The sequence below is a fragment of the Panicum virgatum genome, chromosome 5K (genome assembly GCF_016808335.1).
Source record: "Panicum virgatum strain AP13 chromosome 5K, P.virgatum_v5, whole genome shotgun sequence".
In the NCBI taxonomy this organism is placed as follows: Eukaryota; Viridiplantae; Streptophyta; class Magnoliopsida; order Poales; family Poaceae; genus Panicum; species Panicum virgatum.
The window spans coordinates 51,177,963-51,293,137 of NC_053140.1; the positions used below are offsets into that span (position 1 = coordinate 51,177,963).

Below are 115,175 nucleotides of genomic sequence, written 5' to 3' on the forward strand. Positions count from 1 at the left end.
AGGTGCGGGCCCAGATCGAGCGGCGTGTTCAGCTGCTGCCCACCTGCACTACTGCCGCGCGCACAGGCGGCGCCGGCTATATAAGGCCGTCGTCTACAAGTTTTCTTCTGCGCCGAGACGTGGCTGCTGCAGGCGCACGAGAGGTGATCGAGCATTCGAGCCGACATCGCGCGCGGTAAGCAGCACCGTATCGTACCCTTTCTCGCCATGGGCGGCGGCAGCAAGCACATCGTGCTCGTCCACGGCGCGTGCCTCGGCGGCTGGTCCTGGTTCAAGGTGGCCACCCGGCTCCGCGCCGCGGGGCACCGCGTGGACGCGCCGGACCTGGCGGCGTCGGGCGTGGACCCGCGGCCGCTCCGCGAGGTGCCCACGTTCCGGGACTACGCGGCGCCGCTGCTGGACCTCCTCGCGGCGCTCCCCGCCGGGGACCGCGTCGTGCTCGTCGGACACAGCCTCGGCGGCGTGAGCGTCGCCCTGGCCGCCGAGCTGTTCCCGGACAAGGTCGCCGCCGCCGTCTTCCTCTGCGCCTTCATGCCCGACTGCGCCGCGCCGCCGTCGCACGTGCTCGAGAAGGTGAGGCCACGGTCCGCGACCAGCTGCCGAGCTAGTGCTCCGATCATATCATTCGCCTTAGATTCTCCTCGTGTCCTGTCGTCGCCGTGCGTGTCCTTGTCATCTTATTTTCCTCGAAATCGTACGAGATGTCTCCCTCTCTGGACTAACCATGTAACCACCGTGTGTTTCCCCCGCTTCACCTTTGTGGTAATTGCTGTGACGGATGGATGAACGAAGTTCGTGGAGGGGAAGTGGCTGGACTGGATGGACACGGAGATGAAGCCGCAGGACGCGGAGGGCAAGCTCCCCACGTCCATGCTGTTCGGGCCCCGGATCCTGCGAGAGAAGTTCTTCCAGCTCTGCTCGCCCGAGGTACGCGCACGCGCCTGTACTACTGTCTGTGCATGAATCTGATCTGCTTTTCCTTCGCGCGAGCCAAGTCGCGAGGGGAGGAGCTTTCACTGATCAGTAGCTATCGCGCATCAGAGCGTTAGCGATGTCCACTAGCCACCCAGTCGCATCAGCGTTGTCCTCGCGTGAAAAGGACGGCTAGCGCTATCGTTTGCAAGCAGCCAAACACAATTAATCATGGATGGACAAAAGTTTGACTACCTAAGATTTAGTCAACTAAAGTTTAGCTAGTCAACTTTTTCTTTTTCTCAACAATACATAGCCAGATCTTGTCCCCGGATGTCCCACACCCATGGACAATCTTGTGTCTAGATACTTGATGGTAACATAAAAGTTATTTGATCCAAGAGGCATGCATGTTTGGCCATGGTCACGACCCAAGCAGCAGCATGTTGACGTGCCTGTCATCTGATCGGCAGGACATGACCCTGGCGTCGTCCCTGCTGCGGGTGAGCTCGCTGTTCCTGGAGGACCTGGCCGCCCAGCAGCCGTTCACCGAGGGCGGCTACGGCTCGGTGCGCAGGGTGTACGTGGTGTGCTCGGAGGACTACGCCATCGTGGAGGGGTTCCAGCGCTGGATGGTGGAGAACAACCCGGTGGAGGAGGTGAGGGAGATCGCCGCCGACCACCTGGTCATGCTCTCCAGGCCCGAGGAGCTGGCGCGGTGCCTCGCCGACATCGCCGACAAGTACGCGTGATAGAATAGAATGATGCCACGTAGCAGCTGCATGCATGCTGAGGAAGATCGATGCTCGAACCGCCGCGGCGTGGATGCATGGTGTTCTGCTGCTGCGTTCAGTTTTCTTTTCTTTCTTTTATTTATTATTTTTAATAAAAAAGAAGCTTTCGGTGGCTCGAGGCTGTTGTTGTGTTCGAAATGGAAGTTTTCTCATGATATACTCTTCACGGTGCGGTGTGCAATTGATCAGTTGGGAGTGTTCAGCGAGGCCGCTATCCAATACTTGTCGTTGCTTTCGCACAAGAGATTTGGTGCGCCCTGGGCCTCTCGTTCTGAGTCTGCAGCCACTGCTCAGAAGGATTGCCCTTGGGGCGCCGTGTAGCTAGCGTCCGCGCGCGACCCTATCTGTGCCGCGACTGTGCTGGCCCTGCAGTGTGCCCTGGCGTGCGAGTCCAACTGCCTGATCACGACCTTGCAAGTGGAGGCGATGGATCCTGAATTCGTGATGCTGTGATGTGATGCATGGCCCCCCTCGAACTCCCAATGATCGAGCGCACGGCTTGGACCGCACACCCACTGAGTTGTGTCCGGACACAGGTGTCAAGACTCAAGAGCGCGGGAACCGTACGTGGCGCAGGCTGCTGTCTGATGTGCGATGGAAAGCAAACGGAGGAGCAGCACAGCTTGTCTCTGAATCGACCCCGCCCGGCGGAGCCGTTGAGAGTGACAGGCATTGTTTGTGTGCGAGTGGCGGCGAGGCGGTCGATGGGTCGTACCGTCGCAGTCTAAAATCTGGGATTTCGGAATAGATGCAGTTTTTTTTTAGGGAAAGATGCAGGTGTCCTTGCTTCCGCCGAGTCGATAGAGCAACATCGAAACCAAGCCCACAGCACGCTAAAACAAGTTGGGCTGGCGTGCCCGAGTTTGGTCCGCGTGCGCCCAGAAAACCTATCCATCTTCCGCAAGAGTTTTTCCAACTTACCTTCCAGTGTTTGAGATTCGTGCAAATAATTATAGCCCTTAGATCCAACCAAACCCTAGCTTCCTCTCTCTTCCTCACTCCCTCTCTCTTTCCCCAGATCCTCCCGCGCGCAGCCGGCACCCGCGCCCTGCCACTGCTCGCCCCCGCGCGCCCCCGCCGGCCCCGCGCGCCGCTCGCCCACGAGCCCCGCGTGCCGCTCGCCCCAGCCAGCCACGCGCGCTGCTGCGGGCCGCCCACCCCGGCCGGCCCCGCGCAGCCGCCGGCACCGGAGAAGAAGATGGAAGAAAAAAAATTTGTTCAACATTTTAAAAATTGATTCAACATTTTTTAAGATGCTAGTTGGTTCAATATTTTTGAGATGCTGGTTCAACATTAGTTTAATATTTTTGAGATGTTGGTTCAACATTTTTTTCAGTAAAATTTTAAATGGGCCATCAGCTGGGCCATAATGGGCTTTATAGATAAGTTGGTTATCCATCTTGCAGAAGACATATAGGAGCCCCCGTGCGCCACCCCACAAGGTCATAAATAATTAAATATACACGCAGGCAGGGTTGCAAGTCTAGGGTTTCTCAAGAGGCCAAGATCAAGAAAGAACCGAGATCGTCGAGCGCCGCCGCAGCCATCAGACTCTGACGCCGCCGCAGCACCCCGCGCCGGCGAGCGACCCCCCACCCAGGCGAGGCGACATGATGATGATCTAGTGCGCCTGTTTTTTTTTTGACGGTCACCGGGGGGAGAGCATCCCCGTCTGAATATATTGATAGGCTTTTTGCAAGCCAAAAAAAGCCAGTACATCAGTTACATTTTTAGAGATAGCAGTTTTAAACTAGGGAAAGATAGCTTTTTCTGCTAGGGGTGTTACATTGAAGAAAACGTAGAGCACCAAACATCCGCTACAACCCGATCCACCACAGGCCACCGTTGGCACCACAACCGCGCGTCCTCTTTGCATACAGACCAGAACCGCGAGATGGAAGGCGGCACACCATTGAAAACGAAGTTGTTCAGTTGCTTCCATAGCTGCCAGCACACCAGGAGGATGTAGACAGAAGAATGTTTGTTTGGCAGCGTTGCCGGACAAGGAACAGTCCATAGCCAAGCCACACTGCACCCTTCCGTGTTCACCCCAAGTGCAGACCAGATGTCAGCAACGGCGGGGCAGGTGAAGATGAGATGGTCGCAGGTTTCATCCACTTGGTTGCATAGCTCAAAGCGTGCGTCGTCAGCGATGTTCTTCAGGAAGAGGTTCGTTTTGCACTACACTCTTTCTTGAACAAGGAGCCAAGCGAAGAATTGAACCCGCGTTGGCGCGCGATTTTGCCAGACAAAGGTGGAGAAGGCACACAGAGGGGCACCTGTCGTCTTCATCAGCATCTTGTAGATGGGGCCGGCGCGCATCACGTTCTCTGGCCCGACGAGCGGCGAGGATTGTCGGTCGTCATCCTCCGAGAGCAGAATGTCTTCAAGGAGCGGGGAGAGTTTGGCAAGCTCCTCCCGTGCGGCGGCTGTCAGGCGCGGCATGAGGTGTGCCCGGACGCCGTCACGCAGCACACGTGCCACCGAAACTTCCGTGCTAACGGCATGGCTGTGGAGTAGGGGGAACACCTCCTTCAGCTGCCCACAATTCAACCACCAATCTTCCCAGAAACAGGTAGAGGTCCCGTCCCCGACCGCGCAAGTAGTGACCGCACGGTACAGGAGCATCAGCTCCGCCAGATCCCTCCAGTGCGGGCCGACGACTTCACCAGCCATTGTTGCCAAGTCGACGCGCTCCCGCACCCACCGAGCCCACGCGGAGTCGCCGGGGTTGTGCAGCCGGTGCAGGAGTTTGAGCAGCAGACACTTGTTCTCCGCTGCAATGTCCTTGATCCCCATGCCGCCTTGCTCCTTTTCTTGGCACACTTTCTCCCAGGCGACAAGGCACTGCGCACCATGCACTTGCTCATCACCTGACCAGAAGAAAGCGCGCCGATGACGATCCAGGGCATCCAGTGTCCCTTGCGGCAATTGCATCACGGACATTGCGCAGATCAACTGGCTGTCCAGCACGGTGTTCACCAGCACCGCCCTGCCCATGGGGTTCAGCAAAGCCGCCTGCCACCCCCTAAGATATCTGTCTATTTTGCTGATCAAGGGGGCGAAGGCCGTCAAGCGCAGCTTGGCGTCTGACAGAGGAAGGCCAAGGTAGGTTTGAGGGAAGCTCCCAACCTAGCAGCCGAGAATCCCTTGCAAGGCGCCCACAGTCGCCGTCGCGGTGTGCATAGGGACCATGGTGCTTTTGTCATAGTTGATTTTGAGCCCGGTGGCGGCGGAGAATTGGTCGAGAACAGCTTTGAGGTTTTCACATCCTGCAACTCAGCCCGGACAAGTATCAATGTGTCGTCCGCGTACTGCAAGACGGGTGTAAGGATCACCGGGGTGTCCGACCCTAGAGGGGGAGGGGGTGAATAGGGTCGCTAATCGCTTTTTGTCCTAGGGCTCAAACTTCTTGCATAAGATAAACCTAACACGTCCTACACATGCTAGTTATGACTAAGGTTTATCTATGTTACTCTCTACTTACCCCTAAAAACTTGCAACCTATAGCCAATCCTAATCAAACTAACTAGGAAAGTAAAGGCATGCAAGATAGAGTAAATGCGGAAGCGTAATACGATAAGTAAAGAGATAAGTGCAAGAGGGATGCAAACTCCCGAGTAGACACGGTCATGTAACGTGGTTCAGCACAAACGCCTACGTCCACGGGACACCGAGGCTCTTCCGATCACGTCTTGCACTACGCCACCAAGGCGATGACGGCAAGCAAAGGCAAGTGCCCACAAGACACTAAGTCTCGTGCACCGCCACCGTCTCTCTCGGTCACCCGGCCGAAATCCACTACGGAGCTTCTCCACCAAGGAGGGGGCCTCCTCTTCCCCCGCACAAAGTGTCGTTGCCACTCCACACTAAGACAGAGGGTCACACGACGGATCACAAGTTGCTTGCCGCAACAAGGCTTCTCTCAAGGGAGCTCTCGCAAGAACTAATCCCTATTACAAGCACTAAGCACTCTCACAAGTGTGCTTAAGCCTATATGATGTATAATGAAGCTCTAGGATGGTTGGAGATGATCTTTTACTCTTGTATGCTTGTATGGTCTCCAGCACTATCAAATGAGCCGTGGGGTGGCATATATATAGCCCACATACCCCCAAACTAGCCGTTGGAAAAAGGCTGACAAAAAGTGATATCACTGGTTAAACCGATGCACCTGTTTTTGTCATCACCGGTTTAACCGGTGAGTGCATTTTCCAACTATCCGTTATACTTCAACGGCTACCTCAATCGACCGACATAATCAACCGATGCAGCGTCGGTTTAACCGGTGAGTGTAGTTGCTGAAAAACTAACTCTCTGGACAACTGCACCGACGTTCACCAATATCTAATCGTTGGTTTAACCGGTGTATAGAATTTCCTCTGTCTTCATCTGTTAATGCACCGACGTATGCAATTTCTTTAGCGTCAGTTAATCCGGTGTAAAACCCTAGCCCGCAGACCTTCTCTGTGATTGCACCGGTGAGTTCATTTTGCCCTACGTCGGTTTAACCGATGATAGCAAAATGCCTCAATCCTTGTCCCTTGGACCGAAGAGCTTGAACCTAAAAGCCTGAGAATAGTCATCTTAACAATCACATTAGTCCAAGTGTTGTGTGTGTCATCAATCGCCAAAATATCATATTGAAATATGGCATGAGGCCATTTTCGCTACAACGGGGCACTGCAAGTCTGGTGCTGCAGGGTGGCGTATACTGGCATGCAGCTTGATCATCTGCTGGAGAACGTCGGCCACCAGGAGGAACAGATAGGGGGACAGAGGGCCCCCCTGGCGGAGCCCCCGTTTGCAGCCGAACCACGGCCCTGGAGCCCCATTGACAAGGACGGCGAGCTTGGTGGTGGTGAGGATGTTGGCGACCCACTGGCACCATTTTGTGGGAAACCATGCGCGAGCATGGCCGCCGCCAAGCTGCCCCAATCCACGTAATCGAAAGCCTTTGCGAAATCCAGCTTCAACAGCAGGGTCGACAGCTTCCGCTGATTGCGGCACTGGACCAGTTCCATGGCGTAGATGAAGTTCTCAGAGATGGAACGACCATGGATGAAGCCTGTCTGATCCATATCAATCAGCTTGGGAATCCCCTGTTGGAGCCTCATCGTGAGCATTTTGGATGCAATCTTCAGAGAGCAATTCTGCAGGCAGATCGCCCGGTAATCACCGGGGCTGCGGGCCGCACCGTGCTTTGGTAGCATGACGATGTATGAGCGGTTCAGCCGTTCCAGGTCCGCCGTGCCCTGGTGGAATTCCGCGGCAAAATTCATCACGGCGCACGCGACCGCCGGCCACGCCGTAGTGTAGAACCCCGGCCCGAAGCCATCAGGCCCAGGCGAGCTGTTGCAGTTCATGGCCCGGACCGCAGCTTTTGCTTCCGCCTCTGTGAAGGGGGCGATCAGGTTTTCCTGGTCCACCGGCATCGCCCCCGCGTACAGCGCCTCCACGTCGAGGGTGTCTGTGGGAACCGCACTGCCCAGCAGGGCGCGCAGGTGCGAGGTGAGCGCGCTGGTCTTGGCGTCATGAGACGAGAGAAGGACGCCGTCGATCTCCAGAGCCCTGATCTGGTTATGTTGCATGCACTGGCTGGCGTGCGCGTGGAAGAAGCCGGTGTTCGCATCCCCTTCTCGGATCGCGCAGTGTTTACCACGCCGTTTCCAGTACGCCGCCCGTTCACGTAGGGAGATCGCCAAGCGATCCCTGCATGCCTGCCGCAACACGGTCTCTCCTGCAGATAGAACATGAGCCTCCTCGAGCACGTCAAACAGATAAATCACAAACTTGCGATTGAGGTGGAGGGATGGTGGTGCACGCTTACTCCGCGCCCAAGCCTTCGACGCGCCACGGACCGCTTTGAGAGACCCCACCAGCATAGCAGCGGCATCACGACCGTTCGCTGCCTGCCAGGCAGGAAGAATGGTGGGGAGGAAATCACGGCGTTTGAGCCACCCATTCTCAAAATGGAAGACATTTGGTTTTGGGATAGAGGTGGAGAGGGACAAGAGAATTGGGGTGTGATCTGAGGTGGGTTTTGGGAGAGAGGTGAGTGATGAGTTGGGGAAGGCGGCGGCCATGGGGGTGTCGAGGAGAACTCTGTCCAACCGAGCCAGAGTGGGGGTGGATTGGTGATTCGACCAAGTAAAGAGTCGATCAAGCAGAGGCAAATCAATCAGGCCTAAAGAGTGGATGGAATCGTTGAAAGCGTCATCGAGGTGTTGGTGAACATTGCCATTGCTATTCTCATCTGCTCCTCGGGTGAGGTTGAAATCACCTGCCAGCGCCCAGCAGGCAGGGACGTGGCTGGCAACTTCGGCCAGATCCTCCAAAAACCCAAGCGAATCCCGGTGGTCAGCCGGAGCATACACGTTAGTGAGAGCAAACTCCTAGTTAGAAGTTGTAGTGGTGAAGAAAGTAGTAAGTGTGCTCTGCCGTTTGATGAACGAGGTCATGCTGAGTTTTCTAGGGTTCCACGCAGTTAGCAAGCCACCACGGGCTCCATTTGCGTCAACACAAGAGAAATATGAGAGCTGGGGGGAAGGAAGGAGCGAGCTTTTGTGGGGTCAGTGTGCCTCAGTTTCGTTTCCTGGATACAAGCAACATTAAGGCGCGCCGAGACAAGAGTGTCCCGGATGGTTTTGCACTTATCAGAGTTTCCAAGACCTCGAACATTCCAAGAGACGATCAAGAGGGGAACCGTGTTAGCATTCATTGAAATGTGGGAGTCACCTGGTTACAGACCGGAGCGACGACCGCACAGTCGACGCTCGCAACTCCCCCGGGGGGCCAACAACACACGGCATTGACTACAACCAGGCACACACTAGATCGACGCTGCTGGTGTGAAGCACCAACAACACCACGTGACTAGGTGGAAATGAAACTAAAACAGGGACGGAAGCGGGCAACACACGGCTGCCGGCTTGGGACATGGTACGTACTACTGCTAACAGAAGGCGGCAAAGCAGTCAGTGCGCGATCGCCATGGCGTTCAGACATTGCGGCGGCCGAGCACCTGATCTAGAGCACGAGTGGTGGCATCTCCGATCGCCATCGCCCGGTCCAGCGCTCGAGCAGTGTCAGCGCCGTGGCCAATGGTGGCAGAGAGCTTGGCGAGGTCTTCACCTCTGATGGGCTTCTTTGTCTTCTGCAGGAGCTTCTTCGTTGTTACATGGAGCTGGACAGTTTTGGAGCAGAGCGATAGGCTGTTCTTCAAGGCCTTCAACTGAGTCGCTTTGTCCGCGGTGCTGACGAATTTTCCATCGTCTTTGGCAGCGATCCTCTCGTGTTCCTCATCCCAGCACCGCCGATCGCAACGTGATGGCACACGCGCTGCATGGGAGGAGGGGCAGCGGCGAGACACACGGCATGGGCAGCGGCGACGGGACTCGCGGAGCCGGCGGCGGCGGCGAGACGGCGCGCGGCAGCGCGTCGGCGGGATGCCAAGTCAGGAGGAGGACCGGCGTGACGGAGCAAGTGCGAGGCCCCGGCGCCGGGTCCTGCAGATGAATGAGGATCGGAAGCACCGGCATGCATGGCAGTGGGTAGGCGTTGAGGAAGCCGTGGCACAGGATCGCGGCGCCCAGGAACGCGCCAGGGTGCGGCAGTTGCTGCTGGTGAGGAGGAGCGGGCGGCGCTGGGCCAAAAATCGGCGGGGTCCACCAAGAAGGTGTGGCGGAGCCTGGCCGAAAGCATGCGGCAGTGGTGGTGGAGGCCCAAAGAATGGGATCCAGTCACCCGCCGCGTTGAACTGCTCGGCAAGCGGCCAGAAACGCGTGGGATCCATGCACAGAATGATGCCGCGCCCGCTGCGCGTGTGGACGCCAATGCGGTTGGGGACGTGGGGGTGGCAGAGCGCGACGACGAGTCGCAAGCACGAGTGGTCATCCCCGGGGATGCACTGGGGATCAACCTCCATCACATCCCCCATGCAGGCGAAGATCTTGTGTACTTTCGGTTCGGTCCAGTGCTCCTCGGGGAAGTTCCACACGACGACGTGCGCGAGCCAAGCCAACTCGCGTACGAAGCGATCATTGGTGTCCTCCACCCGCTGCAGCTTGGCGACGTCCCCGCAGTGGTGCACCGGCTGCACCGCCATGGCTGACTCCCTCTCAGACGCGGAGTCGAACTCCATGAGGGCGACCCCACGGGGAGAGGGGCGGAGCCGAAAGCGGAGGGCGGGCGCAGCACTGAGGAAAGCGGCGCGGATGCAAGGAGCAGGGATCGCCGCCGCAGTCGTCAGCTCAAGCTCCACGAAGGCGAAGCGTGCGGCACGGTCCCAGTCGCCCTCGTCGACCCAGATCTGCAGATAGTCGGAGCCGTCTGCTGCCAAATCGTCGGTCTCCAACGACATCTCCTCCTCATTGTCCTCCGGGGTCGGCGGCGCCTCGGGCTCCTCCTCGCCCTCAGGGTGCAGGTGAGGCGGCGTAGGCGGTGGCCCGCGAGCCGACACAGGGGAAAGCGGGGACCGCGCGCCGTGGCCACGAACGTTGGCGCGAGCCGCAGTGGGCGGGGAAGCGCGCACCGACCACGCGGATGTCCCGCGCATGGGGAATGCCGCGGCGCGGGCGCACATCGGCGACGGGCTCCTAGAATAGGTCGCCAAGGAAGAAGGGACCTTCGTCGTCTGAGGCCGCCACAGCCACCGTGACCTGGGTTCCGACCGCAGGCCCGGCGCTCGACGAGGGGATTATGTTGAGCGGATCGAAGGTGGAGGTGAAAGGCGGTAGGTTGAGAGGGGTGGGCGGGGGCGTAGGTGTGGCGGAGGGAGGCGGGGAGGAGCGGGGAGAGAAAGGCACGGCGGTGACGGCGGCGCGCGAGGCGGGGGGTGGAACGGTGGGGCGGCGGCGCAGGTGGTAGGGGATTTTAGACCTGGGCATGGGTCACCCGACCCGAACAACCCGACCCAACCCGCCCGAAAAAAAACCCGACCCGACCCGACCCGAGCTACGTGGCGGGTGGGCGCGGGCCGTATTTTTTGACCCGCAACAATCAACGGGCCGGGCACGGGCCGTGATTTTTGACCCAAAACCCGACCCAACCCGAAAAACCCGACCCAAAAGCCAAAAAACCCGACCCAACCCGAAAAAAAAACCCGACCCGACACGCCCGCGCAGGGTGCACGGGCCAACCCGACCCGACCCGGTGATAGGTACGGGTCGGGCGCGGGCCATCCTATGCGACCCATGACCCGACCTTGACCCGACCTTGACCAGACCCGACCCGAACCCGACCCGACCCGACGTTTGCCCGACCCATGACCCGACCTTGACCCGACCCGAACCCGACCCGACCCGACGTTTGCCCAGGTCTAGGGGATTTGCTCACGAGAAAGCACCATGGTGCAGGCGTTGCTCCGGTGACCAGTGCCGCGGCAGGTGCGGCAGCGGATGGGCTCATGACAGTCTCTGACCTGGTGATCGCGGGAGAGGCACCGAAAGCAGGCGTCTGGGTGAGGGTGGGATGGGCGGCAGGCGGCGACGGGTGGGTGGAGCTGTCTGTGAAGGAGTTAGGCTGACCACAGCGGAGGGAGCAAGAGTAAATTTGCTCCCTCCTCGTTTCCCACGCCCTCTCTGTCTACAGTGCCAAACAGTGCATCTACAGTGTCAAACAGTGTATTTGCTCCTTCATTTGCTCGTTCCACTGTGGACGGTACGAGCGTGGCGCGTTGGTCGAAGCGGAGGTGAAGGGTGATGGGACCGGGCAAGGAGGGGGTGCCGCGTTGTCGCTCGAGGCGGCCTGCTGTGGAGTAGGGAGCAGGCCGGGCGCGCGGGGCACAGTGAATGCCGGATCCGGGTTGATTTCGTTGCCGGGCGGCCCCTGACAAATCCACGTGAAAACTCCTGTAGCCGCACCTCGGGACATGCCCATTGCTCCCGCGGCGCCTCGGGCGGCGTTGCAGGCAGGGGACGGTTCGGCGCAGTGAGTGGGGGACCGTTGGGGTGCAGTAAATGCTTCTTCTTCGTTGAGAACCGCCGCCATTGCCAAAGCTTGAGCTTCGGAACTGTGCAGGGTGAACCAGAGACGATCGAACGCAAGGCAGCCGCGAACAACAGCGAAGTTAGTAACATTATGGTTAGCAACCCTAACGCGGAACACCGACCGACCAACCTGACGCGCACGTAGGAGGTTTGGAGGACCCATAAGCAGATAGGACAGCATCGACGAGATGTAGAAGGAGTTGAAACGGGTGGCGTGGAAAGGTGGTGTGATCCAGAGGGAGGTGGCGGCGCCGGCGCTAGGTGCGCCAGAGCCGGGTGGCTCCGTCTCGCGAGAGGCGAGAGGAGACTCCATCGATCTCCCTCCACCCTAGTGCGCCTGTTCCTGCCGATTCGCCTCCGCTGCGACGCCTGCGGCTTCCGTCACGACATGGCCACCCCTTTCGCCGCGCACAAGGAGGACCTCACCGCGGGCGAGAGGTACATCGGCGCTCCCAAGGTCTTCCGCTTCTACTTCAAGTGCCTGCGCTGCCGTGCCCAGATCATATACAAGACCGGCCCTGAGGAGAACCACTACACGGTCAAGGCCGGCGCCACCCGCGAGTTAAACTAGTCTCTCTCTCTCTCTTCTTTTTAACTTTAAAAAATCCAATCTTTTCTCTATATAATCCTTGGAATGTTGTCTTTGTTCAAAGAGCAAGTAGCAGTACAGTAGTGTGTCGTTTATCTTTAGCTTTCGTGTGTACATACAGTGCATGATATGCACCACCGAAACCAAGCCCATATATAACACGATGCAAAGCTTTTTTTTTCTTTTGCAACTGCCGCCTTTTACTCTTTGAGCCTCGACGGCGGTCGGCGAAAGCGGAGGCGGGTCCTGGCGTGCGGCCACGAGGGACGACGTCGGATCGCCTTGCCGTCGCCGAAAGCGGCTTCCGTTCATCGTCGTGCGGTGGCCGTGGGCAATGTTTCTGCCACGTGCATGTGCCCGACGAGATTCTTTAATCTCTACCACCTGAATTAGGTGGCGTTTTACTACTTGCCCATGCATGAAGCTGGCTAGGTTCCAGCTACTAATGGCCTGAGAGGAAATCGGTGGCAGCGGTTTGGATTTTACATTTTCCTACTTCAATTCGGTGAAAAACAGTTGATCTAGCAATCAATCTGGTTTGATTTTGTTTCACAATAGAAACAGCTTGATTTGGTTTGTGACGCTAATAGTGCCGAGCGGTTACTGCGCGTCCTCTTGCTTGCTTAACTAGTTATGCTCATCGTCTTAGCTATTAATAGCATGTAACTAAAAGTACCACTAATAGTACGCTTCTGCACTACTTACGAGTCTCCATCTTTCTCTCTACTTTTGATTGCGTGTTTAATAAAAATAGTTTGATGCAAATTTAGTCTGGATCTCATACCACTATCAGCTTCAGGGCTTCAGGCCTGGAACGGCACCTGCGTGCTACACCCTGTTGTGATCCTGTAAGGAGCCGTCACCCGTGGATTCCTTGCTTGCAGTGCATTTCGAAGGCGGTTAGTAGGGATCGATCGGTAGCATCCTTGAGCAGCCATCGTGCAAAAAACATCGATAACCAACGGTGGGGATAGCTAAAGTTTGGTACGATCCTATGAGGTGTGCAGCTATGGGAATGATTGGAGAAGCAGACCGTCCAGAGGATGAACCGAGGAGCAGAAACGCACTAGTTACCTTTCTCACAAACTCTTCTTTAGTACTCTTTGGGCAAAGAATATTGTTCCTTCTCTTTGTTCGTTCCTTGCCTTTTGAATTCCCTTCCATTGGAAACCTGATCGATGAAGCCGCTCTGCCTTTCCACCTCCCTGCGTTCATGTGGCTCCACGCACCCGCACACGCGATCTGAGCGTCCGATCTACGCCAATGCAACAGAGCAAAAGCTCTCCAGCTGCTCCTTCACTCGACTATACAAAAAGGATTACCCCATACTTAATTACCACGCCACATCAACGGCAACGCCGCGGCCGCGCGCCTACAAATACCGTCGCGAGGTTCCCGTGCCCTCTCGCAGTCGCCGTGAGCATCCGCAGCGCGAGCGCAGCCAGCATCGGCGCCGCGCCTGTGGTAGCAATGGACGGGCAGCCAGCAGGCGGCGGCGGCGGAGCGGGGGGCGACTGCGACGCGGTGGCGAGGGCATTCGTGGACTACTACTACCGCACGTTCGACGCCGACCGCGGCGCGCTCGCGGCGCTCTACGCCCCCCACACCTCCGTGCTCTCCTTCGAGGGCCACGCCGTCGCGGGCGCCGAGGAGATCGGCCGGAAGCTGGCGCAGCTGCCCTTCGGCCAGTGCCGGCACTCCGTCTCCACCGTCGACTGCCAGCCCTCGCCGTCGTTCCCGGGCAGCATCCTCGTCTTCGTCAGCGGCCACCTCCAGCTCGCCGGCGAGGACCACCAGCTCAGGTTCAGCCAGGTACGGCACCTATTGTTAGCTCAGGTTCAGCTCGTCTTCTATATCTCGGCGCGCGGCATCCATTGTCAGCAGTCGACAGTCTCTTCCTACCCTGGCGAACTGTCTTTAAATTTTGAGCTCGATCGACGATGTTGGAAGTTTTGAATGATGCAGTTGGATCATCTTGGGGTTCGCAGATGTTCCAGCTGGTGCCTAACGAGCAGGGGAGCTTCTTCGTGCAGAACGACATATTCCGGCTCAACTACGGGTGACGCGCGCGGTCGCGTGCGCTTGCCGAAAGGAAGGTTGCTATCGTGCCGCATGGACACCGGGCGCGTGATCCTCTGCTTTTATTTTTCTTCTTTCGTCCTCTCGTATCCTTGCACGTGATCCCCCCCCCCCCCCTCCCAAACTTCGTTTCCTTCAGGGAAAAAAAATGTAACGTCCTAAATAAAATCTAGCCATGCATATACGTACACGCTGTCGAATTCGATCATGAGCCGCCACAAATGCTCGTGCTCCAAGCGAATTTTGTCGCGTCAAAGCCGTGAAGTCTATTCATCGCAGGTGCGACTAGAAGTCATACTATCACACATGATTATATTTAGATAATATTTTTTCTAAAATATTTTTATTTGTTCCAGAACAATTTCTATCTCTAAATATTTCTTGAAACATTTTTATTTGTTCTAAAACTTATTTTTTGAAACATTTTATTTTGTTCCGAAACGATTTTTATTTTTTATATCTCTAACCGATGTGTGCGATAGTATAACTTCTACTCGCACGTACGATGAATAGACGCCCCCGTCAAAGCTCACCCTGTCTGTTATCCTGGTACTAGTAGGGTGTGCGTGCCGCACGTGTTTTAGAAAACCAAATAAAATGATTATGTCACAAAAAAATATGTATTCGTAGCCACATATACCATTAGCTTGTGGATATAATATTTAGTATATTGTTCGTTACAAATTTACCCAAAATGGAAATTTTGAGATATACAGATTATATGGACATGACCATAAATACATGTCCCATTAACGACATCGCAAGAATTATATAAGAGGGTAAAGGTAAGAATAAAATATTTGCATTGGTCATATCTTAATTGTAGCACATCTTTTTTTTATATACAGAAAATCCACGTATGAATGCCACATCTAACATATTATAAAAATTTAATGATGCAGAATCTTCACACCATATCGCCAGAATTTAATTTCCAGCTCATATCACATTTATGATGGACTCCAGTGTCACTGCATACAATTAAAGTTTCATTAAGTAAAAAAAACCAATCAGACTAGCCTTTTAAAATTATAATATATTAGTGATAACTGCAAAAGACCAAACAAAAGATCAAAGACACCATTACGGCAAGGTGCTATACACCATATAATTATATAGGGTGTTATCGATAAGTATGCCATGACACAACGTGAATCATCCAAATTACAGATATACACATGGACTAAATTGCAATAGCTTCGGCTTCTCCAACGATGGTGGCCAGCGTCACTATTAGCTCGAAATCACCCGCGATGCAGGGCAAGATAGGGTCAATGGAGTAGGGCAATGGAGAGAGGTGGTCGTTAGGGTTCCATTTTACTGCGTACTCCCCAGAATCAGCGATGCCAAGAATGAATCGAGATAATCGAACCTTAGTTTTGCTGCTCTTCTTGTTCTTTTGCAGTTCCAAGCACCTCTCATTAATCCGGTTTGCACCGCCAAGCTTCAGAAAATCTACAGGCGAACACATCACGAACCAACTCACTCAATGTATCAAAGAACTTCCCACCGAAATGTAATAGCAGCAGAAGCAGGAGGCACTTTCTTTTATAGTAGAGATCAAGTTGAACTGATCCTTCTAATTTTGTTCCTTACTATTCCATGACACGACAACAAATCACTGCAAAGGTAACTGAGAGTTTTGAGTGAACATATCAGAAACAGACCTCGAAAGCCTGCTTAAGGTACTCGAGCTCCTTGTCTATAGTACTGATAGCCTGGGTGTAGGCCTGTGTCGGGGAAGACTGGCTCGTAGTATGGATCTGTGCACACAATAAATATAAGAGATAAAGCTGGATAAACCTTGGCTGAAGAAAAGAATTAGAAAAAAATGAATTTGCATCATACCCTAACAATAATCACTTCACATAGACCAGCAGAAATGGCTACTGACATAAGCAAGTTCTGTAGCATTTCCTAAAATATGTGACTCGTTGTTTCTATTGTAAAACATTCAGAACATTGCAGTTTATTATGCCAAATGAATCACTTTACATATAGCAGCAGAAATGACTACTGGCACAAGCATGTGTTGTCGCATTGCCTGAAACATGCATCTCACTGCTTTCTTCTGGTCCTTTCAAAATGTAGAAAACAAACATAGCTCACCTATTAAGCTTGGTGGTTGCTGTGACCTCCCATTCTCATGGACAAGTGCTTTCTTCTGGTCCTTTCAAAATTCTTCACAAAGAAAGTGGTTTTCTAAGGAGGATGGGATGTTTATTTATTTTCAATTACTTAGTTTACAACCCCAATTGTTTTCTCATTATGCTTTTGGAAACAATATGATGGCAGATTGCAGAATTGCAGGGCATGAACCATCTCCATATAGCACATGAAATCCTGATTTTCGAGCGACTGATAGGAGAGAACAAATAAGCATAGTTACAAACATCAATTCTTATACCAAGAAGCTTTTGTTATATCCAACCTTTACACAGCATGATTTTGATAATGCCGCAGATTAAATTTTCTAAGGACCTCCACAACCATGAAAAATGTTTTCTTAATGAATAAAAAACCCATAGCAACATTATTGCAACGTAAGACGGCATAGCACAACAAATGTCTCGGAACTCTCTGGCTCTGTAACTAACTGCCACAAGGGTAAGTAATTCAGTTTTTGTTGTATACTAAACTGAATGATTTATTTGCACCATAGCAACATAGGGTGATTCATAAGAATTGTGTTATCTGCACATCATTCAGGCTAAGAAATCTGAAGGTTTTCTACCGAACAAGATGAGCACTATAATGCATGCTGTACCTATAGACATTTTATAACAATATAATCTTAAAACATTCTAATGCATTCTAATTTCTTAATTGAGTTGGTATGAAAATACATTCCAGGCTTCAAGCATATTATAAGGACATTTTAATGCATTCTAAGCAGTTACAGAACAATACTTTTGATCTCTTATGCTTAAATAAAGTTGACCCAGTGTATAAGAATACTAAATCTGTATTCTCTGCCTAAAGCATAATCAAATCGGTAAACATTCAGCTTGGCATTACTCAGATTCATGAACAAGGGAAGGAAACATCTTGAAAGAGTAGGTGTTACCCAGCTGGCTTGAAGTGGCAAGAACAAAGGAGATCATTTTGACGGTATCCTGCAGCAGCATGCAACAGCCGATTATTGGTGATAGATACAAAGGGACATGTGATCGATTGTCTTACTGCATAATAGAGAGACATATTGGTGTGACTTTGGTAGCAAATATGACAGCCAAAATGAAAAGGGCTCCTGAATTTACCTTCCAGCCAATTTTAGTGGAACTTCTAGCGCAGCTTACAGACCAATGGAAAAAATTCTTATCAAAATAACAATTTTACACTTATATGATATGGATGCAATTTATGAGGACAAAAATTAGCTTTGCCCAGATAACGAAATACATTAATCCCAGCCTGTCCTTTCTGGATGTGATCCTTACTTGCATGTATCATTCACATTGCAAAACTCTTTGAGGCAATCATTTAAACTGAAATCAAGCAACTTCTATAGCACAACATTTATGGAAAGCAGCTCTGTACATATAAGCAGCCAATATTTCTTCAGAAATGATTATTGGACTCAAGTTCACTATATTATCGTAGAGAGTGGAATAAAGAAACCAAAAATATGTAGAATAGCTGCTTACCTGTTACCTCAATAGTAATCACTACAATGCCATTGTATGATCTCAGTAAAAAAAAAGAAAGGATGAATCAATATGATTATTTAGTTTAGCAAGTAGCAAAAGTGCACTTCATTTTAGAAGTAGTTGCAGAGTTGAACATGTATTCATATATAGCTGGGCTAAAAGATAGTTACCAAAACTTCTATATTATAATAATTTGGAACATCGCTTTCATTGTCAGAGGATTGTTCTGCTTGAGCTGGTGTTGGCACTGTTGCAATATTGACTATCACAACAATGACCTTAGCCAAGCGTGTCTTTATTGTTAAAACATCAATTTAGCAAGAGGCCCACGTGTGGCACAGCACATGTTTGCACAAAATTCAAGGAATAAGAATTTTTTAATTGCTAACTCAAGAGCAAATATATATTCATGTCAGAACAAACATATTGGAAACAACAATAGACCAGCAGAAACTTTGAATATGAGCACCTTTGAATGGGTCAACCAGATAACATCTGAAGGTGAAGGATCGTGTCACTGCCCTTCGATGCGGCGGGAGTGGCTTCTCCGAGGACGGCGACACCATTCAAGCTGGGCATAAACGCCATCTGTTAAAAAGCTCCAAGAATATAATCAGAAGATTGCAAGTTTTTTCAATTAGTTTCTAAAAGATAATAAATCATTAAAAATCATAACATTTAGAATTTCACGCATAAGATAATGCATATTCATTAATGTGTTCAGGGACACGGAGAAACAAAATGAACAAGTACTACCAGGTAAGAAACAGTAGGAGCAAGATTAAATGACAATAAGTTGGATACATATCTTGAGAGGCTAAAATTTGAGCTGGAGGCAATGCAAGGGAGGGGAATAATGAGCATATGCATTTTTTTTCCTTTGCAAATGAAAACATATTCTTATGGATTTGATGTGTATAATAAAATTGAGCTATAACTTAAATTCTAGTACGGGAATTTGAAGAGAAACCACGGTCTGTAGATCCCAGTGCACAGAAACTCTATCCAACTATTTATTATTTTCCTTTGATTAACATTTCAATCTGGAAACTATGCAGTAATGGTTGATAAAGGGAAGGTACTCAGGTTTACAATCTGGGAGCCTTCATAGATACATAGAATTTTAAAAATGATATAGCAATGCTAAACATACACGAAAGATGCCAGAGAACCTACAAGCTGAGTTGTTATTTACCTTGTGCTTCTTAGAATCCAAAAATGGAAAATAATGAGGCGAAGAGGTATCCATGACGCAACAAAAAGATGAAATGCCACAACAGCTACTTGGCCACAAACTTCCACGCTGATTCCTTAAATTTATTGATTTTCTTTCTACTATCATCTAACTTGAATCTACCCAACCAGGAATTTTTTTTATGACAGCAATGTACAATATGTCTAACTTTTCTGAACACTATTAGGTTGGCCCGTGCTAACGCTATGAGTTAATAACATAAATATATTTAAGTGCAGCATCACATAATTGTACTTAGAAAGAATGCATACAGGGCTGTGATAAGATCAAGTTTCGGTCATCACCTCAAACTGACTTGGCTGACTGAGCTTCTGCACACCATCGCTTTAGAAGTATGGTCCATGGCAATACAATATTCGAACCGCCAAACGTATAGCAGATTGTATGGCCTGGTTTTCCCCTGCACATGATCAAAAGAATTAGGGCATATTGTAAGAAACAATATAGGCATTCCTTCTTCCATGAATAAGTGTCCCGAAAGATATAGAAGTACAAAATTCTACTTTAAGTAGGCTTTGAAGTAGAGGGTTTATAGCTGAATGTGTCCAAATTTACAACGTTTATATGGAGTCAACACTGAACAAATGGAACAACTGGATAGAGTACCAATCGAACAACTGGATTCCATACTTTGCATCATAACATTAGGAAGCAGACTCAAAATATTTTTACCTTTGGTTTGATGTTGTCCATGCTAGGAGATATTGGGAAGCAACAAGTTCTGCAAAATAAAGGATAATTAGGAAGATATTCAAATAAGAAAATCATCTGCTTAGCAACAGTATTCATGTTAGGAACTGAAGTCATGGTTAATCCCAACAAAGAAACAGGTCACTGTCAACATGGCAAAATTTTGAATTCATGCAGGGAAGCAACAAAATTAATATCTTACAGTTTTGTGGACAACAAGTATATAAATGATGCTAGTATCAATCTTTTATTTTATTTTTTCATTCATCAGGTAGTGGTAACAACTAAAATTTGTAGCCAACGGTAGCGAGTAATATCTTGTATCCTAAATTCATTGACAAAACTAACCTACGGTTTCATGAAAGACTAAAATGATGTCAGCCACTGTAGTCCTTTACCTATCAGATTTCAGTGCCCCTTGCCATTCATTCTAAATAATTTAATCCAATTGCTCCAAAAAACAAAAACAAAAAGATATACCACATCAGAACAAAACAAAACTATCATCATGGGTGATTAGCTAATATGATTATTGCAGAATCAATTGATCGGCAATAGCAGACTGAGATTTAGTAAATAAAATGTGTTAAATAGAAAATAATGGAAATAGTTTCTCTCCGATCTGCTTCTCTACACGTTAACTCACTCTAGCGACTTGCGGCAGTTAACCAAAACAGAAAGAGATAAATGGGGAAATAGTTTGTTAACCCTGTGAGTGAATCCATGTTCAGTAGTGCAATCAAAATTACTTCAAAAGGATGAGATAAAAACTTAAACAGACAGAATTATCGGCCAACACAATGATCTAACAATGCAAATTCTTTATGCATAGCATTTCCAATGTATACTTTGACAGGTATTCAGAGATAACCTCTATTATCAAGCTGTTTTCGTAGGCAATGCCACAATGCCTCCTCCATAATAGATCTCCCTTCCTACAAAAAAAATCTCTATTGTTGTCAAATTTAACATGAGGCAAACCAGGAAAAGGCCATCTATCGGATTACTTGTAAGCTATAATATTGTACTATATATGCATGCTACAGGTGCCCATTCTCGTATAGAGATTATATATATTCTTAAACATCATGACATTAATAGATCTTAAATTAAAGAGTAATACACTATATTCTTCAGTAATCACTAACCACTGTGACTAATCACTAACAAGAAGCCACTACTCACTAATCAGCAGCAAGTAAACATGTAAAATCATTATCAGGCGAGAAGAGAACTTACATTGGAGGACTCCTCAGTTGTTGGCGTCATTGCACGGGAGGACGAACTTGAAGTCGCCTCGTCGCTGCCCTGCAGCGCCTCACCGTGGCATGCTCGCCGCCCTTCCGTCGTCGCCTGCCCGCGCCTCCCAACCTTCCGGCCGCTGAACTGTGCCTGCGCCCTGCGACTCGCGCCGCCGCCGCCGACTGCCCGATGCCGGCTGCTGCCTTGCGCCCTTGCGTCCCCAGATCCGCCCCCGTGGCACTCGTCGCTTGCTCCACGCCGTCGTGCCGTCGCCCTGTAGATCGAATGACGATGAGGAAAGGGAACGCGGTGTGCTCCCTTTGCTCCCCGCTGGATCCCGAGGCGACGGCGGCGGCGGCGAGGTGCAGCTCCTTCCTCCAGGTATCCGCTGACCTCGCCTCGGACCCCGCAGCGGGTGAGGAGAAGGCCTCAGGGCCTCGCCTGTCGGCGCCTCTCGCGGATCCGCTGCGGGCGCCGGTCCTGGGCCTGGGCGTGCGTGCGTGACGAGGGAGCCGCCGGACATGCGTGTGCCTGGGAGGAGGAGGCTGGAGGGGGCAGCCACCGCCACCAAGGGGCGCCGCCGGCTAAACCCTAGCCCCAATCTCTCGTCCCTTCTCGTTTCTTCCCCCAACAGTTGCGACAGGCGAAAGCAAGGCGACCCGTGCTCCCGCCGGCGAGGTCGCCGTTCCCCTCCGCATCCGGCGGCCTTTGGGCTCTCGGATGTGTGCGGGAACGGTGGCTCTCCGTGCGGTGGTGTAGATTAGGTACTAGGTTTTCTAGGATTTGGTTTCCGGGCGTCGGCGGCGAGGTGGAGGCGGCGGCGACGCCATATCGGAATAAGTCCTCTCGAGTTCTTCCTCCCTCCGATGATGCTTCTCTCCGGTGCTATCGGCGAGCTTGTGGAGGTGGTGCTCCCTGTGTGGAGCTCGTGTACAGGAGGTGCTCGTCGACGGCTTGTCGGCCCGAAAGGGAGGTGAGTTCGTCGGCCTTTTGTTTGGTGATTAGAGTGGCAGCTTTGGGCCTTGCAGTTGTCGGGAAAGTGGAGCAGATCCAGTCTCCCTGCGGCGTGTCCAGTCCTCGCCATCGGATCTGCCTCCAGGATCGCCGGAGCTCAGGGTGTGTCCCCGGCCGATGGATCTGCGGCGCTGCCTTCTGCTCGTCCTCGTTGACGATCTTCTACTGCGGCTCTTCTGAAAGCTTTGAAGCGATGGAGCTCTGGTTCTTCTGCGGTTCGTGGGTCCTGTTCTGGATGGCCGTCGCCGTCGGACGGCGGTGCATTCTGGCATGCAAAGGTTCTAGGGTTCCAGTTGTATTTCTTCTTTTTTCCAAGGGCCTTTGTGCTAATAGTCTGGTGGTAGAGCTGTCCTCTGATTTCTACCGGTTTGTACTTGTATGTGTGCTGGTCTTTGTACGGTATTTTCATGGTTAATACAGGTATGTTTGCTCAAAAAAAACATTTTAGTCTTACACTTGGGCCTCAAAGTGGGATTTAAGAGGTGGATATGGGGACTAATCTTGGTGAGGAATATTTCAATTGTTATGAATTTTTATAGTATAGATATAGTACAGATTGGAAACTGGAAAGTGTTTTTTTTTGCGATACGTGGAAATTGTGAAATGGTCATGACTCATGAGTTACCGTACCATTTTGGCCTTGCCCACTGCCGGCCCAGACGACAGCAAATGTCACCATGTTTGGTTTGGAAAGAATTATAGCGCTAGTGAATAGTAATAAACTTTGACCACTAATTATGATGTCAAACAAAGTCAGTTTACAAAACCAACTTCAGAACCCCGCGCTAGTGACCCTGAAGAATCTAATGAAGTCTTTGACTGCGTGATTAGAGGATGGTTACTGTAGCATCACTGTAGCTGATTATCGATTAATTATCGTCATTAGATTCGTCGTGAAAAATTACACCAATTTCTAAAAAAAATTTATAAATTGACTTTATTTAGTACTTCATGTGAGACTCTTTTTTCGGAACGTGTGCTTGCTAGTTTTCTAGCTACCCAAACAAGGCCCTAGTCGCGCCCCGTCATCTCCCCTCCGCCGCTGGTTTCCATTCATCCCCAGAAGGCCAAAACCCTAACCACTCCCGCATCGAAAATTCGAAAAAATTGGGATCCGGCTCTCCCCCGCTCCCATCCCCCGTCGCCGCCGATTGTTTTCAATTCCCCCCCAAAGGCCCAAACCCTGTCTTAGAATCGCCCACCCACCCAAAGATCTCAGGTCAGAGTAGAGCAGATCAAAACACGCAGCAGCTCGGCTGGATGGGCTCGAGCACCCTCGACCTCGACCAGCTGCCGCACCGTTGGGGTGACGAGGATGACGAACAAGAATTCAGTGTCGATGTGGCCGCGGGGCAAGAAACTGTTATGGAGACGATGCGCTCTTGGGCTAAACGCGGGGAAGCTGCCAAGAAGTGCGGCGTCAACCCGATACCGCCGCCGATGGGGATACTCGACCACCCAGGTACGGTGTGCTTGCGTTGCGTGTGCTCCTCCTCCATTGGAATTGGAGTTTGCTCAGTCCACCACTAGTGATGCGATCCTGGTGCAATTAAAATGTTCTTTTACTTCTAATTTCGTTTTTCTTCTTTTGTTTCGTTGCCTAGGGGAATTAGTTGCCGTATTTCATTTTCATCAATAAATCATCACTTCATCCGTCTCTTGCTGTCTCGTGTAGATCTTTTCGAGAGAGCATGGGGATGGGACAAAATATATCCGTGGGATCTGGTACATCCTTTGGCCCAATACAAGAGATACCTCCAGGATTATTACAAGCACAACCAAAGTGAAGCCGATACTACCGCCGGTCTAAATGGAGATGATCGTGAGAATGACCTGGCAGCTCTAGCCCACTCGGTAGCTTCCTGCCTGCCGCGCCTTACAATCATCATGTTTAGTTTCTACATTCCTAGCTTCATCTTCTAATTACTTCATATGCACACGACAACTTGCCAAACGGTGTTTTCAAGTGTACAAAGATGGAGGGCCATCTTCTGTTTCTGTTGGACCTCTACTGAAAGCATTACTACTGATGATAAGATGGAGATCAGGGTGACAAGTGAAAAGATCTCCAAGCGCGCTCGTGAAATGGCTAACGTTCTGGAATCTGATCAATTTCCTGCTGCCGCTGTTTCCTTGAAGGTGTGTCTCCCCTCCCTGCCTCTAGCATACTAAGCAAGCTCCTTAATTTGGAGATGTGTTCACCAATGATGTGTTTAAATTGACTCTCTTGTGTCATTTGGAAATCATGGTAATTTCAAGTGTATCACCAAAGAGGCTGAGCTGACTTGTCAGTTGCTGCTTGTCGGCCTGCTCCATGCACCTTCTCCATCGCTACGAGCAATGACATCAGGTTGTGTGCCTTAAGCTTTATGACCTACGGAGAGCATGAATATGTTCCTGCTGCTGCTGCTGCCATGATGGTAAGTGCCTTGAGTCTACCAAAACAAACTGTGACCTACTTAATCTTCAGCATTAATACTTTGATGCTTATGAACGTCTTTGTGTTGCTTGGAATATAACTTTTAGGGCAACATGAAAGAGGCTGAGTTGATGCGTGAGTCGCTGAGGAAACCCGCGCAGGGGTATGACACTAATGAGAACATGTTGAGGACCTCGTTTATCCGGGATCGTATCTTGTCAGTTATGTTGGAAATGTGTGATGTGAGAGAGCCTACTGGGTATGACCTAGTAACATATTATTCCGCACTGATATTTCTGATTATCACTATATCAAATACAAGTATTCCATATCAAGTTTGTTTTCATTGCCACAACAAATAGTGATGTGTTTTTGTGCTGGGGCAGCATTCCTGCGAATTTGAATTGCGATGGATCTGATGGCATCACCTTTGCAGAGAATGAGATAAATGAAAATAAGGTATGCTGAAGATTGGGCGGCTAGCTCAAATAAGTTGGCACCTTATGCTCTGCTTGTGGAACTACATAATAATATGCATTGTGTCGGGTGGAGGAGACACAGCCGGGTGGCAGAATGCGCCCGCCTAAGCCCTGAGGGAGAATGAACTCGGGGTAGCTAGGATTAGTCCGATCTAGATGCAAGAACACGATGAACACAGAAGGTTTAGAGTGGTTCGGGCCGCCGGAGCGTAATATCTTACATCCACTGTGTGTTGTATTGCCTGTGCTCACAAGAGATTGCTCAAGAGTGGTTCTAGCTGGTGAGCTGAGAATGTGAAGGAGAGAGTCTGAGTCCACTCCCTTCGTCCTGAGACTAGCGTGTGCTCCCTTTTCATAGTCAAAGGGAGGCACGTACATAGCCGTTGGGACCCCGACAGGTGAGCCCAACGTGGATGTATTTAAATAACATAACGCCTAGAGCTATTATGGTTCTACGCCTGGGGAAGATCTTATTCCGGGATTTCGCTGCCTCTTCCGCATGGATGTACTGATCGGCGTAGACCCTCCGACCGGCGTGGTCTTGCCCTGTCATGTTGGTGCGGCGCTTGCAGCTAGCCGGGTAGGCTGCGCCACGCATGCTGTTCATGCCGCGTAGCTTGCGTCGTAGGCGGCATGATGGAAAGGGTCGTGCCGTCGCATCCATTTAATGCGGCAGACTAACATGCACCGCGCACGCGGCGCCTGCGGCTGCACTGTGCACCTTGGTAATACGCGACTAATAGTGGGGTCTGGCAAAGGCTGCCCCGTGCTCTGCGGTGACAGAGCACGCCTCAGCCTCCCGCATTAAATGCGGGTGGGTGAGGGAGCTTCCATCGGAAGGCTTGCGTCCACGCGCGCGTCTGTGGGACACGTGTCGGGCATGCTCCCAGCGGAAGGCTAGCGCCCGCGCCCACGTCTGTGGGACACGTGGCGGCTCCAGACCCCTCCCGAGCGGAGTGCTGAGCCGAGGGCTTGCGGGGGTCCGGATGGACACGTGGAAGTCCCGGACCCGGTTGGGGGTCCGGATGGGCACGTGGAGGTCCCGCACCCGACTGTGGGGGTCCGAATCCACGGCTGAAGGCCATGAGCATCTCCACCTTTGGGACACATGGCGTCACCGGATCTATCCCCGCGCGGTGGAGTGGGTCCGAGGCCGTTGGCTCGGTGAGACGGAGTCAGCCCACAAGGGTCTGGCTACTCAAGTCCTTGGGGTGTAGTTACGGATAACTATATGTGTATTAGTCTTGTCACCGTAGGAGTGGGTACCCCAGTTGCGGGGTACCGACACATTGAATTAGGATGAATCCAACGGCAAGAACTCCGAGAAGGAAGTAGCAAGAAACAGCATGGGAGAAAGGAATGGGATAGATGAAAATAAGGTTAGTCCGCGCTGAATACTGGTTGGCTAGCTCAAATAAATTGGTACCTTTATGTTCTGCTCGTGGAACTCCCGACTAATATGCAATGAATTATGATGAATCCAATGACTAGGGCCCAAGGGGGAACTAACAAGAAACAGCTTGGAGAAAAGGAACAAGGTAAAGCTAGATACCATGGCAGAGACTTCAAAGAAAATTTGTTTGTTCTTTTGCAGTAGACATTTCAAAGGAAATTGCACCGCTAGGCTAAATTTGTTAACTCTTATGTTTGGAATTCCTCACTAAACTAAATTTATTTTAGTTGGTGGATATGTTGAAAAATTCAGCTGAGTTCCTTGGATGAAAAAGCAAGCAAGAAAGCAGAAGTGGACCAGGCTCATCTTTGCAAACAAACATGTGTTTTATAAAATTCAGCCAAGTCCCTTCGATGGAAAAGCAGGCAATAAGGCAGAAGTGGAGCACATAAAAGAGGTTCAAGTTTACTCACAAGTTTTAGAGTGATGGGGACTAAAGTTTAGTCAGGAGAACCAAACATGGCCTTACCTTAGGTGCTAGGTTTGGTAGCAAAGATGGACATAGAGATTGCACTGAGTACCCCAAATTGGATTCGATGTCGACGTGCACTCCAGATTCCCCGTCACTGTACTAGCACCTGTTCGACGCAGACAGAATACAACCTATCGCTGGAAACTAGCGGCCAGATGCCCAGATCGACCAAATCCGGAGCCGAAAACAACCAGCACGAAAAACCCGTAGGAAAAAAAAAACACTTTTCCTGGCGCTGACGGTGACTTGCTGACCGTGCTGCGTGCAGCGGTGGCGGGCGACGAGATCATCCTGCGGGACCTGCGAAGCACCACGCCGTCGCCCACCGCTGCCGCGTCGAAGGACACCCTCTACGCGCACGCGCTCCGCCACCTCTTCCGCGAGTGCCTCGCGTCTCGGCCTCGGGCACCGTCGACTCCGTCTCCGGCAACGCCGCCGCCGTGCTCCGGGGCTGCGCGGCGGCCGCGCTGCGGGGCCAGAAGAACGCCGTCACGGCGCGGGGCCGCGAGGACCCCAACCAGAGCACGGGCACGTCCGTCCACCGGTGCCGCCTCGTGCCGGTCATGGCCGGCCGGGAGGTCCCGACGTTCCTGGGCCGGGCCGTGGAAGGCCTACTCGCGGACGGTGTACGGTCCGGCCTGGACGCGCACGTGGACCCCAAATGTAATTTTAGCAGGGCTTGTTATACTACTGGACATGTCTGGCTGGATGCCAACGCCAAAATTGTCGGTGAGAAATTTAAGGAAAAATTACTTTCTTCCTCCCTTAATTTTGGACCGAATCCGCTTTTCCTTCATAGATCATAAAACCGTTTATTTAGACTCCTCGAACTTCCGAAACCGTTCGTGTGACCTCATTGAGCGGTTTCAGGGTGACGTGGCAGTGTTTTTTTTCTTTTATATTTATTTTGATTAAATCTTTGAAAAATCATAGTAAATCACAAAAAATCATAAAATAGAAAATCCAATTTTGTTAGACTCCGCATGAGCAGATCTACGCAGTGAACATATTATATGGTATACTTTAGTATAAATTTTTTTTGCTGTAGTTTTATATATATACTTTTTCTGTAATTAATTTATAGATACAGTTTCCGTTGTCTAATTATTATAAAATTTTTATGGTGGGTTAATCATTATATGCCGGAGCTGTAGTAAAAATGTTATAATTATGGAATCATGTATGATTGAGATATAGATTTATCTATATAAACTTAGATAAATCTATATCTCAGTCATACATGATCCTATAATTATAAAATTTTTACTACAGCTCCACCATATAATGATTAGCCCACCATAAAAATTTCACCATAATTAGACAACGGAAACTGTATCTATAAATTAATTATAGAAAAGTATATATATAAATACAACAAAAAAATTATACTAAAGTATACTATATAATACATTCACTGCATAGATCTACTCATGTGAAGTCCAACAAAATTAGATTTTCTATTTTATGTTTTTTTATAATTTAATATGATTTTTTAAAGATTCAATCAAAATAAATATAAAAGAAAAAAAGAAAACCGCTGCCGCGTCACCTGAAACCGCTCAAAGGAGGTCGCACGAACGGTTTCGGAAGTTCGATAGTCTAATAACCGATTTTGTGGTCTAGGGAAGAAAAACGAATTCGGTCTCAAGTTCAGGGAGGCGGAAAAGACCTTTTCCGAAATTTAAGGTCTACCCAGGCCGGCCCAGCCCAATAACACCGACCCCGTTTCGACTCGTTGGCTGAGTTCACTAGGCTGAACTTGTTTTCAAGTTTAAACAGATCAACTGGTCAAAAAAAAAACCTTATCTGTGGTGTGCCTGTGAAATTTGGTATTCTGGGCGGTCTGTCATTTTTGCTGTGTTCGTGGCATTTTTTGCTGTACCGAGAGCCTGGTTTTGTCTGCTCTGGACTTTGACTGTCGGGCTCGGCTCTTCGACGCCACTCGTCCAGAGTCTATCACAATTCGGAGTTTTTGACCCAGTCACAAGTGATGAACCACCGTTCAACTCATACAAGGAAAGACAATGACCGCCTCCTAACCTCAACTCGTTTCTTGGAGAAAGCAAAAAACAGAGAAATGATGGCATCTATAAAAGGAAAAACAATGGCCGCCCTCCTAACCTCAACTCGTTTCTCAGAGGGGGGAAAAAACAGAGAAATGGTGGCATCTTTCAGTCATACTGTTTTGGAGAACTCGGTAGTTACATTCGCTAGTTTCCTGCTGGCATACATGATACTTGTGTGTAGAAGATAGGCTGTGCAAAAAAAAACTAGAATCGCCAAACTTGCACTTTCAAGCAAGATGGACAACACAGCCTTGATCCTGATCTACACAAATGATCAGATAAGCAAGATTACACCAACTGCAGACTAGCAATCTCCGAATTCAGGCAGTCTTTTGTATGCACGGGGAATGACCAATTATCAATCTCTAAAAGATCAGAACCTCTAGTAACCAGAACTGAATTCAGTGCAATGGGCGGAACAGGTCCTCATATGAAGCTCTGACTTCAGCATCATCCCACTCCAGCCCATCCCACCATTCCCTTGAGCATTGTATCACATTGAGCCCTCCGGCAGAAAGTTTCAGCTTCTTCAGATTCGGGCACTCGACAATCTTCAAGCTCTGTAGCGATGGGAAGTGCAGTGTACACGTATTGCTGCTCAGCCTCCTGAACTTTGCCAAGCCATGGAGATACAGCTCTTGGAGGTTGGGGAAGGGTGTGATAACTCTAAACGCTCCCGAAGCTTGTTCTCCGCCACTTGCTGCTGCATCTTGTTCTTCACTGACAGTAATCAGCTCTTCCAGCCCATGGCAATACCAGATGAACAGTGATGATAGATTCTGTAGGCACCCGCCTTTGTAGATGATCTTTACCTTATGGAGTCCCTGAAGGATGATATCATGCAGGGTTGGAAGGATGGGCTGCTCTTCATCTACAAGTTCAGCCCGGGCTTGCAAGATGGCACGGGGGAGTGCATTGCTGCCAACAGTTTCTTTGCTGCCATCAATTATTACTTCCGCTAAGTTGCTGCAGCTTGCAATCCACACTCTCTTCAGATTAGTCATGTTCTTCCAGAGGTGGCTTGTAGGAAGCTCTATCTTCGTCATGCTCGAACAAGTCTTTATCAGTATATTTCTTGTTGAACCAGCAAGGCGATATGACCGAGACAACCGCTCCAAGGCCTCAGGCGATTGTATTGTGATGTCTAGCGCCTTGAGCCTGCGCAGGCTCTCGAGCTCCTGAAATTCAACACCATTTCCAGTTGCACCAACCTTCCAATCTCCATAGCTGAGATCCATGTACAAGACTTGCAACATTGTGAGGCTGCATATAACACCACCTGGGATCATCTCTAGTGGCATATGTGAGAGAAGCAAGAACCGCAGAGTTGCTAGTGATCCTAGCTCCCTTGGCAGGGACCTGATGTTTGTGTTATACAAATCCAGGTACTGCAACTGAACCAACGAACTGATCCCTGAAGGTAATTCACTGATAGAAGTATGGGACAAATCTAAAACTCTGAGAGATGGCATGAACTGGAAGAAGCCATCACATATCTTGTCCAACCCAGGGTTGCCTTGTAGCATCAAAGTCTTCAGTAAAGGGCATTCAGGCTTCTCATACAGCTCAAGAATGTTGTTTCGCATGAAAGAAATCCGCTCAGCGTCGCTCCACTTCTCTGCGCCTGGTGCCTCCTTCAGCCCAACTCCGGCGCGGACAAGCCATTTGGTCTCCTTCTCGCCAAAATCCGATGCTATCCATAGAGCCATAGCACGGACCATTGGATGCATTTTGATATAATCCTCATCTTCACCTTTCTCCAGCAAAGAGGCAATCTTTAGATCACCGAGAAGGTCATGCCCCTTGTTGTATATTTCATCCATCTCAGTGTACAAATCATCTATGAAACCTTCACCAATGCAGTAGCCTATGATCCAATCCTTGGAAATGGAGAACTCCTCTGGGAACAGTGAGCAATATAGTAGGCAGAGCCTTAGTTTGTCGCTGGGCAAGTTATCATAACTCTTCTTGAGAGGCTCAAGAACATCAAGCTCCATGCCAAGAAGCTGCCATGGGGCAATCTTAAGCACAGTAATGGCGTGCTTCCACTCTTTTGCGGTGCGCTTGCTGGCCATTGCCCGACCAACAGTGATAAGCGCAAGGGGCAGCCCGCCACACTTTGTGGCCAGCGCCTGCGCTTGGTGCCGGATCTCCGGGCTAGAACTCATCAGGTGGTCGCCAACCTTCTCGCGGAAAAGCTCCCACGCGGGTTCCCAGGGCAGACACTCCATCTTGAGCTTGCGGCGAACGTCCATGCGATCGCACACATCCTCGATCCTCGTTGTCAAGACGATCTTGCTCTTGGAGCTGTGCTTGGGCACCGGGATGCCGAGCATCCGGAAATTGAGTGGCTCCCAGACATCATCCAGCAGCAGCACGAAATTCATCTTGCTGAGCACCCTGTAGAGCACCCCGGCGCGCTCCTTGGGCGTCCGGTTCTCCCACGACACGCCGAGCCGGTCGCCGATGATCCTCTGGATGTCATCAAGATTGTAGTCCTTGCCGACCTCGATGTAGATGGCAACATTGATGTCAGGGGAGTTGATGAGGAAGTCGTTGTTGAACTTGTTGAGCAGCGCGGTCTTCCCGACCCCGGCAATGCCGTAGATGCCGACGATGCCCACGTCGCCGCCCCGGACGCAGGTGTCGAGCTCCTGGAGGAGCGCGTCCCTGCCTAGGACGGGCGCGCTGGGCATCTCCTCGAAGCGGAGCTGCACGAGCTCGTCCGCGACCTTCTGGAATTCGCCCTTGTCCTTGAGGTCGACGGCCTCTGCGCGCGCCTCGTCGGCCATCTTGCTGAGGAGGTAGGTGGCCTTGAGGCCGGGGGCCTGTTCCGGCGGGAGCTCGAGGCGCTCCTGGAAGTCGAGGACGATGGCCTCGACCCGGCCGTCGAGGATGGAAACGCGCTCGAGCCACCACGTGACCTGGCTGGTGGCCTCCATGCCCTGGCGCTCGGCGGCGTCGACCATGCGCTGGACGTCGTCGCGCTTGCTCTTGAGCTCGCTCATCTCGTGGACCATCGAGTCGAGGTAGTCGCCGGAGGACATGACGTAGCCGACGGTCCGCGCGAAGTAGTCCTTGAGCGGCCGGAACACCGTGTCGATGATGGACGCCACGAACTCCATCTCCGCGAGCCCAAAGCCCCAATCTTTTCCAAGAAAGCACTAATCCTTGGTTCCCGTCGGTGCCGGGAACTCAAAATTGGCAGGGACCGAAGGATCTTGGCGCTGGCCGGGGAGGAAGCGAAGCCGAGCAAGGCCTAATCCCCGGAGGTGGAGCGGATGCGCATAGGATCTGCGCGCCGGAGGAATCCACCGAGATGCAATTGGTGGGTGGCATCAACTGGGGATTCTTTGGAACTCGAAGGTACTGCCGAATCGAATCGGTTGGAAATTTTTGGGGGAGGGCACGGGAAATGGACAAATTGGTAGGTCTCTGAGCTCAGAGATCAGAGCGGTGGGCAAGTGGTGGGTGTCGGTGGTGGTGGCACTCTTAGCAGCGAAGAAACGCAGGGAGGGAAGAAGCCGAGAAAACCCATGGCCTGCAGCGAGGAAGATGGCTGCGCTGAGCAGCTGACACAAGCGGAGACTGACTCGCGCGGTGTGCGGCGGTATGCGGGGAAGGTGGGAGAGATGACTTGACTTGGGCACGGTTCAGGGGCGGGGGCAGGAGCACGATGGCAAGATCCCGATGGCGCCCCGGCGTTTTGTTTTTTGTTTTTTTTTTTTTGCGAGGAGCCCCGGCGAGTTGTTTTATTTGAGGCTTTGGGTGTGTTTAGTTTATTTTGTAAAATTTTGTAAAGATGTAAACATGGTATTTGAAGTATTAAATGAAGTCTATTTGCAAAATTTTTTGCATAGATGGGTTGTAAATCGCGAGACGAATCTAATGATGCTAATTAATCCATGTTTAATTAATAATTAGCGGATGGTTACTGTAGCATCACTGTTGCAAATCATGGATTAAGTAGGCTCATTAGAATCGTCTCGCGATTTACAACTCATCCATGCAAAAAGTTTTATAAATAGACTTCATTTAGTACTTCAAATTAGTAAGATACCGTTTCACTTTAATGCGTTTGTGTTTACACGTAAAAAACTAAACAGGGCCTTGTTTGCCACGGGTGGAAGAGAATAAAAAGTATTCACGCCGGACTGGCAAACGGGATACGATCTGATCTAGGAGCATGAATGAGCAACCGAGCATGTTTGCGAGGTGTAAAAACAGTAAAAAAATTGTGCTACTTGCCGATGTGTGCGGACTTTTCGATCCAAGAAACGAGGTCCAGGAAATAATGTCCTGTCCGCCCATTGACAGGTGGGGCCAGCTCTGTGTTTGGACTCGGGTTGCAGATGCAGATGAAGTGGTTGGTTGCTGGAGCTTGAACTGGTGGATCCATCTGCTCTGCTGAAAACTTGAAGATCCACACCTGCTGAAATGAGCCAGGCAGCCTGCATCCCTTGTCCAACTTGCTAGAGCTCTTGTGACGCCGAAAGGCCTGAAGAAACTGTAAATCCAAATGTTGCTGGCAGGCAGTGCTACGCAGCATGCACCTGCCGAAAAATAACTATCAGGAAAATCTGAATCAAAAACAAAATCGTGGGTACACTATTCAAACAAATTCTTGCTTAAGGGCAGCTTAAAACTTCAAGCGCCAAGGTATCATTCTACAGGGGACTAGGAGTTGAAAAAGACAAACCGAATCAGGCATTGGATGCCCCCCCCCCCCCCCAATTTCGCCGCACCCTTCCCCCAACATTCCAACAAAGCAGACCTGGCTAAAAATCTTCTCAGGCTCAGGCATGTATGCACTGTCAGAAAAACTAGCATTTGTACCAGACGGGAACCCCCTATTAGTACCGATTTTCCACCCGATACCGCCCCATCGGTACTAAACGCGCCTGTGTTTAGTACCGGCCGGGCTGACCGGTACTAAAAGCATAGTTTAGTACCGTAAACTGCCTGCCACGTTCCAGCTCCCGGCGCGTCAGCTTAGTACTATTTTTGGTTTGTTTTTTTATTTTTCTCCTCTTTTCATTTTAGTTTTAGTTAATTAGTATTCGTATTTCGTAGCCATTTGCGTATTTGCATCCGTATCTAGCATTCATATATATTGTTTGCGCAAAACAAAAGCAATTATATATACATATTATATTGATATACACTTCATTAATTACAAGTATTTATAATAGTAATTTGGAGTACAAAAATATTTACAAGTATCCATGATTATTAGTTTTTTCCGACAAGTATCCAAAAAGAAGAAGAATACTAGTCGTCGTCGTCATTGTTGTCGCCCCCGCGGTTGTTTCTATCAAGTCGACCCACCTTATCCTTTGATCCGAATAAAATTCTCCTTTTCGATTTATGATCTCATCTAGCAGGAATTCACAGAGTGATTCTTGAATTGTCCTGATTTTTTCCAGTTCGATGAGGTCCTCCTTCATACACCAAATCTGTTAAGTGCAAACACCAAAATTTTCTATTAGTACCTCCATGAAATTAAATGAAAGAAATTGTTATATATTAATGTAACACGTACATCGAATTGTTGTTGTGTCATCCTCTTGGTGGAGGAGCAAAAATCCTGTATGTGCTCACATACATAGTAACCACATAGGTTGGTTTCTTTTCTTCTGTCTGAAACATTATATATAGATGTGGGTTATGAAATATTCATGATGTTTAGTGAAATCACAGTAGATGCGCGATATGTATCCATACCGGAAAGTCAATTTTAATATAAAGATCAGAAGGCGGTGTCGCGACCCCTATGTGATTACGGATAAACCGAGCCCATGCGCTTTGAAGGATGTCTATGAGAGATTGATAGTCTTTTTTTGTTCTCCGCAAGGAGTCGAACACCACAACTCGGGACCGATCGATCTCGATAGAGAGCAAGATCCAGTGGAAGCTGTTGAAATTGAAGTGATGAAAAAAAGTTAAAGGACTCACTTAAATTTGTACGATAAATTGAAGTGATGTAAAAAGTTAAAGGACCCACTCGAAGTGGTACGGCAATAGAATGAATGTGCAAGCGTGCTGCCTATCCATGGCCGTGAATATAATATTCTTGGTGCGATTTGGCCATTTGCATACCGACTCTTCATGGATCAATGAAGCCGATGTTGTAGATCTCTTTTTTTCGGCATTCTTGTACCTTCATCCTACATGATTAGAAATACGAGGACGAGATGAGAAACCACACACTTAGTATAGCTAGAGAGTATAGAAATGAGAGAGAAAATACTTACATGTAGAATGTATTGAGAATGTATTTGTCTAGAGCATCTTAATGGTATAGATCCCACAGATTTTCAAGTTCAATCCATACATCGTCCATCCCCCCGATGGAAATGGCTATCTTTAATGCAAGCAGTGAACATAACATTTTCCTCTGAAGAATATTTCATGTACCAGTTATGCAACTCACACATTCTCGTTGGTAGCATGTCAATCAACTCTGGCCACATAAGAGGTTGTCCCAGTACAAATGATTTTCTGCCTGCTCCTTCATGAACAGGGACATTTTCTTTCCCTTCTAGCTGAGCTTTTGTGATCCCGGTTTCAGCCACAAACTGTGCAAGTCCTTCATCCTCTTTTGAAAGGACCTTAAGATCGGGTACACTTTGTTTTGGTTGTTTGCCGAGCTGGGGGATTTGGTTGTACTTCCGATTACTCTTCTTCTCTCATGATTTTGTAATTGAGCGGTCGTAATCCGACATCAGTGGAGGCTTTGGTTAACACATCAGTGGAGACATTAGAATTAAAATGAAAACATAAATTGTAAACCATAATTATTTCTAAAAAATTGAAAAAAAAATCTCTATAAATTATCCACATTGAAACTATCCAATACACCTTCTCCAAATTCAAGTAATGAGTTCTATGCATCTCAAATCCATCCATAAATCATAGAAAACGTGCTCATTTTATATATTTCTAAAAATCACAAATATCTCAAACTACTGAGCATGAAACAAATAATAAATATCATCAAACAAGAGAGAAAGAAGTTGCAAACTTTTAGTACACTTGGATGAGTGAATTCTCCACAAAACTTGAGAAAATGGGGCAGCACCTCCTCTCTAACTCGCAATGGGAAGAAAGCCTGAGCTCAGTCAAATAGTTGGCTCGGGCTCGGGGAGGAAGAAGACGAGCTGATTTATAGTGGGCAAATTCGGCTCCATTTAGTACCGGCTGGTGGCTCCAGCCGGTACTGAGTGACCACCTAGCCGTTGCGCCCGGCTGTCGGTGGCGCTCTTTAGTGCCGGCTGGTGGCTCCAACCGGTACTAAATGGCTCCAGGGAGTACTGTAGTTTTGGCCCGGTACTAAATATGCACGTTAGTATCGAGCCAAAGTGTGCTCGGTACTCGTCTTCGCGAACGAATGAACAGTGACGAATGAACAGCTTTCTAACAGTGCGGTTTCCCATTTACAGTTACAGTGGCACTCTCCTTTCGTAAGCGACGCGCACCGGTGATGCAGATAGCATCTCCGGGAACCTCACTCCAGAATTCAGATGTAGAGCGTGGTCGTCCACTCGTCCTGCACTGCGATACCGCAACCGCAACAACAACCGCCGCCGCCGCCGCCGCCGCCGCCAACCGCTACCCAGCCGGCGCGGGTTGGCTTCTGCCGCCGCCGGTCACCGCAGCTCCCGCATGGATAAGACGAGGCCCGAGGAGCAAAGGACTAACGCGAGGCCCAAGGAGCAAGGACTACACGATCCAAGTTGGCTGGGCTGACCAAACCTAACGTGCAATCCAATAGGGGCTGTAAATTGTAGGCCCATCAATGTGGAGGCCTGCTGAAACATCTATTTATTAAGTCTCACCCTCACTCTCACAACAGCTTCCATCGGCGGCCTAGCCCAGGACGAATGAACCAAAATCCTTTGAATTTATCCAGAGCCCGTTTGGCAGGGCTTTATTTTATTTTGTTTGGCATAGCAAGGAGCCGAGGAGAAATTAAAATGGAAGTCGGTGAAGCTTCTCTTTTAGCTCCATCGGTTCCGGCTTCTTATGCTACTGTAGCAAGGATCGGTTTGGGAGGAACCCCACCAAACATGATCTTATGTAGATGGTACAACTATACCTTTTTTGCTAGCCTGTGATCTGAATTTTTATAATTTAGTTTTGTGAGTCTTTTTTTTTTCTCCTTTTAAGTTTCACTGCCATCCATGTTAGATGTTACCTATATCATCCACAACAGCAATGATACCGGGTTGATTCATTTTGTTGTCTAGCATCAACCACTGCTTAGTCGGCGGCATTGGGCTATACATTTCCTCATGATAGAGAAGAGGAATGTACAACTACATTTCATTTAAGCTGTTATTCAGGTTCTTACAATTTAGTTTTAACCATATATATAAATGATATTTAATACACGTGTTTTGCCCCTTTTAAGCTTCAATATCATCTCTTGTCGCTAGATCATTCATGGTAAGATCAATACCGAATGGGTTCATTTTTGTCGCCTGGCATCACATATTCGATCACCACACTCCATTTAATTGGAGACATAGGCGCATACGTACTCAGTACGCCTTAGTCCCCCTCGTTTGCCAATCATTCATCCTCATCTCCTCCCAGTGGCAAAGCTGAGCAAATTAGTGAAGGTGCATTTGTCTCGTGAGTGCATAAATTTAGCACGTGGGATGTATATATGGTGAAAAATTGATCTAAATCGCTGATTTTCTATCTCAGACGGGACTGGCAATGCCGGATTCAAGCACCTTCGCGAGTAAAAGCCAACTCAGACGTGCAATTCTATACTGCGATTAGAGCTCCAGAGAAACAAATTACACGCTGGTATTTCCAGCAGCACAAGCAATTTTGCCAGATCCATTTCAACCACCAGTACCAGCAGCAGCAGTAGCAGTAGCGCGCGAGCAAATCCAAAGCGGGACGGGGAGAAGGATAATTACGATCTCGTGTTATTTGGCCCCCCCCCCCCCCAGGTACTATGTGCCTCCGGCCCTGTTGACCCCTCCCTCCTAGACCTTATATACCAAATGTGTATCCCTGGCTTGGCTTCATTGTTCCCCTCTACTTTGTACCCATCAATTAAAATCATTAAACGCTAAATTTTCTTGTTGTTGGTGAGTGGAACACTCCGTCAAATCGCCACCGTGGCAGCAAACCTAACTGTTATTTTGGCACTGTTTGTTGGGGCCGACAGTAGTCAAATTCAGAGGAATTTGAAAGCTCTGTTCGAAATCCACGCGAAAACCTTTGTGGATTGAATCAGCAACGATCACCACGGTCCACGGATGCAATGTCAAGTGCGTACGTGCTAAGCCTAGGCATGATGATTCGAATCCAAATTCCTACGGTTTGAACTCTGAACCAAGCCTCCTTTTCACACAATATGTTTGCGTTGAAGACGCACCCGACTGATACTATATTCATACGAACTGAGTGTGAGTAGCACCCAAGGTATGCATATTCCTCGTCATTATACGAAAGCAAAGCATAGCTTCGTTCGAAACTAAAAGCTCTCACGCAAGCAAGAACATCGAACAGAGCCGTGCAGGATGATGGCACACGTAGGATCACAAAGCACAAAAGCGCGGGGGAAAATATGCCTCTTCGCAGCGTTCACGTCCCCTGGCTTTTACGGAAAGAACCGTGCCGCGACCCGCTCTCGACCCGACGCGTTTAAAACCGCGCCAACCCCGGAACACCCTGATCGATCGATCCAGCCATCCATCCCCAACAGGCAGGCACACAAGAGCATTTTTTTTTTGTTTGGTTTTTGTCGCAGCACGCACCCAACAGGCAGGCCACCCGGCGGGTTGATCGATCGATGGTGATGCGGTGCGCGCTCCTGGCGTGCCTGGTGGCGGCGTGGGCCGCGTCGCCCACCGCGTCCGCGTTCGTGTTCAAGGCAGGCGGCACGGGCGAGTGGCGCGTGCCCGCCGCCGGCGCCAACGCCACCAACGCGTACAACGCCTGGGCGCAGCGCAACCGCTTCCGCGTCGGTGACGCCATCGGTGAGTCAGCCTCAGCTGAACCTCAACCCTGCCTGCCTGCGGCTGCGGCTGCTGCCGCCGGTTTTTCTCCTCCAGCAGACCACCGCATTGAATGAGTGGGTGTCCATCCAGTTCAGAGCCGGATACGCTAGAATTCCATTGCCGTGGATCCCGTTTGCACGAATTTTGTTTGGTTTCGCACGCGGCCACTTGTCCTTTTGTTTGATTTCGCACGCGGCCACCTGTCTCTCCCCCGGTCCACCAATTGTCGTCGGAGGGCGGACGCAGGCGGCCTGCGGGGCTGTTACCTTCGCTGCAAAGGATTCTCAAGTCTGACTTCTTCTAGTACTAGGACGCGCAGGCCTCCTGGCCGAGCCGCATGCATGCGTTTCCAAACGGTGCAGGCCCCTAGAGATGCCCAGATTCCTGTAACGTTCCATCTCTAAAGACTCTATCCCTAATCCTAACGCTCCATCTCTCCACCTCCCAACCGCACCGCTGACTAAACTGGAAGAGACAAAAATGCAAAGATGGGGTGATGACGCTCCTGCCTATCTCTAATGCGAGGCATCCAACGCGTTTCACCGCGGCCCTGCCGTCCTACTGGCGTGACGCGATCGTCGTGCGTAAACATGGGGGCCGTGCTAATCGCGGCGCTAATGGCGGCGCGGTAACTGAGTAATGACACGGTTTCACCGCGCGGTAGAAAGTAAAACACCCGCTGTCAAAAGCTGGCATTAGTTTTTTTCCCTGGTTTTTAAGGTTTTTTTCCTAGTCTTAATTTGATTATTACCGTGGCATGACGTTTTGACTGCATGCATGCATGCATGGATGCATGGACGCAGCTTTCAGCTACACGGCCGGCAACGACTCGGTGCTCCTCGTCGACAAGAGGTCCTACGACGCCTGCGACACGGGCGCGCCCATCGACACCTTCTCCGACGGCAGCACCGTGTTCACCTTAACCCGCTCCGGCCCCTACTACTTCATCAGCGGCAGCAGGGACAGCTGCAACCGCGGCGAGAAGCTCATCGTCGTCGTCATGGCCGACCGATCGGCCGTCGGCAACGCCACCGAGCCGGGCGCGGGGCTGGCGCCATCGATGTCGCCCAACGGCCCCTACTCGACCTACTCCCCGCCGCCGCCCTTCGGCATCAACATCTCGCCGGCGGCGTACCCGCCGCCACCGAGTGCCGCGCCGCCCAAGGTGGCGGGACTTGCAGACACTGCCGCGCTTGCCATTGGAGCGCTATTCTACGCGCTTGTTTGATGTGTGTGTTTTGTTTAAAATGGTCGTATGCGCGCGCAGTGGACGGAGAGGAGGTCTCATCATATGGCGGCTGCTTCACTAGCTTGCCCACATTCTACATGCCGATTGAGTCGAGTGAACCTGCATGCTTTTCATGTTTAAAAGGTTGTCAAATGTTGATGTAATGTAATGTATGTATTATTGTTGATTAATTCAATGCTGTTGGATTGTTATTTTATTCCAAGTTCATGTTTGCAAGGAGTTTGATATATATTGATAGTGTCAGCGCATAAAAATCCGTACAATATATATGATCTAGTAAAGGAAATATGAAAATCAATGAGTTTGGCATATGCAAAGCATTTGCGCGTTTATGGAAAAAAAATACAAATATAGCCCACATTGAACATATTAGACAAGTCGCCTTTTTGTGTCCTTGTAACGGCAAGCCCAATATCCACCAGATTTGAGAAAGGCCGCAACACTTTCTTTAATGGCCGCCAACACTTCCACGGTGCAACTGGTTGGCTGAACACACCAAAGAAGCGGTTCGCTGAGCTAGCCCAGATTCGAGTCACGACACAGGCTTTTTAAGATCAAAATCAGGGGACGTCTCTCCCCCCGGTCGAGTCTTTCTTTAGTGACCGCCGTAGTCCAACTACTATAATGGTCCTTGAAAAGAACGGCCCAAATACGACAATGCCCATACGTCATTAAACAAAAACATGAAAGATCGTTGTGCTTTCTGCGACAGCCTAGTCCAGACTGCTCAAAATCATATACCTTTCAAGGGCCCAACAAAACAACCAATAATCATATCGCAGCGGCCCAACATGTGTATAGGTTAGATTATTGACGCAATATTTCATAGGAGGTTTCTTACTCTATGTCAACTTGGTAACTAGTAAGAACTAGTATGGATGCGTAAGAGTTTTTTTTTTGTTAGTTGGTGAAACTTTATGCAAGTTTCTTAGTTGCAATGGAGTTTTTTTATTTTATTCAGCTCCATGACTCTAACATTAGAACTGCAAGAAACTACATGTAAACAGCATACATAAATCTTATGCACTTTCCTGAACAACCATATTTTCCTAGCTAATCCTATTTAATCATTTGTATAATTTCTTTCCAAGGAAGTCTATGGTTGGCCTTGACCTACCTGAACATTAGCCTTGGATATAGTCGTGTGTAATTATCCAATATTACCAATGGATCTACTAAAATTTAATTATGCTGATTTTGATTGGGTTCTAGAAATTCTGGACTCACTAGAAAAACATTCTATGTTGCCTATTGTAATCACTAAGATATGTGGAATCATTTGTGAAGAAATATAAAATATTTTCTATTTTCCTGACATTAAGTGAGTATGAGATCTTGTATTTCTACTGATATCTTGTGATATCAAACGTATTTTCCTTGATTTTATTTGTTTATTCTATTCTTTACTTTTCCTTTCCAACTCCACACTACTAACTTTTCATCTTGCCATGCATTCAATGTTCAATGGCCTAGAAGACAACTAGTATGAGATAAATACAGCACACCTACAACTCAACTCAAGATGTCACCACCTAATACAAGTTTTCCTATTTTGCTCACACCTTTGTAATCTACCTCTGTAAATTTGTCTTTGATGATGCATGGGTAAATGAAGCTGGAATTAATTACCCCTTTTACTATATCTTTATGCATGGCTGCATATAAAATTATGACAATAATAAGCATAAGAACAAAAGAAAGGAGATATCTTTCACCTACTTACCTTGTTTCTCTCTCATATAGTGAGCGTTACTTTCTTATTATTATATTATTTTGCACAATCAACCAAATTATTTGCTGACATAACGTCATGCCAGTGTGCAGACCATATACACAGTAACAATTTACACTAAGGATGGTGCCTATAAATAGAGAGGAGGGCAAGGGAAAGGCGACGAGAGTGTTAGGAAAGGCTAACTCAAGCAAACACTGGAACAAGTTGTAGGTTGTGTATTTGAACAACTTGTAGATGGGAATAGATGAACTTTCAGGAGGCCACCCATGTTTCATGGGGTCTACTAGTGGTATCGACGATTCATCTTTGATGGGGCCGCCTAGTAGTATTTCTCTTGGGTTTTCATCAAAAATGGTATTTTCTTACTCCATTCCTAGTATATTTTTTTTGTTGGACTTCCTTGCTTGTAGTTGAGAAGGATTTTTTTGACATCTTTTGCCCCCCTGGAATAAAGATTTTGACAAGATATGGAAATATAATACCACATTTTTTTGTGCTACAATAAGTTTGTTCGATATCACCTTCTCAAAAGATATTGTAGCATATCTCTTGGATTTTCCTTAGTTTGATGCTTTTATTCCCTTTGATTCCTTTTTAAACTTTGTTCATCTTGTTTTGCGGAAGTTCGTTCATTACTAGATCGTTGTTTTATTTTTCAAGAATGATAAAGTTAATTAATTCTCCTAAAGTAATTTTTCAATAAGCTATTCTTCACTCATGGTCCTGAATCAATCTTTACTTTTGATATAAGGTTGAGCGCTAAGTCTGCAGTTCTTTTATTGCTTTCCTAAAATTTTGATGGCATACTTGCAGTCAATATATATTCCCATGTTAGCGAACTTGCACAAGCAATTATTTTATCAAATAAATAAATCATCTCTATTTTATATATTAAATTTAATAAATTCCATGACCCTTAAATTGTTTCTAAAGTTGATAGATGTATATGTGGGGCATGCTTATTTTTAGTTGATATTTCAAGAAGGTCCTGCGTGCAGATATATAATTGTTGAGGAATGCTTGTGTGGTAGCTTCAATGAATACTTATGGAGCCTTAACTATGAAAAAATGAGAAAATTTTAAAAAAGAATAGGATAAATGCCATTAAATGCATCATGGATGTGTCTGAGATTTATTTTCATTCCTACTCCTTTTCCTGTTCTACATTGAGCCATATATAGTATCTGAAGTTTTGCAAACATAGTAGTTTTTTTTTTTTGAAGTGAACGGCAAGAGATTTGCCGTAATTTTTATTAGAAGAAAAAAATAAAGCGATACAAACACACTTCAAACCCCAACACAACTGAAGCCTTTTTCAACCTACAGCCGACTGCAGCAAACATAGTAATTATCAGCATGTAAATATCAAAATCAGTAGTGGTGGCCTACTGACATGGCAGTTCTGTTCTATCCAAATTGGTATTGTCTCGGTTTAGATGTATCTGTAACACAAATAGTAATGTTGAAAGTTCAAGTATATAAATAACCTTTGAGGTGTGTTGTATGTTATCTTAATCCGTTGTTGCTACTATGTTTTAAGTTAGCCTTTTGGATTATAAAATTTTGGAACTGACGAATTTAACACTAAAAGAATAGTTGCTTTACCAGAATGAAATATCTGAAAAGAACTCAAGCAGTTGCTTTGAAGAACCACATGGAAACAATGGTCATGGAGAGATCCCCGGTGATGGTGCCTCTAGAATCAATGAGGATAACTTGAGCATCTTGGTCAGCAACAATAATGGTAGTGGAAGGAGCCTCGGCGATGGTCAGGATGGTCCAGAGCCAAAGAAAAGATCCCTACACAGGCTCAACAGCCGGCAGGCAGAAATACTAGAGGGGTATGGTTCCTAACGAATATACAACATTGACTCGAATTTATTAGTGCATCAATGAATTTATTTCCTTTTTTATCCACTGATGAAGCCAGGATGCCGTGTACTGTGTACAATAGGACGTTATTTTGATGAATAATCTACTAGACATTTCTTTAAAACAAACCAATTAATTAATTCAAGTATATCTGTTGTTAGAACTTTAGAAGTTAACTCAACTCATTCAGATTAAAACAGCCAGAGTAATAACTACTTTGTTGAAAGTGCGAGTCAACCTAGTGGCCATATCCTCGATTTATTTCAAAGAATTAAACAAATATTTTCCTTTCTACAAGTTGCCTTTTTCTTGTAAATTTTATCATCTGTCTTGTCTTTATTTTTGTTGAACTAGCAGTTTCTTTAGCGTCTGCGCACACCCTGATGAAAATCAAAGGATGCAGCTAGCTGCGATGACTGGGCTTGGGTCGCTTCAGGTGAAGTTCTGGTTCCAGAACAAGAGAACCCATGTAAAGGTCTGTTCTACACCTTTGCAATTTTGGATACGGCTGTATGTATGTTTCCTTGAAATTCTAGCATCTGACGTAACACCTCGAGTTTCCCGACATATTTGCATATTCATACTTGAGCTATTTCACACTTGGAATCTCTAACCATTATCCATTTTCATGCACAAATAGCATTTAAGTGGCAAAGAAGAGAACTACAGGTTGAAAGTGGAGAATGAAATGCTGAGGGAAGAAAACTACATGTTCAAGCAGGCACAGAACAATCCTCTCTGTCCCAGGTGCACTAATGATCCAGGGTTCCTTCAGATCCTCAAAGAACTGGAAGAGGTGAAAGCATACAATCGGATGCTGCAGCAACAGTTGCAGGGACAGCATGTAACTCGTTGTCTCAAGTGACTCTTTGTTTCCACTCTTCATTAACCAACACTGCAGCTGTCAGTTTGCAGTTTCGCATCATATACAGATTGTATTCCTTCTCATCAGTTACACCTCAAGCAGTTGCGAGTTCCGCTGATGTTGCATCGTTTCTTTGGCAGATGCGTATCGACAATGAAGCCCGTCTGACCATGTGTTCGCCCCTATTCCATCCTGAGTCCTCGTCCGCAAATGCCTTTGGAATGCAAGATGAATTTCAAGCGCTTACTGAAGTAGCCATGAGCGCGGCGCATGAGCTTTTCATTCTGAGCGACTCCAGCAGCCCTCTGTGGCTGGCTGTACCTGGTGGTTCATTCCAAGTACTCAACAGGATGGCCTACGCCCAAACATTTCCTGGGCAGATGAGTGTAGGTGCCATGGGGTTGGTGGCAGAAGCTACCCGTGCCAGCGCTGTGGTCATGCTGGACCCTAAAAGCATTGTGGAATTTCTAATGGATAGTGTGAGTGGGACGTCGATACTGATAGAAGCTAATCAATACCGTTGTCGATTCGAAATCTAGCTGAACTCAGTTTTGAAATGGCTGCAGGGGAGCTTTGGAGCCTTCTTCCCTGGACTCGTGTCCGGAGCAGCGACCAGCACCAAGGTTTACAACTGGCCTCAGAACAGCGAGGCAGGCTACGATGGGGCTATGCAGCTGGTATGAGTTGTTTCTTCTTTCTGAATTTACATGTGAAAATACAGTGCACTGGCAAATAGTAAGAAGTGCCCTATTTATTAGCTAGTAGCTGTTTACTCACAGACTGTCTTGCTCTTGTGCATTGACAACGACAGCTGACTGTGGAGCTGGTGTTCCCATCCCCCCTGGTGCCGGCTAGGAAATGCACCTTCCTGCGCTGCTGCAAGAGGCTGGAGCTGGGAGCCATGGCTGTCGTCGACGTGTCCTTGGACGACGGTGCCAGTTGTCAGAAGATGCCATCAGGAATACTGATTCAGCCCATAAGGCAGAACAGCTGCAAGGTATGACTTAATTACAGCTAGGGAAATGCTTGAATTAATTAAACTTTACCCCATTATGCATGGATGACATCGTACCACAACCATGTTTGATCTGTTTCCAAAACTTGTTTGCAGGTCACCGCCATCGAGCACGTTCGAGTAGATGGCAGTGGCACCCATGAGCTCTTCCAGGCATGCCTGAGCGGCCTCCTCTTCGGCGCCAGGCGCTGGGTGACGAGCATGGCTCGACAGTCCGCGCGGCTCAGGGACGTGTTCCATGTCACCAACTGTACCCTGGACGGTAATCCACGGCATCTTCCCACCACCAACTTGAATCAGAGAATGAAGCAGAAACTTACCTCCTTGCGTTGTACCTTTTCTAAAAAAAAAACTCTTTGCGTTGTGGATTTCAGTCACTTCAAGGGGGAGGAAGGCCATCATGAAGCTGGCGGATAGTCTGCTGGCCAACTACACCGGCAGCATCGCCGGCCTCCCCGCGGACGCCTGGAGCGTCCAGTGCGGCGAGGGCACGGAGGAAGACGTCAGGATCGCCTACAGAAGGAACGACGACGGCAGCAACACCGCGATCGTGTGCACGAGCGCGACGTTCCTGCTGCCGCTGCCCATGAGGAGGGTGTTCGACCTGCTCAAGAACAACTTGCTGCGTGTCAAGGTATGCCAACGAACGCAATCTCTCCGGCCGGCCACATGGCAACAGCAGCATGGCCTCTGCCTGATGAACTTGAGTACCGTGTGGCTTACCGATGGGTGATTGTGATTGCAGTGGGATGTCCTGGTGCATGGAGGCTGCGTGAAGGAGGTAGTTCGTGTGGCCAATGGCGTCGGAAGTGAAGATGCTGTCTCCATCCTGCATGTCAAGGTACCAGAACATCACCACCAAGCACTGATACTGGCTCCTGCAGTTTCATTACTTCAGACTTTGTGGCGATTTTCATATCTCACTCGAATACTTTGCAATTGGTCAGCATGGAAGCGGGGCAAACAAGGAAATCATGCTGATCCTCCAGAACAGCTGCTATGATCCGTCTGGATCATTCATGGTCTACTCCTCTCTTGACAAACATGTGATGGACATGATCACGAGCCCAGGCGGCGAAGAGGCGATGAGCAACATTGCGCTCTTCCCTGCCGGCTTCTCCCTTGTTCCCCTCGCCGACCCGGCGAATGCTGGCTCTCCCATTGGAGAGGCTGGGGGAACTGTGATGACTGCAGGGTTCCAGATTCTGATGAAGCTGGCCCGTGGGACTGGCCTGTGCCCTCGGTCAGTGTCGTCGGCGATCCAGATCATGACAGAAAACATTGCAACTATCAAAGACACGCTGCTGAACAGCCACCCTGTTTTCTACAAGATTAGGCAGCCTCCCAACTAGACTGTAGCAAGGTACTCCTCCTCTTCATTGATGATTATTATCATGTCAAATTTGAGTAATGGCGGAGCCAGCCTCTTCCATAGGGGGGATACTGAATTTGCAGTCACCTCTTGCTGTTTTCTGCAGGGAGAAGAGGGGGGGGGGGGGGGGGTCCAAGCTTGTGGAGGCTGCTATTTAAAACAAGAAATTTGGAAGGGCGTCCATCAGCTTCGATCGCCTGCATTTCTCCCGGCAATGCCGTTTACTATATATAATAAATTCCGTCTTCGTTCCGCCTACTATGATGTGGAACTGGCGATCTGCTCTTGTATCAAGAGCCTGTAATAATGTTGGTGGAACCAAACTTGTGCTATGTGGACCAGTCATGTATGCTATGTTAACCTTAAGCTACTCTTTGATTTGGTATATGCATACTATGTTGGAACCTTTAGTTACTTTTGATTTGGTAATGTGAGATAAGTTGCTGCTCACATGTATCCTAGAAGACTATAATGGCGACCGACCAATCTCTAGCTGTTGGTTTATATGCGGGAGGTCGATAACAGAAGAGTAGTGTTGGAATCTTTAAACTAGTAATACCAAAATGCATGGAGCTGGAGTGCTGGACCATTATAGTGGAAGAATTTATGAAGCAGCCATTTATGAATAGTGAAATAGATCAAATGCATAAAACATCAGGACATCTCATTTGTTTGCCACCAACCTTAAAAGATGCACTCTGTACGAATTATTTCAAGAGAAACTCGTTACTTAATCTATTTCTGTAATACATGGTCTGGAGTCAGAATCGGACCCCATGGAAAACTAGTACATAGACAGGCCAGTAAACCTATTCCTATAAATAATACCATAGAGAACACAAGCGCACCAACTTATCCAACCTTGTTAGAAAATTATCACAGTCAACAGCTGCTTGACCATCTCTAAGGATCCATAGTGCTTGCTACAGCTTTCTGAAGACGACAAATTCAGCCATAACGCATGCTAGGTTGATAAATCGAGCTTGGGGTGTTATGTATTGAGACCAGCCCAATTTTTGAAAGCTACCAGGGCTTCCATTTTCCTGAAGTTCCGCTTTCTTAGCTTTGCCACTTTCAGTTTCTTGTGGGTTTCCATGAATGCTTGCTTGTACCTCCATTTATCTATAAATATTTTAAGCTCTCGTGCTTTGTCAATCACCTGCATTGCCATATCAAAGAACCCTCCTTTCACCAAAGCATACAGAAAGGCATCAATCAACTCGTGGTTCAATTCAGTCCCCTTCCTCCTCACTTCTGTCCATAAAATGAGCACATTAAAGTACTTCTCAGCTGAGACATACCCATTGATAAGTGAAAGGTATGTCTGATTATTTGGTTCAAATCTAAGGAATACCATCCTTCGGTATGTCCTTCTGGCATCCTCTAACCTCCCGACCTTGCAGAAAGCATGTATTATCGAGTTCCAATCATGTGTAGCAATCTCTATTCTCGGGTCATCAACCACTGAGTCCAAGAATGAAGCCATGAGGCCAGGCCGGTTGTTCTCTGTCAAGCCTGTCATTATAGTGAGATAACTTGACCTAAGTTCTGGTAGTCTTGCCTCCCTCATGTCCTTGAAAAGAGCAAATGCAGATTGGAAATCATGGGCTGTCATGGAGGCATCGATAAGAGCATCATAACTACCAGCATCAAGTTGAAGCCCTGCTGCACTAATCTCTGCCACAAGCTGTGCAGCCTCTGCAGTCTTCTGTTCCTTGCAATATGCTTTCAAGATCGAGGAGTACACACCGAGCCCTACAGAAGCTCCTTGAGCAGTCATTTCATCGAGTATGCTGTGGGCTTTGTTCAATAGGCCAAGTTCAACACAAGCGTTGACAATCCCAAACCCAACAGAATCCTCAACTGACATAGGTTGTTGAGTGAGCTCAATCTCCTGTGCTTGGATGATCAACTGAGCTAGTTCTCTAATCCTCGCATGATCAACAAAGCCCTGAGCAACCTCACTATAGGTTTCCCCATCAAATCCATTGCCATCCCCAACTCTACGCTCCTTCACTGCACGGAGGATGAGTGACGAAACCAACTCGAAGTTGCTTGATTTTAGGTACCCACTGACCAGATTCTTGAAAAATCCCTTCTTGCTGAATCCCAGAGCATCAAGCAATGTATCTAGCTCATCAACCCGGCCGGAAACACCTCTCCAAGCACACAAGAAGGCAAGTGACCCAAAGCTCTCTACGTTTGGCGAGACCCCAACGGCCGACATAGTCTCCAGCACCCTCTCAGCATCAGCCACCAAACCAAGCCTGCGGCAGCAACCAGCGAGGACAGCATTGCAGGCAGCGAGATCAGGGCGCATCGCCGCCGCCTCAGCAGGAGCCTTCTCCTCCACCACAAGCTTGCAGGCTTCGTCGAACACCTTCAGGAACGCCGCAAAGGCGCCCGCGTCGTCGCGGGTAACCTCGATCAGAGGGTGCCCCCAGACGGAGAACGCCGGGAGGCGGCGCCCGCAGCGTAGCATCGCGCGCGCGAGCGCCAGCGCCGGCGCGGCGGAGCCCGCCGCGGCAAGCGCGGAGAAGAGCGTCCCGAGGGCGGGCTCCGGGACGGGCGCCGCGTGCGGGTTCTTCTCCAGCAGGAAGACGGCCGCGGCGAAGGCGCGCTTGAGGCCAAGCCGCTGGTGCGCGGCCGCCGCGCCGGCGAGGTGGGAGACGAGCGCGGCGGCGGCTCGGGGCGAGGGCGGGCTGGAGGACGCGGCCAGGGACTTGAACGCGATCCACGCGTCGTCCGAGCGGTCCTCGGCGACGGCGGCGAGGAGGTCGGACTCGAGCGCGGCGGCGTCCGCGACGGGGAGCGTCTTTCTGGGGGCGGTGTCATGGGCCGGGGGTGGGGGCGGCGGTGGCGGTTGAGGCCTCGGACGCGGCGTGAAAACGGAGGGCTGGAGGAAGGAGTAGACGGTGGGGATCTCGTGGGGCTCGGAGGAGGAGGAGGCCCGCGCGGCGAGGGGCAGAGGTAGCCGGCGCCGGAGGCGGAGTAGAGCGCGCATTTGGCGGGGGTGCTTTTGCCGTCGAGGTGTTCGACCGTTTGCCTAGGAAGCGAGGGAAGAACCGAGGAACGGGATCACAGGACGAGGAGAACCCCTGAAGGCCTGTCGCCGTCCGATTTGCATTCAGGCGGCCTGGATCGAGACGGAGGGGATGCCCTGGTCTACGAGACTACGAGGCTGGAAACAGCGCGCGTGATGGCTGCTGAGCTGAGGATGCAATGCAATGGCGGCGGCGCTGCAGTGGCAAGAAGGAACGGGCTTCGTGGAAATTCATTCAAAATTGCACATTCCCCTCGCCGGAATCGGCACGGCGGTTCGAATTCGAACAAAGCAAGCTCCAGACAGATCAAGCTGATCACATTTGCTACTTGCTAGCATAGTTCTTTCCACTTGGTTCATCTTCATCTGTTCATCTTCAACAGAAGAGGGAACACTGGATGACTGGACCGTCGCTATTCGAACACAGGCACTCTTCCCCTTTGCAGATAATGCTATAAACTATACAAATCAACAAATGTAAACTCTCTAATAAAATGAAATCATGTTTGCATTCAAGATTTGTACAAGGAATAATTATATCAAAAACAAACAGGAACCCGACAAGACCGTCAATGCAGCACTTAAGCACGAGTACATGAAGCCGCACAACTCGACAAACTGCTCATCAACACATAGTAACAAGACTGTCATGCAATGCAGTTTTTCATCCCTGTGACATGCAGTAACAGCTCGAGTGCTTCGGCGATATAAGCAGATGGACAAGTGCACCAGTAGACAAGGCAGATATAAAACCTCTCGACATAATATAGTTTGCTCTCAGAAGGATACAATAAATAGCACCAGCCCCATCACACAAATCAGCTATGACAACATATTATGTGATCAAAACTGCAACGATACATGTTGCGACAATACCCATTTAACTCAATACCTTTCCGCCAACCTAGCAGATACAGCCCTAAGCTTAGAATACACTTTGCCAGCAGGAGAACCCAAGATGAGGCTGCAAAGTGAATCCCGAGCAACCTTGATGTTAACAAAGGATCCAAGTATATGGATCTTTGTATCAGCAATAACGATTCGGGTCCTGGTGGAGTTCTCGATGGCGTATTTGGTCTTGCCCCCTTTCCCTGATAGGCGGCCGATAGCGCGCGACAGGTGCTCACCTCGAAGGGTTTTCACATCCTTGATCTCAAAGGAATCCACATAAAGGTCATCAAGACGCAGCAGGGCGACAGCATCGGCAATGTCAAATCCAAGCATAAAAGCATGCACAAAGTCCGCACATTTCTGAAGGTTGCTCACATCTGGTGTGTCTTTCCTTGTTTTGAGCTCCACCCTTCTTGCCTGGAACAGGAAACGATCTAATGAGATTGCCAGATGTGAACTTAAGTATTCCATATATGGAAGAAAGAAAAACAATCGAATCATGCACAAAGTGGAAATAGGCACAGATCAACCACGATGCCCAAGTCCCAATTTAGTTACTATAAACAGTTTCACAAGCTTTAGAAACATTATTATAGCAGCACAGAAAAGCAGAACAAACCTTCAGCCAATTGCAACTCAGTTCACAGAACCCGTGCACTGTTCTTGTGATTTGGAATCGTTCAGTTCACAGATAGAAGCATTGGTAAACCAATTATCATGTTAAACTATTACTTATAACAAGGCCACAATTCTGAACTGAACTAAAGTCCTAAAGCAAACCAGAACCAGGTGAAGGAATTAATATTAATTCATTATATTCCGAATTGCTTGCTTCAATAACCAAACCACCGAGCTCTTGCACAAATGATTAGCTGCTCGCCAAGCCAATATCGTCTAAAATTCCTGGCACTTCATAGGCAAAATTCTACTTTCAAACATGCTGGCAATCATGATGCGTAGGAACCTATAGCATGTATAGCTAACTCAGGATTTAAGCGAGGCTTTTGTGCTCAAATATAAAACGAAGTGAGGAAAGATTGAGGCCGGGTGACCCCTCACCTTGATGTTCATGCGGATGTCGACCTTCATGTGCTCATAGACGGGTGTGTAGATCTCCATCCAGCAGCGCTTGAGCGGCGCGAAGCGGTGCTGCGGCACTGGCACCTTCCGGAACTGGGGCTTCCCGCCGCTCATCTCGCTCGGCATCAGAGCATCGAACCGCGGCTTCTCCACGGCGGCCGGCCCCGTGGCGTGGTCCACCGCCATCTCAGCGGAAGAACCACCCGCCGCGGTGGCGGCCGCTGCCCTTTCGACCTCCATACTTTCGCTGTGGCGGCGGAGGTGGGAGGGAGGGAAGGGGGCAAGGGGCAGAGGTCTCGAGGGGGCTAGGGTTTGGGTGTCGGGGAGGAAGAGCCCAAAGAGGAGAAAAGAGAGGTTTATAACCCACGGGCTATTGGGCCGGATGAAAACTAGTACCTGCAAGCCCAACAGTGCAGGAACGGCACTTGGATCGTCGTTCCTGATTTGGGAGACGGATTGAGTGCCGTTGCTGACAGCCCAACAGTGCTGGAAATGGCGCGCCAATGCCCCCTTCTCCGATTTTTTTATTTTAATCTTTTTTAATTTAATATTTTAATAATAACCCGTGTAGATCTAAATTTTCAAAAACTAGCCCTTTTGGTCGCGCCAATCCCCGTGGCGCGACTCACTGAAGGGTCACGCCACATACTTCGGCGCGACCGAGCTGCCACGCTGGCACACGTGTGCCAGGAGGCTGAGTCGCGCCACATGCTTTGGCGCGACTGAGTCGCGCCATACGCCGTGGCGCGACTTAGCCTAATACAGACCCACCCGGCCAGCCTTCTCTTCCTCCTACTCTCATTTTTTTTTCATTCGCTCCCCACTCGACCCGACCTCCATGGCGCCGCCCCTCTCTCCCCCCTCTAGATCCACTTCATCCTCCACCCGATTCGAAGAGAAACCGATCCTTAAAGATAACTCCTCCATTCTAACCGATTAATTTTTTCCATTTCACCGATCTCCATCACTGCCTCCAGATCCCGAGGCGTCCCATCAATGGCCGTCGCTGCACGCCCGGCGCCACCCGTCCCTGGCCGCGGCCGCCTAGGACCCGTCGCCGTCCCTGAACGCGGCCGCGCCGGTGCTTCTCGTCCCCAACAATGGCCGCGCAGCACCTGAACTAAATCTAAAGATACATGGCCCACATGGCCCAAACTGAACTAAACTAACGTGTCCATATCGGACTCTATCTCTAACTCAAACTGAACTAAATCTAAAGATACATGGGCCAAACGCTCACGCAGGAGCCGATTCGTAAGCCTCCTTTAATTTCTTCATTAAGCCCGATTCACTCGCGGCCCATTAATTAACCTATTAATTTATGGCGATAACATACTCGCCCACTCGTTAGCAGTCCATTTTCATATAAATATCCGTGTCAATTGACAAATGGCATTCTCAAATTCTCAATGGCAAAGCATGTAATCGAAAATTCAGACATGAGTGCATATACAAACAGATAAACAAATGAGAGCGGGAAGGATCCATCAATCACAAGGCTAGCTCTCACACTGCCTGACAAAACCCCAACCGGAACCGCAGCAAACTTGCCCTACAGTTCCCAATCCATGTATCCATCAGGACACCACGGCCGGCCAAACCCGACTCGGAAGCCACGTCAGGTACCACCGCACAGTTCACCGCACAGTTCCCAGCCCCTGCCACCAATGCCACGGTAATGCAACAGGAGAGCAATTGCGAGGCAGCACCGTACAGATGGGGACTTTAATCGACATCCGCTCAAGAGAATGGCCCGCGCACATCCTCGATTCGGACCCGCCGTCTCAGAGACTAACCAACTCAAATCCTAAAAAATCCGCGAAATGGAAAAAAAACTAATTAGTTAGAATGGAGGAGTTATCTTCGAGGATCAGTTTTCTTTCGTTTTCCCTTCGAATCGGGTGGAGGGTGGAGTGGATCTAGAGGAGGAGAGGGAGGGGCGGCGCCATGGAGGTCGGGTCGAGTGGGGAGTGGAGGAAAAAAGAATGGGAGAAAAAGGAAGAGAAGGTTGGCTGGGTGGATCTGTATTAGGCTGAGTCGCGCCACGCCGCATGGCGCGACTCAGTCGCGCCAACGCATGTGGTGCGACTCAGTCTTGCCACGTCAGGCTCGCTGGCACGCGTGTGCCAGGGTGGCAGCTCGGTCGCGCCGAAACATGTGGCCTGATCCTTCAGGGAGTCGCGCCACGGGACTTGGCGCCACTAAAATGGCTAGTTTTTAGAAATTTAGATCCGGATAGGTTATTATTAAAATATTAGATTAAAAAAGATTAAAATAAAAAAAAATCCCCTTTCTCCCCCCACGTCGCGCTGCCCTTGGCGTCGGGCGCTCTCCTGCACCGCGCCCTGGCTGACGCTGCCCCTGCATCTGTTGCTCGCCTGCTCCAACCTCTCTGGCGGCCTCCACTCCAAGCAGCTGCTGCACGGCCTCCCTGCGGTAGACCACGGCGCCGTTGCTGACCACGGTGACCAGATGAAACGGAAGGGAACAGAGTTAGTAATTGGTGAAGAAGGGATCGATTTGGGTGAAATCATTTGCCAATGTGAGGCCAAGGGCGTGTGGATTTGGTACCCGGAAGGCGGCCTTGGGATCTTGGTGACGCCTTCCTGACATCGCTCACCACCACTTCTTGTTTAGAATTTTTTTTATCGTTCCGAACTAAAATGGAACACGTCGGCAATGGAAAAGAGGCAACAGATGAAAGTGTGTGTTCTGTTGTATCAATGGTGGAGAGAAAGAAACAGTGCGAGTGAATTTGAAAGGGGGTGGAGCTCGATCGAATTGGGACTCATCGTTCAGTCACTTAATGATGAATTCCTGAAGGAGTCGCAGAGTCACACTAACATCAATCGTGAGAGGGTCCAGAAATGGGCTCGGCCACTAGAAGGTGTCATGAAAATCAATGTTGATGGAGCTTTCAAAACTGAAACGGGGCAGGGAGGCTGCGGTGCAGTCATGAGGAATGAAGAAGGAGAGGTGGTGAAAGCAGGTGCCGGAAACATCTCGCATACGATGGACGCCTTCCATGCTGAGATGATAGCAGCTCGGGAGGGTATTCGTTTGGCCGCAGAAGCTGGGATGGGGCATGTGATCCTGGAAACAGACGCGATGCTGGTCAAGTTCGCTTTGCAGAATGACAGTTTTAGATTATCACCACTGGGAGGCTGTTATATTGTGATCCAAATTCTGATGGGAGAGTGTTGGAATTTGGGCTTGGCCCATTAAGGCCCATGTGGTGCAAACTTTTAATCCCACATTGCTAGTAGAAGTTGAGGAGACCACGTGACTCTCCTATATATCTAACCCATAGGCTTCACCGGAGAATATCAATCCTATTATTCCTCTTGTAAGCCGCCGCTAGGCGTTGTACACAAACACCCGATATAGTGAAGTTCTTGCTGGCTGGCGCCCGTGGTTTTTACCCTTTGCATTGGAGAGGTTTTCCACGTTAAATCTTCGTGTCTTTCTGCGGTTTGATCTTTCTATTTTTCATCGTTTTGTTCGCCGTCGCTTCTAACAAGTGGTACCAGAGCCGTGGTTTCAAGTTTGGGTTTCGTGATGGCGTCGATGAAGTATGATCTACCGATGTTGGACTACAAGACAAGGTTCTCGCTGTGGCAAGTCAAGATGAGAGCTATTCTGGCGCAAACCAATGATCTTGATGAGGCGCTGGAAAAATTCGGGAAGAAAAAGAAGGATGAGTGGACCGATGAGGAGAAGCGCAAGGACCGTAAGGCTCTTTCTCTTATTCAGCTTCATCTATCTAATGATATTCTACAAGAAGTGCTGCAGGAAAAGACTGCTGCAGAATTGTGGCTAAAACTGGAATCGATCTGCATGTCGAAGGATCTTACCAGTAAATTGCATATGAAGTTGAAGCTGTACACGCTTAAGATGCAGGAGGGTGATTCGGTGATGGGTCACCTATCTGTCTTCAAGGAGATCGTTGCTGACCTAGGGTCGATGGAGGTTAAGTATGAAGATGAGGACTTAGGTCTTCTTTTATTATGCTCTTTGCCAAGTTCTTATGCAAGTTTCCGTGACACCATACTATTAAGCCGTGATGAACTAACCCTTGCGGAAGTTTGTGAGGCACTCCAGTCTAAGGAGAAGATGAAAGGCATGGTGCAGACAGATGGCTCGTCCTCTAGGGGCGACGCTTTGCATGTCAGAGGCAGATCAGAGCAAAGATCCTCAAGTGATAACAACGATCGTGGCAAGAGCAATGACGGTAGAGGCCGCTCCCAGTCCAAAGGTCCCAAGAAGAAATTCTGTAAGTATTGCAAGAAGAAATCTCATATGATTGAGGATTGCTGGAAATTGCAGAATAAGGAGAAGAAGAAAAATAAATCTGATGGTAAGGCTAGTGTTGCTTCTGCTGGTGAAAACTCTGAGTCAGATTGTTTGGTTGTCTTTGCTGGTTGTGTTGCTGGCCATGATGAGTGGATTCTTGATTCTGCATGTTCTTTTCATATCTGCACTAATAGAGATTGGTTCAGTTCCTATGAGTCTTTGCAGAACTGTAATTTTGTGCGCATGGGAGATGATAACCCGTGTGAGATTATTGGCATTGGCTCTGTTCAGATCAAGACCCATGATGGCATGATTCGCATACTGAAGAATGTAAGGCACATACCAGGGATGAAAAGAAATCTGATCTCGTTGAGCACACTTGATAAAGAAGGACTCAAATACACCGGTTCAGGTGGAGTTGTGAAGGTATCTAAAGGTTCTCTTGTATGTTTGCTGGGTGATCTCAATCCTTCAAATTTATATGTTCTCAGAGGTTGTACTTTGCATGGTTCTGTTTCTGCTGCTAATGTTGCTAATGCTGAACCTAGTAAGACTGACCTTTGGCATATGCGTCTTGGACACATGAGTGAACTCGGTATGGCAGAATTGATGAAGAGAAACCTGCTGGATGGCTGCATTCTGAGTGGCAAGAAGTTCTGTGAGCATTGTGTATTTGGTAAGCATAAGAGGGTCAAATTCAATACCTCTGTTCATACCACAAAAGGTACACTTGATTATGTTCATGCTGATTTGTGGGGACCTTCACGTAAGCCTTCATATGGTGGTGCTCGTTATATGCTTACCATTATTGATGATTACTCTAGAAGAGTCTGGCCTTATTTTCTAAAAAGCAAAGATGATACTTTTGCTGTTTTTATAGAATGGAAAGTTATAATAGAAAGGCAAACTGAGAAGAAGGTCAAGGTGCTTCGAACTGATAATGGTGGAGAGTTCTGTTCGGATGCTTTTGATGATTATTGCAGAAAAGAAGGCATTGTTAGGCATCACACCATACCATACACTCCTCAGCAGAATGGTGTGGCCGAGCTTATGAACAGGACTATCATCTCGAAGGCTCGTTGCATGCTGTCCAATGCCCATATGAACAAGCGTTTTTGGGCTGAGGCTGCTAATACAGCATGTTATTTGATCAACAGATCGCCTTCTATTCCACTCAATAAGAAGACTCCTATTGAGGTATGGTCTGGTACACCTGCAGATTATTCACACTTGAGAGTTTTTGGCTGCACTGCTTATGCTCATGTTGATAATGGAAAATTAGAGCCTAGAGCTATTAAATGTCTGTTTCTTGGTTATGGTTCGGGAGTCAAAGGATATAAATTGTGGAATCCTGAAACTAGAAAGACTTTTATGAGCAGAAGTGTTGTTTTCAATGAATCTGTGATGTTTACTGACAGTTTGTCCACAGATGATGCTTTAGTTGAGAAATTGCAGTCACAAGTTAGTGTGCAGGTGGAGCTTATGGATGACCAGGAAAATGAAGTTGTTGGTAATGATGTTTCAGATAGTGTTCCTGATACTGTTCAGCACTCACCTCCAGTTTCACAGTCTGATTTGCAGCATGAGGAGGATGTATATTTACCTATTGCTCTTCGCAGATCAAAGAGGAGTTGTGGACCTCCAAACCGTTTAATTGAGGAGTGTAATCTGACTTATTATGCTTTGAGTTGTGCTGAACAGGTGGAGGATGCTAGTGAGCCAGCAACATATTCTGAAGCCATTGATTCAGTTGATAAGGAGAAGTGGATCTCAGCTATGCATGAGGAGATGCAGTCTCTTGAGAAGAATGGCACATGGGAGATTGTAAGCTTGCCTGAGAAAAAAAAGACTGTTCGCTGCAAATGGGTCTTCAAGAGAAAGGAGGGTTTCTCTTCTAGTGAGCCTCCAAGATTTAAGGCAAGGTTAGTTGCAAAAGGTTTCAGTCAGATTCCTGGTGTTGACTATAATGATGTGTTCTCTCCAGTTGTGAAGCATAGCTCAATTCGAACTTTCTTTAGTATTGTTGCTATGCATGATCTTGAGCTTGAGCAGTTAGATGTGAAGACTGCATTTTTACATGGAGAGCTTGAGGAGGAAATTTACATGGATCAGCCAGAAGGATTCATAGTGCCAAGCAAAGAGAATTATGTTTGCAAATTAAAGAAATCCTTGTATGGTTTGAAACAGTCTCCTCGTCAGTGGTATAAGAGGTTTGATTCATTTATGTTGTTACATGGTTTTAAAAGATCTGAATATGATAGCTGTGTTTACATTAAGATTATTGAGGAATCACCTATATACTTGCTGTTATATGTTGATGACATGCTTATTGCTGCCAAGAGCAGAAAAGAAATCACTACAGTAAAGAAATTGTTGAGTAGTGAATTTGATATGAAGGATCTTGGTGTTGCTAAGAAAATTCTAGGTATGGAGATTACTAGAGACAGAAAATCTGGTTTATTATTTCTTAGTCAGCATAATTACATTAACAAGGTTCTTCAGCGTTTCAATATGCATGATTCAAAGCCAGTTAGTACTCCTATTGCACCTCACTTTAAATTGTCAGCTGCTCAGTGCCCTAGTTCTGAGGAGGATGTTGAATACATGTCAAAAGTCCCATATTCTAGTGCTGTTGGTTCTTTGATGTATGCCATGGTTTGCTCTCGCCCAGATTTATCATATGCTATGAGTTTGGTTAGCAGATACATGTCTAATCCTGGTAAAGAACACTGGAAGGCAGTTCAGTGGATTTTCAGGTACCTCAGAGGAACAGCAGATTCTTGTTTGAAGTTTGGGAGAACTGATCAGGGACTCATTGGTTATGTGGATTCAGATTATGCTGCTGATTTGGATAGGCGCAGGTCACTCACAGGTTATGTGTTCACTGTTAGCAGTTGTGCTGTGAGTTGGAAGGCTACTTTGCAGCCTGTTGTTGCTATGTCTACCACAGAAGCAGAATATATGGCTATTGCTGAAGCGTGCAAGGAGGCAGTTTGGCTGAAAGGTTTGTTTACTGAGCTGTGTGGAGTTGGTTCTTGCATTGATCTATTCTGTGACAGTCAAAGTGCTATTTGCCTCACTAAAGATCAGATGTTTCATGAAAGGACAAAGCATATTGATGTCAAGTACCATTATGTTCGTGATGTTATTTCACAAGGTAAATTGAAGGTATGCAAGATCAGTACTCATGATAATCCAGCTGATATGATGACTAAACCAGTTCCTGTAGCTAAGTTTGAGCTTTGCTCAAGCTTAGTTGGTTTGACAGTTTAGCCCAAGAGGCTATTTGGCGCCAGAAGTTCTGTTCTTTGTTGTGTTTAAGTGATGATTTTGATATGCTACAAGAAGTAATTTGTCTCAAGGTGGAGTATGTTATATTGTGATCCAAATTCTGATGGGAGAGTGTTGGAATTTGGGCTTGGCCCATTAAGGCCCATGTGGTGCAAACTTTTAATCCCACATTGCTAGTAGAAGTTGAGGAGACCACGTGACTCTCCTATATATCTAACCCATAGGCTTCACCGGAGAATATCAATCCTATTATTCCTCTTGTAAGCCGCCGCTAGGCGTTGTACACAAACACCCGATATAGTGAAGTTCTTGCTGGCTGGCGCCCGTGGTTTTTACCCTTCGCATTGGAGAGGTTTTCCACGTTAAATCTTCGTGTCTTTCTGCGGTTTGATCTTTCTATTTTTCATCGTTTTGTTCGCCGTCGCTTCTAACAGAGGCCTCATATGGGAGATCAAGATGATGGCAGCGTCCAGTTTTTAGCTCCATTTCCTTTAATCACTGTTATCGGTCTTTAATAATGTTGTGCATGCTTTAGCCGCGATTGGTTGTAATAGCTCCGCTTTAGCTACCTTTAGTTGGGACATTGTACCGCATGGAGTAGAGGAACTGGTGGCCGGCGATCTTGCCGTGTCCTTGGTTTAATGGAATCAAACTATTCCACTTCAAAAAAAAAAATCATTCCATAGAGGTTTACCCCCTCGTTCCAGGTCTCTAGAAATCAGTGAACCACGTTCCTCGTCCCTGTTGTTTCGGGAACTTGGTGACTAAGGACATGAGCCGAACAATACTGCTCAAAGAATTTTTTTTTCTTCTCTTTTTTATAAGAGCTCAAAGAGTTCAGAACTTTTAATATTTCGTACTAGATCGCGGTAGAACTTTTTCAAAGTGCAGGTAGCTAAACATCTAATAACTGGCAATTGTTACATATGAAGTCAAAACCAAATGGTTCAAAATCACTCCTATGGAAAAAGATCATCAATCCATCCAATGGTTTACATGCATGATTGTAAGTTGTGCAGAAATGTTTGACCTTGAAGTATTTTCCTAAATATTGACCATATTAACAGATCGCCTAATTAGAACCCCACAACAAATCCATCTAAGATGCATATTGTTGAGGTTCAAAACATGGTCATTAAGCCATAAGAGCAACTCCAGCAGGGCCTCTATTTGGATGACTAAACTCATATTTTAGTCATTTTGCTCAAATTTTCGTCTCCAGCAGAGTCTCTATTTGGGTGACTAAAACGAGGGGGTGACTAAATTTTCTCTCTCACCCCCTCAATTTGGTCACCCTCTACTTAGGCTACCAAAAGTAAGACTCACCATTTTTTAGTCTATTTATTCGGTGCTGCTGGAGTAGAGACTACATTTTGAGTGACTAAACTTAGAAAGTGGGTGACTAAAATAAGTTTTAGTCACTCCACTGAAGTTGCTCTAAAAACACCTCTAGATCAACAAACCACCAACTAGCACGATGGCACTATAGAACGAAAGGGGACTTAACTAGTCTAACCAAACATGCTAATAGGTCAGAGGGATCCGAGCAATAATTTGCTAAGAAATGGTTGAGAGTTGAGGCACTTCCTCACCCGCTAGAGACAGTCAACTTTCTGAGCGAAGAAAGATTGATCATGTCCGGGCACATCAAATCCCAGACGTCCACACTGCTTATTATAGTAACCTCTCCGGTTGCAAATCTAGCTTTTGAGGAGAGGTGCAGGTGAATACGCCAAGATAGATACTGTAGATCGTGCAGATGTGTGTTCGCGCGTTAACATTATTAATCTGACAACCTTCAGAGTTCAGTTCGCCTGAATTAATGCCTATTCATGTACACTATTAGCACTGATGGATATCCATTAATTATTGTCCAAATGGGATGGGGCTCTAAGAACGATGTGATGCCTGACTCCTCGCCATGTTTGTTTATATATATGAGAGAGAACTATGCGACGTACATATTTGTGCAGCCCGTGTAAACCGCCAGGACCGTCCGTACCAACCCAACCCAACAATTAATTAGTCCGGCAGCAACCCGTTGAAAGCCAACCCAGTCCGGACCAGCCACGCATCTACCGGCTTGGGTTACCAACCTGTAACCGTCTGTTTGGTTGAGGAGCGGGGCGAGCCAAATCGGAGCGGACCCGTCCCCGCGGTTGTTTGGATGGAAGAGTAGAGGGTTGGGTTGGCTCCAGAGAGGAATATTCTCTCTACATGCGGGTTCAGCCCGTCCCTCAGAAAACGACGGACGGAGCGAACCCACTCCAGTCCCTGCCTCTTCCGTCTGCTCCATCAGCACCCGCCGCCCGCCGCCTCCTGCCGCGCCGCCCGCCGCCGACTCGCCTCCGACCCGCCCGTCCTCGTCCTCGTCGCCCGCCGACTCGCCTCCGAATAGTGCTGCTCGCCCTGGGCAGGCGCCGCTGCAGGGCCCGCTAGCACACCAGGAGCCCATGCCTCCTGAGTCTGCGTAGCCTGAGCAGGGGCCAAGCACCGCCGGCGTGGCAAGCCTGAGCGCTCCAAGTGCAGCACGCCGCCAAGCCAAACACCCTGGCCCCTGCAAAAACAAAACCCAAAGGATTTGTTGCTAGTATCCTCATGAACATCCTTGGTGTGATCCCCTATCAAATCCCTCATGGATTTGCCCCGAATTCGAAGTTTTCTCCAAATCGTGTTCCCGAAAGGGGCGTTCAGTTTTTTCTCTAGATTCGCAGCGAATACTCAATCCTTTTGCAACCTTTTTCTTGGATCTACAAGTTCTTTTGGTTGTGCATCTATGGACGAAATTCAGTTTGGATTCGTTGAGTATTGCGATTTTAATTTGCGTTTGAAGTCTGGCCTCCTCGTTTCTTCCGCTCGTGTTCTTCTCTGTTCGTGCATCCAGTGGAGGAGCGCAAGGAGCCTCACGCGGCCTTGCCCAGCGCGCAGCAGCTCTCTCGGCGGCGTGTAGTGTGCTGTGCTTGTGCCCGCAGCGCGAGGCACAGGGGCAGGGCAGCCGGCGGCGGCGACGGCGGCGGCCTGCAGTGCGAGGCGGCGGCGACGGCGGCGGCCTGCAGTGCGAGGCGGCGCCTGCGGCAGGCGCTTGCACAGCCAGCAGCTCACGCGCGTGGAGAGAGAGGAGACTGACATGTGGGGCCACTAAAGCCCACTAACGGAGTTAGTGTTGCCATCCAACCCGTATTCTAATTCCCTCAACCAAACATGTGATGGGTTGACTCCATCCTCAAAATCAAATCTACAACCAAACAATGGATGGGTTGGCTCCGTTCTCAAAATGAGGGTTGGAGCCAACCCAACCCACTGATCCCGCAACCAAACACACGGTAAGAAACCGGCCAAGCCGGACCATGAACAGGGCGACCTGATATCACAGTTCTCACAACCAAGCAATCACAAAGGTGAGCAATTCAAGAAAAAAAGTATAAATTGATGAAGATATCACTCCCATAGTCCCATGGATACAAACAACACTCAAGTTGATGTACAAGGTCCAATTACTCGCGCACGCGCTCGACTATTGAATTTACAGGTGAGCTCGTTCCTAAGTAATTATTCTTGTGACTTTGAGAATAGTTTGCTACCTAATGATTTAATTGTACTTAGGAACAAAGAAGATGACCAGCAAGTGCGTGGAGAAGGCCTTGGAGGCGTGGAGGACCAGCGAGGACGTCCACAACAAGATGGAGGCCCAAACCGATTCGACTTCGTTTCAGTTTCGGACTCCAGGAATAGCCTGCACTAAAACGGACGCCCAGGTCGCATACGGAGTCGGATTTGGACGTTCTTTATATGGTTGGAAAGATAATTTCAATATGCTTCCAATGGCACCGGTTTCAGGCCCAAATTCATTCGGAGTCATCAGGAATCGTCCGAGAAATTTGACGTCTAGTTTCTGTCCTGGCGCTGCGACGCCGTCTTTCGGTCTTTGGGCCTTGTATCGTGTTGGAACCGATTAGAGGCGCGTCCAGGGGGTCTTGCACGACCCTAGGGAGTTTATTAGCAGCCGCCACGCCCTTGTTAGGGTTTGAGTTTTGCTTAGATTATTCTGTCAAGAATAGTTTCGCCCCCGTGTCGGTTTGTGAGACCCCAACTCGAGTGCTTAATCATTCATTTGTAATTTTCCATATTGTGTTCTTTCTTGTTCTTTCTTGTGTCTTCGATTCGCAGACAAGGATTAACCTTTGTGGCGAGGTCAATCGTGCAACGGATGGTTGATAACCAGAGGAGAAGTGGTGTTGCGATTGCGGGGTTCGAATCGTGTTGATTAGAAGCCGGATCGTTTGTGTGACATCTCCGCCAAATCGATAGTTATCCCCACCTGACGGAAGATCGGGACCCCCTATCCCCATCACAAATCATCAAGGTAATAGAAGCGATGTCAGGAACATGGCAATTCTCAACACGAGACACTGTAAATAGTCATGTCATGTACATAGATAAGCTGCTTAGAGATCCAGCAGTCACCAAAACCTAATAGATTGCTTGATGTCGTAACATCAAGTTACATAACTTTGAGGTGGATCTAAGATGCCACATGTTATGTACTACACAGGGACAAATAACAGCAGGCAACAAAAAAAATGCACCCCACTGAACTCTGGACATAATCATCTTCCAGTCATTGCTGTCTACTGGCTACACCATCCTCCATCATGTCATTGTCATTGCCGCCTTCATTGTTGTCAACACCATCTTCTAGGCTTCCATGATTCCCATTTAAATTCTCGTTGACACCATCGCCCTCAAGACCATTGTCATTGCCATGTTCATTGTTGTCCACAACACCATCCTCCAAATCATCATCGCGATCGCCAATCTTCAACTCCTCGCCGTCTTCATCCTTTGACTCATCATCATCATCATCATCTGACTCACATTCGTCTTCATCCTCCCACTCGTCATCTTCATCCTCCAATTCATCATCTTTGTCATCTTCAATCTCCTCCTCGTCGTCATTATTATCAGAGTCACTCCTTGCATCACTACTATCAACCACCCATTCTGGATTTTGCTCCAACAACTTCTCGAAGATGGCAAATTCCTTCTCCTGTTGATGTCTCGAACTTATTATATCTCCTACAACCTTTTCTACCATATCTTCATAGAATGTAACATTTATTTTCTCCATGCTGACCCCATTCGCTACCATTGCATTCACCATAATATGAATTTCCCCATCATCCTTGGAACATCGTATTATGACCGTTTCAAGGAGTGGGCATTGCAAGGCCATTCCATTGATTGGCATAGCATCTATTCTTGCTCCATTTGCTTCTTTGGGAAGCTAAAAAGGGTATAGGGAATAAAAAAACACATTGCTTTCTAGTAATTCTTCTCCGAGAAAAGAAGGTATTTGGTTCTGTAAGCAGCATACCTGTCTTTGCACTAAGGTAAGTTTTTTAAGTCTTGGTGACAGCTGGATGAAGCGAAGTACAATGTTGAAGTTATCAGTCAAACACCAATCTCCAATTTCAAGAGTTTCAAGATTCTCAAATACCGAGCATGTGGGCAGCTGTTTTTCCAACATAACCTTGTATTTCCAGATGATGGGTTAGCCATAACTATGTAACCAAACCAAAACCTTGACACTGCTAAGCGACATGCCAGTACCAAACAAATGACATGACAAACAGAACTGCTACAACCCATACATCAAATGTCCAATATATTGTCACAGAATCTTACCAATAGTAAGTTTTTTGTACATCAAACATAATTAGATTGTAAGATACATAAAGCTGCAAATCGAAACTTCAATAGTTAACTACCTAAGCAAATTTACCTATTCTTTGGTAGGGAGTAAATCACAGGATAGAGATACCACAGATATACTACAAAATTACAGCAAGCAAGAATACAATACGATCTATTAACTTATGATTTTTAGAATAATAAAAAACCATATATCCACATGTCATGTGCAAAGATTAGTGGTACTATATTAATGTAGCATGTGAACAGTCCACATGCCAGGATCTGTAGCACATGGCTATAAGCGGGATAAGCCTCCTCCTACTTACCATGTTGTTAGCTTATATCTAGTTTCCAAGGCATTCTTAGCACAAAGATGGGTTAGGTAATTAGTTAGTTTAAATATATGGTTTGAGATATTCTAGATGGATTCACTAGGCAAGTAAGAAGAATACCGATCATGTCTATGTCTCCTCTTCCCCTGGCCTTTGTAGCGCGGCTGGCAGTTTATTAGCATTGTTATGACACTAACGTTCAAGCCTGCCAAACCTGAGACCATATGACATCACATGTTTTAAAATCTACATTTTTTAATTCCAATCAGTTACATGACTTTATTTAAAAAAATATGACCAAAATGACCATTGTCAAAACATCAGCGAGGAAAGGGGGGCATCCCATTTAAGTAGACAACAACATTGAACCCATATCCACCATATAAGATTTTTCATGTTCATTTTTTAATGCATAAAGTACCCATATCGAACTGAACATTTTTGTACACATGTTTTAGACTCTGGTTGTCCTATTAATGGTTGATTCACTTTACTTATAACAAAAAAAATAGCACTAAAAAATTTGAAGTGGTGTTATTATGGTGGACATGGTACAAGTGTAAAAGACAAATCGACAATATACATTAGGGAATACCAAAAATTAACGAATAACAAAATTAAATCGGCTCAATAGTATTATATGTTACTTCATAAAACAATATTCAATACTAGTAGAATATAGAAGTATTTGAACATTACAAAATTTCACTAATATTAGTTTTCACATTCATAGTTCAGTTGAGAAGAAATACTAGTGACAAAATACAACCATTACACTATCTTAATATCCAACGATCAGATGTTGTCCTACATAACTTGTGAAGAACCTTGTAAAGGGAAAACTAACAAGCGGTGATTTCAAATACACCTTGAAGAATTAAAGAAATGACTCTGCAATCTGAAAGTGATACCACACAAGATTTAATGCATTTCGAATGATCATTGTGTACTAAATCAAGCAGAGATATGACAGAAATTCTTTTTTTTCTTGTGGATATGTATGTATATACTAGTGCCGGTAACCCTTACTTCAGACAACCATCATAGATGAAATAAATCAACAACCAATCTCTACGAACTTTCGCGTATTTAATTAAGAAATCCACATAAAAGAATATCACCTCATTTGATATATATAAAATTCAAGTAATCTGATTCTTATTTTCTAACTATGTTATTTCTTTCCCATTTCCCCTTCTGTCAAAGCTAAGTGCTAATAACTTTTTAGTAGAACTAACTGCCTTTAATTTGGTTTGGTGAAAGATGATAGTGTTCCTTCTCATAATGAATAGTAGTAACAACAATTATCAAATACAAGATATGCACAGAAAAAATATACACACTGTGTAAATAGCATTGATTCCAAATAATTTTGATTCAGAGTAATGATAGTAACAGGGGGAAAAAAGACATGTTGTCTTTTAAGAAGCATACCTTTACGTCGGAACCTTGGAAATTCAATAATGTAAGTGTCTTGACACACAATAGAATTACAGTAAAATGTAGGCCCACAAGTATCTATGTGTGCACTCTCTAAAGATGGACGCTCTCTCCAACAAATATCTTCCAATGCACAACCTAAGTACTCAAAGTGAATGAGATGAGGGGCAGCAATAGTGAACCTATCATCTCCATCTATGAAACCATCAAGCATTAGGCTTTTTAGGACTTTTGAATCTATAAGCTTAAAATATCTTTCACAGTTTATAAAATTCAAGTCTTCTAGGCCAGGGCTGCAAGCAATAATTTGGTCAAGAGATAGCTGAGACACTTCCACATCAGAGAGAGTCAACTTTTTAAGTGAAGAAAGGTTGATTTTGTGTGGCAGCACGAATCCCACATGTCCATGAGAAGCTTCTCCAAATTGCAAATTCAGCTCTTGAAGAAAGGGAGAGATGAAAACACAACGAGGCAGAAAATCCTGATGGTACGCCTCCAGGATCACATCAAGCACTTTAACATTATGCTTCGCTGCATAACCAACCCACATCCTCACATCATTGCAGTCTAGAGGGCTTTGACCATACCAATGCAGCTGGAATGTATGAAGGTCCACTCTTGCTTGGAGTAGAAACAGGTTGTTAACAAAACGAGCAAACTTCTCGGCCTTCCAATGCTGAAATTCCCTGCGTGTGAGACATATGAACTGCAAAGCCTCACACACTTGCCTTCACCTCATGGACAGCCTGCGCATCCGCACAACAGTTCTGATCCTCACGAGGGATAGGATGTTCTGCAGAATCTCAGTAGGCAACACGCTGATCAAATCAATCCCACTGCCCACACCTTGATCATCAGTTGAGTCCATAACAAACCCTACCTTGGATTCTCACACAAGAAACCTGCTAGTGCAAGCATTCCACAATAAATAGTTGAGGCGGCAATCCCCAGAGAAAAAAAAACATTTTCTTTCGATCACAAAACTTGCCGCTACAGTTAAGGAATTCGCTGGGATGTCGATGTTCAGTTAAATCCCAGCAATTATTTTGATAAAAAAATAAATCTCAGCATTTTCTGATAAAAAAATAAACTGCACCCACCCAATCCTAATCGAACAATGCATGGGTTGATTGGATTGCACTAGTAGGGTAAAACCGCCGCACACGCGAAATCCGCGACTAACTGAATCTAAATGCAGAAAAGGAGGATTTGGCCATTTAGGTTTGATTGGGAACAAAACCAAACCTTCCTAGGAACACAGGAATGAGGAATCCATCCGAACAAGCAAGGATTACTAACCAGCACGTGAAGGAACCAACCCAATGGGTCTCCACCCCGATGGGCGATGGGACTGGGGGAGGAGCGCCGGCAGCGAGTCGGCGTGCCGGCGCGTGGAGGCGGAGAAGAAGAGAGGAAAGGTACTAGCGGCTATGCATTGGAATTTGATAGGCCGCACGTGGGCTTTTGTAGATAATAAAGAGGCCGTCGGTATCGAGCGACTGGACTGGGCTGGATAACATATGCACCGGCCAATATGTTGTGGTGTTATGGCCCAGCAGCCAAAACAACAGCAATTCCTATTTGCACGGAGGTACCTGGCTCTCAGCACATCGCAGATTATGCACAGTCCATTTACCTTTTCATCATAGACGGTCTCTTTTATTACGCATGTGGAATGAAAAATCATTCCACGGGTACGTCTTGAATCACTAGCACTGCCTAAACGCATCTATAAACTGTTAGCATCAGCGGCATACAACAAGAACCATTTTTGTAATAGTGGAAATAATTCATGCTCAAAAAATATACTGCGTCTCGCAAAATCTCTATATTCGAATTCTGGACCAAACCGCGGACGCCGATAGGGCCACATAGCCCGTTAATCCGATAGTCGTCGGATCCAGCCAAAACACAATATAGACCGTCTGATCGGGTTCGGAGCGGGTGTCACACCCGTTAAGCCGTGGTCGCGAATCCTCTCGAACCCGCTCGCGGCCCGCACTTCCCTCCTCCCAGCGCGGGCGTCGTCGCCGCGGCGGGCGCTGCGTTCCCAGCCATCTCGGCACGACCGCGCTGGTGACGACCCAGCGGCTCCTGGCGACCTCGATGTAGACGGTAGACAGGGTGCAGCGCGGCGATCCCGGCCGCGCGCGGGTGGGGGGCGGGCCCAGCGGCCACTGCGACCCCGGCGCGGCCAGCGGTGCGGGCGTGCTCGACATCCACAGCTTTCCCCAACTGCGTTGCAGAGCTACCTTGTTGTCGGCCAGACCTCTGCAACTCGCTCGCCAACCTTCGGCCTTCAGCCAGCGTGAAGCCCGTGGGTGTTGAGGAGCATCAGATGGCGTCAATCTGTATATGAGTACATACACCGGGCACCGCGAGTGGATGTGCATGACTACCTCAATCACGCTAATGTCTGTTGCGTCACTACCCCCAAATGCTTGAACCGACAGGTACAAACAGTGCGCTTAAAATCTTCAACCCTTCATCTCCATAGACAATTTGTTTCTCCTTCAATTTGTTGCAAGAAAATTGCAGATATCCTTTTTCCTCTGAATTCCACTATCCAACACATTGCAGTTCAGATGCAGGCATGCAGCTGTTGTATTCAGCTTATAAAACAAAATTTGCCTTCCTTTGAATGTTGAGACCGAAATCTCCTATGCTATAGTATAGTACAATAAAATTTCTTATTGTACTGATGGTTTAAGTTATACAAATATTCATAATGACAAATTGTTCCAAACTGCGTTGAGTAAGATAAAAGCGAGTTCTCATTGTGACATTAAAGAATGTATATTTTGAAGCCAGCTCCTTTAAAATAATTTTAACTTTTAATTTCCATATATTGCTTTAGGAATTAAATTGATTTTAGCTTCATTGCTTCTAACTTTGATATACTACAAACACATTGACGTTTGAACTATAACAGCAGATATGTGCTTACTCTTGTAAGCATATCTTCATTCCAAAACTTATAACTAGATAGTGCTTATTTTAAATCACAAATCCAAAGTACATATACACACTTAGTCCTCGACTGCTTCATGGTAACAAATAAATATATAATGCTTGAACATTCAAAAATACAACCAGTCAGTTTAACTCTTAAGCTATTTTGGCTTTTATTTGGATACATTGCGATCAGGGTCATACTAGGTATTCATTTCTAAACCCTAATTTGCAGATTAAATTAACATATTGTCAACAAACCTATCCATTTTCCATTACAAACGGGTAAAATAGCAATGATGCCACCTTACCTTGTTACCATGAAAAATCAAACCCATGTTATTTACCATTGCGTTTAATAGCCAGTGATTATCCAACAATATTAGATTGACATGCTGATACCTCAGAACTTGAGGTTTCTGCTCTTCAGGCCTTTTTGATGTTTGGTACAGTTCTAGGTGCTGATATTTCTTGCCTCATGAGAGAGCTTACAAAATCATTTTTATGCTCCAATAAATAAGATATGCATCCACGCCTGACAAGAGAAATAGCAACTATATTTTTTCACATCCAAAAATTAAACACCCAGATTCATTTTGCAATTTGTGTCTACACTCTGCAGTGATAACTAAGCCAATAGAAGATTGTAGCTAATTAAATAACCAGTACACAATATGCTTGTTTCATGTAAAGCTGGCCAGACACTGACCCAACTCAAGTAGGGCACGCGGCAAAGCCGCGCCAACTAATACTAGATAGCTACTACTTCAAGCCTGAGCAGACCTCGATCGAACACACCGGAGCTTATTATAAAAAAAAACAATCCCCGAGATCGAATAATTCAGCTTACGATCACATTATCGATCGATCGGCTGTGCAAAGCTAAGGAATAATAATCAATCGTCCAGTTGGTCTGCATGTTTCTGAGCGTACTCCATGCAGCATCCGCAGCTGCTCAGGTCGGCCTGTGGCAGCCGCAGGTTTCTGATGGTGCGGTGGCACCTCTCCCGCAGCCTGTACCCGATGGCGTAGCTGTTGTAGCAGCCGCCGGCGTCGAGCAGCTCCAGGCGCGGGCAGTGGTCGAGGAACGCGCGCATCACCTCGCCCGACGCGTCGAAGTAGCCGCGCGACACGACGAGCCGCTCCAGCAGCGGGAGCTTCTTGATCACTCCCTCGACGAATCCGCTATGGGGCATGTACATCCACGACGTGACATGGATGCTCCTCAGGTCGGGCGACCTGCGACCACCCCATCGAGATCGAGTTAGTTGCTGATGCGATGGTAGGAGTACTGAACTTGTTTGATCATCCAGCTAGCTAGCGCCGTACGTACCTGGCGGCGAGGTAGGCGAGGAAGTCGCCGTCCGCGGGGCCGCGGAAGGATTGGCACTGGCCGGCGCTTCGGTCCACGGCAGCGCGCTCCATCGCAGTCGGACGTCGGACGATCTTGTCGTCGTCGGACGACGAGAGGTCAATGTCCCTCCACAGCTCGGGCTCGGCGACGGCCAGACGCCGCCACGACGCGCACACGAGCCCCGCGCCACGGAGGATGTCGGCGTGAGGGAGCCGGCTGAAGATGCCCATCAGGACGTCGCGGGGCAGCGCCGAGAAGTCCCTCCAACTCTCCCTATCCGGCGGCGAAGACGTCGCCGGCGTGGCCGGATCAGATAGGGTTTCCCGTTTCGTCATCCTTCGTTTCCACGGCGGCTACAGTACAGGGTTCTGGCTGGGGTCGAAGGAAGGCAATTTATGGTATGGAGGAGGATCCGGCTTACCTCTGATCGGGCCGACCTGTCCGTGGGCCGAATGTCGGCCTATTCTTCTTGGGTTGGGCCTCTAGTTCACGATTTTTCTGTAGAAAAACAGAAGTGCATACAAATCCGTCGGATCGCAGATACACGATGGCATGAACGGAAGTGAGCAATGCGCCGGAATGCTCGACAGCTCGAGTCACCGCAGTCCATTGCGGTTCATTTGGAAAAGAATGGACGAACCGACGACGAAGCCAAATATCAAATGTTCGGTTCCGGCACGGGTCAACCACTTCAAATGTGGTGCAGCTCACAAGCTTTCATATGCGCTACAGGAATTTCTACAGGAATCACAGCTCACAACCAAGCAGTGCAAATCACAGAGCACAGCACAGCAATAGAGACGAGCCAAGGTATGCCAACAAGATGCATCCATGCTCAAAGTGAAAACTCCAAATGGTCATCATATCGTGCAGATAGATTTTTGCCCACCATACATGACAGACTACTACTAACCTGGAAGTCACCTACATTAGGTTCCACCAGTAGACTACATTAAGACTACCCAACAAAGCTTAGCCCCAAAACATACTGCTGGATTATAAACCAGAAGGGAGGGTAGGGTTCATGCAGTATCCTATCCAACCTGACACCATTAGCTACCATAGTGTTCGCCATCTTATCAATTCCATCATCATCTCAAGGATGAAGTGGTCAAGCTGACTAGCTGAGCTCTAGAAACAGCAGCACACCCTGCTAGGCTCTAGAAATAATCATCAGGATCGTATTCATAATCAAGGGAAAATTCCCTGGAAGGCCCTGGAACAAATCAGGCTCCCTTCTATGGCCCTGAAGAGTTGAAACTTCCCTCTTTGACCCGATTTTTATGTTGCATCCCTTGTATGGCCTTCCCGTGACCTCCGTGGCTCCTCCGCTAGGCGGCACGCCAACGCCGTGCTTCCAGCGCGGCCACAGGCTCTCGGTGCCCAACTGACAGGTGGGGCCCGCCCCTTCCCCAACCTCCCGCCTGGGGAGCCCCGGCCCCGTGCCGCACGCCGGCCCCGGCGAGCTCCCTCCCGCTTGGCTCGCGCGCGCCCGCGCCAGAGGTTGGGTCGCCGCCGCCGCCGCCCCGGGCTCCACCGCCACCACCACCGTTGGGAAGCCGAGGCTCTGCTCCACCGTGGCTGCCGCGGACGCCGAAGGAAGGAGCTCGCGCCGGGTTGAGGAAGACGAGGAGGCGGACGGCGGCCCACGTGAGCTCTGCCGCCGGAGCCGGCGAGGAGGCGCGCCGGAGGGAGCAGGCCGCTCAAGCAAAGCCGAGCAGCCCGGCCCCCGCCGTGCAGGCCGCCCCGGCGCCGCCGCGAAGGCCCGCCCCGCCCCGGGCCGAGCAGTCCCCCCCGCAGGCGGACGCCGTGGAGGGAGGAGCACCACTGAGGGGAGGCGGCCCCGCCGTCGGAGGAGGGAGAGCATGGGCGGAGGGCGCCGCCGCGAGATCCACCGGTGAGGCGCCGACGCCGGGGTGCAGGGGCAAGCGGCGGTGCTCGAGCTCGAGCCGGTCCTCCGGTGGAGTGCAGAGGGACAAATCCCTCGCGCGTGCCGGAGCGCCGGGGAGGGAGGCCACCCGCGCTGGATCCGAGCACCGCCATGGCCGCGCAGGCTGGATCCGGGGCCCGCCCCGCGCATCTTCCACCGCCGGCAAGGGAGAGGGAGGGGGAGGGAGCAGGAGCGCCGGCCGTGTGGGGAAGAAGAGGGGAGAGAGATAGGGGAGGGGAGCTGGCGGTACCCGCTCTGCCCTGCCGAGCTGCCGCCGGCAAGGCTCCCCTGTGCGTCCACCGTGGCCGGCCCGCGCGTCGTCGTGTGCCGGGGCCGCTCGGCCCGCTCGCCACCGCCGTGGCCGCTCCGGCCGCCCGTCGTGGCCCCTCCGCCGTGGCCGCCCAGGCGGGAGGTTGGGGAAGGGGCGGGCCCCACCTGTCAGTTGGGCGCCGAGAGCCTGTGGCCGCGCTGGAAGCACGGCGTTGGCGTGCCGCCTAACGGAGGAGCCACGGAGGTCACGGGAAGGCCATACAAGGGATGCAACATAAAAATCGGGTCAAAGAGGGAAGTTTCAACTCTTCAGGGCCATAGAAGGGAGCCTGATTTGTTCCAGGGCCTTCCAGGGAATTTTCCCCATAATCAAAGGTTTCCTCCATCTCTTCGCCGTCGTTATCACTGTCACTTATTGCATGACTATCGTCAACCCAATCTTGTTCCTTCTTCAATTTCTTCTCTAAGACGCTTCGTCCCGTCTTCCCTTCCTGTCTCTTACGCTTCCTCTCAGCTACGTTCTTTAGGATGTCTTCATAGAAAGTGACATGTATCTTCTCCAAGCTGATGCCAGTCGCTACCAAAGCATCCACCGTCCTCTGAATTTCACCATCATCCTTGGAACATTGTATTACTACTGTTTCAGGGAGTGGGCACTGGACGGTCATTCCAGCTATTGATATTGGTTCTGTTTCTGCACCTTCCCTTGCTCTATTAAGCTGCAGACAGTGCAAGAAATAAATGTAAAAAAAAAGATTAACTTATTGACCTTTTTCTTCCAAAAAAAGGCAATAACTTGGAATGCAGCATACCTTTCTATGCTTTAAAGTAAGTTTTTCTAGTCTCGGTGAAAGCTGGAGGAAGCGAAGTACAATATACAAGTCATCAGTTAAGCACCATTCACCAATTGCAAGAGATACAAGACTCTCAAATACAGAGCATGTGGGCAGTTCCTTTTCCAGCATAACCTTGCATTTCAAGAGGGTGGGGTCAATCATAACTTGGATGCAGCCAAAACCAGGATATTGCCAAGTATACTAGCAAAATAGTAAGTTGAGGAACATAACAGCCACACGTGACATGTCAAATGATGCCACTACACATCATATCATGGAACCTAACAATTATTTTGCACTTTTAGTCTTTTACCACATTTAACTATTCAGGGAGTGCATTCAGGAATATTTACAAATGTGAATAGAAAAATATTAACAAAGTTCCAGTGGTGGTTTTTTTTTCTAGACCAATATTCAGTATCAAGACTCTTCAAAGTTAACAGACCACCTTTGAAAGCGGGGGAAAAAACTTAGCAGAAAGAAATGCTGTGCTCGCTGGTATTAGTTTTCTCGCATTCAAATTCATATGAGCCACAAAACTAGGTGAAAAGATCCCATTACATATATCTTAATACTGCCAGGCTAAACACAAACCTGCATAACTTTTGACAAACATTATTTAAAGGATAATGATAATTCCTGATTTTGAATTCACCTTAAAGCCAGGGTAAAATACACAGCTGCACTTTGGAAAGGAAAACAGGCCAATACTTAATGCATCAATTTTCAGGCATAGAGTTGTTGTTTTTGTGGACATCTAATATGCTTGTGTTTGAAAACTTATTACCAGAACATATCAACGAAAAAGTAACTTGCAGACATCTTCATGGTTTCCGAGGCAGTGAAATAGTTGATCCAGAAAAAAGGTAGACGATTAATCGAAATTACACTCATCCTTGTTTGTTGCTATGAATGTGACTAGTTTTGGCTACTGTGTTCTAAGTAGAATAGTAGTTTACTTTCCCTTTTGTAGAAGCAAAAGTGATTCTTTTAAGTACAAATGCCAAAGTAGTTCACTTCTTTTTGCCCATGTTTTCAGTTGAATATAAGCAACACCAACCATCAATACAAGAAATATGGAAAAACTTTACATGGCAAGAATTAGGCTAAAAAAAGTCCATCAAACTGTCATTCAGAATATTAATGGCAATGATAAAACAGATGTGCTTGTCTTTAGTCGACAACACCTTTATACCGGAACCAAATAATGCAAGAGTCTTGGCATTCAGAAAGATCCCAGTAAAATTAGATTGACCATCACAAGTGCTCCTAGAAAGAGAAGCAAATATGTGTGCACTCTCTAGAGATGGCCGCTCTCGCCAAGAAATTTCTTCCAGGGGCAAGCCTGTGCACTTGAAGTGAATAAGACAAGGGGCAGCAATTGGGAGTCCTTTGTCTCGACCTAGGAAACCATCAACAGTTAGCCTTTTTAACACTTTTGAGGCTACAAGGTCAAGATGCTGTGCGCAGTTTATCAAATGCAAGTCCTCTAGGCCAGGGCTCCGAGCAATAATTTGCTCAAGAGATAATGTGTCCACCTCCACATCACAGAGAGATAACTTTTTGAGGGACGGAAGCCTGATGATGTCAGGTAGCACAAGTCCTTCATGTTCATAATCTTTATAAGGAGCCTTTCCCATCTTCAGATTTAAGTCCTCGAGCGAGCGGCAGGTGAAAATGCAACGAGGTAAAACAGTCTTATCATACATATGCACGTTGACATCTAGCACTTTAACATTATTCTTCACAGCATAGCCAATCCACGTCCTCACATCATTGCAGTTTACCACATGGTGGCTATCAAAATGCAGCTGGAAAATATGCAAGTCTACTCGAGAACGAAGGAGCAACAGGTTGTTAACAAAACGAACAAACTTCTCATATTTCCAGTGTTCATATTCTCTGTAGTTGAGACGTATCGATTCACCTGACTTCATAGCAGATCCAGATTGGATTCTTTACCACACAAACCTGCAAGAAGGATTCCATGATTAATACAAGAAGTAATGATTCACAGGAGGGAAATGCAACTGCCCCAAGGCTAAAAATTGTCGTCGTTCGAACTGAAAGTTGGATCTATCTCATATTTGTCATTGTAAATCCTAGCCACCGAATTGGGGGGTTCTAGTTCAGAGCAGTTCCCCGCGCTACCCAGCACCCCAATGACAGATCAGAACTGCTTTGCACAGCACAAATATCGCGCCATTCTGGAACACCCTAGCAGGTACTAAATATCATGTCAGGCAGACGGACACTAAGAAATTCCTAGCCAGCTTATCACCACATAACAAATTTCAATCTACGAAATGGTAGGCATACCGATAATTTGGTTGGCCACATTAAAAAAATTACCTCACAAAGAGAAGATAGTCAGGATTCAAGCCTGCTCATAAAGCAATACGGGACTCAAGAGACTCGATGGGAACGAATGCCTATTTTCCGGAAACAATTCTTTATTTTGTGCATTCCTAGATGAAACAAAAGTGCGTGCAGCGCAAAGGGGAAAGATGCGATTCCGAGAGCAAGAACTCGATGTAGTGCCAGTGCTACCACAAAAATGCGTACAGCTAGGTTGCGGGAAGGCTGATTTACCGGCAATGGAGAGGATTGCTCACTCGGAATCGCCTCGAGTGGACGCCAGCACCACCGGGCGACTCAGGGGGTGTTTAGAAACAGGGACTTCAAAAAAATCCTAAGGACTTTTTAGTATTTAGAAGTATTAAATAAATATTAATTATAAAACTAACTGCAGAACCCTGGGGCTAAACTACGAGACGAATCTAATGAGGTACCTTAATCTATGATTAGCGAATGGTTACTGTAGCATCACTGTAGCAAATTATGAATTAATTAGGCTCATTAGATTCGTCTCGCGAAAAAGCACTCAGCTGTCAAAAAACATTTATAAACAGATTTTATTTAATACTATAAAATAGTAAGATTCCTTTTGATGTGATAGGGACTTCTGAAAAAAGTCCTGGAGCCAAACAAGGCCTCAAGGTTTAGGGTTTAGGCTAATCCCCCTACACGGGTTTCGGTCTATGTCTAGCCAGGCGAGTCCACCGTACACAACCGGCCCAGATATACACGCTGGTTTATCTGGAAGATTTTTTTTTTCTTTTGAGGGAATCACTTGGGGGGACGATCTGGAAGATTTTATTTTTATTTTTACAGTTTCACTGCTCTGAAGAGCTATGACAAAAGAAGCCGAAGTCCACAATAAAAAGAGTGAAAGAGACCACTAAATATTGCATACACAGAACACATACTACAATTGACACATGCTGTAAACGTGGTTAAAATTGGGTCAACAATATTCTTCCTACAGTTTCGTTGAAGTTTTAAAAATAGCGTAGCTAGATTTTAAAAAGTACTCCCTCCGTTTCAAAATGTAGGTTGTTTTGGTTTTTTCAAATTCATATTATTTGCTATGCACCTAGATATAACATATGTCTAGATCCATAGCAAAATATTTAAATTTGAAAAAGCCAAAACGACCTACATTTTGAAACGGATGGAGTACTTTTTAAAATCTAGCTACGCTATTTTTAAAACTTCAATGAAACTGTAGGAAGAATATTGTTGACCCATAGCAAAATATTTGAATCTAGAAAAGTTAAAACGACCTACATTTTGGAACGGATGGAGTAGTTTAAAAATTACGCCATGTTAAGATTCAGTCATATTTCGCATCCACTGCACGCTTGTAATCAATGGTTTAAGTAGCATGTCATTTTTTTTTTGAATCGTAAGTAGCATATCGTTTGATCGTGTAGACGTCCATAACCATGAGCCTATGACTGGACTGGAGGAGAGTTTAGCAAAATCGGCGAGTATATATCACGGTTTGAAACGTGTGCAACTTTTCTGCATTCACATTTCATCAACAGCATCGGATGGCTCGATCTCTAAGTACATGCTCCAGCCGTTTCAAATTATAAGTCATTCCAAAATTTTTAAAGAATCAAACCATCTCAAAATTTGACCAAAATTATAGAGAGAAATATAAAAATTTATGACATCAAATAAGTGCACTATGAAAATATAGCTAACAAAGAATCTAATAATACTTAATTGGTATCATAAATATTATTATCTTATCATATAAATTTGATCAAACTTAAAAAAAATTGATTCTCCAAAAATTTTAGAATGACTTATAATTTGGAACGGAGGGAGTACAACATTCGTGCATGTCAATTTTCGAGACTCCATCTATCCAGGAGCAGAGGAGCTACGGTGGAACACAAGGAATGCTAATACATTTTCCGTTCTTTCAGAGGTAAAAGAAAAACTCAGGTCTTTCTTTCAAAGAAAAGAAAAACTCAGCCACTCAGGCCAACAGTTGTGCCGACACACGGATGCATTGCATCGTAAATGTTTTAACCAAATTTGCAAACATCTGGAAACAGGACAGCGCCTATCAACCTCATTCCGCCATGGCCAGTACAAATATTTTGAAGTGCATATATGTACACCGGCAACAGAACTGATGTGTCTATCGGGCCAAAGAAAAGCAAAGGTTCTACTGGCTTTGATGTGCGCTCTAGGCTGAAACTAGGGGAAAGTAGTAAGCAAGAAACTTAACAGCTACTTGAGAGAGGCCTAAGGTCTAATGTACAAGTAATGCGCTGATTCATTCATGTGGCAGTTCTTCACTTCTTGATCCAATCTTTGCCCAAAATGTTTCACTTTATCCAATCTTGCAGTTGTAAATTGGGAAGTTCGCATAGCCACTCCGTGCGTGCCTGATACATGTCAGTTTGTTACTGGATGCATGTCCTCCTCATTAGCGGCAAATTCATCCATGAAACAAGTGCATGTGGCAACAATCATTGGCTCCTTGGTTTGATCCGGTAGTATTTCACCCCATAGCCTATCGTGGAAGTGATTGTTGTAGTAGCTACAAGCCAACTGCAACAAAAAAAAAACAATTTAGCAAAAAAAAATACCGCGAAATGAAACAAAAACATTGCTTCCTCAGCATAATGCTCATTAGACTTCTGTGGATACACCTTTTTAACAAGTGTCAGGTATCCATATTCAAGTGTTCTTCTGCTTCAGTATTTATTGTGAGTGGGAAATTGTGAATATACCAGATTTACTGAACAAAAAGCTCATGCGAGAGCCACTCCTTAGTTGTACCGGGTAAACCAAATAGTTCAATCAGTTTATTGCAATGTAAGATTGCATGCAAGCACCAAGAGACAGGGACTAGAGAAACAGCAGCTGGAATATGGAAAAGGAATCACCTAAGGAGTGTAATGTAATTCTGAGTCTCATCTGTGCCAAATTCAGGCTGAAGAAGTGCAGCTGCAACCAACATTAATTGGAATACTGTGTTCACCTGCAACCAACAATTATTATCATGCTTCCAGACAGGTCAAGAAGCTTACAAGATCAATGCTATGCGAACAGAGCCATACCTTGCTGATGAACAGAGGTTCAACCTTTTCACGATGAATCGCATCTAAGTTAACATATTCCGACCAACTGTTCCACTGGCACAAGAATGGTAAAGGACATTCAGCTTAATTTTAAACCTGCCACAATATACTTGCGCATCTAATAGTACCTTCCATCCCAGACTAGAAGCCCGTTTGTAGAAAGCACCACCCACAAGGAGCAAGTCTCTCATGACAACCAGGCCGGCAAGACCAGCTTCAAGCGAAACAAGTGGCGTACAAGTTAAAACATTAACTAAAATCATAACCTTTATGGTAGTAAAAAAATATGAGCTATTTTATTAAGGAAAGTTTGTGATACAAAATAAACACTGCTCGTTGATATACTCACGATGTAAGAGATCGTTTTGAACCATAGCTACAGCAACACAGCCAATCAAAACCTAAGCAACACCAAAAATATTGCATATCATTTTAGCAGCACAAATAATATAGAAATAATAAGGCTATTAAGTGTTGATTCATACCTTATCAGCCAGAGGGTCCAAATATGACCCGAAGACAGAATTGATGCCCATCTTCCTTGCTAAAAAGCCATCCAACTGTGTTCAAACAAAAGAACTGAAGGAATGAGAAAAACTCTAATGCATTTTCATGATACTGAAACATGCCATCCTTACCCAATCACTTGCACCAGAGACAGCCAATGTGGCAAAGGCAGGAAGATACCATTCGTTCACAATCATCCTAAAATACATGGACTTCATTAGAACAAGGATAGGACCTCGTAGAAGAATGAAAAATAATAAAGTATAGAACAGAGGGCGTGTTAAAACACTGACAACAGCATAAATGCAAATTCATCAAAATAAAAAGAAGAAATGAAAAACAAAACTAAAGATGAATATCCTTTTAACAGCATTGCATATTTGCATACTAGGATACCCTACAACGAAAGGATGCCAAATCGAAAGCAACTCATCAAACATACAAAATGAACTGATTAGATTTTTCACAAAGATTTGGTAGATGAACACAAAAGCTAACAAAGATATGGTGTTATGAGTTAAGCATAGAGATTGATGATTCTACAAATAGAATATGTCTTCAAGAATTCAAGTTAGGTTGAAGCAATAAGCAAAAGATGCAGCTGAATGCCTGATTCTAACTTACAACATGTTTACACGCATGCTGTCTCATTTCCATTGTGAAACATCACTTTACATGCAAAAAAAAAAACTTCAGTGCTCCTTCTTGATATGTGCAAACTTGATCATTCAAACTCAAGCATAAATCTATATGACCATGTGTAACATTAAGGAAGGTTGACTTATTCAACATTCTTCAACTCCAAAACACCCCAATCCTCATGCCCCAACATTTGACAACGTGTGCAAGCCTTAGTGACCATTAGCAAGTATCCTGGCCCATTTTCTTTAGAGAATATCCTGATTCAAATTGTTTCCCTGCATCCTCTCACACCCTCCTAAACACAAATATTAATCCATAGATCCAAAATTAACTTTGTCGCACACATCAGGGAACTGGCAATTGGAATTTATTCATTAAAACAAGCCATACACAAGCTTAACAGTCTGTATTGCCATTGAGGAGCATTTGTTGCCGTTTCAGATCATGATACTTATATACCATTGATGTAGAAGGAAACGATTAAATTCTGAGATGTTCCCCGAACAGAGGCAAGCTCAGAATCAATAGATCATGGTTATTTATGTGTTTTCAGATTTGAACTCTCTTAGTTTCAGTCCAACTGTAAACAGTGAAATCTCTAGCGAATCTATCAACAGTACAGCTCTAGCTGAAAGCAAGCACAGAATGAACACTCACCATCCAATGACCGGCCCTGACACCATGCGCCCAATCGACACCAAATTGGGCGCATTCAGAAACCTCTCGCCTCCACCTCCCACAATCCCCGCCGACGGCGCGGCCCCCGCCTCACCCCCGGAGATCCGCCTGCGGTCCCACCGCACGGCGTCCGCGACGGCCTGCGCGCGGCCGCCGGCGAGGGCCTGGGCCCTGCGGAGCTTGTCGCGGAGGGCGGCAGCCGCGGCCGTGAGCGGCGTCGCGGACTGCGAGAGCATCCATGGGGGCGACGAGAGGAACAGCGGGCCGCCCGACCGGACGGGGACGTGGGCCTGCGCCGCTCCGGCGAAGGGGGCGGCTGCGGGGGTGATGGTGGTGGGGGAGGACGAGGCGAGGAAGGTGTGGAGGGAGAGGAGCGGCCTGGGGTTCGAGATCGGGGTGGTGCTCCTGCGTATGAGAGGGTTTAGGTTCTTGAGGAAGGCCATGGCCGTGGATCGCGGAGCATTGCAGTGGAGCGGCCCCCGGCGGTCGGAGTGGAGGAGGAGACCTTGCGACGGGGGTTTGGACAGGACTCGGTGGGTTTTGATGGGGAAGCAAAATTTGATCGTGTAGCTTTTGCGCGATGGCCTCCCCCACTGCAACATAGGACTGCACGCAATCTCGGCCGTCCATTTTTTCCTTGGATAGTCCAGATTTGCTGCTACAGTAAAAGCATTGGTGCAGGTCAACCGTGGTACACGGTAATGTTACAGTGCAAAACAGTAACCTCCCTCAGGCTGTGTGACTGCTTATGTTGCACTGGTGTCACTTTATATATAATTTTTTTTATGATGCGGAAGAGAATGAGGAAGGTGAAGAGAAGAGGTGCGAAATTTAGGTGACAGTTCTCACCGGTACGGGCAACGAAGAGCATTTGCCAAATTTGGCTCGTGTCTTGCAGCCTCACCCAAGCCTGACCTCACCTCCAGGAAAGGAACGAAGCTGCACGATTCCCGTCCGCAGGTTCCGGGCCTCGTCGATGTAGAAGTATCCCCAAGAAATCCGGCCACCCTCCCCGCGCGGATCGACCCGAGGGTGCCCGCACCCTCTCGCGTCGATCCCGCTATGGGAATGCTCTCGTCGGCGGCCAAGAGATGCAGCAACGGCAAGAAGCTCCTCCGCAGCGCGGGCGCGTGCTGCGGCGCGCCGTCCGACGCCGCGCGTGGTGTCCGCGGCAAGGAAGAGGCATCCACGTCCGCGCCGGCGCAGGCGCCGTCGCCGCCTTCCTCGCCGGATAGCAAGAAGAAGAGGTGGAGGAAGCGGAGGTTCTGGAGGAAGAAGAAGAAGAAGGCGAAGAAGGAGGGCGACGACATGGCGGATCTCGTGAACAACGTTTCGGTTAACCCGGGTATCTAAGACGATCGACGATCTCGATCTGCTATTTTCAGGTGGTCAGCCTCACGCAGGGACGATGGCTAACGCTATGCGTGCCGGTGCTGTGTGCTCTGCTGCAGACGTTTCCAAGAACGGGAATGCGGCGGAGGAGACCCTACGGGGAGGGAACCAGAACATGCCGAGCCGGGCGCTCAAGTTCAAGCAGCTGAGCGCCGCGACCGAGGGGTTCAGCGAGAAGAACCTGCTCGGAGAAGGCGGCTTCGGGCGGGTGTACAAAGGCCGGCTCCCGGACACCAAGGAGGTCATCGCCGTGAAGCAGCTGGACAGGGACGGGTTCCAGGGCAACCGCGAGTTCCTGGTGGAGGTGCTGATGCTGAGCCTCCTGCACCACCCCAACCTGGTCAGGCTGCTGGGCTACTGCACCGACTCCAACCAGCGGATCCTGGTGTACGAGTACATGCCCAAGGGTTCCCTGGAGGACCATCTCCTGGACCTGCCCCCGAACTGGAAGCCTCTGCCGTGGCACACGCGGATGCAGATCGCGGTGGGCGCGGCCAAGGGCATCGAGTACCTGCACGAGGTGGCCAACCCGCCGGTGATCTACCGCGACCTCAAGGCGTCCAACATCCTCCTGGACAGGGACTTCAACGCCAAGCTCTCCGACTTCGGGCTCGCCAAGCTGGGGCCCATGGGCGACCAGAGCCACGTCAGCACCAGGGTCATGGGCACCTACGGCTACTGCGCCCCCGAGTACGCCATGACCGGCAAGCTCACCAAGATGTCCGACATCTACAGCTTCGGCGTCGTGCTGCTCGAGCTCATCACCGGCCGCCGCGCCATCGACGTCGACAGGCCGTCCGAGGAGCAGGTCCTCGTCCACTGGGTCAGTTCAGTTTCATTCTCCGCCTGAAACGCCTCGCAGCTACTGATCGATCGAGCCCGCCCGATATGATCGACGTTTTAATTAATTTCCTTTGCGAACGTACGTGCAGGCGTGGCCTATGTTGAGGGACAAGAAGAGGTTCATGAGGCTGGCTGACCCGTTGCTGGGCAGGAGGTACCCCGTGAAGGGTCTGTACCAGGCGCTCGCCGTCGCGTCCATGTGCTTGCAGGAGGAGGCGGCCAGCCGGCCGGGGATCAGCGACGTGGTCGCGGCGCTCTCGTTTCTCGCCGACCAGACATACTATCCTTCTCCGGAGGGCACGGACGCCGAGCACAAGGGCGCAGGAGAGACTAGACCCAAGGAGACGAGACGCAGCCCTCCTCTCGCAGCCGTGGTTTCGTCTGAGATAAGGGCGGGCCACGAGATGATGCAGAGGTGACCATCTATAGGGGGGGACTAAATTAAAGGGAGGGTTGCGGTTGCAGAGCCATCGGTCTGCTCTCTCCAATCTTCTTTTGTAACGTACACCACGTAGGCAGGATGTAACGTCATTCAAGGAGTAATCTTGACTGATGCTGGTTTTCAGCAGCAATGCAGCATCAAGTTGAGCTAACTGTCACTCTGTCAGACACAAAAATCACTCATGACGCAGCGATGATCTATGGTGTCCAGGGGTGGAGACAGGGGGGACAGGGGCCTGGCCCCCATGATCCCCAAATTTACATTAGAAATTTAAATTTTGATTAAATTTTTATATAACTTTATATGGTTGGCCCCTCTAATAATGAAAAAATCAACTTCCTGGCTCCGCCCCTGATGGTGTCAGACACCACGAACTAGCATGTACACTTGCACAGTTTCGTACAAATTCAGGAATGCCGAAGCAAAGGCAGACGCATCACAATTCACAAGTCGCAAGCAAATGCCTCCTGTAACTCTGCTTATTGAAATCATTCGGAGGGAAATGAAATTTCCAGGCATTTTGTTGTCAAAAGCTAGAGCGAGGGAAGCAGGAGACCGATCATCAATGCATGAGCTCAATCCTGACGCCTCCCACCTTCACCTTGCCCTTGCCTTGCCGCGGCACGAGGGTCACCTCCACGTTCTCGTCACCCTCGGCCTTGAGGTCCTCGAGCTGCTCGTTCAGCGCGAGCCGCAGCGTGGTCTTGATCCCTCTCCCCTTCTTGCCGTGCCCGTGCCCGTGCCGGTGCGGCACGTTCACGAAGCTCCCCGCCAGCTCCCGCCCGCCGGAGCCCACCGCGGCGTGGTCCTCGGCGTTGACGAACACGTCGAACTTGGCGGCCACGTCCCTGTCCACCTCGATGCCGTCGATGACGAGCACCTCCTCCCTTGACGCCTTTTCCGCCTCGCTCCTCTTTGCCGCGACGGGCCTCCTCACCGCCACGCTCGCCGCCTCGTCCAGCGTGATCGGGAACTTGCCCGCCTTCTTGGCGCCGCCGGCGGCCTGCGCCGCGGGCGTCAGGAGCGAGTCCGCCCTCCGCGTCGTCGCCGACGCCGCCGTCACGGTCGGCCTGGCCGCCGTCCACGGCAGCGGCACGTCCTGGTACCGGTACCCCAGCGCGCCGGTGTCGAGCACGTCGCGCACGCGGATGCGCACGAGCTTGGGGGTCTCGTCGTAGAAGAGGAAGGAGGCGTCGAGCCAGTCCGGGTCGGCGAGGTCGGTGTGGCGCCGCGCGTCGAGGCCCTTCCACACGGACCACATGCGGTCGATGTTGGCGTGGTGCGCGTAGAAGAGCGGGTCGTTCCCGGCCGAGTAGAAGTTGCCCATGTCCTCGCGCCCTGGCTGGCTCGGGTCGCCGCACCAGATGTGCACCGGGCCGTGCGGGATGTTCTCCACCGGCCCCGGCCCCTGGTTCGGCTAGTCGCCGGCGCGGTACGCGCTGCCGAAGAAGAGCGACGGCGTCGGGCTCAGCGATACCATCTGGCCATCGATTGATTGTGCCTCCACGTCAGCAAATCTGATCATCAAATCAGTTTCAAACCACACGTGCACCTACCTGACGGTACATGACCCGAAGGTTGTGATCGATCTGCTGGTCGTCAATGAACCGCGGCTCCCTCCCGTTGTAGTCGAGATCGATCAGCTTGGGCGGCGCGTGCCGGCCGTCACGCCGCGGATCGAACAGCTGCGAGGACCGGTCGGCGTACATGGCCGGCATGCGCATCCCGTCCGGCGCGTCCCAGTTCCAGAACGGGATGGCGAAGCCGGGGTCGCCGATGAGGCTGCCCAGGATGCGCTCGAAGAAGTAGAGGTAGCACCTGTGGAAGGGGAAGAAGAGCCACGAGTTGTGCACCTGGAGCTCCGCCCCGGGGAACCCCTCGGGGCTGTACGACCCGTCGCAGTAGGCGCAGTGCACGCTCGCCTGCGCCGCGAAGCTGCGCGGGTCGTCGGCGGGGAGCGCCTTCATGGCCGCGATCCCGGCGTTGAACTTGGCGGCGTAGTCCGCGGTGACCGAGTGCGCGGCGGGGCGCGTGCGGAGCGGCGAGGACGACGCGGCGCCGGGCGGGGCGAAGTCCACCGGCAGCGCGTTGGACGGCGGCGGGCAGCACGTCAGCACGTTGGCGCCCTGCGGGAGGTCCGCCGGGCCGCAGGTGGAGATGTCCGGCGTCGCGACGGGGTCGGCGCCGGCGCGGCGCGCGGACATCAGGGTGGCGCTGGCGCTGGCGCCGAGCGCGCCGAGGCCGAGGAGGACGTCGCGGCGGTCGTGCTTTGGGGCGTCTGGCTCCGAGCGCGAGCGTTCGCGTCTCGACGATGCACACCAGACGCGCTGGACGGTGGCGCGGCGAGGCCTAATGCCGGAGCTCGTTCTCGAAGAGCGTGGAGGGAAGGTGACAGGCTTAGCGATCAACTGGGACAGCGAGGCCATGGCCGATGGCCGTTTACCTCGTAGGCTCGTAGTGCAACGGATTGGCAGCTAGGGAGATGATGCTATTATGTATAAAAGCTCAAAGCTCTCTCGCCGGTGCTGGCTGTGCTCCGCGGCACGTCACTGCGTCGGCGAGCGACGCCGTCGAGGCGCGAGGTGCCGACGTGCGCGTGTGGGAGGGGGAGAGAGAGGAAGACGTGCGCATGTTGTTAGCTGTTCCGTGATTTGGTTCTGGTTGATGTGCCCGTTTACTTTGAAGATTTGGTAGGCATGGGGTGCTAATTTCGATGCTCAATTTTGACTCAGATATAGTTATTTTAACTAGTGTGCTGTTTAAGCTTGTGGTGCAGCCATGCCCGGTGAAGTGGCTGGAAGCGAATCTGAATGCATGCTGTTCAGAAGAGTCTTGAATTCTTCTTCTTTTTTTTTATGAAACGGGAATAACCCTCTTTTTCTTAAAAAAAATACATTGGAAGGTAACATAGCAGCAGTTCTTAAACTTCAACAGCAAACTGGCTGAGCCCAAGTACTAACACCACCAAGCTTACTTTGTAGCACCACTAAGTACCAATACTAAATTTCTATCACATGCTGCGTTATGTGGTGGAAATGAAATACCTTTTATTTATGGTGTCACCCCTGTTGTAGTTTAGGCAACTATCAAGTTTGGTTGCTGCTCGTTGAGGGAAGAATGCATATTGTAACTGAACCATCTTTTTCGAGTTTCTTCATACTTAATGCAAAGACATGAAAGTATTTTACATGTTCTCGAGAAATATTCAATCTTCTACAACCGTTGAAATTTTCGAGAATATATAATGTAATTGTTAAAGTTGAAGAACAGACCGATTTGGGCATATTGAGTAGAACTTACTCATTTCTTCCAAGTCCATGATTGCAGCTCAAAGGCACAACCCTTGACACACTTTACTATCCCATCACTGACTGAACCTGCTTAAAATAGTACAAGATTGATAAGGTTGAATGGCAACCGAGTAGACAAATGGACATGGACGAACAAATACACGCAAGAAGCTGCATATGGCTATTATTATTATTATAGGATCGATTTTTGGTACGTCTATGGACCATGTGCAAGATCTTCACAGTACGACTCCCCAATCCCAAATTCCCACCGAATCTTGGTGAAGTCAATTCAAGCAGCTTAATGTAATTAAAGTGAAATTCTGGCCACTCTTCTTTACTGCTCACTTGGTCAGGGGTAAACTAAGTTTAACTGGCTCACAAATGAGGCTCTGATTTAGTAAGAGAATAATATGCTCAGCACTTGAACTAATGGTACATGTTTACCGTCATAGAACAAACAAAGCTACCTGAATGAAGTGGCGATAGACCAGGAAATTTACCATGCGAAATGTGCTGCCCTCTTCTTCTGTGGATGCCACAAAACTAGCTGAATGATAAGGGCGACAGACCAGGTAACTCAAATAGACAAAATACCATGCGAAATCTGCTCCCTCTACATCTTCAGTCCATAGGTCAATTTCCTCTTTCCTGTATGGACCAGAACCAGAAGAGGGTCACCGCGATTCCATGTTTTAAGCCAACTAGCCAAGTTTAGGAGCACTCCCCAGTCACCATCGAGAGATTTCGATATTTGACATCGAATTCGCACATCTCACTGTTTTTGACATCTAATTCGCAAACCTTTCGAAATATAACACTCCGACTGCGAATTCTTTCGATCCATGGGATTTCATCCTCTTTTCCTAGTTTCTCTATTTTTTTTTCGTTTCCAGTTTACAACTCAAATGAACAAACCATTTTACCCCAACCTTATCCATCCGATTGAACTGTGCCGCCTGCATGTCTAGCTCGTCTCTTCTTCTCTATCTCCGGCCTCCTCCATCGCCGGCTTCCTCCTGGCTCCTGCTTGTTCCCCTGCTGACTTCCTCTGCCGGCCCTCGGAGGTCCAAACCCCACGCCGCTTTCCCCTCTGCGCCGCCGCTTTCTCCTGCGCCCGCGCCGCTGCTTGCTCCCCCGCCCACGCGCCGCCGCGCGCCACATCCTGCCCGCCGCGAACGATTCCTCGACGCTCTCCTGGAACCTGCGCATGTCGGCGCGATGAGCCGCTTCCCGGTGACTGCGTGCAGCATGACGTTGAGCACCAGCTTGAGGAGACTGGGCCGGAGCGTCGCCGCAACGCTGCCGCGGAGCAGGCTCCCGACGAGCACGACGATCTCGGCGCGGCAGTCGGCAACGCGTGCGGCGAGGTGGGACACCGAGAAGATCTCGACGACGAGGAGCTTAGACGGCAATGGGAGCGAAGGGGCAGTGACCGCGGAGCTTCTGGCGCGACGGGAAGATAGCAAGATACAGCATACAGGGACGACCGAGCTCGTGAGTCGTGAGAGGCCTGGGTGAGACAGGAGACTGATTCGATCCATCAGGGGCAAAACGGTCAGTTCAGGTGCATTGTAAAATTAAAACAAAAATGAAAATCTCAAAATCAAGAAATGGAGAAGAAATCCATCAAATCGAAACAATTCGCAACCGGAGTGTTATATTTCAAAAGGCTTGCGAATTGGATGTCAAAATCAGTGAGGCGTGCGAATTCGATGTCAAATATCGAAATTTCTCGTCACCATCAACATCTCCTGCCTCCTGTCTCCGGCTCTCCGCAGTCGCTCGGCCGGCACAGGCAAAGCAGCACGAAGCACAATCCGCCGCGCATGACAGCCTGCCGTTGATGAGGCTATTTTTCAAACAATTTGGTGGGATGGATGCTAAATTTTAGCATCTATACTCAAATCATTGCTAAATTTTTTAAATCCAAACTAAATTTTAGCCTATACTATTAACATTTTTATTTGATACTTTAGCATTTTCACCCATTAGCGTTTGAATAAACTGAGCGTTGGATGACCGCATCCGAAATTTGCCACCGATAGCTGTATTCTTTTTATTGGGAATCACTGTACATTTGGCCATTTGGGAGCGCTAGAAGAGAAGGGGGACAAGGATCACTGAACTGACACTGACTTGTGGGCCCGAACGCAAACGAGAAACTCAGAAAGAGATTCAACTCACACTAGTGTTTGATCACTCTCCCCAATTCTAAACCCTAAACCCGACGCCGCCATGGCCGCCGCCGTTCGCCACCTCCTGCGCCGCCGCCTCTCCACGGCCGCCGCTTCCGCCACCGCCCCGCCCCCCACCCCGGGCTCCATCCTCAACCCGTCCTCCCCGAGCACCCCCCTCACCTCGGCGCAGAAGACCCGCCTCGCCATCTCCCTCCTCAAGTCCTCCCCGCCGCCGCCCCCCGACCAGATCCTCTCCATCTGCCGCGCCGCCGCGCTCTCCCCGGAGGTCCACATCGACCGCGTCGCGCTGTCGCTCGCCGCATCGAAGCTCTCCTCAGCCCCGGACACCCTCCGCGACCTCGCTTCCACCGTCCTCACCCCGCGCCACGCGCCCCATGCCATCGTGCTCTTCGGCCAGGCCGGCCTCCTCCCTGATGCCATTTCCACTTTCCAGTCCTCGCCCTCCACACGCTCCCTCAACGCCCTCATCTTCGCGTGCATCGTCTCCGGGAGCCACACGGAGGCCGCCCGCATCTTCCAGACATTCCCGGACGCCCATGGCGTGAAGCCCAACACCGAGACCTTCAACACCATCATCAAATCCTTCGCCGAGTCCGGTACCATAAGGTCCTTCTATTCGGTGTTCGAGGAGATGTGCAAGCAGGGTGTGAAGCCCAACGCCACAACGTTTACCAATGCTCTCGCTGGTTTCTACAAGGAGGAGCGGTTTGATGACGTTGGGAAGGTGATAGAGCTCATGAAGAAGCATGGGTGTGGCGAGACACTTCAAGTGTACAATGTAAGGGTGCAAAGTCTGTGCAAACTCGGTCGGAGTGGTGAGGCGAAGGCATTATTGAATGAGATGGTGAAGAAGGGTACAAAGCCAAGCTGGGTTACTTACAGCCATTTGGTTTATGGATTCTGTAAGGAGGGGGATTTGGAAGAAGCAAAGCGGCTGTACAAGGAGATGGGAATGAAGCGGTTTGTTGGGGATTGCAACTTATATTATATGTTCATTCATTTCCTTTGTAAGGGTGGTGATTTTGATACTGCGCTTGGAGTATACAATGAGATAGCACCTAAGAATTTGGTGCCATGCTTCTCGACCATGAAGATGCTTGTGAATGGGCTTGCTGGGAGCTCAAAGATCGACGAGGCAAAGGGGATCATTGAGAAGATGAAGGAGAAGTTCCCGGATAAAACTGATGGGTGGAAGGAGGTGGAGGAGGCATTGCCTCAATAGAGTAAGAGATCTATGGTCTCTCAGGTATTATTTTTTGCTGTTGGGATACATGACAAAATGAAGTTAGATGGAGAGTTTGCTTTTCTTGTTTTGGTACTTTAAAATGAATAATGCTGATGCTATGGATATCTTAATTGTCTTTTTTAATCTGCCTGTGCACATGGATGTTATTTCCCTCATCCATTATATGAATATGATATACAATGCTGACAATGAATTGTTACACGCTCTCTTATTTCTGAGAATTTGTGATATAAATTTCAGTTCAAGTGATGCCAAAGTCATATCTTTCTGTAGGGCTCTTGTACATCGTGAGTTCTGCAAGGTAGATTTTTTTTCCTTTTATAATGTGGATAAAAGTAATACGGGAACTGCATTATGACACTATCTGTATCTCTTGATCTTAGCCTGAGTGCCCTATTGTCCATTCCGTTTGGTGTTTCAAACTTTTAATGTCCAAACATAAACAGATACTTGTTACTCATATGTTGATTGCTTCCATGATGTAACTGCTATAGTGATGTGGCCACTACTCATGATACATATAAATTTAGTTAAAATCATGTGGATTATACATAATCATGTAGCTGCTATAGTTTCTTTAAGAACATAGGCTTTTCGCTAGGGGAGATAAAATCAACAGATAGTTGGACCTTTTTTTTTATGAATATGTTTTCCATTAAACCATTGTATTGTAAAGTGACCATTGTTCTCAAGGCGTCGCCTAGGCGACGCCTAGGCGTCCAGGCGCCGTCCACCGATTTGCGCCTTGCTCGCCTAGGCGCCCGCCTTGCTCGCCTAGGCGCCCGCCTTGCTTCGCCTAGGCGTCCAGCCGCCCCACCTTGCTAGGCGTCCGCCTTACCGCCTTGAGAACAATGAAAGTGACTTGGTATATTTTAATTTTTTCAGCATTTAACTCCATCTAGTTAGAAACAAGTGATGTTTGGGCTATCGACGGTGTATCCAAAATACAACTTTGACTAATTCTTTTCTTTGCAAAATATTTATCAAACATAGCAAAAGCATGCTTTTCTGGAACTACATTTTGCGACAAATTTACTCAATATCATCATCTACTTAAGATGACCCAAAACATCACTTATTTGTGATTGGAGGGAGTATGTCTTATAACCTTTTAAGGCCAAACTATCTCAACCCTGTTATCCGAGGTATCTATACAAATCTCAAGCAAGTGGATCTGTGCATCTGCTTTTGATTGTAGCAAAATAATAACAGGGTTCCTTATACTATTGTTTCATCAAGTAGAAGATGGGTTCATGATGGTGTAATCATCTGATCTTTCTCCTTTTTTTCTTTAGAATGATTTCTTTCTTAATATCATTCATGAACACCAATGAAACTTGAACCAAATCAACCAGGTTAAATTATTTTCAGGATTTTTTCGTTTGAAATCTTCATGAAGAAAACTTGGTTAGGCTTTTACTGCACCAGCTCAAATCAAATTAGGCAGTTGTCGTTCCCTCATAGCTCTTGTTTCAAAATCAGATGTTTATGCTTGTCTTTGTTAAGTTAGCTAGATTTGGGTTAACGTTATTGTTTGTTGATCTGGCTATACTGGGCTTGGCCAACTTCAATTATGTGATGCAAACTTGGTTTTTTCCCGAAACTTAGTTTTATATATTTGGTTGTTTGCTAGTGCATTGGTTCTTCTACCCAAGGGTCTCTGAAACATGTTTCTTTTCCCGTTGTTCAACATTTCTTTTTTCAGAATGTTTCCCTGTGCTGAAGACATTGTTATTTTGGTGGCTGGGACTGCGACAATATTTGATCAGCTGTTCTGAGCATATGGATCTTTGTTCTGGACACAGTTTCACATTAATGCGAAATATGTTAATGCAGCTGTAGCGATAATGTTTCCCAGGCATTTGAAGGGATTGTGGAAAGCTAATGCAAGTTTTTTTTTTTTGAGATGCTAGACTTTTCGGGGACTAACGAACCTCTTGGTTTCGCCCTTTGTGTTGTAGCTGTATCTCAGCAAGGATGAGAAATGTAGGACGCGAGTAATTTGAGCTGATGCTGGCAATATGGGCTGCGTGTGTGCTACGCTTACAAACTTCCACCTATCACAGTATCAGATGCTGCATTCTAATTTTGAGTTTAGGGAGTAATCCAATTGATGCTCAGAATGGCAAGCAGGAGATGGCTCAATTCGTACATGAATGCGAAATTTACTAGGGACCATATTGTTATGTGACTGTTAAGAAATTTGGAGCATCCCAGCTAGTATCCACTATCTGAATACTACTGTACTGCAAGTGCCCGAGGCAAACCAGAATTATTAAGCTTGTTTTTTTCACTCAAACCTAATGATTCCATAGCACAAGCAGACATTATTTCATTACGTTTCTCACTATGCGCAAGGAATACACAAGCATTCTCCGGAAAATCGGCAACGTAACAGCAGCTTGCTCATGCTGTAGAAATATCCTCAGGCTATCACCGGCACCAGCGTCACGGTGACGCGTCGAGATCCTCCGAAGGCGCCCTCGACCTCGCCGCAGCGAGTCTCTGGTGGCGATCTCGATAATTTCCCAGAGTGGAGACTCGGGCTGGCTGAATAGCATGCAAAGTTGAGCCACATTTCAAAAAAAAAACATATCAGGTGCAAACCAATCTCTCCGTGCAAGGGGAGAGGTGCAGAGAGGTAGGAAGGAGGATTTGCAAAAGTGTAATTACTCAATTTAAAGGTGGGTTCAGATTGTAAAATTACTCAATCCCTCATACCCTTTGAATGTTGATCTAATAACTCAAATTGAAGTTTCCATAATTTACACTGAGAGGTTAGTTTGCACCTGATACATTCCAAAAAAAGAGTGTCGACACTGTCTTTCTTCGGCTCCATCACGGCAAAATCAAAACCGTATTTGGTAGGCCGAAATCTAGTGGAATGGAGCTCAAATATGCAGTGTTATTTGTCACAGATTTAGTTCAGTCATCCGCTGTGACGCTATAAAATAAAGTTTTACAGGCACGGGTAACATGAGAGGAAGAAACACGGTGTTAAACGCACCCTAAGGGTACATTGATAATATGCCACAAATGACAAATCAAATTGCAGGAGGGCCTGAACCTTTTATAACCGGCTTTGGATACAAGGATGCACATACAGTTTACGAGAGAAACTGAATGAAAGAACTACCGATGTTTCATCCTTTCAGGGACCCCGAGCGCTGCGTGAGTATTGGGAGATCAGCTGTATATTCACTGTACAGTCATGGTCTTCCATATTCGAGGAAGTTGACATATCTTGATTCTTGACTGCAATCTATGCATGTCAAGGAAGTACATTCCATACCTACAGTTTTATGTACAACTGAAGATTTTGGCTACAAGACAGCGTGAATAAAAAGCACACAGCATATCTAGATAGCACTAGCAGCCCTTTGTCCTTTTGTAATCCGGAGGCAGGGATGGACATCTTTCGTTCATGTGGGCGTATGGTTTCATCGTGTTGTATCCAGGCAGTTCCATCCGGTACCTGCCCTTGATTTGGCAAAAGGGGAGCTTAACACTGTCGTCCTTGTTGCACCACTTGGGAAGCCGGGTCGAGTTGTTCTCAAAAAAGTTGAGGGTGTAAGCATCTTTTATCTGCAAAATATGGGGCAGATAGATTAAACAAAAACGAAGACTCCAGTACAGTTTCCGTGTAAGTCTCTACTGCTGGAAATTCGAATGCACAATATCAACTGCATGTAAACCAGCCTTTACGATCCCTCTCCTCTCACTAAATGGATAATGAGATAGACCATGCACTAGATAATGAGAAACCAGATAGCTGAATTTGCAGAACAGATATCCCCACCAGAACCTCTTGCTCTAATATCAATTTCTACATTTATATAGTAGGACATTTAAGCACAAGGACTCAGGAGTACTCACTGTGAATTCAGTAACTTCAATAGAGCTTGAAATAGGGTCAAAGAGCCCAGCCTCCTTGTACATCATAAGGACGAAAGCTACACAAGATGCTGACTGAGCATCTTTATATACCCAATTATCTTTCTCAGGAACAGTTAGTAACTTGTCAAATGTTATCCCACGTTTCTCTGATTCCACAATGATTTCAGGAAGATCAAGATCCTGAAAGAAATGGGGCCGCTTTAAAACCAAACAAAAGCACTAAATAACTTTGAGCACAATAAAATTGTAAAGTACAACGATCCTTCTATGTTAAACACAGGTCAAACGAGTCCACAGACCTCCCTAAAATAGTTATATTAGAAGATAAAATCATCAGCAGTGTTAATCTTAGTTGTAATACATGCAACAACAAATCCGGATACAAATTAATAAGAATGGAAAGACATGTCTAGTGCATGCTTCACCAGGTGATCAATTTTAACACAAATTAAGGCTTCCAAAATGAACTGAACAGGTAACTCAAATCTGCAACCACTCTTAAGCAGGGTTATATCAGAACCTAGCCTGCTGGCAGGCACTCTCTCGGGCCACTGGCTACTGGAGCTCGCTCTCAGATAGTGGACCTCGGTTCAAGACCTGTTGTACTTCTTAATTAGAAGTGGGTAGCAGTCTGTAGGGCCACTGGCTACTGGAGCTCGCTCTCAGATAGTGGACCCGGGTTCAAGACCTGTTATTCTTCTTAATTAAAAGCAGGTAGCAGTCTGGCCCTTCTCATTTTTTTTAAAACCCAGCCTGCTGGATCTGAACCAATCTACAGGATGGTAAGGATAAATAGTAACATTCATTGTCTCTTTGTCCCATCAGATCAAGAGGCTAAGGATCTGACCAGGTGCTACAGTACCTACTGCACTAAAATGGCCCATCCGTACATTATACCTATATGGCTACACCAGTAGTTATTGCCATGAAATTATAAAACACAGGCGCGTCAACTGCCGCTGCCAGCTCAGCTTGTTGCTAGCCAAAACTAACGTAAATTGAAAACAGGAACAGAACTTCAGTTCTAACTGAATAAATTATCAAACTTGTCTTGGTACTTATTGCCACAAATCTGAAGTATTTAGGCACTGGCCACTCTGTTCCTTGCTACCTGTGCTGCAAGCCTGCAACATGTGCTATCTAGCACTGCCAAACTAGTTTCATTGCGATACTAGAGTCATACGAGCAATACCACCACTAGAGCACTAGAAGCATACCTCATATGCGCCATCTACCACAGCCTAAAAACTTTGAGAAGTGCCAGGGGAGTGCAGGCAATGCTTGCACTGGAGCATTAAAGGCACACATGTGACATGTCTGGTTCGGTCTTTAATTCAACTCAACTCAAACTAGTTTATCACTTATCAGTTGCCATGTCACCTGAATGGCTGAACTTTCTTACCATCTCATCTCGTGTCTAAACTCTAAAGTGAACTGAAAGAGAAGTTAAGGGATTTGTTTGGACCTTTCCAGAAGTTAGGGAACTAAGATCAGCCATCACCACATGCAGGAATGAAGGGATCAAATTATGCATCAATCCAAAGATAATAAACATAAAGAAAAACATAATAATAAATATCAGGTACTGGAAAACACTTCACAGAATTACAGCAAATAGATCTAAGCAAACCTTAGTTCCAAGGCGCTTGTTAAGGGCTTCTTTCCACATATTAGCAGCATACTCTGGTTGAAGCTTGGTCCATACAGTCATAACAGAAGCAACCTGGATCATTCATTAAGATTTCAGTTATAATACTAGCTAATAAACTCTAAAATGGTATTCAGAACGTCACATGTAGAATCATACCACATGAGCATCCAATGGTGGTGGATAGTTACCACTGATGGTATCGATCCAGCTAAATATCAAATTGTGATACCCATAAGGCTTCCCATTCATGCTTTTTGCATATTTCCAAGCGGCTGTCTCATTAAACTTTGCTCGTAAATCAGGATGCAAAGGAAGCAGTGCAATCTGAGGATTTGAATCATCCTTCGTCACTTCAAACTCCCACCATTCCTCCCAGGGCAAGATAGCAATAACATCTTCTCCCTGCAATCGGCAATTTGTTAGCTTTATTTGGGGGCGTTGAAACTGTTACAGCTCATAAAAGAAATTTTTCACCATCAAGGACAGCACCTATTGATACACAATGTTCTGCTAGGCATTGTTTATAGTTGCATTATGCTGCATACTGGTTGGACTCGACTATTGAACGCGATAAAATTAAATACGTAAACCTGAAAATTGCCAAAGTTTTATTCTGACGACATATAATTTGCATCCCGGTGGAACAATTATGGTGGTCACTTTTGATGATATATCTTGAATTCATAATTACATGCATTCAAAAGATTAGGGAAAAACAACATTATCCATACACATTTATAATTTTTTACACTGACTACAGGGAGAAAATGATTTTCTGGTTAAATACATAGATGCAATGGAAAGCGAGTGTATCCTAGTGTAATAGTGTAAAACCTCAATTCATACTGTGTAGGTATTCGGTTATTCCATTAAATTCTTGGCAAGCTTGTCGTTGGGCTCACTTTAGATATCATTTGAGTCTTTGATCCTTGTTCCTTGATCAAAACTACTATGGAATAACTAACCAAAGGAGTACAAGCTAATCAATATAACCAAAGCATGTAATCCAAGGGCAGCCACAAGACACCTATTGCATAAATAGTTAACATGATGATTGAGATTTGAGGGGTAACATTTATGACTTGCTAATTGCACAGAATGAGAAAATAACACAAAACTTATGCTTGTTAAGGGCTGGTACCTGTTCATTTTCATTACCAGATTCCCCAACCCAAAGCTTTCCATCAGAGTCCCTAAGGCAAACTGCGGTATGGCCAGCATAAGAACCAGTAACCCACTTCTCCAGTGTTTCAAAACCACCCCAGCGTCCACGAATCTTTGATAGAACCAAGAAATCTCCAGAGTGGATGTCATCAGGATTTAACTCTGATACCCAAGGTTTCGGCCGTTCCTCAAATGTAGCACCCATATGCTTCTTAAGAAAAGCAAGATTTGCATTTTCACCCCATGCAGTATTTGTGAACAGAGGGAAGACATCCCAAAGTGCTCGAAGCGTTCCAATTGTTCCAGATGGCATGAGGAAAATGGACACCCCATTACGTTTCACCTATTTATAATGAAACAAACTAGATAACTTGTACCCAATATGCATATGTTGAATGAAGTCAACTGTACCAATTAAAGCAGGAGGGAACACTTACATATTCGTACTCAGCCTCACTTTCCCATTCTTTGATATCTAGGGTGTGCTCTCGCCCCAAAAAGTAGTAATCCCATGTAACACGGTAAGGTGTTGCAAATACGTAGAGATCAATGCAAGTCCAGCTGTGTGCTTTCGTTGTCTGCAAAAAGAAAACATGAACTCAGAGCAAAATAAAAGCAAAACAAAACAAAGCGCAAGGTAACAACTACAATTCACCAAAAAAAAAACATATCATAGCACTACATATTAACTGCACAAACTAAAATACCCAGCCACCATTCACCTAGTACAAACACTTCCACTTGCAACTTAAGCAAGCAAGTTACAAGAAACAACTATATGTTCAATGAAATTTGACATAAAGTACACAGGAAGGACTAGAGCTAATTATATTGAATTTTAGTAGACCTTTATTTTTTGAACGGGCAGATAGACTACATATACACAAATCGAATCTGCTAGCTACCATTTACCTTGTACAAACAGTTTCACCTAAATTACACTAAGCAACAAGTTACACGAGAAAACTATATGTTTCAATGTAATCCGTGCAATTTCGGTCATTAAATTTCGATCGAGTCTGCGCTCAAAACTACCAACATCTCAACTGTCAAGTAGCTTTACCGGCCACTCGATGGAATACAGAAGTAATGAAGCCAACAGGGCAAGGGGGCGCTCGTACAGGAGCTCACCTCCACATGAACTATGCCGCCCCCGAGTCCCCCGTTGGTCCCGTTGCGGAACTCAACCCACGCCTTGTTCTCGTAGAAACAGGCCCCCTTCCACTCCGCAGTGCGGCCGGCATCCCCGTCCCCCGGTGCGCGCGCGGCGCCGACGAAGGCCGGGAGCAGGTCGGCGGGGGCCCGCAGCGCGAGGCGGCGCAGCAGCGGCTGCGCCACGGGCCACGGCAGGAGCGGGAGGAGGTCTCCCGGGAGGACGGGCGCGCGGAGGGGCGCCTCCAGGAGGCCCCGGAGGGCGTGGGGCGGCGGGGCGGCGAAGAGAAGGAGGAGGAGCAGCAGGAGGACGGGGAGAGCGAGGAGCTTGAGCTTGGACCCTCTCATGGCGCGGCAGTTAGCAGTTAGGGTTATGCTCCGGCAGGTAGCATTGGGTGGGTTCCCCCCAAATTTCACGGTGGGGAGCTCGCGGCCGGAGATGGAGTCATGGAGGAGTTCGAAGAAGGGGAGGGGGAAGAGGAGCACTCCGAAGTCGTAATCCGGGAGGGAAAAAGGTAAGGATGTGTTTAGTTCGCGAAAATATTTAGGTTTTGGTACTGTACTATATTTTATTGTTGCTTGACAAATTAAATTTTAAAAAATTTATCTCGTGCTAATCAATTAGACTGTGTAATTAATTATTTTTTTCAACTGCATTTAATACTCCATACATATGTCCAAAAATTCGATGCGTACTTAGAAAATTTTTGAAAACTAGACAGGGCCTAAGGTAATTATCATGTTTCTCGAGGTTGCTTTTGGCTTTTTGCTGTTGCTTAACCAAATTTCCGATTCTGCCCGATGTTGACCCGGCCTGCACGAGGGGCGATCACCACAAACGCCGATATTACGTTGTACTCCTTACTCCTAGTTGCAGTTTGGAGTCCTTATCCACGTCGATAGCTCAGTTAAACCAAATTTTTTTAATTTTTGTTTACGAAAGATAGTTAAACCAAAACTCGTTCTGCACATTCCAGGGATATTCCAGCGCACACGCTACGTGTCCCAATGGTCATAATTAGAGCCAGACACGCAAGGTGTGAGGTGAACAGTATATTTACGTCGCTCGCGTGTCCCACTCTCCCGACCACACTGCATTCATTCATAGCAACGAAAATGTAGCAGCAATCGGTGGTCATCTACTGGATATTTTTTTTCTAGTGGATTCCCTAAACACACAACAACGAGACAGTGCTGGTAGTTGACCATTCTGTTCGGCCGCGCGCGCGCTTGTCATCTTCCTCCTCCGAGAAGACGGAGAGATCCGCTGGAACAAAAACCGTGCTCGTGTTGGAGAGGACGCCGTACCTTGATGTGGAGCGTGCCGCCGCCGTACTTGGACCCGCTCTCGTTGTGGAACACCAGCCACGCCTCGTTCTCGTAGAAGCAGGCCCCCTTCCACCGCACCTTCGCCTCTCCGCCGGACGCCGGGCCCGGCCCGCCGGCCGTCGCCGCGCCGACGAACACCGGGAAGATGTCCGACACGCCGCGGAGCGCCCGGAGCGCGGCCATGGCGACGCCCCGCGGGAGGAGGGGCAGCACGTCGGTGGGGCTGAACGGGATGGCCGTGAGACTACTCGCGCCCCACGGCAGGCCCACGCACCCGAGGTACCCATCCTCCGATGAGCCCGTGGAGCAGAGGAGAAGCAGGAGCGCGGCTGCCGCCGCGAGCAGCAGACCGGCGGCGCCGGGCCTATTGGGGCTCGCCATGGGCCGGTGGCCTACTGGTGTGGTCTACGCCTCTACGGGCTACCGCCTCCTCCGGGGTTCAGCGATTTCTTATCGGGAGGTTTCCGAGGGGTTCCGTGTCAAAACGGAGCAGCACGGTGAATGGAGACAGGGGCAGAAGTGTCCGAGACGCAAATGTTTGAGTTGCTTTTGCTTCTCTAGCCGGTTGTTGAATTGTGCGGTTTTGGGCCGGCGAGGGCCCACGGAGGTTCGCACATTTAATGATTTTTTTTAAAGAAAAGATTTAATGATTTTGGGTACTGTGATTGCAGACTTGTAGTAGGGTGAAGTAATTGCATGCGAAAGTGTATGGTCCATGAGGCAGATCAGGTGGAAGTTTTATGGCCAATTGGTGTCGGTGTCCTGACCCGGCGGTCCGGACCCCAACTAGTAATGCTGCGTGTTTTCTCGTCCCAGATGTTGATGCAAGAGGCAACACAGTAACGCACTGGTTTATCCTGGTTCCGACCACGGGGCCGTACGTCCAGCAAGGGGGTATGCGAGGGCACTGTATTAGCTTGCACCGGAGGTGCCTGTAGTAGGGGGTACAGGCGAGACGAGAGAGGTAGGGAAGCTCCCAAGTCTCTGCTAGATGAGAAGTTGATTGAGGCGAGTGCCAATATCGGGTGCTCAGTGGTGCTGAGTGTTGCGTTCTATCGAGTGGGCTAATTGCGCGATGTTGCCGACGACGTCCCCCTTAAAAGAAGCCCGCCTCCTCCTTTTATAGTCGCAAGGAGGGACGGTGTACATGCGTAGGGGATCGCGGAAGTCGTCGTCTTCCCCCGAATCGCAGGGGTGCAGTGGTCGAACACTGTAGGAAGTACACTGTGGGGCATGGCGTCGGGCGTGGTAGTCGTCCTGGGCATTGTCCTTGACCTTGCGGAGATCGCGCCGGCGTCCTGCCAGCTCCAGCAGGCGGCGTGGTCGTCGCTGTAGGGTGTACAGTCTTCCAAACGTGGTGTGGTGGCATTCCGCGGGCCCTGCAGGCCAGGGTCTTGCATATACACGTGCGCCAGCGGTGGCGGGGCACGCGGCGGTCCCGGACCCCCCCTGGACGGAGTGCTAGCATGCACACTAAGGAGGTACGGGGGTCACGTGGAGGTCCCGGACCCCTCGAGGGGGGAGGTCCGAGCCTCCGGCTGCTGGATCCGAGCATCCCTCCTTGGAGACACGCGGCGACACCGGACCCCTTCCCGAGCAGGGGACGGGTTTGGGGCCGTAGGTGTGGTGAGGTGGAGTCCGGACAGCAGGAGTTGGCAGAATAGTAACGGGAGCTGTGCCTGAGCACATCTCATCCCGTGTCGCAGGTTCCCACAGTGCTGTCATAGTGTTCGGGATGGCGGAGCAGTGACCGGAGTTGGCGGACGGGACTCCGGTCACAGCCACTGTGGGGAATGGCTGCCTGACGCTGTCTGTCCTAGGCGCTGTGGAGGAGTGGTTGGCATTTAATGTCTCCGTACGACGGGCAGGTGAGCGGCAGGGCCGTTTGTCCTTTACGTCGAAGGGTGGCCTCGAGCGAGGCGGAGATGATTCGCCCTGCTCGAGGGTAGGTTCGCTTCCCTCGAGCGAGGCGGAGATGTTTTCCCACTCTAGGGTAGGTTCGCTACCCTCGAGCGAGGCGGAGACGCGGGGCGCAGTCGAGGGTCTCGATGGGAGCCCTCGAGCGAGACGGAGATCACCCCGCGAGTCCAAGGAGGGTGCGGATGGGCCGCATGCTGGGCTTCTTTGAGTTCTTTCCTATCTTCCAGATCGGAAGGAGGCCGTGGGCCTTCGTGGGCTCAGTTGCCTACTATGTGTTTGCGTTTTTTAGGGTGACTTTATTACCCCGATTAGGGTGTCCATAATCGTGGTCCCCGACAGTAGCCCCCGAGGCTTTGGTCGAGTCAAGGGATTCGGCCAAAGGGTATTTCGGCGATTTTACCCCTTGACATGATCGATCGGTTTTTTGCTCCCGCTAGGCGCACCTGGGTGCCGGCCCAGCGGATGTAACAACTCGTGGGTCGGGGTAATGCGCCTGCGAAGAGAGTACTTCGAGGCGCGCGCCCCTTTTTGTTTTGTTCCGGGGACATGACGCGTCAGCGTGCTGAGCGGGCCAGGGCCACGATGGCGCCTGTTGCTCTGTAGCTGGTGCATTTGCCATGCTGTCCTGAGCTCAGGGTCTTGGCCCTGCTTTCCCTGGTCGCCTTGCGACGCGCTGTTCGAGGGCAGTCGGTCAACACCGATGCTGCGCCGCTCAGCGTCCAAGGGCTCAGCTTTGCTTTTGTCTCGTCATGTCTCAGCACGGTAGCCGAGGGTATCTCTCGCTCGTGGGGAGCCGCGCCGTCACGGGCGATCCAAGCCTTCGCCCTTCGACAGGCTTGAAGCTTGGCGCCCGACGCAGCTATAAATAGGGGTCGATGGACTCCCTTTCCTCTCCAACTTCCCTGCTCTTATTTCTAACATCGCCTAAGTCTCGTAATGTTTTCCTTCGCCTTTCACGACCGGCCCCCAGATGGGGTGGCCTGGCTTTTTTAGGCTTTGGTGCTAGAAGAATGCTTGCGAGCGGCGGGGGAAAGCCGGAGAGGGCGTGCGCACCATCTCTTAGCTTCAGTGGGATCAACTGAAGAGCACTGGGCCCATGGGGTCCTGCTCCTGCGATGTCCCTTAGCCTGAAGGGGGATGGAGACGCCTGACCATGGCGTTGGTGCCAGGTTTGGTGGCTGTTCTTCGCATCGTCCCCCTTGGCGACAAGGTTGCTCTCGGGGAGATGGTGTGAAGGGTGTTGTCCGCCAGCTCGACCCCCCGCAGGGTCTTCGGTGGAGGATATGCTAGAAGAAAGCTTGCGAGGAGGGCATCCCGCTGGACCCGTACGGTCTGGGGGCTGTTCCTCGCAATCCCTAGCAGCCTGGCCGTCGCGCCACCCAGGTGCTCGGTGCTCTTCTTCGTCGCTCACTCCTCCCCAAGACAGGGAAAATTGCCACGCAAGTGGCAATGCGTTTGTACTTTTCGACGGCTTTAAGCCGATAGCCCTTTGTAATCTTTGTTTGTAAAGAGCAATGAAGTCTCCTTCTCCTTCGCGGAGAGGACGACCGAAAGTGTATGGGTGGGTGCCACCCCTGCAGGGGATTTTGGTTCTCGAATGTGTGAAGTTTCCTCTGTGGGGGCGCGTCAGCGCACCCGCGGGTGTAGCCCCCGAGGCCTTGGAGGAGTGTTTGCACTCGTCCAAGGGCTATAAACGTCGCCTCGCTTGGTTGCTTTACTGAGGTGGCCGTCCAGCGTCTTTTTCAGCCAGCATCAGCACTCCTTTCAGCCGGCCTCGACATTTTTCGTGCTGGAACAATGGCCCAGTGTCCTGCTTAACCATATAGCAGGCGTGCGTCAAGAGTGGGAGTTTCGGTTAGACACACGGAACTTCACAATCGACGATCGTCGACCCATTCGAGGGTGCGGCCTGAGCCGCAGTGTGCGAGGAGCCCCCGAGCACCGGCCTACGTAAAGGCGTTCAGGGAACCCTCGACTTTGGTTACGGCCCTCGTCGCCCTTCCGCAGGGAGGAGGGGTGAAGCGCACCATGCTACCCATGCCCGGGCCGCGAGCTATGACTGCTTCGGTGAGCTGTTATTGGGTAGTTCAAGTGGACGTCCGTGCCCCATTCGATAAGGGTCGGCTCGTGGTACGTGGACACATCACATAAAGTGCTCGCAAAGGTTCGCTAGGCGGGGCTCGGACCCATTCGATAGGGTCCGAGGGCTCGATGCTCTCCCTCGATGGGATCCCCCAGCCAGGCACTCTCGACTGGCCTTGAACACTGCGTAGGATGTCTCGAACTCCGTGTTCAAGGGTAGCTTGTACGGCACGTCCATGCAGTCCCTGACTCTGGCGATCTGGGGCACCTGTCGAACCCTCGACGGGCCAGGCTTTGAACCCCTGATCAGTAAGGAATCGGAATAAGATACCCTCGAGGGTGAAGAGCCCCCGGAAGGAGTATTCCGTCACGGTTCGCAAGCGACGCGGAGTCGCTTGGTCGTGTGCGCGGGTCTTCCGCTGGTCGTGGGTGACGTGGCCCGGTTCGGGCGGTGCAGTGCGGGCGCGCCTTTTCAGGCGGCTACCTCGGGTAGATGAAGCGGCGTGGGCGGCGGCTGACGGATGGAACAGCGCAACAGTCGCGCCGCGCCCATCGGTTACCGCGCCGCAGTTATTACCGAGTGCGCGCGTGGGAGACTCCGCAGTCGTGGGACCCATCCGTCAGCGACGCAAGATCTACCGCATTGAATGTGGCAGATTCGGGCCATGGCGGCGTATCCGCGCGTCGTGGTGAAATAAAAGCGAGAGAGGGGGGACTATTTGGGCTCACCTGGCCATTTTCCTTCATCTCCCTTGCCTTCTTCGCCTCCCCTGCATCCTGAGCCCACAGCCGAGAGCGAGAGGAAGAAGAAGGAGAGAGCGAGAGCGTACCTTAGGAACCACTGAGCTTGCCTTCCCACATCTCCCCGCAGTTCGAAGCAATGTCGGATGTCCGGGAACCGCTGTCGTGGGGGAAATCCACCGCCACAAAGGCGGTTCTGGAGCAGCTGGTCGCCGACCGGATGCTACCGATGAACATCAGCTCGGAGCGGCCGGCGTGGATTTCCCCGCGACCAGAGGAGACCGAGCCGAATCCCCCCGAGGGCTACGTGGTGAGCCTCGTGCATCTGCACGAGCGGGGATTTGGCGTCCCCGTCAGTAGGCTCATGCGGGCCTTGTGCGAGCACTATGGAGCAGAGCTGCACAACTTCGGCCCCAATTCCATCTCGCAGGCGGCGGTCTTCGTTGCTGTCTGCGAGGGGTACCTGGGGATCGAAGCCCACTGGGATCTGTGGATCCACCTGTTCCGCGGCGAGCTCTTCATTGAGAATGTGCGGGGGCAACCGAAGAGGTTCGCGCGCGCTGGAGGCCTGATGCTCCATTTGCGCCCGAGCCGGAAGAACTTGTATATCCCGAACAAGATGACCACTAACAACGCCGGGTGGACTCATGGGTGGTTCTACCTGCGCAACTTCGGCAACAAGCTCCCGGCCTTCACCAACAAGGTGCTTCGGGAGAGACCAGCCAAGGACTGGGTGGTGTCGCCCCCAGCGCACCAAGCCAGGCTCGAGGTCCTTACCGAGGCGCTGGTGCATCTGGCGAGGAAGGGGTTGATGGCAGCTGCCATCATCGCGAACTTCCATCGGAAGAGGGTGATTCCTCTGACGGAGAGGAGCCTGTCGATTTTCGGCCTCACCCCCGGGGTCCCAGCCTCGGGCTCGAGGACGTCGACGGTGCTGTTCCCTCGAGGCATCGCTGCTCGGAGGGCTAGGAACGCGGTGGCAGAGTTCCCCGGTGACGCAAATGATCTCTGAGAGATCAAGATGCGCCCCGAGCCGGGGTACATTTTAGTGGTGAGTCTCGATTTCAACCCGTTGTCGATTTGTGTTAATCCTTTCCCCTTCCTGCTTTCTGACTCCGATTTGACTGCATTTTGCAGGGGGTGGGCCGCAAGTGTCACCCCTCGAGGCCTCCGATCCCGGAAGAACGTGAGGTCAACCGCCTTCACGCAGAGGCGGTGAAGAAGCGGAAGGAAGTGGCGGAGGCAGTTGCCGACAGGAAGAGGAGAAGGAAGGAGAAACACGACAAGGCATGCAAAATCGCACGCGCGGAGGGGAAGCGCGGTGAGGATGAGGCGGCAACAGGTGCGGACTCCCCGCCGGTATATCAAGAGGCTGGCGACGAGGACGCGCCAGCGACGCTGCGGGAGGCGAGGCCCTCCCCAGGGTTGTTGGCGGACCCGCCCCTCGCAGGGACGGAGCGGAGGTCGCCCACGCCAGTGGCGGGACGGAGGTCGCCCACGCCTGCAGCGGGCGGAAGATCATCTACGCACGCGACAGAGCGGAGGTCGCCCCTGCCAGCGACGGGTGAGGAGGTCCCCGCGCCCGCGATGTTGACGGGCGGCGATGGGTCCGCGGCGAGCGCGGGGGCGCCCGCGCAGACGGCCTCGAGGCCTCAAGCTGGTCCGAGGACGACACCCTCGGATCAGTCGTCGAGGGGCGTCAGCGCGCCGCGGGCCCGAAGGAGTGGCACGGGCAAACGCAGCATGAGTGCCCGGTCTAGGTAAGCGTTTCTGGTTTTACTTGTTGTGTTCATTTAATCGATCCCCCAGTCCTGCTAACCTCAGCTTTCCTTCCCGGATTTCCAGCTCAGGGGCCGTTGTCAAGGACGCAGCCCCGCTCGCACCGACCAAAGCCCTCAAGACCGGGGTGTGCGCCACGCCGCACTCGGCGCCGCAGCCCCCGCCCGTCGTGGATATCGTGGCGGAGGCCGCGAAGCTGCGGGAGGCCATGGCTCGAGGGGCCCAACAGGCTCGAGCACCGGGGAACGGCGGTGGCGCCGGCCAAAGTGGAGTTGGAGCAGCCGCTCCGGCTGACGCCGTGGGGGAGGCCGGCCGGGGCGGCGTAGATGACGCCGCCCGGCCGGTCGTCGAAGTCGGGGCCGGTCGGAGTGACGCGGATAGCGCCGCCCGGCCGGTCGCAGAGGAAGGAGCTGGTGGGGGTGCGCAGGAGCGCCCCGCCAGCCAAACGGAGGTGGAGACCCTCGTCCCCGAGCCCCCGAGGGCTGGGGTCGAGGGTGTCGCGGAGGAGGAGTCGGCGCTGAGGGCGCCGGTGGTGGAGGAAGCCTGCGTCTCGTTACCCGCAGAGGCCCAGGACGAGGGTGTCGTTACGGCGGTGAGGACGCAGGCGATGACAGAAAGCGTGATGCCGGTGGTGCAACTGCCAGACAGCTGCGAGGAGTTCAGGGATTCGAGAGACATCGACCCCGCTGCTACGGCAAGCGCCGCCGAGAAGATCGCCGAGTTTACGTCAGCCTGCACGGAGGTGCTCGACGAGGGGACATCCGAGGGGCCCCATCACGGGGCAATCATCCAGTCCGGGGTCCCCCCGGAGTTTCTTCATGACGAGCGGGAGGAGGAGGCCGTCTGGCAGGCGCAGATCGAGGCAGACTCTCAGATTCTGAACCACCTCGATCGCGCCCTAGAGCTTCACAGGACGACAGATTACCAGATCAGCCAGGTAAGCGGCCCCCTCCCAGGGTTTGTTCGTATTTTGGCCTTGATTTCATTCATTTTACCCACGCATTTTCCCTTGCAGTGGCTGAGGGACATCTCGCGCAAAAAGAGCGCCGAGATGACCCGGCTGTACTCTCAGGTGCGCTGGCTTGGTGCTCCAGAACATCGACGCCAAGACCAAGGTGGCGGATCTGGGGGCACATCAGAAGGCACTAGAGGAGGAGCTGGCGCGGGCCGCCGGTGAATGTGACGTCCAGAGGGCCGCATCGGAGCAGAAGGCTCGGAAGCCGAGGCACAAACCACCGAGCTGCAGCGCTCTCGGTCGGCGCTCAAGCAGAAGGAAGCCGAGCTCCAGTGCAAGGAGGCCGAGCTCCAACGCGAGAAGGCAACCGTCGCCACGCTCACCGGGACCCTCGAGGAAAAGGAGGTGGCCCTCCGAAATGCGGAGACTGCCCTCAAGGAGAAGGAGAACTCCTTGTCTTCACTCGAGGAGGCCAGCCAGGTCTAGCGAGAAGAGGCGCAGAAGAACATCGCAGGTGAGTGCTCGAAATTTCGATGTTGTTGGATTCTAGTTTTTCGTAACTTATCTTTGCTCCCTTGATCAGAGCTGAGGCAGCAAGTGGCAGATGAGACTGCGGCGAAGGAGGCGGTCAACACCGTGCTCATGGCGGCGCAGGCGGAGTACGCTGACCTGGAGCCAACCGCCGTGAGCGTGTGCCAGGAGCTCGAGGGTGAGGGCGCCGTGTCTGGTAGCTCGGTGATCAGCTGCCTGCGAGCGCTAGGTGGCCGGATCTCCGAGCATGCCAAGAGCACCTTCCGCCTCGGTGTCCAGCGAGCCTCGCCGTGGCCTCGACGCACTACATCATGGATCTCTAGAGAGTGTGTCATCGGGGTACATCGTTCCCAATGACGCCGATGATGACGCCGCGTCAGCTATCATGGACGACGCCGACGCGGCCGCCGAGGAGTTCGCCACTGCCTTAGCCGGGAAGCTCGAAGCTGTTACAGATCCACAAAGGGGGGATGATGACCTGTAGGTAGACTGGGCCTCGAAGCCCATGTAATGAATTAGTACTTGTTGTAATTGCACTTTGTATTTATGAATAAAGAAATTCGTTATCGTTAAATCGACAGTGTGGCCCATCGGGGCCTTGTGCATTCAAGCCTTCATTTTCTTTACTCTACTTCCGTTCTCGTATGCGACTTTGGCGAACTTCTGCGAGGAATTTTGCGTTCATAAGCGACTTAGGCGTGGGGTGGTGAGGGGGTGCCGTATCCCCGGAGGCGTAGGCGGCCCCACGACTCGGCAGGCCCCGTGCCGTAGTTGCTTACGCCTCGCGTCCGTTTTTTCCAAGTGTACGAGAAGCTTAGAGACGGAAATTTTTCGAAAAAACATTGGCGATTTTTGGGGACGTTCGGGGGTTCCCCCCCCCCCCCCCGTAGTAGCCCCCGAGGGAGGCTTGGCTTTGCCGAGGGTAAAGCCAAGCGCACCTCAGTGTTCGTGCGCATCCGAGCCCCCGAGGGTCCGGAAGGTTCCCAAAAAAAATAAACAATTAAAGCATACTCCTTTATTATTTCGGGAAATCGAAAATGCGAGTACAAACGATGTACAAATAGCTCGAAACTCTAAGGATAGAAGCGACGTAGCTACTGTATGTTCCAAGCGTTGGTGAAGACTTCGCCGTTTTTGTTCGCTAGTTTGTACGTGGCGGGCTTGAGCACCTCGGCGATGATGTATGGGCCCTCCCATAGAGGTGAGAGCTTGTGGCGGCCCCTGTTGTCTTGTCGAAGCCTCAGCACCAAGTCCCCTTTGTTAAGGTCTCGGCGCCGGACTCTCTGCACTTGATATCTTCGCAAAGACTGCTGGTAGCGCGCAGAGTGCAGGAGCGCCACGTCTCGGGCCTCGTCCACTTGATCCAGCGAGTCCTCGCGGTCTCGCTGGTTCTGCTGCTCTTGATAGGCCTTGAGCCTTGGTGACCCGTACTCCAGGTCTGTGGGGAGTATGGCCTCGGCGCCATAGACGAGGAAGAACGGGGTAAAGCCCGTGGCTCTGCTTGGGGTCGTCCTCAGGCTCCAAATAACCGAGGGTAACTCTGTGAGCCACCTCCGGCCAAACTTGTTCAGCTTGTTGAAGATCCTTGGTTTCAGTCCTTGGAGGATCAAGCCATTGGCACGCTCCACTTGCCCATTCGTCTGTGGGTGCGCCACAGCCGACCAGTCCACACGTATGTGGAAGCTGTCGTAGAACGCCAAGAACTTCTTGCCTGTGAACTGGGTGCCGTTGTCGGTGATGATCGAATTCGGGACCCCAAACCTGAAGACGATGTCCGTAAAGAACAGAACGGCTTGCTCGGATTTAATCTTGCTGATGGGTCGAGCCTCAATCCACTTGGAGAATCCGTCGACTGCCACCAGCAAGTGGGTGAAGCCCCCGGGCGCCTTCTGCAGCGGACCGACGAGGTCCAGTCCCCACACGGCAAATGGCCACGTGATGGGGATGGTCTGCAGAGCATGGGCCGGGAGGTGTGTCTTTCGAGCGTAGAACTGGCAGCCCTCGCATGTCCGCACGACATCGGTGGCGTCGGCGACAGCGGTGGGCCAGAAAAAACCTTGTCGAAACGCGTTACCCACGAGGGTTCGTGGCGCTGCGTGATGACCGCAGGTGCCAGCGTGGATGTCACAGATCAGCTCCTTGCCCTCAGGGATGGGGATGCATCGCTGCAAAACGCCCGAGGGACTGCGCTTGTATAGCTCGTTGTCGATTAGGTCGAAGGACTTGGCCCGCCAAGCGAGGCGCCGCGCCTGAGCGCGGTTCGAGGGTAGGACACCTCGAATTATCCAGTCAAGGTACTAGGCGCGCCAATCTTGTGAAGTGGGGGCCTCGTCGATCTCCATTGCTTCAGCCTCGTCCGCGGAGGAGGTCCCGAAGCCAATGTCCATGGGCTCGGCCTCGTCCGCCGGGGAGTTCACGCTGGAGGGCCCGGCGGTCGAGGGGCCTGGCTCCGTTGGATCCTTGAATTCGACGGAGGGCTTGGTGATGTCACGAGCGAAGATGTTCGAGGGGACGATGGTCCGCCCTGACGCGATCTTGGCTAGTTCGTCGGCATCCTCGTTGTACTTGCGCGGGACGTGATTGAGTTATAGGCCGTCGAACTTGTCCTCGAGTTGGTGTTTAGACTCCTTCATTACTTGGTCGATGACGAGGTGAGAGTCACCGCGCACGTCAAGGCGTTTGACGCCAAGCTCGGTGGTGATGCTGAGGCCACTGAGGAGGGCCTCGTACTCCTCTATATTGTTAGACGCAGGGAAGTGCAAGCATATCATGTACCGCATGTGGTCTCCAAGGGGTGAGACGAAGAGGAGGCCGGCGCCGGCGCCGGTTTTCATCACCGACCCGTCGAAGTACATGGTCCAGCATTCGGCCTGGATTTGTGGTGGGGGTAGCTGAGTGTCCGTCCACTCAGCCACGAAGTCAGCCAAGACTTGGGACTTGATCGCTTTGCGGGTGGCGTAGGTGAGTGTTTCTCCCATCAGCTCCACAAACCATTTGGCAATTCTTCCCTCGGCTTCCCTGTTGCGGATTATCTCTCCCAAAGGGAAAGATGAGACCACGGTGACGGGATGGTCCTCGAAGTAGTGGCGCAGCTTGCGCCGGGCCAAAACCATTGCGTATAGCAGCTTCTGAATCTGCGGATAGCGTGTCTTGGTTTCAGACAACACCTCGCTGATGTAGTACACCAGCCGTTGGATAGGCAGAGCATGGCCCTCCTCTTGTCTTTCGACAACGACCACCGCGCTGACCACTTGGGTCGTCGCGGCTACGTACAGATAGAGGGGCTCGCTATCCACGGGTGGCGTGAGAATGGGGACGTGAGTGAGCGATGCCTTCAGCCTGTCGAGGGCTTCTTGAGCTTCGGGGGTCCACGTGAAGCGCTCGGTTTTCCTCAAGAGTCGATACAGGGGTAAGCCTTTCTCGCCGAGATGCGAGATGAATCGGCTGAGGGACGCTAGGCATCCCATGACCCTCTGTACCCCCATTTAGGTCTCGGATCGGTCCCATCCGAGTGATGGCCGAGACTTTGTCAGGGTTGGGTTCAATGCCCCACTGGGAGACAATGAAGCCCAAGAGCATGCCTCGAGGGACTCCGAACACGCACTTCTCGGGGTTGAGTTTTACCCCTTTAGCCCTTAGGCAATCGAATGCGATCCTGAGATCGGCAACCAGGTCGTCCGCCTTCCTGGATTTTAAAAACGATGTCATCGACATACGCCTCTACGTTCCGCCCGAGATGGTCCCCGAAAACGTGGAGCATACACCGCTGATATGTAGCTCCGGCGTTTCTGAGGCCAAAGGGCATCGTGATGTAGCAGTACATGCTGAAAGGTGTGATAAAAGAAGTCACGAGCTGGTCGGACTCTTTCATCTTGATTTGGTGGTAACCGGAGTAAGCATCAAGGAAGGATAAAAGTTCGCATCCCGCAGTTGAATCTACAATTTGATCAATGAGTGGCAAAGGAAAGGGAACCTTCGGACATACTTTATTTAAACTAATGTAGTCTACACACATCCGCCAACTCCCATTCTTTTTCTTCACTAATACAGGATTAGCTAGCCACTCGGGATGAAATACTTCCTTGATGAATCCGCCGCCAGAAGTTTCTGCAGCTCCTCGTCGATCGCCCGACGCTTGAGCTCGTCGAAGCATCGCAGGCGCTGCTTCCCCGGCTTGGAGTTGGGTCGGATATCAAGGGAGTGCTCGGCGACCTCCCTCGGTATGCCAAGCATGTCCGAGGGGCTCCACGCGAAGATGTCTGCGTTGGCGCGGAGAAAGTCGATGAGCACCACTTCCTATTTGCTGTCGAGGGTGGCGCTGACCTGCAACGCCTTATCGTTGGAGCGATTCGGGTCGAGGGGCACCTTCTTGATATCCTCGGCGGGTTCGAAGCTTCCCGTGTGTCGGTGCGTGGAGTCCAAGGCCTCGCTTGCCATTTTGTTGAGGGTGGCTGCGAGGGCCTCATCTTCCGCTTGAGCCTCCGCGTGCTCAACGCACTCGACATCGCACTCGTAGGCATGCTCGAACGAAGAGCCGACGGTGATGACACCCTTCGGACCTGGCATCTTCAGCTTGAGGTAGGTGTAGTTGGGGATGGCCATGAACTTGGCGTAGCAGGGACGACCAAGAATGGCGTGATAGGATCCCCGAAACCCTACCACCTCAAAGGTGAGTACTTCCTTGCGGAAGTTGGCTGCCGTGCCGAAGCAAACAGGCAGATTGATCTGGCCGAGGGGTTGGACTCGCCTCCCCGGCGCAATGCCATGAAATGGCGACTTGCTGGGGCGAAGCTTGTTCAATCCAATCCCCATGAGCTCCAAGGTGTGGGCGTACATGATGTTGAGGCTGCTGCCTCCGTCCATGAGCACCTTGGAGAAGCGGGTGTTGCCGATGATGGGGTCGACAACGAGCGGATACCGTCCTGGGTGCGGGACGTAGTCGGGGTGGTCCTCACGGCCAAAGGAAATGGTGTCCTTCGACCAGTCGAGGTAGGATGGCATGGCCTTGGTGACGGAGAAGACTTCCCGGCGCTCACGCTTGCGCTATCGAGAGTTCATGTTCGTCGTTGGTCCTCCAAAGATGAAGAAGGCGTTATCCACCGGGGGGAACTCGTCATCTCCACCTTTGTCGCCAGCATCCTTCTTCTTGTCCTCGTCGCGATGCGCGACGCAGTTGTAGTACTTCTTGAGCATTTCACACTGCTCGAGGGTGTGGTTGACCGAGCCCTTGTGGTAAGGGCACGGTTTCTTCAGCATGTCATCGAATAGGCCGCCTCCACCTCGAGGGGGGCCTCGAGGTCCTTTGCGGTCCGGGGCAGCGACGAAGGCCTCGTCGGAGTCTTCCACCTGCCCTGGTCCACGCCGGATTGGTGGGGCCTGCTTCTTCCCTTTCCTCCCCCGCTTTTGATTCTTGGCGGGGGCGTTGATCTTGGCGTTACCGCCCTCTGCGGGCGCATCTTCCTTGCGTTTATTCGGCTTGTCGTCGAAAATGGCACCAACCACCTCCTCGCCGGCGGCGTAGTTGGTGGCAGCGTCGAACAACTCGTTGGTGTTGGCGGGACGGCTTCGCGCAAGCTCGTGCACCAGGTTCCTGCACGTCGTACCCTCGAGGAAGGCGTTGATGACCTCTACGTCGGTGACGCTGGCGAGCTCGGTGCATTGCTTGGAGAAGCGCCGCACGTAGTCGCGCAGGGACTCATTAGGCTTCTAGCGACACCCTTTGAGGTCCCAGGAGTTCCCAGGGCGCACGTACGTGCCCTGGAAGTTGCCCCCGAAGATCTGGACCAAGTCGGCCCAGTTGTGGATCTGGTTCGCGGGCAAGTGCTCGAGCCACGTTCGTGTGGCGTCAGTAAGGTGAAGGGGAAGGTTGCGTATGATAACCGCGTCTTCCGTCGCACCGCCCAGCTGGCATGCTAGGCGGTAGTCGTTGAGCCAGACTGCGGGATCGGTCTCGCCCGAGTACTTGACGAGGGTGGTGGGTTGTCGGAAGTGCGGGGGAAAAGGAGCAGCTCGAATCTCCAGGCTGAACACCCGGGTGCCCGGAGGCTCCGGTGACTCGCCCCTGTCGTGCTCGGGGTCGAAGCGTCCACCCCGTCGAGGGGTGTACTTCCTACCGTTGATGATGTAGCTGGCGTCGCCGTCGCCAGCATGCCCGCACGTGTCGTGGAGTCGCTCCCTTGCGGGAGCCTTTCCGATGCGGTCGTGCACCGAGGGTGCCTTCGCGTCATGCGCTACGGCTGCCTTTCCCTTCCCCCCTGGCGGAGTGTGCGCCGAAGCCTCGTGGTCCTGGCATGCAGTCCCACCGGGCTGCTTCGGGGTTATCGAGCGCATGCGTGACGCAGAGCTCTCGGCCTGCTGCACAGCAGCTTGCTCGATGAGCGCCTGTGCCTCGCGGCGCAGGTTGCAACCCGAAGTCATCGACGGCTCGGGCATCGCTTGGAGTAGGTAGGCCGCAGCGACGAGTTTTTCGCCGGCTGTTTTCAATTCTGGAGGTTTGTCGACGTTGTCATCTGCAAGGATCCGCTCCCGGGCAACGCGTGCCGCCGCCTGGGCATGTGCACCACGCGCGGTGCGCTGTTGCTCGAGTGCGGTGCGCAGCTCCTGAGTCTGTCGACGCTGCTCGTCGAGCTTGGCGTGAAGCTCCTTGA

At 49.5% G+C, this 115,175-nt stretch overlaps 15 protein-coding genes, 1 long non-coding RNA gene and 2 pseudogenes across 36 annotated transcripts; 7 read left to right on the forward strand and 11 right to left on the reverse strand.

Annotated features, from left to right (window-relative positions):
- Positions 1-97: 97 nt before the first annotated feature.
- On the forward strand, positions 98-1,858 carry LOC120708312 (salicylic acid-binding protein 2-like). Its single transcript, XM_039993517.1, has 3 exons — positions 98-573; positions 793-927; positions 1,386-1,858. The coding sequence occupies exons 1-3, from the start codon at positions 208-210 to the stop codon at positions 1,662-1,664; spliced, it is 780 nt and encodes a 259-aa protein (XP_039849451.1). The 5' UTR covers positions 98-207; the 3' UTR covers positions 1,665-1,858.
- A 4,578-nt stretch (positions 1,859-6,436) lies between these two features.
- On the reverse strand, positions 6,437-7,792 carry LOC120710203. The gene has a single exon (XM_039995856.1). It carries the CDS (start codon positions 7,790-7,792, stop codon positions 6,437-6,439), a length of 1,356 nt encoding a protein of 451 aa, XP_039851790.1.
- Positions 7,793-13,072: 5,280 nt separating this feature from the next.
- On the forward strand, positions 13,073-15,812 carry LOC120708313 (nuclear transport factor 2B-like). 2 transcript variants are annotated; one of them, XM_039993518.1, is made up of 2 exons: positions 13,073-14,096; positions 14,250-15,812. In XM_039993518.1, the coding sequence occupies exons 1-2, from the start codon at positions 13,548-13,550 to the stop codon at positions 14,463-14,465; spliced, it is 765 nt and encodes a 254-aa protein (XP_039849452.1). In that variant the 5' UTR covers positions 13,073-13,547; the 3' UTR covers positions 14,466-15,812. The 2 variants fall into 2 exon arrangements, with proteins under 2 accessions (XP_039849452.1, XP_039849453.1); XM_039993519.1 differs by having other exon boundaries at positions 13,641-14,096; positions 14,273-15,812.
- On the reverse strand, positions 15,136-22,640 carry LOC120708314. Of its 8 annotated transcripts, none has more exons than XR_005689330.1 (8): positions 21,198-22,640; positions 20,830-20,893; positions 19,941-19,989; positions 19,553-19,668; positions 18,483-18,584; positions 16,031-17,479; positions 15,736-15,818; positions 15,136-15,334 (listed from the first exon to the last, which is right to left on the reverse strand). It is a non-coding gene; the product is annotated as an uncharacterized LOC120708314 (long non-coding RNA). The 8 variants fall into 8 exon arrangements; XR_005689325.1 differs by having other exon boundaries at positions 18,483-18,601; XR_005689328.1 differs by having other exon boundaries at positions 16,031-16,126; positions 16,473-18,601.
- Positions 22,641-23,229: 589 nt separating this feature from the next.
- LOC120708316 lies at positions 23,230-27,195 on the forward strand. Of its 5 annotated transcripts, none has more exons than XR_005689331.1 (8): positions 23,230-23,676; positions 23,890-24,068; positions 24,182-24,353; positions 24,474-24,634; positions 24,741-24,892; positions 25,020-26,491; positions 26,604-26,650; positions 26,793-27,195. XR_005689331.1 is itself a non-coding variant. In XM_039993520.1 (8 exons), exons 4-8 carry the CDS (start codon positions 24,584-24,586, stop codon positions 26,619-26,621), a joined length of 375 nt encoding a protein of 124 aa, XP_039849454.1. In that variant the 5' UTR covers positions 23,230-23,676; positions 23,890-24,068; positions 24,182-24,353; positions 24,474-24,583; the 3' UTR covers positions 26,622-26,802. The 5 variants fall into 5 exon arrangements, 2 of the variants coding, with proteins under 2 accessions (XP_039849454.1, XP_039849455.1); XR_005689333.1 differs by having other exon boundaries at positions 25,020-25,092; positions 26,793-27,178; XM_039993520.1 differs by having other exon boundaries at positions 25,020-25,092; positions 26,411-26,491; positions 26,604-26,802.
- A 1,990-nt stretch (positions 27,196-29,185) lies between these two features.
- On the reverse strand, positions 29,186-32,772 carry LOC120708319 (disease resistance protein SUMM2-like). Its single transcript, XM_039993523.1, has one exon. The coding sequence runs from the start codon at positions 32,226-32,228 to the stop codon at positions 29,505-29,507; it is 2,724 nt and encodes a 907-aa protein (XP_039849457.1). The 5' UTR covers positions 32,229-32,772; the 3' UTR covers positions 29,186-29,504.
- A 6,006-nt stretch (positions 32,773-38,778) lies between these two features.
- On the forward strand, positions 38,779-40,576 carry LOC120708320 (early nodulin-like protein 1). Its single transcript, XM_039993524.1, has 2 exons — positions 38,779-39,104; positions 39,929-40,576. Exons 1-2 carry the CDS (start codon positions 38,918-38,920, stop codon positions 40,351-40,353), a joined length of 612 nt encoding a protein of 203 aa, XP_039849458.1. The 5' UTR covers positions 38,779-38,917; the 3' UTR covers positions 40,354-40,576.
- Positions 40,577-43,502: 2,926 nt separating this feature from the next.
- Positions 43,503-47,213, forward strand: LOC120710204 (homeobox-leucine zipper protein TF1-like). Its single transcript, XM_039995857.1, has 11 exons — positions 43,503-43,583; positions 43,718-43,950; positions 44,339-44,456; positions 44,622-44,825; positions 44,987-45,325; positions 45,413-45,523; positions 45,658-45,843; positions 45,958-46,133; positions 46,246-46,495; positions 46,607-46,702; positions 46,809-47,213. Exons 1-11 carry the CDS (start codon positions 43,503-43,505, stop codon positions 47,211-47,213), a joined length of 2,199 nt encoding a protein of 732 aa, XP_039851791.1.
- Positions 47,214-47,940: 727 nt separating this feature from the next.
- Positions 47,941-50,500, reverse strand: LOC120708321 (pentatricopeptide repeat-containing protein At1g69290-like). Its single transcript, XM_039993525.1, has one exon. It carries the CDS (start codon positions 50,235-50,237, stop codon positions 48,225-48,227), a length of 2,013 nt encoding a protein of 670 aa, XP_039849459.1. The 5' UTR covers positions 50,238-50,500; the 3' UTR covers positions 47,941-48,224.
- A 454-nt stretch (positions 50,501-50,954) lies between these two features.
- On the reverse strand, positions 50,955-52,569 carry LOC120708322 (RNA-binding protein pno1-like). The gene is made up of 2 exons (XM_039993526.1): positions 52,227-52,569; positions 50,955-51,584 (listed from the first exon to the last, which is right to left on the reverse strand). The coding sequence occupies exons 1-2, from the start codon at positions 52,485-52,487 to the stop codon at positions 51,162-51,164; spliced, it is 684 nt and encodes a 227-aa protein (XP_039849460.1). The 5' UTR covers positions 52,488-52,569; the 3' UTR covers positions 50,955-51,161.
- Positions 52,570-64,209: 11,640 nt separating this feature from the next.
- LOC120708323 lies at positions 64,210-68,727 on the reverse strand (annotated as a pseudogene).
- Positions 68,728-71,145: 2,418 nt separating this feature from the next.
- On the reverse strand, positions 71,146-71,938 carry LOC120710205. Its single transcript, XM_039995858.1, has 2 exons — positions 71,583-71,938; positions 71,146-71,488 (listed from the first exon to the last, which is right to left on the reverse strand). The coding sequence occupies exons 1-2, from the start codon at positions 71,936-71,938 to the stop codon at positions 71,146-71,148; spliced, it is 699 nt and encodes a 232-aa protein (XP_039851792.1).
- Positions 71,939-72,398: 460 nt separating this feature from the next.
- On the reverse strand, positions 72,399-77,717 carry LOC120708324 (F-box/FBD/LRR-repeat protein At5g56420-like). Of its 5 annotated transcripts, none has more exons than XM_039993528.1 (6): positions 77,634-77,706; positions 77,255-77,293; positions 75,827-76,610; positions 74,616-74,771; positions 74,177-74,522; positions 72,399-72,798 (listed from the first exon to the last, which is right to left on the reverse strand). In XM_039993528.1, exons 3-6 carry the CDS (start codon positions 76,574-76,576, stop codon positions 72,764-72,766), a joined length of 1,287 nt encoding a protein of 428 aa, XP_039849462.1. In that variant the 5' UTR covers positions 76,577-76,610; positions 77,255-77,293; positions 77,634-77,706; the 3' UTR covers positions 72,399-72,763. The 5 variants fall into 5 exon arrangements, with proteins under 5 accessions (XP_039849462.1, XP_039849461.1, XP_039849465.1 ...); XM_039993527.1 differs by having other exon boundaries at positions 77,232-77,293; positions 77,634-77,674; XM_039993531.1 differs by lacking the exon at positions 75,827-76,610 and having other exon boundaries at positions 77,232-77,293; positions 77,634-77,717.
- A 1,286-nt stretch (positions 77,718-79,003) lies between these two features.
- Positions 79,004-82,456, reverse strand: LOC120708329 (CDP-diacylglycerol--glycerol-3-phosphate 3-phosphatidyltransferase 1, chloroplastic-like). The gene is made up of 8 exons (XM_039993536.1): positions 81,893-82,456; positions 80,725-80,791; positions 80,572-80,646; positions 80,436-80,487; positions 80,215-80,300; positions 80,066-80,140; positions 79,892-79,986; positions 79,004-79,553 (listed from the first exon to the last, which is right to left on the reverse strand). Exons 1-8 carry the CDS (start codon positions 82,354-82,356, stop codon positions 79,472-79,474), a joined length of 996 nt encoding a protein of 331 aa, XP_039849470.1. The 5' UTR covers positions 82,357-82,456; the 3' UTR covers positions 79,004-79,471.
- Positions 82,457-82,845: 389 nt separating this feature from the next.
- On the forward strand, positions 82,846-84,742 carry LOC120708327 (probable serine/threonine-protein kinase PBL23). The gene is made up of 3 exons (XM_039993533.1): positions 82,846-83,258; positions 83,365-84,128; positions 84,238-84,742. Exons 1-3 carry the CDS (start codon positions 82,976-82,978, stop codon positions 84,565-84,567), a joined length of 1,377 nt encoding a protein of 458 aa, XP_039849467.1. The 5' UTR covers positions 82,846-82,975; the 3' UTR covers positions 84,568-84,742.
- Positions 84,743-85,016: 274 nt separating this feature from the next.
- Positions 85,017-87,351, reverse strand: LOC120708326 (annotated as a pseudogene).
- Positions 87,352-90,101: 2,750 nt separating this feature from the next.
- Positions 90,102-93,626, forward strand: LOC120708328 (pentatricopeptide repeat-containing protein At1g61870, mitochondrial-like). Of its 4 annotated transcripts, none has more exons than XR_005689335.1 (3): positions 90,102-91,327; positions 91,568-91,628; positions 93,033-93,170. XR_005689335.1 is itself a non-coding variant. In XM_039993535.1 (2 exons), exon 1 carries the CDS (start codon positions 90,119-90,121, stop codon positions 91,301-91,303), a length of 1,185 nt encoding a protein of 394 aa, XP_039849469.1. In that variant the 5' UTR covers positions 90,102-90,118; the 3' UTR covers positions 91,304-91,327; positions 93,289-93,626. The 4 variants fall into 4 exon arrangements, 2 of the variants coding, with proteins under 2 accessions (XP_039849469.1, XP_039849468.1); XR_005689334.1 differs by having other exon boundaries at positions 91,601-91,628; XM_039993535.1 differs by lacking the exons at positions 91,568-91,628; positions 93,033-93,170 and adding an exon at positions 93,289-93,626.
- A 729-nt stretch (positions 93,627-94,355) lies between these two features.
- Positions 94,356-101,006, reverse strand: LOC120708330. 2 transcript variants are annotated; one of them, XM_039993537.1, is made up of 7 exons: positions 100,500-101,006; positions 98,477-98,617; positions 98,017-98,382; positions 97,032-97,277; positions 96,855-96,947; positions 95,204-95,404; positions 94,356-94,912 (listed from the first exon to the last, which is right to left on the reverse strand). In XM_039993537.1, exons 1-7 carry the CDS (start codon positions 100,899-100,901, stop codon positions 94,697-94,699), a joined length of 1,665 nt encoding a protein of 554 aa, XP_039849471.1. In that variant the 5' UTR covers positions 100,902-101,006; the 3' UTR covers positions 94,356-94,696. The 2 variants fall into 2 exon arrangements, with proteins under 2 accessions (XP_039849471.1, XP_039849472.1); XM_039993538.1 differs by lacking the exon at positions 100,500-101,006 and adding an exon at positions 99,171-99,658.
- Between the last annotated feature and the right edge of the window lie 14,169 nt (positions 101,007-115,175).

Coding starts and splice junctions, on each gene's coding strand:
- LOC120710203 (XM_039995856.1), bottom strand. CDS start 7,792: ATGGCCGCCGCCTTCCCCAACTCATCACTCACCTCTCTCCCAAAACCC.
- LOC120708313 (XM_039993518.1), top strand. CDS start 13,548: ATGCAACAGAGCAAAAGCTCTCCAGCTGCTCCTTCACTCGACTATACA. Junction 14,097..14,249: donor ACCAGCTCAGGTTCAGCCAG/GTACGGCACCTA, acceptor TGAATGATGCAG/TTGGATCATCTTGGGGTTCG.
- LOC120708319 (XM_039993523.1), bottom strand. CDS start 32,228: ATGGAGTTCGTGGCGTCCATCATCGACACGGTGTTCCGGCCGCTCAAG.
- LOC120708321 (XM_039993525.1), bottom strand. CDS start 50,237: ATGCGCGCTCTACTCCGCCTCCGGCGCCGGCTACCTCTGCCCCTCGCC.
- LOC120708312 (XM_039993517.1), top strand. CDS start 208: ATGGGCGGCGGCAGCAAGCACATCGTGCTCGTCCACGGCGCGTGCCTC. Junction 574..792: donor CGTCGCACGTGCTCGAGAAG/GTGAGGCCACGG, acceptor GGATGAACGAAG/TTCGTGGAGGGGAAGTGGCT. Junction 928..1,385: donor TCCAGCTCTGCTCGCCCGAG/GTACGCGCACGC, acceptor TCTGATCGGCAG/GACATGACCCTGGCGTCGTC.
- LOC120708316 (XM_039993520.1), top strand. CDS start 24,584: ATGACCTACGGAGAGCATGAATATGTTCCTGCTGCTGCTGCTGCCATG. Junction 24,635..24,740: donor CTGCTGCTGCTGCCATGATG/GTAAGTGCCTTG, acceptor TATAACTTTTAG/GGCAACATGAAAGAGGCTGA. Junction 25,093..26,410: donor ATGAGATAAATGAAAATAAG/GTATGCTGAAGA, acceptor ACATTGAATTAG/GATGAATCCAACGGCAAGAA.
- LOC120708322 (XM_039993526.1), bottom strand. CDS start 52,487: ATGGAGGTCGAAAGGGCAGCGGCCGCCACCGCGGCGGGTGGTTCTTCC. Junction 51,585..52,226: donor ACATCCGCATGAACATCAAG/GTGAGGGGTCAC, acceptor TTCCTGTTCCAG/GCAAGAAGGGTGGAGCTCAA.
- LOC120708329 (XM_039993536.1), bottom strand. CDS start 82,356: ATGGCCTTCCTCAAGAACCTAAACCCTCTCATACGCAGGAGCACCACC. Junction 80,488..80,571: donor TGGACCCTCTGGCTGATAAG/GTATGAATCAAC, acceptor GGTGTTGCTTAG/GTTTTGATTGGCTGTGTTGC. Junction 80,301..80,435: donor TCAAAACGATCTCTTACATC/GTGAGTATATCA, acceptor TTTCGCTTGAAG/CTGGTCTTGCCGGCCTGGTT.
- LOC120708320 (XM_039993524.1), top strand. CDS start 38,918: ATGGTGATGCGGTGCGCGCTCCTGGCGTGCCTGGTGGCGGCGTGGGCC. Junction 39,105..39,928: donor CCGCGTCGGTGACGCCATCG/GTGAGTCAGCCT, acceptor GCATGGACGCAG/CTTTCAGCTACACGGCCGGC.
- LOC120710205 (XM_039995858.1), bottom strand. CDS start 71,938: ATGACGAAACGGGAAACCCTATCTGATCCGGCCACGCCGGCGACGTCT. Junction 71,489..71,582: donor CTCGCCTACCTCGCCGCCAG/GTACGTACGGCG, acceptor GGGTGGTCGCAG/GTCGCCCGACCTGAGGAGCA.
- LOC120708327 (XM_039993533.1), top strand. CDS start 82,976: ATGGGAATGCTCTCGTCGGCGGCCAAGAGATGCAGCAACGGCAAGAAG. Junction 83,259..83,364: donor CAACGTTTCGGTTAACCCGG/GTATCTAAGACG, acceptor GCTCTGCTGCAG/ACGTTTCCAAGAACGGGAAT. Junction 84,129..84,237: donor AGCAGGTCCTCGTCCACTGG/GTCAGTTCAGTT, acceptor ACGTACGTGCAG/GCGTGGCCTATGTTGAGGGA.
- LOC120710204 (XM_039995857.1), top strand. CDS start 43,503: ATGGCAGTTCTGTTCTATCCAAATTGGTATTGTCTCGGTTTAGATGTA. Junction 45,326..45,412: donor TGGAATTTCTAATGGATAGT/GTGAGTGGGACG, acceptor AAATGGCTGCAG/GGGAGCTTTGGAGCCTTCTT. Junction 46,496..46,606: donor ACAACTTGCTGCGTGTCAAG/GTATGCCAACGA, acceptor TTGTGATTGCAG/TGGGATGTCCTGGTGCATGG.
- LOC120708328 (XM_039993535.1), top strand. CDS start 90,119: ATGGCCGCCGCCGTTCGCCACCTCCTGCGCCGCCGCCTCTCCACGGCC.
- LOC120708330 (XM_039993537.1), bottom strand. CDS start 100,901: ATGGCGAGCCCCAATAGGCCCGGCGCCGCCGGTCTGCTGCTCGCGGCG. Junction 96,948..97,031: donor CACCATTGGATGCTCATGTG/GTATGATTCTAC, acceptor TGAATGATCCAG/GTTGCTTCTGTTATGACTGT. Junction 95,405..96,854: donor ACAAGCGCCTTGGAACTAAG/GTTTGCTTAGAT, acceptor CATTTCTTTCAG/GATCTTGATCTTCCTGAAAT.
- LOC120708324 (XM_039993528.1), bottom strand. CDS start 76,576: ATGAAGTCAGGTGAATCGATACGTCTCAACTACAGAGAATATGAACAC. Junction 74,523..74,615: donor TTACTTTAAAGCATAGAAAG/GTATGCTGCATT, acceptor CACTGTCTGCAG/CTTAATAGAGCAAGGGAAGG. Junction 72,799..74,176: donor CGAAGAGATGGAGGAAACCT/TTGATTATGGGG, acceptor GGGAATTTTCCC/TTGATTATGAATACGATCCT.